This window comes from Corylus avellana, chromosome 2, assembly GCF_965113065.1.
Source record: "Corylus avellana chromosome 2, dhCorAvel1.hap1.2, whole genome shotgun sequence".
Lineage (NCBI taxonomy): Eukaryota > Viridiplantae > Streptophyta > Magnoliopsida > Fagales > Betulaceae > Corylus > Corylus avellana.
This window is the reverse complement of record NC_142491.1, coordinates 12828144-12972322: the sequence shown is the minus strand read 5'-3', so window position 1 is coordinate 12972322 and position 144179 is coordinate 12828144. Positions and strand designations below refer to the sequence as shown.

The following is a 144179-nucleotide window of genomic DNA, read 5'->3' as shown; positions in this document are numbered from 1 at the left end:
ACTATAGCATCAAATAGCTATTGTATTCAACAAAAAAGACCTTCTACTCAATATGAATGCGATTTAAATAAAACTTACGGTTTAACAATATCATTATAAAATCTAACATTGGAAAATAAAAGAGCAATGTTCATGACCTTTTATATTATAATAGTCATAATATATTACATTGAGACACCCATACTGAAAGTTTAAAAAATTATTGATTCAAACGGCATAATAAATATGCTCTCTCTCTCTCTCTCTCTCTCTATATATATATATATATATATGGGTTCAACATTCTTTACAAAGATTGTTGGTTTTGGAACTAAATCCCAGGTCGGATTCTCCTTCATTGCCTTCATTATACTTTACGAAAATAATGTACGTGTATGTGTGCACACACGTACTCGTATGTGAAAGTTACTGTTGGAAAAGCTGCTTTCATAGAGAAAACTAATTTTAGAAAAAGAAAGTGAAGTTTTGCAAGTCATAAAGAGATGTTTGAAGCAAATATAATAAATCAACTTGATCAAAGGTAGTAATAAATGGATTGATTCAACATTTAGAACAATGCAAAATACTATGTCAAATGACATCGCATAAAGAAAATTTATTTAAATGGAAATTTGTTTAACATAAGTAACTTTTTTTTAAAAAAAAATGGAAAATCATTTCAATCTCATTAATTGATGAACGTTCACGAGCATAAAGCTCTTACATCATAAAAAAAAAGCTCTTAGAAAATCATAGCCGAAGCTACGAGGTTACAAGTCATATATACATACATAACAATCTGACATTCAAGACCTATCTATGATATCAATATTCATTAACCCATGATTAATTTTCAGTTGTAACAACAGATCTATTCTAGATAGACTCAACTTAATGCATAAGTAGCTCATATTCCTCGGCCCTAGGAGTAGAAAACCCAATGCCGAAACTCCCAAGAAACTGTTCACTTCCACAACCCAAGGGTCTGGACAATTCTTATTCAAACAAGTTACAAAGAAATTGCAAAAAATAAATTAAAATACAGAAAAAAAAAAAAAAAAAAACACAAAACACAAAACCAGCGGACAATAGCATCAGTGGAGGCGAAGCAACAACCGCACGTGTGGAGCACGTGCAGGAGAGTGAAGCTTCCACATCAGCGTGTGTAGACAATGCACTAGCGCGTAGAAGGCGGGGCAGAGGCGCATCATTGGCCTAGCAAGCCTGAAAGGAACAAATCTAGCTTAAATCAGACTGAGTCTAAAACCCCCATGGTGACCAAAACAAAAGAAAATGCGATGACCGAATGAGGCGGCGTGTAGACAAGGTGGAGGGAGTAGTGTGGCTGCTGCTGAAATCGATGATGGGGACCAAAAATAGGAGACAAATAGAAAAAAACAAGTGCATAAAATCGAAAGAAGGGGGGGAGAGAGGAGGGATGGAAAAACTAAAGAGAGGTCAGAGGTTATCTCTCTATTGTTTCCCTTTAAAGTAACTTTTGATAGGGCAAGAAAGATCATAAAAGTTAATCAGCATTCTTTTTAATTTTTTAAGGAAAAGCAATATTGTCCCTGAACACGAAAGTTATTTTTATTTAATTAAAAAATAAATTGTATTAAAAATCACCTAAACTCGAAAGGTTGGTGTTCATATGAGCAAGTGAAAAGCCATTTGAAAGGACAAAATACATTAAATAAATACAAACATTTTAAAAAGGTTGCATGGATAATGTCTTTCGGTAAGTTCCATCTTCAACAAAAGGTTCATGAACAAATTGCCTAGTAAAAGAAGCATCTCTATAGTATGAAAAGGATATTGTACACAACAGAAGAAGACCTTTTACTCATTATGAATGGGTAGAATGCAATTTAAATAAAACTATAATTTAGCATATCATTATAAAATATATCATTGAAAAAAAAAAAAAACAATGTTCATGACCTAATAATGAAAAATTTGTTGACTAAAAATAATATGCTATCATTAAAAGAAGAAATTTTCCAACAAATTTACAATGAGTATGTGTGTTACTTGATTGTGTAACTGATCTCGTAACCTGCCTCTCAACAAAGAAAGAAGCCAGATCTAACTTCTTGTTCTTGCCTATAGTTGCTAATTTTTGTGAGAATTAGCCATAGGAATTCGGAGGAATCCTAAGACCTATAACAAACATGAACTTTGAGATAAAATTATGCATGTGTTTTTGTTGGAAGCCGCACATTGCCTGGGTATTAAGGAGATTGGCCATTTATAAGGGTGAGGGGAAACCTCAACTCTTGAGCTAGCTTTTGGATTGAGTTAGGCCCAAGACCCATTTCTAACATGGTATCAGAGCCACGTTTCTGTTTATGTGGCTTTCAATAAAAGTCTTATGATGTTTCTATAGTGTTTTCTAGCATTCTCTTCTGATAATCTCTTAATTCTGTTGTGATCCACGGCTTTATTTATTGGCGAATCTTGGCACAATGCGGTTTTGGCCCTTCACGGGAATTTTAACGGCTAGTTTTCGTTCTTCGGCCTCATTGTCAGTTGCGGCTTGGCCCTTCACCGGATTCTTTTAGTGGCTTGTTTACGTTCTCCGATATTTCTGTGGCCGTCACTTTCAGCCTTTCTCGTCTTTGTTATTGGCAAACCCTGGCACAATGTGGTTTGGCCCTTCAAGGGATTTAATGACTAGTTTTCGTTCTTCGACCGTCATTGTCAGTTGCGGCTTGGCTCTTAACCGGATTCTTTTAGCAGCTTGTCTCTATTCTCCGGTATTTCTCCGGCCGTCACTTTCAGCCTTTCTCGCTGGCATTGTCTTGATCCAACCATCGACTTCAGATGCCTTCAATTTATTCTCTTTTTCAAACTCAAGCTTACACCTTGAGTTTGAGGGGGATGTTAGAATATATTATTTCCTTTGTTAGAATATTTTATATTTCCGTTATTTAATTTGTAATGTAGGGTTTATTTCTTTCCTTACGTATTTTAGGGTTTAATTTGGGTTTCTTGGTCACTACTCATTGTCTCTCTATAAATAGAGAGTTATATAATATTGATTGATATAGTGAATATACAAGATGTAGCCCATACGTCTCTTTCCGCTTCCGCTCTCTTTTCTTTCTCTTATATTTTAGTATTTTATATTTTATATATATTTCAACATGGTATCAGAGCCTAGCCCAATTAATTGGTTGTGGCCCACCGTCAACCATTGTCGCTCGTGTTGGGCTTGGATGTCCTCCCGCCACACGTGAGGGGGCGTGTTGGAAGTCGCACATTGCTTGGGTATTAAGGAGATTGGCCATTTATAAGGGTGAGGAGAAACCTCAACTCTTGAGCTAGCTTTTGGGTTGAGTTAGGCCCAAAACCCATTTCTAACAGTTTTATTTCTTAGACTTGGCCTTAAATAGAAAACTTGGAGACATACTCCATAATCCTACTAGGATACGTGATTCTTTATCTAGAGAATAAGTCCTACTACAACTTAACTTAGGAGGAGTTAGAGATAAGTGATCATAGTGTAACACCTCCAAAACTGGCATTGACCATTTTGCTAGGGTTGCTGAGAATTCTTCTAATTTAGCTAACTGGTAACTAATTGGAGGGATTACCCGTCAAGTATATTCAGAATAAATGTAACGGAAGGTGAAAATGGCAGATGTGAGTTATCTAAAATCACAAGGTATGCATGTATTACCATTAATCATAGACTGTGAGCTACTAATTGAAATACAGTTATTCTGATCAAACTTGGTATATGCAAAATAGACTCTTGGCTTCTTCCCTTTAAAACTCCTCTTAAAACAGATAACTTGACAATCCGCAAATACTGCTTAAGTCTAAAACTTAGTAAGTAAATCTCACAGTCGAGTATGGACTAAGCTCTTATTTATATGTAGAAGTAAACATGTGGTTTTGGTAAGCAAATGAGGTGTTGCCTCTGTCATTACACCATAAAAGTATAATTTTGGTTTCTAAGGTGTATAGGTGTAATCTCATCGACAATCGCCTATGAGTTCTAATGCAAAAAACTAATGTATTATCAGGTTATAACTGTCATGTATAGTTTATCCAAAATGCTATTATATTAACCATTCTCAGTAGGGTTAATACTATCATGATAAATATGTATATTCGAATATAAATGGGTTTAACATTATTTGGTTTTGGAACTAAATCTCAAGTCAGGTTCTCCTTCATTGCCTTTATTATACTTTAATTTACGAAAATTAGATTTATATTGAAAAGCATGTGCCTTCATGGAGAAGAAGAACTTTAGAAAAATAAAATAATAATATTAAAATAAAATAAAAAATTGTAAATCATAAAGAGACATTTGAAGCAAGTACAATAAATCAACTTGATCATTGATAGAAATAAATGTATTGATCAGCACCTAAAGCAATGCAAAATACTATTTCAAATGACATTGCATAAAAAATTTTATTTTAGTAGAAATTGTTTAAAAGAAATAAGTTTTGATAGGATAAGATCATAGCCTTCTTTTTAAGTTTTTAAGGAAAACCTGTATTGCCATGAACTCGAAAGTTACTTTTATTTAATTACTAAGCAATTTATATTAAAAATCACCTAAACTCGAGAGCTTGTTGTTCATATGAGCATGTGAAAAGCCTCATATGAGCATGTAAAAAGCCTATCGAAAGGCCACAATACATTAAATGAATGCAAACATTTCAAAGGTTGCATGGATATTTTCATTTTGGTAACAGTTGGTCTATCTTCAACAGAAGGTTCAAGAGGAAGTGTTTGGTAAAAGAAGCATCTCCATATATAGCATCAAAAAGTTATTATATTCAATGGAAAAGACCTTTTACTCAATATGAATGCGTAGAATGTGATTTAAATAAAGTTATAGATTAACAATATCATTAATGCTCCCGAAATTAATTAATAAAGATATTTAACTTAGAATGTCACTCGCATCAACCCCAAATTAATTAGCGGGTAATTTACTTGAAGTTTCACATGTATTAACAACTATGAGAATAAATGAAGCGAAAATGCAACATATGTTTGAGCTAAAAAGCTAATTACGTTAGTAACTTTTAATTCTATCCTCAATACAACCCGGAGCCTCCAAAATAAAGAACATCGATATCTGAATTGAAGTACATTATTTTCTTAAAAAATACAACAGTAGACAAATGATACACATAAATACGCCTCTGCAAGCCTTCCCTTAGCGTCTTAAGCGCTACGAACAAGTCTAATTTGCATCCTTGGGGTTAACCTGCTAATATGTAAAATTATAAAGTTTTAAATGTGAAAACAAAATACATAAGTCCACTACTTAATATATAAGAGTGATAATCATATTTTTCAAAAAGTACAAAATAGTAATGAATTGCTTTTCTAAATGTCATTTTTTTTTTTTTTAACTTTCACACCCCCCACCCCCCCAATAATTTTTAAAAAAAATTTTGCCTCCAAACTAAATTTTCTAGTTATGCCCCTCTGGCTGCAACCCAAACACCCATGACCCACCAATAAATTATTTTTTTATACCATATGAAGTGATTTGTAATTTAGACAAATTATATGGACCTATAAATTATTTTTTATACCACAATAAATGATTTATAATTTAGACTAACCACAAGAACTAATTTAACATTTATCTCTTAAATTTATCATTTTTTAAAAATTTAAACTTTTGAAATAATTAACAATTTAACCGGAGAGAGAGAAAACCTAAATGACCAAGTGATTGAGCGATCGAGGAATAAAGAAAGAGGTTGGAGCGAGAAGATAAAAAAGAAATATTCACTATAGCTATAAATGCATTTCAGTTGATCCTTTACTATTTTGTTTGAGGTAAAAATAAAAAATAAAAAATAAAAGTTTATATTAGCTATATTTAACTATTCTCTCAGAGTTGCTCTTATAACTATCTCGCACAACTATCATAAACCAATCCATGTTTTGGAGTTGGCTACGTAAAGAAATTTTTTTTATCCTATGCAAAAGCAATATTAGGAGGGTTAAACTTTCATTTTTTTAGCTTAATTAGTACCTACAAATTTATTTAACGATGTAGATAATGTTACATAATAAATATAATGGCATATCATTTAAAAAAATATAAAATACATGGTATCTTTCAATGCAATAATAGATAAAGAAATAAAGAATATATGGTTTTTATTTTTCCGGTGGCAAAAGCAACTCAGCCTCCTTATACAATACGACGGATTTATTTGACTTCAAGCAAATAGTTGTTTTCTCCTTAACAAAGAGAAAATGATGGTCGTCGTAATCTACTCCTTGTTTACGTCACTAATTGAATAAAATCACAAAACAAATGTCAAAAAATCCTGAATCCCGAAAAAGAAATGAATCCCCGTTTGGCAACCCCTTTTTTCCCTTTAATACTGTTTATTCATCATTTTTTAAAAAAAAAAATTAACATCAAAATATTTTTACCTTTTTCACTTTTTATATTATAACATTCACCTTTTATTATTATTTAAATAAAATAAAATAAAATAAAAACACTACAAAATAAAATTTTTCACTTTCAATACAAAAAATTTAAAACTTAATATTGCCCGGTAACGAATGGCAAAAATACTTTGCCAAACAAGGCATATCTTTCATTACTTGTATTTGACTTTTTTTTTTTCTTGCATGCAATCCTTTCGTTGAATCGTCCAAAACAGTCTTCAACCAACAAAAGTGGGTCGTGTATGACATTTGAATATTTAGCAGCCTTTACTGACTAGACATGTTGTAGAAGCTTCTTCTATTTTTATTTTCTTTAATGGAAATTTTATTCACACCAATTAAAGAATACTACGATTAAATCATTCACGTCTTTCTTAGTCCCACATGATCATGAAATGCTCCATGACGTTCATGTGATACTATAGTATTGTATTATGTGGTCCTAACGAGAATATCAGAGATTTAAGTGATATTGGGCTTTATAAGTGATTTTATGAAATTTCAAGTAACTTGATTAGTCTTTTTATAATAACAGCACAAATGTAATAAGCATTTTTTGTTAAGTTGTTACAATTTAACTCTTTGCACGTGCTACCTTTCAATTTATGAGTTTTGAAGTTTGAACGAACACGCATCAGCATTGTTGCTTATATTTCTTTTCCTACTGAGTTCTTTCTTTTATTCTATTTTAAATTGTATTTATCATATATTTTATATAAAGCTATATTACATTTTAGTTTGACCTCCTCAATAACAAATTCCTTGCTTCGCCACTGCTCCTTACTTAATAGTGACCCCCTCCATCTAATTAGCTAGCGATAAGAACTTGCCGTGTCGTCTATGCATCTCCTTCTCCTTCCCATCGTGAAAGAGATGAAACTGATTAAAAAGAGAGAGAGAGAGAGAGAACCATTCAATTAAAATCCATACTTTTTTAGCTTTTAATTTTTAAAAAAAATAAATAATTATAAACTGCATTTCAATTCAACCATGGAAAATTTGTGAAAAAGAAAAAAAAAATAAAAAAAAAACCCAAAAAAAACTTCAATATCAAGTGATAGGCACTTTTGACAGATTCTCTCAATTATAACGCCTAAGGACATGTTTGAGATTGCATTTGATGGGCCTGAAAATGCATTTAATACTCAAAAAGTTTATTTAAAAAAAAAATACTTATTTGGTAAAAAAATTAAAAACGTTTTTAAGGATTCAAAAAGTTAAAAAAAAAAAAAAAAAAAAAAAAAAAAAAACTCACTTTTAACAAAAACTTAAAAATGAAGCTTTTGTCAAAAAAACGTTTTTTGACTTAAAAACTCTATTTTTCAAATGTAATCACAAACAGGTTCTAAATTTGACTCAAAAACCTACTCGGAACAAATTAATTAGTAGTCTCGACTCCAAGGACCGAGAGAGCTCTTGTTGCAAATAATTAACTTGATTTCTTTCCTACTTAGTCTTGGAGATAATATTTGGTCAACCAGCTCAAATTCATTCACGCAGTCTTAGAGAGAAAAGAGGGGAAGAGGAGGCAAACGTGGTACTTGGTCAACCAGCTAACACTGAACTCTGCCAACCATTTTATCTTCTTTATTAATTGTGAATCTATAAGGAATATTTGACTATTCAGCAGCATGCAGGGAGCAGGGAGCAGGTGATTAGCCCCCCTTTTGATCGATATATATACTAGATTTGCTGCACAGATGGTTATTTTCATTATTGCAAATATGTTATTTTCATTTACCCAACTCTTCCAGATCGATTGAACCCAGAAAACAAAAAAAATAGCTGCTGGAGAGAGAGAGATGGCAGCTGTGGTTCCAAAATCTATCAGTTCATCCACACTTGGCAAGGATAATAATAGCCTTCTTGACCCCCCAAAAGAGCTCGATGCTGGAGCTTTGTTTGTCCTCAAATCCAGAGGTTAGTAAGTTTTTTTTTTTTTCTTTTTCTTTTGCCCAATTCCCAGCAGTAAATGCATGCCAACCTTTCAAATGCTTCGTTTTTTTGGATAAATGGGTAACTTTCTATGAATGAATTTCTGGGTTGGTTTTGTAATTGTTCAGAATTTGATTAATGCTTAAATTTGAGGTAAATAGGGTCATGGCTGCACTGTGGGTACCATTTGACGACATCTATTGCGGCGCCGGCGCTTCTGAGTCTTCCTTATGCGATGCGCTTCCAAGGGTGGGTTGGGGGAGTAGTTTGCCTTATTCTTGCAGGTTTGGTGACTTTCTATTCCTATAATCTCCTTTCTCTGGTTTTGGACCACCATGCGCAGCTTGGTCGCCGCCAACTGCGGTTTCGGGACATGGCCACTGATATTTTAGGTTGGTGTTTTCTACACTCCTCATGCTTTCCCGTTTTTTATTGTAAATGTTCAACTATCTTTTTCCCATGTTCAACGGTCTAATAAAACAATTTTATTTAGTATTATAATATTATTTTGTAGACTTTTAATTGATTGTTACATATTTGGGATGACTTGAGAGTAAATTTCTATTTTTAAGTTCTTTCGGAAGTACTGAATTAATGGTTGATTTTTACAGTCACGTTATGGAGTTATATGGCATTCGTATAACAATCTCTTAGAAACTCAATTCTTATCTTACAACTATCGTACAATGCGATTTTTACTATAGTCTCAACTGACCTTTTAATTTATTTTTATTAAATAATAACTAATCCAAGAGTTATTTGGGACTGTCATATCACTATTATGAGATAAAAAATTGTAATTTCCAACATTATACTTAAAAAAAGGAATATAACCTCTTAGATTTCAAGCAAGCTACTTTTAAAAAAAAAAATTAAAAAAAAAAAAAAATGGCGATGTTAAGAGTATTATATTTTTTTACTACATGTTCTTTACATATTACTGTGCTAATTTATGTAACATTTATTATGTCAGTTACTAAACAATTAAATTTAGGTATTACTTAATTTTTTCACTATTAAAATATTACCACATCAATTTGTAATTTGCATTACCTCTCTTCCTTTTTTTTCTTTTTTATGTGAAGCCTACTTTAAATCTGTGTTATGGTGGGCTTTTTGGAACTAATGCTAAATTGTCCAATGCTTTGCAGGACCACGATGGGGCAAATATGTAATTGGCCCACTTCAGTTTGGGATATGCTATGGCGCAGTGATTGCTGCTGCTGTTCTAGGAGGGCAGAACCTTAAGGTCAGTTGTGTCATTTTGCCACAAGTACCATACACATAATTCTTTTACAACTATTTTGTAATTTGTAACACGTCTCATCATATGATTTGAGCCAAAATTTATATACATTTAAGAGCATTAGCAATAACTTTCTTTAGATTTTTCTTAAAATTTATTTTTTGACTCTTTATTCAACTAAACTCTACAATAACTTCCAATTTCATTATCATTTCTTTATACCATTTAAATATTCTTTTCAAATAAATGCTTGGAAAAAAAAATTAATTTAAATATTATCCAAATAGATACTAGAAGAAAGAGAAAGCTATTTTATATTAGAGAAATGCTAGAATATAATAAAGAGATATGCTAAAATCTAATAAAAATTTCATATTTTACCCATAACAGTCCATGTGGCAAGATGTCACATCATCTTTTTTTTATTTTGTTTTTTTTCCCTCTACAAAAGAGAAATGATATAATGGAATAAAATGATCATTTTTTGCCGATAAAAGTGTTAGATGACAAGAGATCATAGGCCTCATCTATAATTGTTGTGGCTCCACCCACTGATAAGCATATGACCTCTTACCACCTAAGACTTTTATGGGCAAAAAATGGTTATTTTATTGCACTATAGCATATCTCCCCACAAAAAATATGACGTGGCATCTTGCCACATAGATTTTTATGAACAAAATGTGAAGTTTTTATTAGATTCTAGCATTTCTCTGCCTTTTTTCCTCCTTCAAAAATATGAAGTGGCATCTTGCCACATAGACTTTTATGGGCAAAATGTGAAGTTTTTATCATAGAGAAATGCTTAACTTTATTAAAAAGTCTATCTTTTAGCCATTTTAATCATAGGTGGCATGGTCCATTTTAAAATTAATAGATTTTAAACAATAAATTAATAGATTTCTAAAAAATGAGTCATGCCACCTAAGATTAAAATGGCCAAAAGATTGACTTTTTAATGAAGCCAAGCATTTCTCATCTCAAAAAGACAAAACGAAAAGAAGATGATGTGGCATCTTACCACATAGACTTTTATGGGCAAAATGTAGAGTTTTTATTATATTCTACCATATCTCTTTATAATAAAATAACATTAAGTGCTACATTAGATTTAATTGTTAGAGTAGCACTTACGTTTAGGGAACATCAAGAGATCGAGTATGCTGCAAGTGATTTTTAAGAGTTTTTTCTACATTTAAAAAAGTTAATAAGACATGTTTGAACTTATTTAGGAAAATCCTCCATATATCACTAAGAAGAAATTATTCATAAAAAAAATAAATAAATAAAATTGATAAAGTAGAACTCCCATTTGGACTATAATCTTGAATATATCATAATGAAGCTGTTTGAGAAGAGATTTTATAGAGACATCAGACATGTACAAAAACTCTACATTTATTGTTTATTGTTTATTTAATTATTTATTTATTTATGCAGTTCATTTACTTGCTCTCAAACCCAAACGGGACAATGAAGCTTTACCAGTTTATTAGCATATTTGGAATCCTACTGCTCATCTTGGCCCAAATTCCATCTTTCCACTCCCTCAGGCATATAAATCTTGCCTCTCTTATCCTCTGTCTTGCTTACAGCGCTCTCGTCACAGCCGGTTCAATACACATTGGTAACTCTTCAAACCGCAATTACGTGGCAAGCAAACATTTCTTTGTGTATATATATATATATAAGATTCTAAATACTCTTTCTTTGACAGGATATTCCAGGAATGCCCCTATCAGGGACTATTCCTTAAAAGGCTCCGAAGTGAATCGTGCTTTTGGTGCTGTTAATGCTGTTTCAATCATTGCTACAACATATGCCTGTGGAATTATTCCTGAGATACAGGTATTGTTAGCGGGAAATGCTACACGTTATTTTCTTAACTATCATTTTTTTTTAAATGGATTCAAATTTATTATTGAATTTGTTGGTCTACATGCAGATCCTACATGTTTAATGATAAATTTAAAAAAGATATGTATAGAGATAATTAGGAGAATGAGGCTTAGTATTTTGCTTAGAAAAATGGTTGAAATATTAATTAAATTATTAAATTATTAATTTAAGTTTTTAAGACAAGTAGTGATTTAACAATAAAAATTGTGAAAATAAAACACTGAAAAACATGTTATGTAAAATTACAAAATTTGGTCAAATTGTAATATAATTGGCTCATAACCATGGCCGTAGACGGGGCGAAACTATGTTCGTAGTTGGGGGAGTTTTTTTGGCAACCCCATAAAATTTTAAAATTAACAATGATGCCTTTTTCACCCACTATATATATATAGCAAACTATAAAAATTTGGTATTCAAAATTGAAGTATTTTTTAAATATAATTTTATGGACATGTAATTTTTGTATGCAATTACGACCTATCACACGAGCACTAACACATAAAGAGACTATATGTATTTATGTAATATCATTACATGCAGTGCCTTATAGATTTCTTATATTTGCAGGCAACTATAGCTCCTCCAGTGAAGGGAAAGATGTTCAAAGGTTTATGCGTATGTTACGCTGTTATATTGACCACTTTTTTCAGCGTTGCAATCTCTGGGTATTGGGTATTTGGTAATCAGTCAATGGGCACAATTCTTGCCAATTTTATGGGCAATGGAAAGCCCTTGCTCCCAACTTGGTATCTCTTGATCACCAATGTTTTCACTCTTCTGCAAATATCGGCTGTCGCTGTGGTAAGTCCAACTCACAAGCACTTAATTAGCCTAACAATTCCCGAAAGATTATGCCTACTAAAGAAAAGCTAACAATTTTTGACACGAGTCACGAAACTTACACGAAATTGGCTGGTTAGGGTTAATGGGTCTAATCTGTTTAATTGAATAGGTCGGATTAGGATTGATCTATATAGATTTATACCTATGAGTCAATACAACTCAAACCCATTACGAAATTAGTAGTTAGGGTTAAGAAATCTATCATGTTTAATTAAATTGGTCGGATTATAATTGACTTACATAATTTTATATTCATGTCTCGACACGACCCAAACCCAAAACACAAACATGAGTTATCATCTCTACGATTCAGAAACGACATCTCTGGCCTTGTTTGTTAAACACTTTTCCTCAGAAAACACTATTTACACTTCCTGTTCTAAAAAAAAATATATATATATATATATATATTAACATCAAAACATTTACTTTTTACTTTTTATATCACTTCATCTACTTTTTATTACTATTCAAATTCAAAAAAAAAAAAAAAAATCACTAAAAAACAAAAATTTTCTACTTTTAAACACAAAAAATTTTTAACTTTATACCAAATCAATCTCTATCGGCTACCGTATCAAGGGGGAGGGGAAGTAAAGTGTTTAACAAATGGCCTCAGAAACCCTGATGCGAGAATTAAATTTGATGAATATCAACAATGGTGATGCTGCAGGTTTACTTGCAACCAACAAATGAAGTATTTGAGAAGTTATTTGCAGACCCCAAAAAGGATCAGTTTTCCATTCGCAACGTTGTGCCAAGATTGATTTTACGGTCACTGTCAGTGATTCTAGGTACACTTTTTGCTGCAATGCTGCCTTTTTTTGGAGATATTATGGCACTTTTTGGGGCATTTGGATGCATTCCTCTAGATTTTATTTTTCCAATGGTTGTCTACAATGTGACTTTCAAGCCCTCAAAGCGTGGCATTGTTTTTTGGGGAAACACATTGATAGCAGTAGCATCCTCAGCATTGTCTGCCTTGGGTGCAATAGCATCTGTTCGACAAATAGTTCTTGATGCCAAAGCATATCGTTTGTTTGCTGACGTCTAAAAATTAATATTTGTATCGGATCTAAGAAAGATGTGTGGAAAATTGCAAGAGAAAGGTTTGAAGCATTTCATAAGAGATATTATTTGTTCTTGCATATTTTCCCCTTTCCCTTTGTGTTTTTGAATATTTCAAAGGGTTGGACTTGGAACTACGTGTCGGATTCATTCCCTGGCTCAATGATATTTAAAGATTGTTTTTATTCATATGGTTGACCGCATGTTCATAATCCAGCTGAGAAGATCTGTAACTAGGGGATCCTTGGAGTACTTTTTCTTCTATGAGAAGATCTGTAACTAGGGGATCCTTGGAGTACTTTTTCTTCCATGATTACCTCACGAAGTGTGTCTGTCGGGCAAGTAATCGTCTGTCGTTGTCCTCACCGAGAGAAGGATGACCCGCCGAGCACAATCCGGCTTGAGGATGGATAGATCTTCCAAAACCTAAGAGTGAACGGGCTTTATTTGGCTTGAGTGGGGGTTTACAATTACAAGACTTGAGTAAGCCTCTTAATAAATGGTATCACATGTTTCTAATAGTTATTTTCGTACCCAGTTTCAGTTCTGCATTACTCATACAGACTCGTACCCGTGTCAAATGTCTAAAAACCAAACATGAAGAAATGAATGCTACTTTTTTGAAACGTTACTCAGGGTTACATTTGCAAATATGAGAATTTCTTGTTTGCTTTTATTTTACAGGAATGCACACACAAACATATAGAGAGGAGAGACTATATATATATATACACACACTACCAAAAAAATTGACCATTAACAGCAATATTTAGTAGCCACTAAAAGTAACATAGTTGACACTATTGATCAATAGCGTCAACACTAATAATGTTGATGCTACTACTTCGACGCTGATGATTAGCTTATGCTTATCGGCGTAGACCCAAAAATCGCCACTAATAAAACTTTCTTTGATGCTAAAAATTAGAACTGAAACCAATTGTCGACTTGAAGGTGGCCATCAACCAACTACAACGTCGACACATGGGGTCGACACTACAGGTGAGGGTCACCGCTAATGAATAAAAGAGTTAATATATATATATATATATATATATATATATAATCGGTAAAGCATTTCTCAGAAAACATTTCTGCATTTTCGATTTTGATAACTTCTGCAACAAATATTGGTGCTTGAGTTTGTACTCCAATCGCATAGACTTTTATCCACATAACCATCAAGCACAATGCAAAATACATTTGGTTCAACATGCAGTGAGTTGAGGTGAAATTGTGGGAATAAAACGCGCTAACTGCAAAGATTCAAAATTAACAAACTAGATATCCTTGAAAATTGTGACTGCAAGTTAAATTACCAAACATACATTGGAATGGCTGCATCATTTTCCCATGTAAAGCCATAAAATCAAGAACATCTACTCCAATGCAATGAGGCAAAAAAAAAAAAGGAGGCATCATGTTGATATACTTAAAAGTATTTATCCAGATTTGTAGAAAACATCCAGATAACTTTGACTAAAAAGGACTATTTACCTACAACATGCAAAGATTGCAAATTAAAGCATAAATGGCAAATAACGAGAATCGTATATGAGTGTGGTTTTAGATCATGGTACTACATCCACACGGAGAGAAACAGTGGCGGAGCCGAACAATTAATATTGTAAGGCTGCTGAACTAAAAATATGAAAAACATAATTTTAAATAAAAATTGAGTAATTCACACAATATATGCATCATAAAAAAAATATCTATAAAAGTTTATAAATATGTGTTCAAATTGAAATATTAGAAATGTTACATGTCAGCACTATATCAAAAAGACAGAAAACAAAAAAAAAGTGTCTATAACTGCATTTTACAGTCACTTAGAAGTACAAAATCATCAACTAGCGAATCTAAATCGAAGCTCTCAGCAATTTCTCTTTCAATATAGATAACTAAATTATTTGCAAGAAAATCCTCCTTCATTTCGTTGCAAAGTCGTGTTTTAACAATTTTCATTGCTGAAAATGCTCGTTCGGTAGTTGCTGTAAACACTGGAAGAGTCAAAACAAGACGAATCAATCTATCAATAAGATAGTATGTCTTTGATTTTTTTGTCTTTGCCAACCCTTGGCATAATTCTGCAATAGAAGATAAATTTTGTAATGTCGGATCAGTAAGCACATCAAATTCAAAATACCTCAATTGACATCTCAAATTAATTTTTTCCTTCTCAGAAAAATCAAGAGGATAATACTTCTCCGCAAGGATACATATATCGTCAATTTTGAAGGATTTGTAAGCATCTTTTGGATCCAAAGCTGAGCTAAGTGTCAAAAGTTCCATCGCCTTTTCACCAAACCTACTATCAAGCTCTTGCAATTGAAAGTCGATAGTAGTATTGAATATGTCAAAATGATAATGATGCTCCACTGTAATGTGATTCTTTTGATTACGACCTCGACGTTCAATATAACGAGCACTCAAATCCGGAATGTCAATTTCAGATTTCTTGCAGAAAGAGACGATGTTCTCAAGCAAATTATCCCAACCATCATCTCTCAACTTTTGGATAAGCTTTTTTGCAATAGAGACTAAGTGAACAGCATTCAAAATGTCTTGAGATTTTTGCTGCAAAACTTGACAAAGAACTTCAGTAATGCCCATGATTTCTTTCATTAAATGTAAAATAAATATGAACTCGAAGGATGTAAGCATGTTATAAGCAATATTAGCATCTCCTCGTTGTGAATAAGTGCCTCCTTCTCTTATAACATCTTCAAGCACTGTACAAGTAGCATCAAACATCCTTATTATGCTACAAATAGAATTAAAATGAGAACCCCAACAAGAATCATCGGCTCTTTTCAAAGTGTCAATTTGGTTAGCCCCTTTTCCAGTTTCAAGCTCACCAATAGCTCGCATATGTGCAATTTGTGTTGCATGAACAGCTTGTAGTTGATCATGATGTTTACATGAAGCACTGACCACATCGATAATAAAGTTCAAATTTGTGAAGAAAATATGAACAGAAGCAACCTCTCTAGATGCAGCAACTAATGCTAATTGTAATGGATGAGCAAAACAATGAACATAATATGCACAAGGACAATCATTAAGAAATAATGCTTGCAATCCTTTCCATTCATCACGCATTTCACTGGCACCATCATATCCTTGTCCACAGATATTTTGAATATCAAGGCGATAACGAGAGAGAACATCAGATATTTCATTCTTTAGAGTCAATGCCGATGTATCTTTAACATGAACTAGATCAAAGAAACGTTCTTGTATAAAACCATCTTTGTCAACAAATCTCAAAACAATAGTCATTTGCTCTCTGTTAGACTCATCCTGTGCCTCATCAACAATAATGCAAAATTTAGAGTCTCCAATATCTTCACGAATTTTATGTCGCACTTTACTTGCAATGACTTGCAAAATCCTCGATATTTCATCACGTTGATTAACTGGATATTCACACAACAAAGGACGTAATCCTGGATCTCGTTCTATAGAAGAAACATCAACTTCATTAACACTAAGTGTGGATGATTTAAAATGAATCTTTAGTGTTTCCGCAATTAGAGATTCAAAAGGATGTTCTTCATCTTCAACCCTTGGAGATTTAAGATGGCGCTCATTGGGATTTGAAGTTTCGGCAATAAAATCCAATGGTGTATTACTTTCCAAAATGTCGGCTTCTTTCCTTTTGAAGAATGAATCAATAGTTTTAAACTTTGACATGATTCATGAACCTAAAATTTTCAAGTAAAATCACGACTCCGTAAGAGACAATCAAAGTTTATAAGATAGATGATCAAATTACCAATATACGTTACCGATAACAGAACAAATTCAACTATTTATAATGGGTACCACTAACATGTATTATTCTCTTAATGTGATCAAAGCCTAAAGAGGCTAAACAATATCATAACACAACAGCAGCAATATAACACTTCCGAAATAAAATAAAAAAAGTAAGCAGATTCTTACACTCTAAAGCACCATCACTCTCCTAGTAACAATTTGTATATATATGCCAGTGAGTGACCTAAATTATTCAGTCATCGAAAACCCATTTTTATTTTAACAAACCTTTAGTCCAGATTGGGTTTCTACTTTTCTTTTTTGTTTGTTTGATTTGGGTAACTAGCTTCGCCGAATTGAGAAATAATTATATGACACTAAAAACTGGAGAAGAAAAAGAATATACCAATAAAGAAGGGGACCAAAAATCTTGGGATACCTTAGTGTCACTGGAAAAAATCCAAGCCCCAATCAATTCCTGACCACCTATTTTCTGCCCTGAAAAGACATGACACCCATTCTAATTATAAACAATTTTTGGGTGCTCTTATTTCATCAAGGGGGGGGGAAAAAATCAAAGTTAAATGCATAAAATTAACCCTAAATCAATTTTAAGGGAACAAAGGATGCAAAACCCACCTGATATCAGATCTCCGGACCTTTACTCTTACAAGTTACAAATGCAATTTATAATCATTACAATGATTATGGCTTAGAGTTGGAGTTGGAGCGTCCGAGAGAGAGAGAGCGTTTGAGAGGGACCGAGGGAGAGAGAGGGAGAAGAGAAGGGAGAGAAGAAGCGTGAGAAAGGGAGAAAAAAAGAAACAATTTTTTTTTTAAATAGCTTGGGGGGCCACGTAGCAGACCAGCCAACCGAAAAAAGAAATTAATTTTTTTAAAAAAAAATAGCTTGGAGGGGCCTGCTTCATATAATTTTTTTTTTTTTTTTTCAATAGCTTGGAGGGGGCCAGTTTAGAATTTTTTTTTTAAAAAAAAAAAAATTCCTTGTGGCGGCCACGACCACCTCTGGCCGACATGTGGTTCCGCCACCGGAGAGAAAGCTCAAAGGATAAACAAGAACTATCAAGAAAGTACGGAAAAACAAAACAACCACAAACAACAAGACACAAGTGAAAGATAGTTCAGTTGTAAGTCTATTCCCTAGACAAGCCAACATGAGAAACTTTCACCATCAACATGGAGGCTATAACATCCATGGATTGTTTAATCCATCGGCAAACCACATCATCCACACAAAACTTGCTCCTCAGGAAAAGCCTTAATAAAAACTGCAATCTATAGCCTTATAGAGGAAAATAAAATACATTTAACATAGTAAATCTATATATTCTAAATTTATATACCAGAAACCAATAACATCAAACATCTTGACAACATACTTCTCTGCAAACTGTAAGACAACTTTCAGACAAGATTACAAGGACCATGCTGTGACTCGTGATGGCAGCAGCAGTTAATTTCACTAATAGATGGAAAAAATCTCCACGACAAAATAAACCACTATTTGCAGTAATATACAACCAAAAAAATAATAAAAAAAAAACAAACAAACAAACACCTTACCTTGGCAAGCAGATTTTTTTTTTCCAGTTCCAGGTGCTCCAGTCAAAAACATTCCCTGCAAATAAGTATGTGTGAGGCTCTATAATATAGAAATAACCAAACCAAAATAAGCGCACACCAAAAATAAAAAAATAAAAAAGAGCACAAGAAAAGCCATGACAACAAACCTTTATTGAGTAACTAGATTCTACAATTGTATTACATGGTAAGTGGGGTAAGTTAGAAAATGAAATCAAATCATTTAGGACAAAAAACCATGACATATATATATATCAAAGCTAATATGAAAAATATCCTAAATATTCTAACATATACCATAGCAAGCAATTTCTACCTTAATAGTAAAAACTATATATATGATGATAATATGGTTGAATGATGTTCTAGAGTGTCTATAGTAGACCTAATGTATGCTTACAAGTTACAAGGGAAAAAATAATAATAATAATAATAATTGGTGGGTCCAAATATGATTTTGTTATTAATATTTAGAAGTGTTGTGGGTCGTTTAAGGACAAACGCATGTCCATGTCTTATGCTTTATGCTTGTGTTACATTAATTTCTTGTAAGGAGTCTGTTGAGAAGTTGTAGTTGATTAGATGAATTGAATAGGGGAGATTCTTCCAACTCGTGGTTTTATGCATTCTGTTAGCCTCATCCAATTATGGAGAAAATCCTGTAAAGATGTACACAGCTGGTGAGAATTTCTTTTAGGGATTCTTTATCCGTTATCATAATTGGCATCCCAGAAACATGATTCTCATTCTCTTAATCCATTAATGTATTACTAATCTGTACCCAATTGTCTAAGCAAACACAAACCCACATGTTGCTGCAGTGAGCACTTCTAAAGGTAAAGCCACTGTCTTTGGTGATAAAAGTGATACATATATAATAATGTATGACAGCCAAAAAAGAAATAAAGAAAGAAGGAAAAAAGATTGTTACGGCCAAGGGCCTAAACAAAGCAAACACCATAAATAACAAGTTAAATAATTAAGAGAGTGTGCTTGAACTTTACATATTCTCTACAGATTTTGTTCCCCATACTCGGAATACCAATGCTAAGCATGGTATTAACAATTTGCTTAGTTTCTGATAAAAAGGAATAATTTAACACTCTTTAGCTGGGGAAAAAAAAAACCTACGAAGATAAAGGAAGATCCTTCAATCCTACATTTTCCAACGATGTATAGTTCCTAACAAAACTCACTGCCCTTTGTAGAATTACCTGGCACAATTGAGATGCCCCTTTTCTCATATACCAAACAGCAGAAAATTAATGGAATTCAAATTGAATTTTACCCATTAGACCTCAAACTTCCCCACAACCAAACAACGCCTATTATTCTGAATCTCAAATATCCAGCCATTATTTGAAACCCCAGAACCTCAAACCCCACCTTTCATCAGTTTTCTCAGCACCCAAGCAAGGATTAACATTTAGAAGAAAAAAATAATAATAAATAAAAATAAAAAGGTCAGTAATATTTAGTGAATATTGCGTGACATCTAGCCTTGGGCTTTTAACCAAACTGGTCTTAAAATCAAATTTCACCCCAAAATAGATTCCTAAAGCTTGGGAGACATACATACCTGGGAGAACTCAAGCAATCGCAGATTTGGATCTGAAAACCACCGGAGATTTTCAATTGATTCACGCGCAATATGCGAAAATTAGACAAGGGAGAAAATGTACCGCCAGAGATGGATCGCTGAGTCGCCGGAGACGAGTCGAGGATGAGAGAGAGAGAGAGAGAGATGGGCGTGATATTAGGCTAAAAAGATAGTCGAGTGACTCGAGTGAGAAAAAAAATGAGGGAAATTGAATTTTCGTGCGAAGCATGTAGCACCAATGGTCAATGGATCCGCCAAAATTTTCTCTAAAACGGGATCGTTTGGCTACCAGTGATATTAATTTATAGACAGAAGGGAAAATTATAATTTACCCCCAAAATTGACAGCGTTTTTTAATTCGAAGACTAAAGTTTCAATTTTTACAATCTACCTCCTCAATGTTTCAATTTTTTTCAATTCGACCAATATTATTCCAAATTTTTCATTTTGCCCCTAATTTTTATTTATTTTTTTTATTTTTTATGAAAAATAAATAAATAAATACATTTGGGGGTGCAAAAATGGCCAGATGGCCAAAGGGGTGGCTACTGCCGCCCCGAATTTTTTTTAAAATTTTTTATAAAAAAAATAAAAAAATAAAAATGATGGGCAATATGGAAAGTTTTTGATACAATTGGTCAAATTACAAAAATTTGGAACTTTGGGGAGGTTGGATTGCAAAAATTGAAACTTTGATATTCGAATTGAAAAACGCTGTCAACTTTGGGGGGGTAAACTGTAATTTTTCCTAGACAGAAATTAGTTACAAACCAGTCTAATAAATTGTCAAGTGTCCCTTAACATGTGAAAAGCCCATATTTTTTTAATAACAAGTGTTTCTCACATGTTTTTTTAATCACTTAGTAATTTATTAGACCGACATGTAGCTAATTGCTACAAACCAATTTATAGCCAATTTTTGTCTTCTTTTTTTTTCATATTAGTAAACGCTGATAATTATACTGTCTGCGTCCACATATACTAGTCCGAAAATGGATCCTCTCCATTTCACTTGAAATTGAGAGTATTCATTTAGTAATTAGAAGAACATACTTGTCCAAAACATTTCACCCAAAAAATAATTGGACAATATTACTCCCCTAAATGCACTAAATAAATTATCTCTATTTCACTTAAAATGGAGAGGATCTTTTTCCGCAATTAGTCCACGCTAATAGTAGTTCTCAATATTTTACTGAACATCTAATCCAATATTCTAGTGCATTGGTCTAATCGATCGAACTAATGCACTATAATCAATATGATGTTTGATTGAACCTTCAATTATGTCAAGTGTGATTATATCATAATCGATCGAACTAATCGCTATGATCGATCAAATGTTCAATTGATCCTTCGATTTTATCACAATCAATAAGATTAGTGCACCGATCGATTAGTTAGTGACTTATGAGAAGGATGAAGTTTGACTAAGTTGAGATGGAGAATACTCAACATTTCTCAACTTACATGATGTATTTGGACTTTGTGAGAAGAACAAGAATAAACCCCAATGGGTTACGGTGAAAGTGATGATAGACATCATCGTATCAAGTGGTGATAGAAATTATCATAATCAATGATCTTGTAGAAAAAAGCAAACATAACATGATTTTTTTTTTTTTTTTTTTTTTTTTTTTGTTGCCACCCCTTCCTTATTTTTTTAATATTTCTTGTTTTTCTCATTGTTATGAGACATTTGACAACCTAGTAGCTTTTGATTGGTTTAACATGAAATTTTGTTAGCTTTATTGACGGAAGATAGATGAATGTACTGTCTCTATATTTATCCAAAAGCAAGCTAACAGTGGCAGATACAAAGGGGGCAGGCAGGGGCACCCGTCCCTCCAAAAAATTTTGATTTTTTTTTTTTTCAGAGGATATTTTTTTAGTTTTCTTGACCCTAACCCCTACTCCTCTTTTTCCTGCCCCTACTCTTCTTCTTCTGCCCCTCCTAATACGAATTCCTAGATAAAGATAACCATCTATGATACAAAATAAAACATAGGTACAAAAACAAAATAAAGTCGTTAAAACTAATAACTGAAATGGTATTTAACACAAAAAAATAAATAAAACATAAAACTTTACTAATACTATAAGAATAATAAATTTTTTTCTATCGGCTTATATGATTTTTTTTTTTTTTTTTTTTTTTTTTTTTTACAGAGTCAATAGCGTAGACTTTCACCTATTAGCAATTTATCAGCATCGACTATTGCATGTTGATGCTAAAAATAGCTCATCAGCAACAACTTCTCAGCCGACATCGATGCTTTCCAATTTTTAATTTCTTTAGTAGAGCATCAATACCGTTGACAAAAAGTGGACAATGTTAGAGTCGACTCCAAAGCCAACGCTAATATTAACGTGTTTTTAGCATTAAGGTTGACTATATATTAGCATCCATCGTAAAATATCGCCGCTAATAGATGAATTTCTTGTACAGTGTAATTATGTGTTTATCTAGGTTGCCCATCCACACAAAAAATTCTAATTCCGGCTCATATCCATTCTGTGTTTACTAAACGCCACAGAAAAGATTGCCATCTTGTACCATTTCCTGTAGCACACTAACCCGAACGATGTTAGGCTTTGTTTGGCAACCATTTCCATCCCTTCATTACTATTCAATACATAATTTTCCTAAAAAAAATTAACATTAAAATATTCTAAATTTTATCACGTTTTATATTACATAATTTACTTTTTATTACTATTCAAATAAAAAAAATCATTACAAAACAAAACTTTTTTCACTTTGAGAAATTCTACACTTCCCAAAAAATTCTCCAAAATTTACTCATAAAATGATATGTCACAGTCCTATACAGCTGTTATTGTGAAGAATGTGTCATTTGGAGAGCAATTTAAAAAAAAAAAAATTAAAAAAAAAAATTGAAAAGTGAAACATTCCTCTTCGCCAAACAAGATCTATCTCTGGAAGTCCCTGGCGCGTTGGGTTGTGAGTTGTGAATATGGTATAGGATGACCAATTGTTCATATGTCAAATCATTACAAAGGTGGAGGAAGTTGAAACAAAAGTAAATTTGACGAAATGTCTAGCTCCTCCAATACAAACACTTTCTTTTCTAGTCCATGTCTTTTCGTGCTGCCTTTTATCCTTAACTTTCATTGGTTTTTTTTTTTTTTTTTTTCTTTGAGGGGGTGGGGTTGGGGCGTTAAGTTACTTTCATGTATACTGTTGTTGTCAGCCAATAAGGTAAAGTGTACTATGTTTTTGTGTCACATGTGGCTTTTTCTAAGCAAAGTCTAAAGTTGTTTTTTACTTTATTTTAGCTTTAGCTTTAGCTTTGCTTGACATTGAACCATTAACACGGTCAAAGCAACTACTTGACTATTTGCCTGTGGAGGTCACTTTCTTGTTTTGTCCATTTCTTTCTCAAATTTGAGGAAAATCAACTAAAAATATTCTAAGAATATTGGAATATCCAATTTCTCAATTTCAATATACCATATTAATAGTTCACTACGCTGATGTGGTAGGGTTTAGTAGCCATTAGATATACCCAAATGACTACTAGACCGAGACACATTAGAATAGTAAAATAAAGGTGAAATATTGGTGTTGTATATAGCATTATTCCATAATAAATGTACCTAAGACGAGTGTGGGATTATACGGATTACATTCCAGATAAAAGTAGGATAAAATATATTTTTACTAGCATTGGTGCAAAGAATAAGTTTTTCTGAATAAAAAATTTTAAGCTAGTACGAGGAGAACAATTATCTCAAAGTATTGTGACATGTTAAGAATGGAATGTTACGATAGTAATTGTAATGCCCTACACTAAATTAGGATTAAGGGCACCTTAATTAGTGCGTAAGTAATACAATAGAGTTGGACTTACGCAATTACTTTTTCACTTGTAAAATATCTCGATGTTTTGCAATCTAGCAGGTTATCGAGTAGGTAAAATTGAGTGAGATTGAAGATACTAAGAGAAAAGCTCGTGTAGATAGGTTGGCATAGCATAGTATAGACAATAATGTTTATTGTAAATTAATTTCTCTTGGAAGCTCTCTGTATTTGATGATAGATGATATTGTTGTGGTTATTTAGTATTCGGCTTAAATCATTGTTTTTTCCACTTTTGGCTATATTTTGCTCTAATATTTGGTGTTTAAGTTAATAATTCCATCTAATTACAAATTAATCAGTGTAGAAGCACTACAAGCTAGTAACACTCCAAATTAATTTCCTCAATTAAATAATTTTGAAAGCGTTACATGCATGAGCCCCCACTATAAGTGGAAGGTGCATGTTAGTATATGGAACACTGTTTACCCATTGTGGGTTGGATCCACCATATTATCTCTTGAATATTTAAGTAGTCTATTTAATTACCATGATCGTATCTCTTGATTTATCCAAGAGTCGTGTCTCTAGATTGGCTATAAATAACCAATGGAAGAGTAATTAAGTTTATTGAACGCTAGTACTTTGAATTCTTTCAACATCTTGGATGTGAAAGGAATTACTAGGTAGTCTAGAGCACTTCCAAAGATCCTAGTTTGCGAGTTCTATTATGTAAAAGGTGCACACAAATTAAAAGAGCTTTTTTTTAAAAGCATGCTGAAAATGATGGCAGTGCCTTTCTAAGAAATGCAGGGCCATTTCTTTGTTAACAGTAAGTCTAGCATGAAATTTGAATATTTAGTAGTTTATAGGAAAAAAACGGCCCCCCAAATTACCAGTAATTTACAATTTAGCCCCATAATGTTCAAAATGTAATAAAATAGCACCAAAACTATTAGCTAGTTGCAATTTGGCCACTCCGTTAGTCATCACTGTCAAATAGGATGAAAAATTCAATACGACGTTATTTTGGCAAGATTAAGTTAAAATTGATTTTTTTTTTCTCAAAATGGCATTTTAGTAACTTAACCTTGCCAAAACAACGTCGTATTGAATTTTTCATCCTATTTGACGGTGATGATTAACAGAGTGGCCAAATTGTAACTGGTCAGTAGTTTAGATGATTACTTTATCACTTTTTGAATATCAAAAAGCTAAAATAAAAATGACTGATAGTTTGGGGGCTAAATTATATTTTTCCCTTATATACATCGACCAGACTTGACCATAACAATAGTAATATTTCTTTCTAATACTGTCCTTTTTTCTCTCTACACTAGATGATCTTAAAGAGAATATATAGTAGACAGATTGTTGTTCAACAACTGTACTCTTTGCCTTTTCCATGTTCTTTATTAATGGTTAATCCACCATGATGTTTGAATATCCACAACTCTATAATGAACCACTAGATAATTAGACCATGCCCAATAATTTTTGTTTCCTTCTTACGCTGCGCTTATAAATAGCTTTTGTTGCACAGATGTTATCTTCATTCATTCACCAACGTCTTGGAGAGAGCGAGCGAGAGAGAGAGAGAGAGAGAGAGATGTCAGGTGACAAGGAAAATACTGTTCTTGACCCTCCAAAACAGCTCGATGCTGGAGCTTTGTTTGTCCTCAAATCCAGAGGTTAGCAATTCTTTTTTCCTTCTTTGTTTCCAAATTTCTATATATAATCTCCCAAGTTGATGAAATAAAATTCTATCTTTTTTTGAGGTAATTAGGGTCATGGTTGCACTGTGGGTATCATTTGACGACGTCTATCGTGGCTCCGGCGCTTCTGAGTCTTCCCTTTGCGCTGGCCTTGCTAGGGTGGGTTGGGGGAGCTGTTTGCCTTATTCTTGCAGGTTTGGTGACTTTCTATTCCTATAATCTTCTGTCTATGGTGTTGGAGCACCATGCACAGCTTGGTCACCGCCAACTTCGGTTTCGGGACATGGCTAGAGATATTTTAGGTGAGTAATCTCCTACCAACCTTTTTCCATGTTCAAGATAAATAATAATAATACGAATTTATTTTAAAAATAAAATAAAAAACCCTGAGATTTGTCTGTTGGCTTAAGTAGTTAAGCCGACAGGATGCTAACTTGTGGGGGTTATATGCGTTGGCAGGACCTGCATGGGGCAAATATGTTGTTGGGCCACTTCAATTTGGGATATGTTACGGCGCTGTAATTTCTGGTTGTCTTCTAGGTGGGCAGAGCCTTAAGGTTCGTGTCTTTCTCCCATTTAACCCTTTCAGAAATCTCAATCAAAACTAATCATACATTGAATATTGATTGAAACAATGCTTATCAAAAACTATAACCTATTTATTCAAAAATCATCATCAAACCTATAAAATTCAACCTAAAAGCTTTAAGTAAACAACAAACCCACACATTAAACTACGAAAATTCCTCGTAAGTAGTAGTTAAATAATACGCAAACATGTTGATTCTTCTTCTTCTTATTCTTCGAAAGAAAGTGGGTGGAAGCAACTCAAGTACAAATATTTACATGTCTAATTTTCATTTGAATACAAGAAGCATCGATCGATTGGTACCTCATCGATCTCATCGATATTCCTTCGTTAGGGTAGTGTTAGCATTGATTGATCGATGGTCTAGATCAATTGGTCGTTCCCCACTGAATCACACTAAATTCAAAAAAAAAAATTCTCATTCTCTCCCATTTAGGCACTTAAAACCAACTCCAACATACCTTGGCAATAATTAGAGCACACTTAACCTTAATTAAAGAGCGGAGCGTTACACACCATGAGCTTCTAAGAGTTGGATATTACTGAAAGGTTGTTGCTTGTACCGGTTCCAAAAGAGAGCTGGGATGATTCATAGGGTTATAATTTTGTATTGGTAGCATTAAGTTTTTAGGATAAATAATAATTTAACATTGTATTAAAGCAAAAGTCATAAGTTTTAACTTTGTTTCCATTATTCACCTCTCATTTCAATTAAATGTTCATAGCTAGGAAGAGTACATATTAGAATATCAATTAAATTATTAAATTTACCCATTTTATCTGCTTCAACTTTAGGATAAACTAGAAGGTCTAGAAAAAAAAAAAATGCCAAAACAAGTCTACTGACATGATGGAACCGAAATGTCAGTAGATTGAGAATCTATAATTTGTTTAATTACTAATTAAGTCTTTATTTATTTTTTATTTTTTCCTTTTGGCATGAATGCAGTTCATTTATTTGCTCTCAAACCCAAATGGGACGATGAAGCTTTACTTGTTCATAATTATATTTGGAGTCCTAATGCTGTCGTTAGCCCAAATTCCATCCTTCCACTCCCTCAGGCATATCAATCTCGTCTCTCTTACCCTTGCTTTTGCTTACAGCGCTTGCGTCACAGCCGGTTCAATATATATAGGTAACAGTACTTCAAAAGATAATTACATAAAAAACATTTCTTTGTATTATTGTGTATATGTATATATACATATATACATACACTTCTTTGACAGGACATTCCAAGAGCGCCCCTACTAGAGACTACTCCGTAAATGGCTCTGGAGAAATTCGTGTTTTTGGTGCTGCCAACGCTGTTTCAATCATTGCCACCACGTATGCCTGTGGAATTGTCCCTGAAATTAGGGGTGCAAAGGCGGTTACGGTTAGCGGTTAATGGCAATAACCGCTAACCGTAACCGCCCTAGCGGTTAGTAAATTTCACTAACCGCAACCGCTAACCGCCTAACGGTTAGCGGTTAGCGGTTAGTGGCCGGTTAGCGGTTAGTGAAATAGATAACCGCCCGCTAACCGCTTTTTTAAAATTGGGCTTTTTTTTTTTGGCTTTTTGGGCTTATTTTTACCCTCATTTTTTTTTTCTTGCATTTTTAATATCTTCTTGGGCCCAATTGCTATAAAAAGAGCCCATATTGAAAAATCAAAAATATTTGACCCAAAATTTACATTTACTTGTACTTAAAAAAAAATTTCTTAAATATTAAATCATAACTCGTTAACTTTTTTTTTTTTAGGAAAAAAAAAAATTCAACACAACATACAAAAAAAAGTTCAGAATTCAGATAACTGTCACAACATATAAAAAAAAATATAAAAAAAGTTCAACACAAAGCATATAAAATAAGTTCAAATAAAACATTAAATGATACAAATAATCAAATAAAACATTAAAACTTCATCAATCTTCTCATTTGGAAAATAATCAAATAAAACATTAAAATGAAAAATATATTAATACTTAAATTGTTGTTATAAGTAATTGTTGAATCTAATGCTAATTACTTAATTTGACATTTTATGAATCACATTGTCATTGTATATAAATATTATGATTAAATATTTGAATTGTCATTGGATTATATGATTAAGTGTTGATCTTATAAACTTACAAACAAACAAAAATACTTCAATTGTAGTTATAAGTAACACATTGTTTAATCCAATGTCAATTACTTAATTTGATATTATATGAATCACATTGTCATTGTCATTGTACATGAATAATTGATTAAGTATTGGAATTGTAATTGGATCATATAGTTAAGTATTTATCTTATACATTTATATTATTCAATATGCATATAATATAACTATAAGCAATTATATATATATATATATATATATATATATATATATATATATATATATATATATATAAAATTCAAAATTGTTCAAAATTGTTAATTTTCTTTTTTTTTTTCTTTCAAAAAATGGTTAAATTTCTTTTTCTAAAAAATGTTCAAAAAATACATTAATACTTCAATTGTGATTATAAGTGACACATTGTTGAATCTAATGTCAATTACTTAATTTGATATTATATAATCATATAGTCTCATTAAATTATATCATATGATTCATATGATTAATTATTTAAATTCTTATCATATTTACTTATAATTTTTTTTCTTTGAATTGAACTTAATATCTAATGGTAAATGGTAATGTTCAAACTCCTAAATCCTAAATTCCTAAAGTATCTAATAATGCTTTAATTAAATTGTAGACTTGTAGTTATAAGTAACATATTGTTTAATTCAATTGAATCAATTGTGATTATCATTGTACATGAATCATATGATTAACTTGTAGACTTATGACTTATGAGTTATGTCATATTATATATGTATTATTTATTATTATATAATCATATGATTTAATGATCAAGTCATCATGTGATATAATCATATCAATTATAGTGATAATATATAAATTATTAAAATTATAATGATAATACATTAATACTTAAATTATGTTTATAAGTAACACATTGGTCATTGTTTAATCCAATGTCAATTACTTAATTTGATATTATACGAATCATATCATCATTGTACATTAATAATATGATTCACTTGAAGTCTTGAATAAAATATTTGAATTGTCATTGAATCATATAATTAACTATTGATATTATACATTTATATTATTCATATACATATGTAGACTTATATAGACTTATAGGTTTATAACATACATTGGAAATAAGTCTCTAGATATTTAATTGTTGTATTAGTATGAATTGGTATACTTATGAGTTATGTCATATTATATATGTATAATTTGTTATTATATAATCAAATGATTTAATAATCAATCTCATGTGATATAATCATATAAATTATAGTGATAATATATTAATACTCAAATTGTGATTTAATTATTTTTAAAAAAAATTGTGATTTAATGATCAAGTGATTATGTTATATGTATAAATATTTTTATAATTATAATTATAAAAATATATTATATAAAAAAGCGGTTAGCGGTTAGCGGTTACGGTTAGTAGACCCAATAACCGCTAACCGCTAACCGCTAGGCGGTTATGGCGGTTAGGCGGTTAGCGGTTAATGCGGTTAGACGGTTAGGCGGTTAGGCGGTTGGCGGTTATAGCGGTTAGCGGTTAGCGGGCGGTTTTTAACCGCCCGCCTTTGCACCCCTACCTGAAATACAGGTATATATACTTCATGAGCCACTATACATTCATTTGTTGCTAAGAAAATTTGTTGAAAATCGACAGCAGAAAAAACTGGAGAATCCTCTTTTAAATTCCAAGTTTTGGTTAAATTGTGATTTGATTGGCATCTAATTTTGGGTGTGTGATAGAAAAAATTTCACATTTTTATTTACGCTTTCAAACTTTAAAAAGTCACATCAAGGCCTCTTGAACTATTACCGCGTATTAAATTTTACATTTTTACATTTTTATCCGCAAGTACCTTGGACGTTATTAAAAAAACAAAATTATGGGGCTAATATGAAAAGGGTCACCCTTTTTTGTTTATTTTTTTAATATTTTTAATATTTTTTTCAAATGGTCATTATTTTGTTATACTACTAAAAAGACAAGGTTTAGTGACACCTTCAATAGGGTCATTTTAATAAAAACGGCTCCATATCCATATGGGAGTGTTTTACTGTGCAAACACCGCCACTAAAGAGTGGGGACGTTTGAACATTTGAGCGACCCCTATTTTTGGTCGTTTTACTGTGCAAACGACCGCACTAAAAAGTGGGGGCGCTTGTATTAAAAAAACAAAAAGCACCTCCTTTTCCAACTAACTACTTTAAAGTAGGGACGTTTCAAGCGTCCCTAATAACTTTTGAAAATTTGCCACTCAAAATCGCTTATAAGTGATACCACACACTAGAAAACACTACAATTTCCCTCTCACTCACCCACACACTAAAAATTCAAAAAAAAATATATATATATATATATAAAAAGAGAGAAAAATTGGGGGGAGGCCCGAATGGCCACCCCCACCTCAAGGGTGGCTCGCAAGCCGCCCCAAAGGTGGCCAGAGCCACCCTTTTTAAAAAAATTAATTAATTAATTAATTATATATTTTTTTTAATTTTTGTATAAATAAATTTAATTTTGGTTTATGCATCTGCTAAATTGCCTTTGATTTTTTTCGATTTGCAGGCAACCATAGCAGCTCCCGTGAAGGGCAAGATGTTGAAAGGTTTATGCATCTGCTACGCTGTTATAGCCATGACTTTTTTCAGCGTGGCAGTATCCGGGTACTGGGCATTTGGGAATCAGGCTAAGGGCACTATTCTTGCAAATTTCATGGGCAATGGAATGCATTTGCTTCCAACTTGGTTTCTCTTGATGACCAATGTTTTCACCCTTTTGCAAACATCGGCTGTCTCTGTGGTAATTAAGTCCAACTCACAACTATTTTGCCTCACAATTCCTAAAGATTATGGCCGTTAAATCTACTACAGACCAAGCATTTTCCATTTTGAATATCACTAAAACAAGAATATTTCACAATAATATATATATTGAAGACAACTTTCTTACAAATTATTAATTATTTATATCGATAAAGAAAACGTTGAAAATTGCTTATTTGACATTGACATTAGGTGATGACATGAACGCTGATGTGTCAAATGGCAAATAGCTGCAAACTGTTAACTTTGACATTAAAGTGATATAATAACCTATTTTAAATCTGAATAAAATCTAAAAACTTTATTTTTTAAATTAGAAACCCAATGACTAAATTCAAATAAAATGAAAACTTATGGACTAAATACAATTTTTCCCCTAATTATAAAACAATATTAATATGTAAAGAATCATGTTTTAAAATATTCTTTCATACGATATTAGAATTTTCTAAAGCATTCGTTATATTATATATATGCTGCTTGCAGGTTTACTTGCAACCAACAAACGAAGTGTTTGAGAAGTTGTTTGCAGACCCCAAAATGGATCAGTTTTCCATTCGAAATATTGTGCCAAGATTGATTTTCCGGTCGATGTCAGTGATTATAGGTACAACCTTTGCTGCAATGCTGCCATTTTTTGGAGATATCATGGCACTTTTGGGGGCATTTGGGTGCATTCCTCTTGATTTTATTTTCCCAATGGTTTTCTACAATGTGACTTTCAAGCCCTCAAAGCGTGGCCTTGTTTTCTGGGGCAACACATTGATAGCAGTAGCTTCCTCAGTGTTATCCATGGTAGGTGCAGTAGCATCTGTTCGACAAATTGTTCTTGATGCCAAAACATATCGTTTGTTTGCCAACATATGAAAATCAAACAAATGATAGATCGATGCATATATATTATATGTATATAGAAGATATGATGCAAGAATTTATATGACTATATATTAAGCAGTAAAAATGTTTGGAGAACTTCATATATATATATATGCTTGAAGAAGTCTATTGTAAAATCCTACTTGTTTATGATTCATATCTCCCTTGCATTTCCCTTGTGTGTTTGAATATCTTCTTATAGGATATAGCACTTGGTTCCAGATTCATTATTAATCCAGGCTCAATCAAGTTTTCAGATTGTTTTAAATTAGGTGTTCCATTACAAAGAGAGAAAATGAAATTAAATCTAGCCCTCAAAGGTATAGAGTGCAACAGTTTTATTTTTTTGGAAAATTGAAGCGATTATATCATTTATAGAAAAGATGCTTTTGCAACTACACTTATACTATTCATAAAGACAATATTATACTCAACTGTCCTACCAATTAAAGGCTAAAGACTCCTAACTACAACATATGACCTAACTAATCTGAACAATAAAACAAAACAATCTCCATCATAAAAGTTCAAAACCTTTCACCGATCAGTGTATAGCTCTAAAACACAAAAGGAATTGATCAGCGTCCTTCACCATCACCACCAACTTCTTTTAGGGTTTCAGCAGAAAATCCCATTACAAAGAAGATCAGATGACAAACAAAAACTTATCAGTGTTGATCCTTACTTTGCATTGGAAAAGAGCTTTGAAGAAGCTTTTCATATCAGTTGCTAGTAAAGCTGAAAGCCATTAGCAAAACCCTACATGCATGAAAGCTGTGGAAAAAAAAAATTCTTGTTCCTTTAGCGGCATTAAGTAAAATATGATGACCTTCACTTTACATTTATTATTTCGATAAATGATTCAAAATAATCAAATGTCAATATATGATCCATTGCAATTATTTCAATATTCATTCAACATTTGAAATAATTTCTAAACCTAATATATATATATCCTCAATGAAATTAATTAGTAATCATTTTTTTAACAAAAACTTATCACCATCAAGATATCAGTAAGAGCTCATTACCAACGATCGAGATCCCAACAAGAAAATCTTTAGATGATTTTTATTTACTGCTTACTTCTGCCTATATTTGCTTTGATCAAGAATATCTCCCACTATTTGTAAAACCATGATATATATTAAACAAGCTAAATTTCACCAAATGAAGTGTTTTTGCTACTCCTATTTCTAACATGTTTTGTTTTAATAATCATTATAAATACTAGTTTTCTATTATTTTGAATGGATGTCTGTATAGGTTCTTAATTCGTTCCATCTAGAGGACTAACCCAAGGTGACTCGTTGTCACCCTTCATGTTCATTATTAGCATGGATGTGCTAACACGTATAATAATGAGGGAAGAAAATAGGGATATCCCTAAATTGATCAAATCAAGAATTTGTAAGAAATAATTAAGGTGTAATTACATTTTCTCTCCATCAACTACAACGCATGTCACTTTTCCCGAATGAATTGCCAACTATACTACTCGATCCTATCAAACTACAATTTTGTATCCAAAACCCCTATTTCGTTAGTCAAATATGTTAAAAGAGACGCTCAACCCGTCATTTGCCACTCACGTGCCATCTTGATCTTTTTTCTTCCACTTTTGAATAAGTAGCGCCAATGGATCCTGCCAAAATTTTCGCTAAAACAGGTCATTTTGCTATTAGTTGTATTAATTTATTAGCATCAACTTATATTAGTCGACGCTGATAATTATACTATCAGCGTCAACACATACTAGTTGACACTAATAGTAGTTCTTAATATTTATTTATTTTAGCCAATTAAAAAAAATTAAAAACTATAAAAATAATTAAAACCTTCCTGGTAGAAGCCTTTTAAACATTAAAAAATATTAAAACCTATTAAAAAAAAAATTAATGTTCTATATTATTAGTACATTTTTCTGTTTAGCCTATCACTTTTTTAATATATATATATATATTATTCCATTATTTATTTTCAGTTAAACTTTATATGGATTAGTAATACGATTGATTGTAACGAGATCAAATGATCGAACTTGATAGGATTGAATATTGTTGGACTGAACTTTTGATCCATGCATTCTAGTTCATTGGTCCGATCAATTGTTCATTGATCATTTCACGATCAATTGGATAAATGCTCTAGGATCGATTGGACATTCAATCGAACCTTTAATTGTGTTAAGTTTAATTGCTTCACAATCGATCGGACTAATGTACTAGGATCGATCATTTGATCTTATCATGGCCAATTGGATTAGTGAATAATAATAATAATAATAATACAAAATCAATAGATTTTGATCAATGATTTGATCGTATCATGATTGATCAAATTAGTGCACTAGGATCGATTAGCATTACTTGGTTAATTATATTATTGAGCATACGAGAAGGATGAAGTTTGGGTGGGTGAAGATGGAAAATACTCAACATTCCCCAACTTACATGATTGTACTTGGACTTTTCGAAAAAGAACAAGAATAAACCCCCAAGGTTACAGTGAAAGTGATGATAGACATCATTGTGTCAAGCCATGACAGAAATTATAACAAATAATAATCTTGTAGAGGAAAGCAAACATAACATTTTTTTATTTTTCATTTTTTGAGGCAACGTCCATAGCTGAAAAAAATAAACGTATATTTTCAATATATTTCTTGAAATTTTTATAAAATATTTATATTTTATTTATTGAAAAATATATTACTGGTGGGTCACATATAAAATCAATTTATAAATATATTAATGGCGGGTCACATATAAAATCAATTTATTAATTATTATCTTAAAAGAAATTCTCACTGCTTTGTTTAAAAGCCCAAAGCCCAGTATATTTGTTAGCCACAAAGCCCAGTATATTTGTTAGAGTACGCTCGTACAACCAAACGGATGATCCAACCCGGATTTAACACAGTAAGACCCATATCCAATCTGTTCCGATCCGACCCAGTCCAGACTACTCAATGAAAAAACCCATCCGCCACTAAATTTGATTAAGGTGCAAACTATATTGAATCATTGCACAGTTTGCGTATATGCGAAGCTTTAGGCTTTTATGTGACTACTTTTCCCATGACTTTTTTTTTTTTTGTAAGTTACTTTTCCCATGACTAAAGCTAGAAAGTAAATTTTTATCTTATAATTATTTTATAAAGTTGATGTGTCAGTTCCAATCAACCCTAAATGATATATAGTATTACTATTTTCCAATATATCATTACACCAAACTTATTCATCGGATAATGTAGGTTGCGATGTAAATCGTTAGGCCGAGCCACAGTTTTTCTGTGTTCTTATTCACGTAAAATTTAAAACTCCAACAACATTTATCAATTCCAAACTATTTATACATGTTAGTGCATGAAAGAAGGGTGTTAAAAAAAAAAAAAAAAAAAAAATTAATGACTAACGTCGCTTCAATCGCATACGGACACTTGTTAGCAAATTATAAAAAAGTTGTAAATGTAGCATTACTCTTGTCAAACTAAATCAAGATTTGTGTGTTAAGTTGTTTGTTAAAGATTTGGTTTAAGTGCCATAAAAAAACTACAACAACATATTTGTTATAGTTTTTTCAACGGTCTGATTTACATTCTCTTTTTCATAAAAATAAAAAATTAAATTAAATTTAAACCGTTATATGCTATAATTCTTTTATCCTACTTAAGCCAAATTCATTTTGTTAATATTTTTACTTTTTTTTTTTTTTTTGGCTAAAAAGTAGAAAACATTATTAAAAAAACATTATGAAATGAGTCCATTAATTTCCTCACCTGATTCTCTCACCAGCCTTTATGATATGTAGTTGTGTGTGCATATGGGGAGGATATAAAAATAAAAAAAATAAAAAATAAAAAATAATAATAATAAATAATAAATAATAAAAAGTGAAGAAAAGTTTGAGTATTAGATGAGCCACAATTATGAGTATAATAATTAATACTAAAGAAGACTATTACATGTGGTTTAGTAATGATGACAAGTTTAAAAGCAATTAAGCACCACCACAAGCTTGCCTCTCTCTTGCTGGTTGGAGAGAATGGAGAGTGGAGACTTCTTTATACTTTGTGGCATCCAAGATATCATAATTATTTACGGTGAAATCCAGAAACTATTTGCAAAAAGATTGCCCAAACCTTCCCTTCTCCATCATTGCAATTAACCAACATCAAACTCATTACATTTCTTCATACAAGTTAAGTTTTTGTTCTAATTATTATTGTTCAATATGGAAAACAGGAAGGGAAAGATTTTTGGACTAAGATCCCCTCATATCTGAGCTATCTATTTCATCTAACGATTTAAATAAATATAGAAGTTTGTGTGTTATCGAGATAAGTCATATGAAACAATAAAGCCGACAAATGTTTGGGTGATTGGAGCGGCGAGGCATTTCATTTTCTTGTTTAGATGGGATGTAAAGGCATGGAAGGTTGTTTTGTTTTTTTCTTACCCCTTAACTACGGCATAGACCACAAAATGAGAATTTTTAATGCATTGTCTATTCTTTGAATTGAAAGGATGAAGTGTGTTTTGGACCATAAATAAGAGAGAGGCTGAGCCCCTATATGCAAACTTTATCATTCACATGATATTGAAATTTTGGAGATAAGAGTTGCTTCGTAGATCAACTAAGAACCATGTATTTCTTGAGGAAAAGAAAGAGTTGGACCATATTTTTGGAATATAGAAAGGATATAAATTCCCTATAAATTACGTTGTAGGAATTTATTTAATTTAGTGTCTCAAAGTGTTATGTGTCTCATGAGCATGTGAGAAGCTGTTGTTTTATTATTATTATTATTAATGCTATTAAAAAACATGTGAAAAATATATAATATTAAAAAAATAATAATAATAAAAAAAAAAAAGTGTTTCTCGCATGGAAATGGACAACACTTTTAGAAATTGGGTTTGAAGAATTTTCATACAATTCAGTTCGTAGGAAATTTATGTCTATAAAAATATGGGTAATACTACTCTTCATACTTATTTATCATACTAACTGATGTGGCGTGTTTTAAGTGGCTTTTCATATCGGCCACTTAAAAAATTAAAATAAAACCCACCTAAAAGCATACAAAAATAATAAAAATAATTTTTCATCTCATCTTTCACCTATTTCCGTATAGCGATTAGGTGAATTCGCCATTAAATTTATGATTAGTTTGAACTAAATAACTACATCGTTTGAGAACAATTGGACCTTTATAAAAACCATACGCCAAAAAGAAACCTACTCTACATTTTATGGACGGAAAATATAATTTAAAACTAGTAAATTATATAGAGTACGTTCACAATAAATTTATATTATTTTTTTTAAGAAAATATCAATATACTCTATAGAATCAATTGTCGGATAAAGAATGTTTCTCCATCGAAATTACATCACAGATACATTCGGGAGTTTCCTCCACCCAATTCCTATCTATGACATCGTTGATTGTTGCCTTAGCCAACCTATACGCAGCACCATTGATACTACGACTCACATATTCAATTTTCCGGTCAGTGAAGGAGTGAAGGACTGAACAAATTTTTTATCTTCACTTAAACAGCAAAGGATGAGTGCGAATTGGAGTGGATGTTACTTAAAATTTTATCTAAAAAGCTAGGAAAAAAAAAAAAAAAAAAAAAGACTTTGGGATAATTTGTATTATTTTTCTAAACTTTAATATCGACGATCCCCTTAACCTATTGGGTCAAATGGAATACTAAGTTTCATGAAAACTCTTATTAAGTTAGTCGTTCTCATTATTTTTAAACAAAAAGAAAATGTGAAAATTTAAAATCTAAAGACTTAAAAGAGAGAAAAGAAATATAAAATCTCCATTTATCTTAAAATTGGACTGTTTTCAATTTATGATTAATTCAGAATTAAACTTGGCAAATATAAAAGGTATACACATACTCAAAAAAATTAATATTTTATATTGTCTTGAAAGAATAGTAAGTAAAAATATTAGAATATTAATAAAATAATCAAATTTATAATTTCCTATTAAGATTTGGGGACAATTAGTGATACAATGTGATATTCGAGCAATGGTTGTAAATTCGAACATTAACTTATATAAATTACATGTGAGAAAAAGTATTAAATTATTAATTAAATGATTAAATCTAATTAAATTGTGCTAGTAAATTGGTTAAAGAGAAAAATTAGGAGAATTTTAGTTATATTCCAAGGATTTGGCTTAGGTGCTGCACATTTCCTCTAGCTTTTTTAACGGTCCTAATTTAATTTCAAATTTTTTATAAAATAAAAAAATATTAAATTAAATCTGCACCGTTAAAAAAAAAATTACAAATGAAGATGGGAGTATTGTGGGTATGGGTGGATTGTAGGGTGTGGTTTATGATGATGGTGGAGTACTAGTGGTGGCAGATCTCATTGTTAATGGAGTGACGACTAATTATCTAATTTTCTTGATTTTTGTGGCTACTATGGTTTTCAATGTCCACTTGTAATTGAGTTCAAGTTGGATAATTTGGTGGTGATTGATGGAAGAGAAAAAATGGAGGTAACACGATATTGGTGAAACCTCTCAAATAAATAAAAGAAATTTAAATCTATTAGGTTTATATATATATATATATATATATATATAGGGTTAGATAGAATTGGTGTAAAGGGGAAAAAAATGTTTCAGAAGTATTTTCTGACATTTTGTCAAATAACTCTTTAAGGTTTAGATTTTGTAGATTTATTCTCTCTGTGTTTCAATTGTTATCGAACAGATCATGTCATCTATTTTCGATTAAATTTTCAATTGTGTTGTCACTATATACCAAATCAAAAGTAACCCAGGTCTTCTTTAATAAAGGAATATTAAAAAATATATATATAAAGAAAAAAAATTATAATTATAAATATAAATATTAAAAACAATAGAACAAGAAAAAGAAATTAAAAATAATAATATATTGGGTATTCTATCTGTTGAATCAACCGAACTGTTTTTCTTCCTCTTTATTGCCTCTTCTTCTTCTTCTTCATCCTCTTATTCTTTTTCTTTTTTTTTCTTTCCAATATCACTTTCCTTTTTCTTGTTTCATTATATTTTCTTATTAAAAAAATATTTTAACGAAAATTATATGGGTAGGTTACATTCTGCCATAATATTCAATGTTGGGGAATTTGACTGCTTATTTTAAAGTTTAGGGATATATATATATATATAATCAATAAAATAACCATGGAAGTCCCTTATTGTTGCTGCCTTTGTTTTGTTTCCTCAAACAAAGAGTAATATGACAAGTATAAACAAGATGAATGCTATCGTTTTTTCTGATGGTTTTTAGTCTTACGTTAATATTATTTTTTTATAAAATAGAAAAAAAAATTATTTAACTATTTTTTTTTTAATAATATCAATGTAGAATCACCAAAACACCAAAAACAAAAAATACTAAAAAGAACTGTAGTATTTCTTTATAAACAAATCGTAGGATAATGTCTTGAATTGTGACCCTGTGCTGTGTACGTAATATCCACAACCCAACAAACTAGTCAAAGTAAATAAAACAGTCATTAATAAATCATTAATTAAGCACATGATGGTGTCTTGGACAACAAGCATGTCCGTGTAATGAGTAATGCCCACCTAAGACTCATCCAAATTCATTAGTCAACGCAGCCCAGCAATTAGACATTCCCTATTTGAGTTTTGCTTCATAAATTAAGGTTAAGTATTACTTAGTTATTTGTTAGAATTTATGTTTAAGAGTAAATAATGTAGGATATTTAGGTTCTATTAGTTTCAGCGTAAAATATTATAAAAACTAGTTTTGGTATTTTGTGCAACCATTTTCCACAAAAAAAAAAAAAAAAAAAAACTTATTTATTTTTGAAAAATGGTTTTCATTTTAAAATTTCATAAAATTATTTTTCGAATTTGAGAGTTTTTCCTTCTCAAACCATAAGATCATCGTTGGAGGTTGTCAGAGTTGCCAATCGTTTTTCATTGTCGCTCATTTTCCGTATGAGCCGAACACTGAAAAATACTTTTTGGAAAATCTTTTTTTTTTTTAATATTTTCGTCATTTTTGGCGTTTGGTACGACCGAAAATCGTGATCATACCGAAAACATTTTTCGATTGATCATAAAAATTTATTTTAATTTCCATAGAATTGTTTTCGTGTTTTTTAAAAATATAAACCATTTTTCAAGTATGAGTTCATCCTTTTTAAATCGTCAAAGTTTACCGAACCTCCACCAGGCCACCGCCGAATATTTTATGACATAAAACATTTTACATGATCATAACCGTAAATTGATTCCTCTTCAAATTACAACCATTGTTTCTAAAATAGTAAAATGACAAATATTTAAAGAAATCTATTTAGCAAAATATGTATTAAAAAAATAAACTGTCATTATTAAATCATTAATTAATCAATAATGTCTTAGACAATAACCCATACCACGTAACACCCACCTAAGACTTGCTCAAACCTAAGACTTGCTCAAATGGATTAGTCAACGCAGACCATTAAGTAGATATTCCCTAATTGCTGAGTTGTTCCTTACTTGTAAAGTATTAATTACTTATTTATTGGGGTTTATGTTTAAGTGTAAATAAGATTGGATCAAAATTCACTATAATTCTTAATTATTTAAGAATAATGCTATTTAATATACGATCATTTAAATAACTAGGATGATATGGTCTTGAAATTAACTCTTTTTTTTTTTTTTTTTACAAGTGCTCATCTAAAATTTGAGTTTCACTGAGCGGTATGACAGTTATATAACAGTCTACTAGCATTACTTATTAATTAAATTGCAATTGTTGTTTTTAAATTAAATCATGGGTATTCCAAGAAATATTTTTCCTAAAATAATTTACAAAAATTTTACAGAAATTATTTATGAGTAATACTAGTCCTCACATTCATTTATTACATCAATTTTGGATTGAGATCCTATAGAATTCTCCTTAAATTTGAGATTCTAAAATTCAAAAATCTCAGCCATTCTCATATAAGTGTTTAAAATAGGACAAAGTTTTCCTTCAAACTGGGTTGGAGGAATTTCCTTCAACCTAATCTATAAAAGTGACATGTGTTATTTGAACATGTGAGATGCACATGTTTTTTTAATAATAGGGACAAAATTAGAATAAATTTTATTAAAAAAAATATGCATCTCACATGTTATTAAAAAAAATAATACATGTCACTTTTATAGACTAGGTTGAAGGAAATTCCTCCAACCCAATTTGGAGGAAAACTTTGTCCCTTATTTATTATGCTTAGTTCACATTAATCGATGTTAGGTATTTTAAGTAATTTTTATTTTATTTTATTTTATTTTTTATAATGGCTTAGTGGATGGATTGAGATCCCTTATAATTTTCATTAAATTTGAACTTATCAAATTCAAAAATCTCAATTATCCATCTCATCTAAGCATATAAAATAACCCATGTTTCAGAATTTTAATGAGAAAGCCATTAAACCTACCTTACATCTCAAACGCTCAAATCTCTTTTTTTTTTTTGGCCCAGAGGCAGACAAAGACGAATCGACAAGCGTGAGTCCACTTGATGCGGCATTTTCACCGCTTGAGTCCAGCCGCGGCGCCGCAAGTCCAACTAGCGGCCTTTGCGCCGCTTGAGTTCAGCAGCGGCGCCGCGAGTCCAACTAGCAGCCTTTGCATCACTTGAGTCTAGTAGCGGCGACCCTCAAGGCTCAAGTAGTCTCTTTTCTTTTATTTTTTTAGGTTTTCTAAAAACGTGACTTGTCTTAGGTTTTCATCTAAATTGGGTTGGAAGAATTTCCTTCAACCTAATCTATAAAAGTGACATGTGTTATTTTTTTTAATAACATGTGAGATGCATATTTTTTTTAATAAAATTTATTCTAATTTTGTTCTTACTATTAAAAAAATATGTGCATTTCACATGTTAAATGAATACATGTTACTTTTATAAAGTAGGTTGGAGAAAAACTTTGTCCATAAATAAGTGTGAAAGGAGATTACTTTTAAATAAAGAGACTTTTTTTTCTTCAAAAAAAAAAGGAACAAAAGGAGGGTTGCGTGACGTCCATGATTTCCGGGTTCTCAGTCGGACCGATTTGGCGGCCCCTTTTGCCAAGTGTTGGACTTCCCGTACGTTTGGCCCGCCCGACTCACGGTTACGTGAATGTGAGGGTCAAATCTGTAAAACGACATTTCCGCGTGATTGCCATTAATGATTGCGACGGATCTCCCCCTTGTTATGGCTCTGCAGTTGAGCCCTTTAATTTAGTTTTATTTTGTACCCTGCCACTGCTAAATTTGATAATTTCTTCTTAATTCATTTTAAAAAAGCAATTTTCACTAATATAAATAAAATATCTCCAATAAAAATTAAAATTAAGGTCATATGAAATTAAAAAATTACTAGAGAAAATTAAAATATTCAAAATTATATTCTCAATAGAAATGTCACAACTTTTATTATATTATTCATGATTTTTTAATGTGCAAAGACATACAATTCTAACACCAATCATTCAAAAAGTATGCAAGTTCCAAATATATTAATAATTATTTTATAAACTAGAGATAAAAGTTTAATTAAGTAAGGAAATATGTTTTGAATATACATCACAAACTATGATTGCATATATGTGCGTGTGTGTGAGAGAATATATATATATATATATATATATATATATATATATTTAGAAGTGGAACTCGAAAATTTTATTCTTCAAACAACTGTTTCTCAACCAATACAATTTCATGAATACACAGGGGCGTAGAAAAACTCCATTGATGCTCATCAAGCAACTGCAAGACTAGCTTTGCCATTCGGTCTGCTGTTGAATTTGTCGGCCTTCGAACATGTTGAACTCTCCATATTCGATAACCCCCACGGGTAATCTTTACATTGAGAGAGAATATTACTATGCATAATATTATGATTATATTCCAACTCTAGTCAAATAGTATATTAATAAAATTGAATTTAATCCATTCCTAACAAGTATTTGTTTTTAGAGAAGTGTTAGGGAACCAAACAAATGAACCCAAAATTTTTTTTAAACTGATGTCTATCAATTTATGATTTTACTCAATATAACCGAACTTAAATAAAATTTCAACTTTGACTTGACGAGTAATGTTAAAAGTATAACTTTTGTTGGTATGATGTACCTTTTAAAAAGTAAACAGTAAAAGGCAAACAAATAATCATAAGAATGCATATTAAATTGTATAGCCTTGTAAGGTATAATTTTAAAGTATAAAAATAGTTATCATGAAATGACTTTTTTGTAGAAGGGTAAATATGTATACTTTGTTCATTAATATTATCCCAATCAAAGAAATTGTGGACATGAATGTGACGAATCTCCCCCTTTTTTATTAAATGACCTTTTTATAGACGGGTGAATATTTATATATTTGATTTTTTTGGATAAGAAAAAAATAAAGGAAGAAGAAAAAGAAAAAAAGAAAAAGCAAAGGAGGGTACATAGCTAACAAAATACAAAGAATAGTGGGACAGGAAGATTATATCAAAAGAAAAGAGGGTCCAAATTGCAAAACCGGCACTAAAACATCACCGGTTTATCTTTAATTTCACTCGTTTTCGCTCTTCCTTTCTACAAGACTACAACTCTTGCTTTCCTCCATGTGGCTCTTATTCCTACTGCAGTTTCCTAGCTCTTTCTCCCTCTCTCTCTCCTCTCTCTCTCCTCTCTGAGTTTCGCAGCTTCCCTTTGGTGTTTGGACCTGAAAAGATTCGTGGGTTTTTTTTTCTTCATATGATCGGTGAGTTTTACTCCTTTGAATATACCCTTTTTTGCTTTAGTTGGTTCGCAGTGTTGCGTAAATCTGTGCGGTAATATGGTTTAGATTTTCTCTTTGTGAATCTGTTCGATCATGCAGCTAATGGCTGAACTAAAAGCACAAACTTTTGGTTCAGAGTAAAGGGTTTTGGAATTTGCCTTTTTTATCTTTTATTTTATTTTTGGGTGAATATGGTTTTGTAATTTGGACTGATATGGTGGGATTTGGGTGTGAATTTTAGGTTAATGTCATTTTCGTTTCTTTTTTCAGTATAGATTCTTGTGGATTAGTTACCACAGAATATTATATTCTTGTGAATTTTTTTGCCTTTTGGTTTGTCCTGGTGGCTGAGAAAATTGTGGAAAAGAAATGAAAAATGAAGGTTGAATTATATGGTTCATGTTGTTCGGTTAGGATTCCTAAAAAAAGGGTACAAAAATTCTAATTTAGTACTAAATGTTTATAAAATTGTAGACATCACATTTCTTCGTTCAAGTATTCATGCAAAATGTTTGAGTAAACTTCCCTTTACCACATCGGCTGCAAGAAGAGAAATTGACATTAGACATCATCAATTTTTTATTAGTCAGGCTGAGGGAAGAACTTGATTGAGATTTTTTAAATTGTTTGGAAACATTTTAAACTTTAGAGATCAAATTGGATGTTTTTATGCACTTTGTAAGGACCAAAGTGTTTGTCTTTTTTTCTTTTTTCTTTTTTTTTTTTTGGGGGGGGGGGGGGGGGGGGGGAAGGAATAGACCCAGTTGAGTGTAGTCCTAAATTTTGGGTTGATATTGGATCCATGAAAATTTAAATAGAATATTCTCTCTCTCTGTTTTTTGTTTTTTGTTTTTTTTTTGGCTTTCTATGTTAACGTAGCAAACTGAGAAAGTGATAGTTCTTTGGTTATAAGTGGTCAATGACAAAAAAGTTTCTAATTAAGGCCTAGAAGGAAACCTGGTTAAAAGAATTAAGATTATTTTGAAGTTTCTTTCTAAGTTTTTGTTGCAAGAAGTTGATTCTCTTAAATCTATCAATTGTTTGTCCTACTATTTAATCGTAATATAGTTTTTGATATTTACTGCAGAATCAAAAAATATGGTGGGTTTGGCTTGAAAATATTGTCTTAGATTTTGGGTAAGAGATGGTTGCAGAGTCGTGGTTTCGCAATCTGTGGAAGACTCCACGGAAGCATGAGGCTGGTCTTGGGAAGCTGTCGATTGGAGTGTTAGCATTTGAAGTTGCAAGCTTGATGTCTAAGCTGATTCATCTATGGCAGTCTTTAAGCGATAAGCAAATTTCTAGGTTGAGAGAAGAGATCGCAAATTCAGTTGGGATAAAGAAGCTTATTTCGGATGAGGAAAATATAATTGTAGATTTGATATGTGCAGAGATGTTTGAGAATATGGTATATGTGGCAAAATCTGTGTCCAGGCTTGCGAGTAAGTGCAGCGATCTTAGTTTGAAGAATTTTGAAAGTGCTTTTGATGGTTCAATAAAAACTGGCCTTGATCCATATGGATGGGGATTTACATCGAGGAAGATGGAAAAGAAAGTGAAAAAGATGGAAAGGTTCATTTCTGCCAATGCAAACTTGTATCAGGAGATGGAAATTCTTGCAGATCTAGAACAGACTTTGAGAAGAATGAAGGGTAGTGATGACGTAGATGGTGTAAATTTGCTTGAATATCAGAAGAAGGTTGCATGGAAGCGGCAGGAGGTGAAGAATCTGCGACAGATCTCTCTGTGGAACAAGGCCTATGATTACACTGTTCGTCTTTTGGCTGGATCTTTGTTAACTATATTCAGTAGGATGAAACATGTCTTTGGAATTCAACAGATGGATGCTGATGTCAGTTATTCAGAAGGCATGAATACTGATTACATCCATCGCAGCCACTCAGTTTCTGCGTTGTTGCAGTCTTCTGTTCATCCATCGGAGAATGGTCTTGCTAAATTTGCTTCAGGTCCCCTTGGAGGTTTTATTGCTAAATCAGGGCCAATTCCACGAGAAAGTAAAACTAGCAGTTTCTATTCGGGTCCTATTGGCGGTCCAACCACAAAATCTGGCCCTCTTTCTGGAAAGAATAAAAATGTCAACTTCTTTTCAGGCCCTCTTGCAAGGGGAACAACAAAATCAGGTCCAATTTCTGGTTCAGAAGAAATCCGGCACAAAAAGTGGTGGAGCTATAGCCGGTCACCCATGATTCATGGGAAAAAACATCATTCGAAACCCAACCGACTGACCCAAGTCGGACCTTTTAAAGGATGCATGATGGCTGGAAATAGTTCTCCTGTCGCCAATAGTTATTTAAGTCCGAATGTTCATTCAAGAAATCTCAATGGAGTCAGAGAGGTTAATGAGGACCTTCTTGCTCCAGGAAAAACTGAGCATTCTAAGGTATCAATCTTCAATTTCAAGCGCAGGTTATTGGATGCTCCACCCGAAACCCTTGGCGGTGCTGCTTTAGCACTGCACTATGCAAATGTTATCATTGTAATTGAGAAACTAGCGGCATCTCCTCACTTGATTGGTCTTGATGCAAGAGAGGACTTGTACAATATGTTGCCCACAAGCGTGAGAGCTGCGCTTAGGTCAAAGCTGAAACCATACAGCAAGAACTTGGCTTCATCAGTTTCTGATCCAGATCTTGCGAATGAATGGAGCGAGGCAGTGGCAAGGATATTAGAATGGCTGGCTCCACTTGCTCATAATATGATAAGATGGCAGTCTGAGAGGAGTTTTGAGCAGCAGAGCTTGATTTCCAGGACAAACATTCTTCTAGCACAAACCCTTTACTTTGCAAATCAAGAGAAGACAGAAGCAACAATCGCCGAGCTTCTTGTTGGTCTGAATTACGTCTGGAGATTTAGTAGAGAAATCAATGCAAAAGCTCTAAGGGAGTGTGCTAGCAGTAGAATATATGACGAATATTTGGATCTGGAAAAGTAAGATTCATTTCAGTTCATGCCAATTTCCAGCTGAAACTAAACTCCTTTGCAACTGAAAGGCTTTAGGAGTTATATTGGGCATCGGTTCCAGCCGACTTGCAAAAATATGAGATTCTCAATTCTACATGAAAAACATCGAATCGTTCGCATGGTGCCGAAGTGGAAGAGCCCTGCCTACCTATAATTCTTAGCAAGTTAAAGGTATTGTTTGAGCATCCAAGCTTCTTCTTTTTTTTCTTTTTTTTTTTCTTTTGGTGAGAATTCCTAGCAGCCAAAATTTGCTTCTCTATTTTCTTCCTCTTAAAGCATAGTTTGTAATTGGTTCAAGCCTGAAAGGTGTACTTATTAGCAATACCCTATAGTAAATGTGTAAGTAAATATAAAGGCTCTCCTCCTTAGTTAAGACCTCTCATGTTCAGGTATGTTGTTTCATTTTGAGTGGCAATCTGTATTTGATGTTATGATGCTGCACTTTATCCCACATTGCAATTGAAGGCTACTTCACCAATTATCAGATTCAATTCTATATTCTAGTTACCTGCTCAACAAAAAGTATTCACCATTGCCTAAGTGTATTTCATAGTGTTCCGTCTTTTATGTTCATTTTCTTTTTTTATAAGTAATCTTTTATATTCATGTGAAGCAGTCTTATGTTCCTGCAAGCTGTCTGAAGTATTATATGTAGCCTAGAGATACGCAAAATGTTCCGCTGAACTGCTATGTTACAGCCAAACCATAGACAGATTTATGGTGTCAATTTTTTATTTTTTATTTTTTTAATTATTATTATTATTTCATATTATACACAAATCAAATCATTTGAATTAAAAAAATCCATTTCTTTAACTGATTACATCTAAATAGAAAAACGTTAATTTGCCTATTAATATATGTATATATTTTTAAATCATACTCTAAATTATAGTTCCTTTTTAAAAAAAATAAAAAAAATCATACTCTTTATTCGTCATATGAATAATATGATTTCCTCATATGTGTTTTATCCTGAAACTAAATTATGTCTCTTATCAAAACAAAGCTCTTGAAATCAAATGATTTCATTTGACAAAATAATTAAAAAATATTCTCAACCAACTCATTATTCTTCATATTATAATCATTTATAGTTGTTAGAGAAAATTGTTGAATTGGTCCATGTGGTTTGACTCTATAACAACAAATTTTTTATGGTTTCAAAATAAACTTATAAATACTGGTGGTATGCCTATATAGGTATATAGGAAAAGAGAAATTATTCACGTCAATATTTTCTCAATTTTTAATAGATCAACCGTTAGATTTGCGGACTCATGTAAATCCTATACAAATTCAGTAGTGGATTCATCTATTCACTAAGGAGATGGTTAAAAGGTAGTTGAAAAATGAATGAATTATATTATTTTTTATGGGAAAAAAGAAATGATTTACGTCAATATTTTTCCAATTCTTTTCTCATCGCATCCTATAAATTTAATGGATTAATCATTAAATATGTGGACTCATGTAGACTCTACACAAATTCAATAGTGGATTCATCTAATATTCACCCATACGAATTTCGACAATCTTTTATAAAGTTTGAATTTACCCTCAAATAACAAAAATTAAATATAAAAAGGTTTGGAGTGGAGTGGTTGGCCTCCCCGTAATCTGTCAAAATGGGTGAACTACTTCCTTTAGCTGATTATGGGGTAGCCGAGTAAACCCTCTAGCTATGGGAGGGATTTAGCGACCCCCAATGAATTGATTTTGGAGTGGCCGGTTACCCACCCAAAACCTTGTGTTTTTTGTTTTTATAATTTTTTATTTGAGAGTAAAATTATAATTTCATAAGGACGAGGTTGCCAAAAATGGCCAAAATTCGTGTGAAGAATATTTGGCTAGAAAAGCAAGATTTATAAGTTGTTTTGAAATAACAAGGATTTATTTATTACAAGGTCAAACCACATGGACCAATTTAATAATTTTATCTAATTTCTAAGTTACTCTATTATTTAAAATTCTTTAAATATCTACTTTAAATTAAATAGATATCAATTCAGTAGTTACAATTTAAAAAATTATAAATACCTAGTCCACAAAAGTTCATTCATTTAATTTAAAAAGCAACTATTAGGATTTTAAAATTCTTAAATAAAATAATAGAATAACCTACTAACCTTAGAAGATATAATAGAAGAGATACGCTATTCCATTGAGTTGAAGTGGCGGTGCTTGTGAGTCTTTAATTTTTGGAAATTTCACAAAGTTATCTTAAACTTCTACTCGTTTTGATATTATCCTAAAAGTTTAAAAACTTTAAATTAAGGGTATCAAACTTTTGATTTATTTCAATTACCCTATTCCGTTAGAATTTTCTATTAAATTTTGTCAAAATTTTCAAAATAACCATATTTTTTTTATAAACAATAAAAAAATTGCAAAGATGTTGGAAATTTTGACAAGATTTAACAAAAAATTATAACGGAATGGGGTAATTGAAAGAAATTGAAAGTTCGGTACCCTTAATTGAAAGAGTTTGAAATTCGAGAGTTCTTCCAAAACGGATATAAGTTCATGAGGGTTTTGTGAAATTTTTTTAATTAATTAATTATTTTAATTTTATAGAGAAATGTTTATTTGCATTATGGCGTTCATCTTTGCTCAGTTGGTATGCTTATCCATCATTGAAAGTTTGGTACCCTTAATTGAAAGAGTTTGAAATTAAATAGTACTTTCAAAACGGATGGAAGTTCATGAGAGTTTTGTGAATTTTTTTTAATTAACTAATTATTTTAATTTTATAGAGAAATGTTTATTTGCATTATACGTTCATCTCTGCTTAGTTGTATGCTTATCCATCATTGATTTTTTTTTTCTTTTAAATTAACGATAAATAAAACATGCCAACTCAAGCAGAAATGTAGGTGAAACATACGTCAACCCAATAAAATGAGATTAGGGCGAGGTGTAGTATAGAAAATTACACGTGATACTTGTAAAGATAATTTATAGTGATCCTTAAAACTGCCAAAGCCCAAAGGAAAGCATAATAGCAAGTATTTGATCGCTTGGCAGCCGTTAAGGCATTCTTTGAACGTCAGGTGACCCGCAACAAACTTCGTATCCACGTCTCTCTCTCTCGCTCTCTCTCTCAAACAACCAAACCTTCGGAGTCGGTTCGCCGCATGGCCGCGCCTAAGCCACGGAGCAGCGCTCGGACGACGTCGCTCCGCGACACCGAAGAGTCGGAAAAGCTCGAGGCTACCTCTAGCTGGGACGCCATCGAATGGTTCAAAATCGAGGTTCGATTTCTCTTTCAATTCTAGGGTTTATTTCTTAATCCTCTCGCTGTCTCAATCAAATTCTTTGTTTTTGCCTTGCTCAGCCTGTTTCGCGGTCCGTCTCGCATGTGAAATTGGATTTCCTGCTTGAAGCTGAAGAAGTTATAGTCGAGGTGCGTCCAGTGCTTGCTTGAATTGCTGAACACCTCTAATTATTTCGAGAGTTTCAATTTCTTTCCTCTCATATTATGTCTTGAATTGGAAGCGAAATTCGTGTACTTTTAGTTTGATGAATGTGTAAACAAAACTTACCCTTTTTTTAATTTTAATTTTAATTTTTTATTTACAAGTTCTTGATTAATTTTAGATCCTTAATTAGTGAGTATTTACAATATTCATGATTGAATAATTTCAAATAAAAATGGAAAGTAAGAATGAAGCAAAGAGCTACAGTTGGCGCCCTAATATTTCAAAAAATTATGAATTAGGAATCTTAGATAATGTGAATTATTAACCGATGGAACAAAGTTGTTTCCTCGAACAATTATGAAGTGTTAGAAATTGCTAATATTTAGGACATGAAATATTGGGGGCTGGCTTTACAAGGGTTTTATTTGAAGGCGTGCATGTGTATTGGGGAGGTGAGAGAGTGGTTATCTGCTTAAGCCATATAGGCATAGTGCATTCTCTATGCTTAATAAACACTTAGTTACATTTCATAAAACATTACTGTTACAAGTAATTCTGTTTTGGTTCTTTCACTGAATTACCGAATGTTTAGACCCTTGCGTAGGATGCATCATGTACATGCTAGCAATAGAGTAGTGTACAAGTGATAATTTACCTCTGGTCTTCTGGAAACGTGCTTTTGTATATTACATTTAAGTATGACTATGGTTAAGTTTAAATATGTAAATGCTGGCAATGGTGCATTCTTTGAAATTTAAAGGAACTGGGTAGTGGTGGTCTTCACAAGTATATTGCTCAAGTTTCCTCTTGCCTTACAGTGGGGAGAAGGTACTGGAAGTTGTGTTGTTAGCCCTATTGGTTGGCTTTAGGGAAGCAAGGATTATTGGGCTTGATTGATATTTATGGTTGAGAAGAATTTTCTATTGTCATAGGATAGGAAAGTAAGGCTCCTTAAGGTCCTTGGATAGGGGCTCTTTTGGAAACTGTTGAGACAATAGCTAGGATGGTCTCTGTGTTCACATGGACTATGTATTAGGTAGTTTTTAGGCAGACTTCCTGGCTCCAAAGAAGGGTGGGTCGTCTTTATTTCCTTAGATTTGTTGGAATGATTTGGTTGCTTTAATGATATATTTAGTTCCCTATTGGGTCTTAAACTTATGACCTTACTTACCACCCTGTTCTTATGGGGGGAGAAAGCGCTGTTTGAGCAAGAAATCATTCGTGGATGGTTGGTTGGTGGTTTAATGCTCGCTCGTTGTTGAAAATAAATGTAGAACATATTGCTTTTGTTGAAGGTGAAGTTTTTTTTTTGATAAGTAATGATGATATAAAAGAGCGCAAAGGGGCGCAACCCATATACACGGGAAGTATAAACAGAGAGCGCCTAGGAGGGAGAGAAATGAAAAAGAAAATCAGAGAAACTAATCACTAAAGGAGCTAGCCAAGCGGCCGTCCAAGAGTAAAGAGTACAGAAGAAGAAATGAGTCAATTCCTCTATGGTCCTAGTGGAATTTTCAAAACATCTAGCATTTCTTTCATTCCAAATACACCACATAAGACACAGAGGGATCATCTTCCAAACAACCGCGCTTCGAGAGCGACCTCCCGACCACCAACTAGCAAAAAAGGCCCTCACCCGGCAAGGCATGACCCAGTGCAACCCGAACCGCTGAAAAATCGTGTGCCAAAGAGCACTAGCAAGCTCACAGTGGAGAAGAAGATGATCATCTTTAAAGATGATCATCTTTAAAGATGATCATCTTTAATTTGAACATCTTTAACTTAAACTCATGCCAGAGAAATTGCAAGATATGTCAGATGAGGAAGTTTATGGGGAAAACTACGCTTAGCCCCTCAATCTATCATTCAATTTGCAATGTCTCCTCCAATCTTTTAATTTGGTTAATGTGCCATACCAATCTACCACTCAATTTGCAATGTTCCCCTTTTGTACTCGGAAAGGCAAAAATGCCAATAAAAAAAATCCAAAACAAGAAAAGTTTTTTTTTTTTTTTTTTTTTGACATTTAAGGGTTTTTTTTTTTTTTTGGGGGCATTTTAGGGGTATTTTTGTCTTTTTGGGAGGCAAAAAGGTGACATTGCAACTCCTTTTGTAGATCAATAGGATACATTAACCAAATTGAAAGATTGGGTGAGACTAGGGGGCTAAGTGTAGTTTTCCCAAGTTTATATTGTGTCTAGAGTAGTATTACTTATATATAAAAAAAAAATTATTGTGTCTAGAGTAGTATTAGAGTGGATCTTCCTAGTGGATGGGGAAAACTAAGCAAAAGTGGGTCTTTTTAGTGGATAGGGAAGACTAAGCAAGACTGGATTTTATCTAATTCTTTTTTGTTTGTTTGTGGCAATATGTAAAACTGGCCAATCTGTGATATTGCCTGCGGAAATAAGATTTTCTCAAGAATTTGAAGGTTGTGATGGATGTGATATGCATCTAATCATTAAATTATATATGGTGATGGGTATTGAAGACATCATTTTTACCTTTATAGCTGTGGTATTGCAGTACTTTATATGTAAGTAATAGCAGTTCAATTTCGTTTCTACTCATTTTCCGGTTCAGTATCAATGGGGTTAATTCATTTTATGGACTTTTCTTTCAGGGATATGGCGTTGTTCTCGTTAATACTGATGAGGCGGGTACTTTGATAGTAACCAATTTTCGTCTTATTTTTCTTGTAAGTAATGAGTTAAATTTTTTTTGCATGTCAACATTGTTTGCTTGATATCGCAATATTACTAGCCTTTATGTTCATTGCATTCCTAAGTGAATTTCTGGTACTCTTTCATCTCTTTACTATGTTGTGTGTCATAAACATGTTAGAAGAATGAAGGCACTGTTGTAGCAGCATCAAACTGTAGAATCGATTCTTTTTATATCTAGAAATAAGAGCTTGTTTAATAGTTTTCCTTTTTTTTTTTTTTTTTTTTTGGGGGGGGGGGGGGGGGGGGGGGTTGTTGCCATTTGATAAGCTGTTTGCACTGGTGGGTAGAAGCTCTATGGTTTTCTATCAGGTCAATTTCAACTACCAGCTTTAATAAAATATTTCCAGTTTGATGCAACCAAAACAGTCATACTTTGCACTTTTAAACCTTAAAACAAACAGATGGAACTGCAAAGCACAAAACTTACATGCAGGCATTGGACTGCTCTCAGTGTTTTCATAGATGGTGTCAGCCATCAATGTTGCAAGTCTAACCTGTTATGAGATTAGTCTTTGATATACTTCTCTGGTGGCAAGTTGGAATGTGTTATGGATGCTCCTAATGAGAAGAAAGAAGAAGAAGAGAAGAAAAATTGGCATGGAATAGGAGGAGAGATTTTGAATACCCCGAGAGATTTAGGATACCCTCATTTTATATTCTAGTATAAAAGGACAACGGCAATAAATCTACTTAAAACTTGCTGATAATTAGAAATAATGCTATTGCATGGTCGTTTGGTTTAATCTTGTCTGTTGCATTTGTTTTTAGCTTACATAATATTGTTAGTGTGTCTGGTTTTCGGGAACTTAAAATAGATATTGTTGGTGTTGATGCTTAGAGCGAGAATATGATACACACACACACACACACACACACACACACACACACACACACATATTATTAATGATATAAAATTACAAGATTATTTTTTGATAAGTAATCTCAAGTTTATTGAAAAGCGCAAACCATGCCAACCAAATTCTAAGTTTGCCTTGGAATAGTTCCCAAACCACGCCCTAAGTGAATTTTTTTTTTTTTAATAAGTAAAGTTGTATATATCAAAAGCGCAAAGGGGCGCAACTCTAGTACACGGGGCATATACAAGAGAACACCTAAGAAGAAAGAGAAAAGAGAACAAGGAAATCAAAATAGCTAATGACTAAGGGAGCTAAATAAGCAATTGTCCAAGTAAAGAGGAAAAAAAAATGTGACTTGAGCTCTATACGATTAGCCACAACAACAGGAATGGGAAAAAGAGACAAAAAGTATGTAGGTAGATTGAAAAGAGTGCTTTTGATGAGGGTAACCCTCCCACCCTTGGACAAGTACATTCTTTTCCAACTAGCCAATCGGCGATTAATTTTTTCCACAATGCCGTCCCATCTAGATTTTGCCTTTAAGTGAGCCCCTAGGGGGAGGCCAAGGTACTTTAAGGGTAAAGAGGATGTCCCACATCCTAGTATGCCAGCCAACTCAACCGTATTATCCACATTTCCCACAGGGACCAACGTCGACTTGGCCATGTTCACCTTTAAACCAGAAACTGCTTCGAAACAAATAGGTAGCGCTTGCAGGGAACGAATGTGGTCAGAATTGGCTCCACAAAAGACCAAAGTATCATATGCAAATAGCAAATGAGAGATATTAACCGACGTGGAGGGACTGGATCCCATGGAAAAGCCTAAGAGACGGCCGTTGTCAATAGTAGTGGTGATCATTGTACTAAAAGCCTCCATGACAATAACAAACATAAAGGAAGACATTGGATCTCCCTGCCTGACCCCACGAGTGCTACTATATCCGAATGGAGAACCGTTAACCAGCATAGAGAAACAAACTGACAAAATGCAATGTGCTATCCAAGAGCAACATTTCTCCCCAAAACCACATCTTCTCAGCAAATACAACAAAAACTTCCAATTGATGTGATCGTAGGACCAACATTCGTTACCAATAAGAACATAATCCAGAATTTGCCTGCATTTAACAAAAGCATTATGAGGCTTTGAAATGATCTTCTCTACAATCCTTCTCATTCTATTGGCAATAGCTTTAGCAATGATCTTGTAGACCCTGCTCACAAGACTAATAGGGCGAAAATCCTTGAGATCCGAAGCCCCAGGCCATACAAAGCTTCTTCAACTTACAAACATTGCGATGATGCTCCCCTTGAGCAACAAATCCTGGTGGTTGCTCCATGTAAACCTCCTCAAATAAGTCACTGTGGAGAAATGTATTTTTGAAACATCTATCTAAAATAGTGTCCAATCAAGATTAGCAGCTAGAGAAATAATCACACAGACAAAAGAAATTTTAGTGCTAGGGGAAAAAGTTTCTTTATAATCGGCACCATAGGTCTGTGTATCCTTGGGTAACTAACAATGCTTTTAACCAGTCAAGTAAGCCATTGGGATTAAACTTGACTGCACGTACCCATTTACAACCAACAATCTTCTTACAAGGGGGAAACTACTGATTATTATAACATCCGATTATTATAATAGGCAATAACCACCATATTCACCAAGTATAGGATAGAAACTACCGATCATAGGCACAAACCATTTCCCTGAACCATTTGCACCATCAGGACACGGTTTACGGAAACCACAACAGAGTTGACGATGCCAACATCTTTTTTCGATTGATAATAATTTATTAAAAAAGAAAAAGACATGGCCCTCGTACGCTAAAAGTTTACAAGAGAAACAATCATCCTAAAGGTGTCTGAAATTTAAAATTTTAACAAGATTTAAAGTATTTGATGAGGAGAAATTAGGAACATAGACTACAACCCAATCCAAGAGAGATCCCATAAAAGGGGATTTTAAATAAGCACGTTGGATGGCATCAACATCTTTATTGACACAGTGATGTTGGCGCTACCTTCCTCTAAAGAAAATCTCACCTTGGTCACAAGGTTCAGTCAATCACCAATGAACCAGGCGGAAAAAGAAAGGAAGAAAATTAGCAATGAAGAGGAGAAAGAAAAGAAATAATTAGGTTTTGGTGGATTGAAGGTTGAAGAAGGGTAAAATGGTAATTGTCTTCTTTCTATGATATCATGATAAGAAAATATAGTGATGTCAAAATTATAAATATTTTCATTCATACAGTAGTATTTGTAGGAGTAAATAGTACAATGTTCTAGATTTGGGATACCTCACACTAGGACACCTTATAGGGACAACTAACCACCTTCTGGAAGGGGACACCTCACCTCTCTAACAGAAGCTTTCTAGGGTTTGGGAGAAAAAAGGAATCAAAAGAAGAAGAGAAAAAATTAGGAATTGAGGGCGATGTTTATACCATATGACGTTGATAGCTAGAGAGAGATAGAATATGAAAAGATTGTTACAGCTTAACCCTAGAGTGGTTACCTATAAAATTAATGATATAAAATTAAATTGTCTTCGGTGTGTTTAATATTCTTAAGAAATACCAAATCTATTAGATTCAAAATATACTCCATAAGTGTGTGTGTTTAAGAATATTGCATATATGAGTGTGCAATGTGGACGGATGTATGTACGCATGTGTGGGCGTGCACATGTGAATGGATGTATGTATACTTGTACACGCCAAATGCATGTGTGGTATTCATGTATTTTGTATGTTTACTTATAAATATTTGTCCTTGGCCAAAAAAAAAAAAAAAAGAATTGCAAATATTTGTCATATCCTCCATGGTTTTCTAATATTCTTTCTTTTCTTCGGTAAGAGTGAGGGAACAAGGAATATCATTGCACTTGGGACAATGCCGCTGGCCACTATAGAGAAGTTCACAAAAACAGTGAGTTCTCATTTCTGTAGCTTCTTGGTTTGCATTTCTCTGTTTTGTGTTCATGTTGTGGTGACCTTGAGTAGGAAACTTGATTTGGTTCTCCAGCCTGGGAGTATAAATATATCTATAATTTCATTGTGCAGTTACTTTTCTGAGACAAGGATCTGATTAAATTGTAGAGGAGTTTATGCAGATTCATATCTTTGTGTTTTATATGTTTATTGTTATATTATGGTGTAAATGAAGTGCTATGATGTATATTTTAGTACAACCCTTTCCAATTCTACCAGGTTTTCACTTCCATCATCTCTACCTCTATCTGTGCAATTTCATCAGGTCCACCTACATCTTGATTGCTCCTTTCTTTTCAACAGCTGTTTCTTTTGTGTCAATTCACTTTGCATTCCTTGTCACTGTTTTATGCATCTTTCATGGCATCTATATCAGTCAATAAATTGTACTTTTAATGCCCTTGGCTACTTCCTCAGATCCAATAGCAGATAAGTGTTTTTAATCCCCCTACTGGTCAGCTGATTAGAGTTTGGGAGTTGGTTAGCATGGAACCTGTTACTATTATTGAATGCTTGTTGTCATCTTCCTTTTCTAGTCACCAGGAGAGACTGCAGGACCACTTGATGCACTTATTCGAGCACCTTCACCACTGCAGAGTGCAAATGCGCCTTCCAATTTCTCTGCCCGACCCTGGTGGACCAGGAAACCTTGGGTGTTTGATTTTGGTGTGTCAGGTCTTCAGTCCAGTTTTCTTTACGAGCTTGATTGTCTAGGTTAATTTTTCAGCCAAAATTTTGTAAACTATTATTTGAGGGTAGCAGTAAGACTCTTCTTGTTCTGACACGAAATTGTTGAAGTTGGGTTTATTGCTTTTCATCTCTCATTACATAGGGACATTTTCCATTGATGGAAGGTTGGAAAGAAAATGGCAGTGGGTTTGGGATGATTGAAGATAAGATGAATGGGAGGTAGGATTAAGAAACGAGGGAGGAACTGAGGATTATCTCTTTTTATCAGGTTTTGCCAAATTATTCTTCTTATGCACGGAACCTTTTTTTTTTCTTCTCCAAATCCAGGGCTACTTCTACCTATGTTTGACATGCATAACTGTCTGGCTGACTCCTTGCTTCTTGTTACAATGGATCATGAAGCTTGTGGTGTGAAATGATTCTGTAATTGTGCCAGTGGTAAATCCATCTTGTGAAAATTTAATTTTTAGATGCGACTCCACCCTCATATGTGTTGATAAGATCTTGTCAAACATCCTTTTCCCCTACCACTGCCTTTAGTGGTGTTGCTTGACCCATGTGTCCTTCCTGAGGCAACTTAGTTACTTTCCTGGTGCTTAAGCTGATATCTCTTCTTTTTCTTGAATAGTCATCATAGTGTGATACTTTTACTCATTTAGCTTTTATAAGATGCTCTCTTTTGATTGCTTCTTAATTATGATCCCTAACTTTATATAGGAGCCATATGAGTCCTTTACTAGCTGTAATGGTCCCTTCTCTCTCTTTGATCTTCTGGGGTGGGTTGTGGCAATACTGAAACATAAAGTACGGACATAGTAAAAGGTATGGCTTGGTAGGCAAGATGAGGGGTGCTGTAATCTTTTCTCAAGCGCATGCGAGTTTTTGTTCCACCATCATCATGCTGATCCCAAAGTTGTCTCAGGAAATGACACATTCAATTATCTGACGATATTTATTCCCTTGGTTTTATTCTTTTGACTTGATTGAAATGTTCATATTTCTATCACTCATGTTATTTGACCTTTGGATGCTGGTCCCACCCCTAATTTTTGTGATTATTTTAGTGTGAAATAGTTGTATGTTTAATTTACTATTTTAAGTGCATTTAGGTTGTAAGGGTTCAATCAGCACCTCGTCAGTCTGACAAGACACCATCACGACGACTTCTTCAGGTCATTGGTATGCTTTCTAATAATTTCCTTTTCTTAATTTATATTTTTGATGTGTTAAATGAATCATTATGTATGATGTCTCGATTTTTCAACACCTTGTATCTTTGGACAACTGCTTTTATTTCTCCTTTGGTGATTAGTTATCATGATTTCCTTGTTCTTTTAACTCTTACTAGTTATGTGATTTCTCTTATATACTTTCTGTGTGCCTGGGACGCTTTACGTTTTAAATGGTATATCGATTGCATATAAAAAAATCATTCTAAGACTGTTTTGCAAGAAAATTGTTTTTTTGTTTGAAGATTTATTGCTGTTTGGTTCTCATTATATACCAAGGGATGAGTGGATGTGTTGGTAGTTGATGTTAGTGCACAAGGCGGTGATCTAGATGTTGCCTTGGTAGTGGTAGTGGTGTGAGCAAGAGCCTATGGTTGTAGTCAATATTAGGCTTTCACTTTCTCTTATGCGGAAAAGTAGTGCAAAAGGGCTTTAAGGCTATTTTTTTTTTTGATAACATAGGAGAACTTTACTCAGATTAATTGCACGTCGCAAACACATACTGTACAACAATCCTCACCGTTAATCAAACTCCTACGGGTAACTGACCCCACCCGCCAGAACCAGTTACCAGGTAATCCAGGAGCTTTCACCCCTGACGGGCTAAGCAGTTTATCCTCATGCCCAGGTAATCCAGGAGCTTTCACCCCTTTAAGGCTATTTTATTGAAAGGTTTTGATGGCAAAATTTGGTAAAAGTGTGGAGGATTATGTTTGGAGGTTTGAATTGGTAGGAAGGATGCAGAGGGGAAGGGAAAAGGGGGAGGAGGCCAAGCCCCATTTTCATATTGTTTTGTAGGAGGGAAAATAGGCATGAAGGAGTGTGTTAATTTATGATTTTACCCTTTTTTGCCTGTATGTAGTAATTTAATGTGAGGGAAAAAGAATTTCACGAACTTTTGTAAGAAGCCCACTCTCCATCCTTTCAATCTCCACTGGTTTCGTGGCCCCAGGGGATTTTGCCTCCCCCTCCCTCGCTCTTATTGTCCTACCAAATGAAGTGATCTTCTCTCTCCCTTCACGTTTCCCTCCTATGGTTTTTTATTGCTCCTTTAATCCCTCCAAACAAAAGGAGTTTTATGCTTGAATGGACGGTTTCTCTGGCAGCAGTTTATTTAGGTTTAGGGAGAGTTGGCTCAGGGTTATACGGTGGAAAAAGGCTGGGAAAATAAGTGAGACAAAGGAGAGATCAGGCTGTTCAAGAGGCTGTAAACAGTACCTTAATAATTGTTGGACGCCAAATTGCAGAGGTGGTTGACTTGGGATTCTTATTGCTGGGACCACACTGCTGGGACCACACTGATGGGGCTTGTTTGAGAGCTAGTTTTGTCTGTGAAATTCAGTGTGCCTTATGAAAAGCTCTGTTGTGCAAAAAACCTTAATTACGGTAAATAACTCTAACAATCACACACAAGAATATTAGAGTTTACATGGTTCCCTCAATGTGAGGTACACCCATAGGCGGAGGCGAACGCAAAGAAATTCATTAATCAAAGATGAAGTACAAAAAGGTGAAGAGAAAAAAACACTCAAAGCCCTAATACACTCAAATCTCACTCTTATTCAAAAGAATAAAAGGGAAAATAGCACTAGAATTTCTCTTGCTTTCTCTCTCATTTTCACTCATAACGCTGAGCGGCTAAGTTTCATAACAAAAAGCTCTCTCTGTGTCTCGCACGGCAGCTTACGCTTAATCTTTCTTCTATGTGGCGCTTCAAAACCAAAGGAGAAAAGGGTTCTTAGTTTTCTCCCTTTGTCATGTGGCGCATCAAAAACTAAAGAAGGAGGCATCTCTCTTTACGGCAGAATAGTATGCTTTATTTAAAGGGTGAGAGTCAGCTAACCCAAAACCAAAGCCAATTTGGAAAAGTAATCACTAATGGTGGGACCCTCTGACTTGATGTACTTCAGGTCACGTCCAACACTCAAAGGGATGAAAATCGGTGCCAGCGCATCATCAGTGGAAAAACTATGGAAGAATTGCGATTAAAGGATTATGGAAAGATTTACTAGGGGGTATTAAAGGATCACTTAGATTGTTTTTTTTTTTTTAAATAATCGATATCAATCCTTTTGACCATGTTGGGATTTCTTAAAATTTGTGTTTCTTCATGCGTTAAGCTGGTCACTGCTTTTCAAGATAAACAGCCCGTGGTGTAGGTTGAACTGATTGTATACATGAGTGCGTTGCGATTTTGCTTCCATGGTACCTTGTTTTGAGGAATGGCTACCTGGTTTGCTTTTTGGCCATTTGGGGGTGATTTTTTAGTTTTATTTCTTTATTTATTTATTTATTTTTTTTTAATTTAAATTTTTTTTTATTAGAGGTATTTTTTGTCATTGGGGGATATTGACAACTGTTTGGTAGTTTGGAGGAAACATTGTTCAAATTGAAAGTTTAAGGAGGATATTGTCAATTGAGTGGTAGTTTGAGGGGAGTATGTGAACTCTCCCCCAAAAAAAAGAAAAGAGAAATGCTACATGTACTTTCACTGCCATTGATGTATCATATACAAATTAGCCCGTTCAAAATTCAATAATGATTTTCACTGTCACATTAGGAAGTAAGTACTTGGAAGTACATGTAGCATTTCTAAAAAAAAATCATCACATTGGTAGTATCAAAACACCAGCGGGTGGGATACAGTTTTTTTAGATGTTGTGTATGGTTTCTTGTATATTACTATTTATAACATTGTTGTTGATATCATATGCTGCTTACCATGCTTAAATGTTTCTACTTATTTGTTAAGTTAAATTTTCTTTGCACTTTCTTTTATTAGAAAATTGAACAATTTTTAAATTGTAAATTGTATTTCCCCACCCTAAACTATGAGGTCTGTTGTGATGTCCCTCTCAAATCTTAAATTTGAGCGATTAGCCTCCTAGACTACAGGTCTGCAGTATCTCCCTACTGTTAAAGTTTCTCCAATTTCTGTTATATTCAACCATAAAATTCATGTGTTTATCTCATTATCTGACGAGCTTGTATCAATTTTTCTTTTTCTTTCATATCATTATGTGATAAGCATATGAGTATTAAGATTAAATATATTGGAAATTGGGAAAATTTTCAATAGTTTAGGACATAGTAACTAATCATATAATTGAAGAGTTTGATTACTCAAATTTAAAGTTTAGAGGGAACATTTTAAATGACACAATAGGTTAAAGTGGAAAAGTACAATGTGCCTACATTTCGAAGTTGTTGATACAAATGAATGCCCCTCAGTATCTCTAAGTCCTAGGTCTCCAATTTAAAATAGTGTAAATTATTTTTTGGGAAAATTACAGTTTACCCCCTCAAAGTTGATAGCGTTTTTCAATTCGAACATCAAAGTTTCAATTTTTGCAATCCACCCCCACAAAGTTTCATTTTTTTCAATTCGACCAATATTATCCCAAAATTCCCATATTGCCCCTGATTTTTTATTTTTTTTTATGAAAAAAAAATTGGGGGTGCAAAAATGGCCAGATGGGCAAAGCCACCCTGATTTTTTTTTTAAAAATTTTTTTTTATAAAAAATAAAAAAATAAAAATTAGGGGCAATATGGGAAGTTTTGGATACAATTGGTTAAATTGCAAAAATTTGGAACTTTGAGGAGGTGGATTGCAAAAATTGAAACTTTGGTGTTCGAATTGAAAAACGCTGTCAACTTTGGGGGGGTAAACTGTAATTTTCCCTTATTTTTTTTTAAGATATAGTTTTCCAATTTTTCTTATTACAAGCAATTGCTTTTTCATCATCGATAATTTTTACTGGAATAGTGGCTACATGTATTGCTAGTTAGCTATTTTATTCTTTAACCTAGTTGGTCTTGTATGCCCTTACGATATAGCCATTTAGTCTAATGATTTACTTGGTCCTTCTTTGTGAGGATTGTAACAAAAATAATGCTTCCTCTTATATTTTGCAGGCAAAGATATGAGAATTATTGTCTTTGCTTTCCGCCCTAGAACGAAGCAGGTAAATTTCACTGCCAGTTCGTACTGTATTCGATTTACTATGTTTGATGTGCAATTTTTCAATATATTTACTTTAAACCTTGTTTTTATATTTTTAGTAAAATTTCAATTATTAATTACCAAGGAATGAACAAATAATATGTAAGAGGTACCCACAACGGGTTCCTGAAATGTGTCTGATTTAGATGACATCTTAAAAGACAAGTAGATAGCTCATAGGAAAGGTTCCATTAGCTTAGGAAAGAATGATTGGGTTTTACTTTTTAAATGTTACTGCATATTTGGGTTTGATGTGCCTGAGCTTAACACCACCTTCAAAAAGGGAAGTTGCTAAATGGAATGCATTTTAAGTTCTTCTATATCAAGGGAATTCCTGAAATTCAAGATTCTGCACTTGCACAATTATTTTATCTTCCAAAGTTGACTTTAAATTGGGAAAACTTTAATCCAACTCCAAATGCAATTACACCTTTGGTTTTTTGACAATAACGACAATAAGGAAATGGGGGAGGGATGATAGTAAGGTGAGGCTCTACTGTTGGTATGAATGAAGCATGCAATGATGGATTTCATAAAATCTTCAAAGAAAGGAGATGAGATGAGGCTAATGTCATCAAATGGATTAAAGAAAGAGAAGGATCTCGGTGATACCTTAATTTCATGGATGAAGTGCTTCATCTATACTCCTGGGTGCCCTAACTCGGACTTGGACTCAAGAGTATGAAGAGGGGCTATGACTGAGGGATTTTGTGATTAGTTCTCTCTCTCTCTCTCTCTCTCTGTTTCTCTCTCCCCCACCCCACCCAAACAACCCCCCACCCTTTTTCTTCCCCTTCATTTTTTTAATTCAAAATCTACTCATTGAAAACAAAAGTCAATACTGGGAATGCATTAGATTAATCAACTAAATTCCTTGGCACAATAACGTGTTGCATTTAGGAAAGAAGGATTCAGACTGCTGAGATGGAGTTTGATATTTTTAAATAACTTTCTCTGAAGTGTGGGGTTGATAATGGATTACCAGAAACACCTAACATGCTTAGACAGCATGTTTAGAAAAGCATTCATTTGGAGATGATGATAGGATTACTATTTGAAATGATTGAAGTTTTTTTCGGAGAGCTTTGTGTATCATTGCACTATGAAGGATGTAGAGCACGTTTTCTTGTGGTGCTTTAGAAGCTATGTCAGGGAGGGTCACATGCAAATCATACTCTATGAGTTAATTTATTAAGTGTTTATATGGTGAAATCCGGGGAAACAGTAATGGATCAGTGGGGTCCAATTTAGTTTAACATCATATATCATGAAACTCTAAAATATGTCTAGCTGAGGTGCATTTGAAGTTTGCTTCAGGAGTCACATATTTTAAGTCTATCCAAAATTCAGTTCATATCAGATGTTAATAAAAAGAATGGTATTGGGAATGCGAGTTAGGGAAGATGTTAGATGCAAGTGGATCAGTGCTTACCCAAGATTGCTATATTTATTATCTCGTTTGTTACAAAATTATTGAGAAGTTTATGAACAGCAAATTTTCACGCGTCAGTAAATGGTTTTTCCAGTTAATGTTTTTCTTCTTTTTGTCTTCAATTCTACATTTTAGTGTTAACTTTGTAGTTATAACAGTACTTATTTCTAACTAGGCATTTCTCCTGTATACTCCTTATGTACCTGAGTAGTACTATTCACTTTTAATGATATTTTGATTATAAAAAAAATAATAATAATTATGCCAGTACCCGGGAGTAATTTAAGCCATGATGGGTTATTATTAATCATTCATGTAGAATGCTGTAAGTTGCTTCTTGCATGTCGTATGATTTTTTAATCTTACAGAGACGTGCAGTATTTGATGCATTACTGAGGTGTACTAAGCCATCAAGTCTACGGGATCTTTATGCTTTTGTTTGTGGACCTTCTAAATTCAACAATACTGACCCAAAGGTGCGGTTACTAAATGAGTATTTTCGGCTTCTTGGAAAAGGCTCCTACCGTGCATCAATGAGTATGATTGAGAGTGGGTCATTCCTATTGTCCAATGACATGTGGAGAATAAGTAGCATAAATTCCAACTATAACATGTGCCAAAGTTATCCATTTGCCTTGATTGTGCCAGGAGGCATTAGGTAAGACAGCTAGATCTATACTTACTGACTTCTCTCTGAAATTTTTTCAAGGTTGATAAAGTTCACTTCATTTTGATACTGGGATTGTGAATGTAATAAATTTGCGTTGCCATTGATGCTAGTGATGAAGAAGTGATTCAGGCTTCAACCTTTCGTGCAAGATGCCGATTGCCTGTAGTTTCATGGTGTCATCCCGGTATGCAACAAATCTTCTTTGTGTTCTTTTGTTTGTCATGACTTACTTATGTTTTGCTATACTTGATGAGTTACAGGAACTGGAGCTGTACTTGCACGTTCCTCCCAACCATTAGTTGGTCTCATGATGAATATGAGGAGGTAATGTGAAATATATGTCAAATGCCCCAAAATCCAGAAGAAGAAAATGGAAACAGAACAAAAAAAGAAAAAAGAGAAAACACACACACGCACACAGAAAAGACAGTGCAGATCAAAAACGATGTTACATTTATGGTGTTTGAAGTGTTACATTTTGTGTTTGATCCATATGCCTCTTGTTGAACTTACATGGATTCACATCTATGCATTTGTCTGCAGCAACACTGATGAAAAGCTTGTTGCCGCACTTTGTTCCCAACTTTCTGGTTTAAGGGGGGAGCGGAGGTAGGTGTATAAAATTTCTTCCCTCTATTTGTTCTTTGTTGTTGTTGTTGTTGCTATATCATTATTATTTAGTATTACTATTACTCTTATTGTAATATCTTTACGATGCTATGGCTCTCTTATTCTTTCTTGACCTTTCTTTCTTAATTTCTTCGGAAGTATTGACATCTACTTCCTAATGTAATAGTGCTGCTCTACATAATATTATCCAAAGCAACGTTTTTTCCCCTTCAGTCCATATGATGCAAAACTTTCTGTTTAAATGCCACTCTATTTTCTACTGTCTACAATATTGCAATGACGAAGCTTGTGCGTAGTAGTTCAATTATTTATTTATTTATTTTTATAAGCAATTCAATTCCTTTAAAAGTGCAAAGGGATGCAACCCTAGTACACAAAAAGTATACAAGATAAACCCCTAATATAGAGACATAGTTTAATTATTTAACTACTGCATGATTGAATATAATCTGAATATGAAGTGTAGAACCCTCAAAGATTTGCATGCATGTTATTACTTCTTTGTGTTACGTTAATAATTAGTCGTAATTGTTGACTTATGATGCTTATTTCTTCTATAATGGGGGTTTCAATAGATAAAGAAGAAAAAGGCTCTACAATTCTTTCTTTTTTTGGGTTAAGATTGATCGATTTTGTTTTTTTTTTTCTTTTTTTACAAAGGAAGCTATATATTGCTGATGCAAGACCTAGGAAAAATGCTTTGGCAAATGGGGCTATGGGAGGTGGCTCAGAGTCATCGTCAAATTATTTCCAATCTGAGGTCTCTCTATGGCTTGTGCTGTCAGATTGTCAACCTCTTGGTCATAAAATTTGAATTCATATTATTTAACAGCACGATGTTTCCTTTTTGTCATTTTCATCAGATAGTTTTCTTTGGGATAGACAACATACATGCAATGAGGGATAGTCTGGCTCGACTAAGAGACTACTTAGACACTTATGGCGCCTCTTCCTCAGACGGAATGTCATCATTCTTGGTTAGTCTCCAAATTTTATATAGATCCTGACTGCTATATTAATGATAGACTAATGTTAATTAATAGGTTTGTTTGGAAGAGAAGTCCATTTCTAGAGATAGGATATACTGTTGTTTGAATTTATTGATGAAGGCTATTCTAGTTGATCCTTTATGATGTTAGCATTGAAGCTGTTCGATATGTTCAAAATTTAAAAGTTCGCTTTGGACCTTGGCATTGTATATAAGCAAGGAGTGTTTTTACATCTCCAAAGTCATCAAATCAATGTGGTTGCTAAAGTTTCCATTTCAATATAGGATAGTAGAAAATTAATATCATATGGTTGTGTTGTAACATCTCTTACTCCCTCTCTTCAAGTAAGGTTGACTACAGGTTATCGTGATAAGTAGCGATAATGTGGATCACTTGAAAGGGTTTATGATGTCTGAAAGTCGTAAACCTTCTTAAGACCTATGAAATGGAGATAATCTTATAATTCACTTTCGTCAAACCTTTTAATTGATGTCATCCTGTGACTTATTAATGAGTTTTTCTAAAATGTCTTGTTTGTAATGGCTGAGAGTATCTGATACTAATGTTATTGACAGAGACATGGTGGATGGACTTGGGGTGGAGGCAACCTCAGCAGTATGTCTGCTTCAGTATCAACCCTTGGTGATAGTGGTTGGTTGATACATGTTCAGAATGTCTTGGCTGGTTCTGCTTGGATTGCTGCACGTGTAGCTTTGGAGTCAGCTTCAGTGCTTATACATTGCAGGTGATTGCTTTATGCCAATTTAAATGTCTTGCTTTCTCTTTTGAGATGTCCCAAAATATATATTCACTTTTTTAAAGTTGAAGTTTCGGGCCCTGTTTGGTAAAGTTTTGCAGAACACTTTTTACTTTTAAATATTGAATGACACTTTTAAAACAATAGTTATCCAAACAAGTTTTCAGATGAGGTTCCTACCACTAACACTCTTTTCAAAACAAAATACAAAACACTTTTCAGAAAACAAAACACGTTTTAGAGTATGTCTATAGGGAGGTGGTGAGAAGTTTATGGGGGTGTCTACATATGGATTGGTGTTATTTAGGGGTGAGAGGAGCTTCTGGAGGGATTTTTGCTAATGTGGGATGAAAATGTGGTGGAAAAGGTGGACGGAATGCGTGGGGCGATTCTCCATTGTGTGTTCCTTCAGAAATGTTTGTATTGATTTTGAGTGGGCACTTGCAGGGGTTTATGGTCCTAATAATGACATTGACAGGAGAATGCTTTGGGTTGAATTGGCTGGAATTATGAACTGGTGGGAGAAGCCATGGTGTATTGGGAGAGATTTTAATGCTATTCAATATCCGAGTGAGAGATCATGAGATACCTGCCATTCTGTATCCATGATGGAATTTTCAGATTTACACTTGAACATGGCCTTATGGACATCCCACTTGTGGGTAGACAATTTATGTGGTCTAATAATCATGAGAATGAATCTAGGTCAAGAATTTATAGGTTTTATCTTTCTCCTTATTGGGAAAAACAGTTTCAAAGAAGACTTCCTAGACTTATGTTAGATCATTGTCCTCTGTTGCTCTCGATTGTGGGGTTGCGAGTAGGAGAAGTTGGTATTTTAAGTTTGAGAATTTGTGGTTGAAGTTAGAGGGTTTTGTGGAGCAAGTTTAGTATGGTGGAAGTCTTACAATTTTCAGGGCTCTCCTAGCTATGCGTTGACATGTAAATTGAGAGCTTTGAAAAATGGAATGAAGAGATCTTTGGTGATGTTGGGAAGAGGAGAAAGGAGTTAGTGGATGGTATTCAAGAGCTTGATATTATTGCTGAAGCTCAATCGTTGGTTAAGGAGGAAAGGCAGAGAAAGGAGGAATATTCTAGGGATTTGGGGAGGCTGCTTTTTTATGAAGAAATGAGTTGGAGGCAGAAATTTAGGGCGCTGTGGTTGAAAGAGGGTGATAAGAATACAAAGTTATTTCACCAGTTGGCAAATTATAATTAAATACATAATATTGTGGATGCTTTAGTTGTTAATGGGTCATTATCTTTAGATCTACGGAATTAAGGGAGCACGCACGTAGTGTAGTTTTATTCTCAACTCTACTCAAAATAGTTTAACTGGAAGCCAAAGTTGGATGGCCTGTCTGTTAATCTCATTAGTGAAGATTAGGGTTCTTGGTTGGAAAGAGAATTTGAGGAGAGTGAGGTTTATGAAGTGATGAGAGATCTGAATGGAGATAAGGCTCCAGGCCTCAGGGCTTTTAATTTTTTTTCTTCCAGCAATGTTGGGAGGTTCTAAAAGAGGATATAATTGCAATATTCAAGGAGTTTCATGGTAGAGGAGACTTTGAAAAGAGCTTAAATGCAACTTTTATATCTCTAATTCCTAAGAAAGCTGGTGTCATGGATATTAAGGACTGACATCCTATAAGTTTAGTAGGTGGTATGTATAAATCTAAGGTACTAGCAAATAGGTTGAAAATGTTGTTGGTGAATATCATTACAAATTCACAAGATGCGTTTGTCAGGGGGAGACATATATTGGATTCACAGTGTTGATTGCTAATGAATGTATTGATAGTTGAATTCAATCAGGGGTCCCTGGCTTGTTGTGTAAATTGGACTTAAGGAAGGCTTACGACCATGTGAATTGGAAGTTTATGTTGTATTCATGAAGGTAAGGTTTTGGGGAGAAATGAAAAGTTTGGATAGCATAGTGTGTATCTACAGTGTGATTCTTCGTTCTTGTTAATGATGTTCCCTCTAGATTCTTTAGTCGTTCTCGTGTTAGAGAGATCCATTATCTCATCTTTTATTTGTGGTTGTTATGAAGGCACTATGGAAGACGATGTCGGCCATAATGGAGGACTATTATTAGTCTTTCGGTGGGTTTGAGGAATAATGAAGATTTTGCAATGTCTCATCATTGATTTTTTGTGAGGCCTATAGTGAACAACTCTGCAATTTGTGTTGTCTCTTTTTATGTTTCGAAGCGTTGTCGGGATTGAAGATTAATCTATCTAAAAGATTATTCTGGTCAGTGAAGTGGTTGATGTAGATCATTTGGCTTAATGTATTTGGGTGTAGGGTAGCTTGGGTACTGATGAAGTATTTGGGTCTTCCTTTAGGAGCACCTTATAAATCTACTTCTATTTGGAGTGCCATCATAAAAAAATGGAAAAGGTGTTTGTCTGGTTGGAAGAGGCTGTATTTTTCAATAGGAGGGAGGTTGACTTTGATTAAAAGTACATTGTCCAATTTGCCGACGTACTATTTGTCTCTGTTCTCCATTCCGATTGTTGTGGCTAAACGGTTAGAAGTACTTTAATGTGATTTTTTATGGGGAGGTATAAATGATGAGGTTAAGTTTTATTAGTAGATTGGTTGAAGGTTTGTTCTCCAAAGCAAATGGCTGATCTTGGGGGTAAGAAATTTGATTTAGTTTAACCAAGCTCTTTTGGGCATATGGTTATGCAGTTTTGCTATGGAGAGGGACACTCTATGGAGATCGGTGGTGGATGCAAAATTTGGTAGTACCAATGAAGGTTGGTGTTTGGGACCCTTTGGAGTTAGAGTGTGGAAGCATATTAGGAGAGGGTGGAGAGTTTTTTCGAGTTTTGTTAGATATAAAGTGGGAGATGGAACCAAGATAAGGTTCTGGTATGATTTATGGTGTGGGGACCAATCATTTTTTTTTTTATAAATAAAAGTCATTGTATAAAAAGCACAAGGGGCACAACCCATGTACACAGGAAGTATACAAAAGAGCCCACTACACGAGCTTTAAACTGAAAAGGACGCACATAGATCTATAAACTCCGTAAGCGTTGAAGCTTGCGAAGAAGACCCCATGACCCTCCAAGAGTAGAGTGTTTGGAGCACCCTTTTCTTCAATTCTATAATTCCCATTTCACGATCCTCAAAGCTCCGCTCATTCCTTTCTCTCCATAATGACCACATTACACACAAAGGAGCCATCCTCCAAATGTGCATGGCTGTCCGCTTTCCCCTTTGCCCTCTCCAACTTCCCAAGCATTCCTTCAAACTCCCCGGCATCACCCACGTTATACCAAATAGTTGGAGAATCATGTTCCATACCTCAACAGCAGTTTCACAATGCACTGAAAGGTGATCAATAGATTCGCCACTCTTCTTGCACATACAACACCATTCCGTCACAATGATGTTCTTCTTTCGTAGGTTGTCCAATGTTAAAATTTTCTCCATAACCGCCGTCCATGAGAAAAAAGCCACCCTTGGAGGAGCTTTACTCTTCCAAATAAGCTTCCACGGACCATCCACCGGGGCTGAATTTAACTTTACCTTATAAAAAGACTTCACCTCAAAAAATTTTCTCTTCGAGGGAATCCAACAAATTTTATCGACCCCACCTTGCCTTACTTGTTGGGAATACAGCAATTAGAAGAATCTCGAAACCTCCTCCAATTCCCAATCGTGAGCAGGTCGAATAAATCTAACTTTCCAATAGATAGCTCCATTTACCCTCTCCATATTCTCCTCTACCCATGCCTCCTTTCCACATGCGATATTAAATAAGGCGGGAAACAAATTCTGTAGTGATGCCTCCCCACACCACACATCTTGCCAAAACAACACACGAGACCCGGTTCCTACCTCAAATCGCACATGTTGCTTAAACTCATCCCACCCCCTTCGGATACTTTTCCAAGTCCCACCCCATATGACCCTCCTACCTCCTTGGTACACCAATCACCCCTCATCACCTCATATTTTGTCTCCACTAATTTCCTCCACCATGCATCTCGTTCATATTGAAGGAATCATTTCCAGAGTTGTTTAATTTGGTTATTATAAGGAGGCGTGGGTGGTGGATCATTGACATTTTTCTGATGGCAATATTCAGTGGAATTTATCTTTTATCATACCTGTGCAAGATTGGGAAGTAGAATTGGTGACCAAGTTTTTTAAAAAAAAACAAAATGAGACAAGGTGAGGCGGATATTATTTGGTGGATATCATCTAAGAGGTGGAAGTTTGAAGTTCAATCGCTTTAGCAAAGGTTATCCACTCTGACTAGTTCATCATTTCCATGGAAGACTTTTTGCAAAGTCAATGTTCTATCGAGGGTGAGTTTCTTTGTTTGGATATAGCTGCTCTTGGGAAGATTCTGACTTTGGATAGCCTGAGAAAGAGAAGTCATAATGGTGGATTGGTTTATCATGTTTAAAAGGAGGGGAGAATCCATAGATCATCTTTTTTCTCCATTGTGACTTTGCAAGAGAATTGTGGACCTCGCTTTTTAGCCTTTTCGGAGTAGAATGAGTCATGCCTGGAAGGATGATAAATTTGTTGGATTGTTGGAGAGGTTAGGTGGAGAAGTCGTTCCGTTTTAGATGTTTGGAGGATTTCCCCTTTGTACTTAATGTGGTGTATATAGAGAGAGCAAATGTGAGGTGTTTTGGCGATCGCGAGATTTTGGTGGTAGAGCTAAATAACTCTTGGTCAAATTGCTTCATACACAGACGGGTAGCTTTTGATGTTGTAGTTTTTTGTTCTTTTTCTCTTTAAAAGGGTTTTTCTCTTGTATACTTCATGTGTACTAGAGCTGTGCATTTTTGTGCTTTTAATGAAATGCATTACTTTATTTATTTTTATTTTTTTAAGAAAAAAAAAAAAAAAAAGACACTTTTTAAAAACTTACCCTACCTTTATATAAAAATGTTTTGAAAACACGTGAAGTTTTTTTAAAAGAAGTGAAAACAAAGCTCAGTTTGTCAAATATGCACAATAACAACTAGAGGCTGGCCTTATTACTTATACAAAATTTAAAAATTAAAAGTGGAGGCCGGCCTCCATTTGGTGATGTTGTCTTCCACTAGAGGTGGGTTTCCCTTTCCCACCTACCCCGGTAGAGGGTGGACCTCCACTACCACAGAGGGCATCGGTGGTAGAACTCTACCCTCTCCACCCTTTGTAGTGGTGGACTGCGCAGGGGTGAGTGAAACACCACCCTTCTTTGCAGGTGGATACGGGGGTAGTGTACCCCCTTTGTGCATTTCGTCAGGCCCCCTAGTGGGCCAGGGGATGGGTGTGGGGGGGAGTGGCGGCCTGATTGACAGGGTGTGGCAGTCACCACCCGTGGAGGCCAGCCTCTCCTCTAATGGGCAATTTTTTTTTTTTTGCTTTTTGTTTCTTTTATGTTTTGGAAAATTATTTTTTGAATTAAATCAAAACACTTTTCAGAAACATTTTTTAGTTATCCAAACAAGTTTCTAGATGTGATCGCTAGAGACAGTACTTTTCATTTTTTCACTTTTTCAAAAATATTTTTCAAGTCATTCAGTTGAAAACACCTTTTTGATAACCTTTCCAAATGGACCCTTTATTTCATCGATTTCTGGTATCACCCTTATCTTTTTTTAAAAACCAGCAAGAAGATTCTTATTAGAAGTCACTTCGCCTCTAAATGGCCATGTCGGAAACATTGCTATAGTTTTTACTCTATTAATGATCGTGCCATTTCAAACCAACACTTAAACATTGGGTTGGAGGGAGTATAACTCTTTCGGTGGCGTAGCTTCATCTAGTTAATGGTTATAACAATTGAACAAAGATCTTTCAATTTATTGGTTTCATTTTAATTTGTAGTCGATTCAAATGTGGGATGTTTTACATTTTAGCCTTCCCTATTTTTGATGGTTTGACATTCTATATTTTGTGTAGTGATGGATGGGATCGCACAACTCAATTGGTTTCGCTTGCTAGTTTGCTGCTTGATCCATATTATCGGACATTCACTGGGTTTCAGGTATTAACCAGAACATCACTGGGTTATGTTTTTTTTAATGCTTTTAGTAGTAATTAGATTCTATTAAAAATCAAAAGGGGCTAACTTTAATATACATGAAGAATACAAGAGTAGCAAGAAGAAAGAGAAAAATCTAGATTTAAAATTATGATGAGAGAGAAAATCCAAAAGGAGGAAGAAGTAAATTCCCAATCACTCTCATCCAACCTGAAAGAGATTTGGAAAAAAAAAATGATGGAAAATTATATATAAACTCCTTAGATCAACGCGCTTTGATTAAAAACTCCCTGAGTGTATTTTTTGGGAAATTAACTCCCTGAGGTTAATCGAAACTACAATAAACTCTCTACCGTCAAAAATTTGTAACAGCAGTTAGGGCACTCAAAACTCCGCGTTTTATCTGATTAAAATATTAATTTTTTATTAATTTAATTTAAAAAATTAAATCTTTAAAAAAAAAAAAAAAAAATTGAAGGGTGGCCGCAAACCACCCCATGGGTGGAGAGGTGGCCTGCGGGCCATCCCAAACCCCCAAGGGGGTGGCCGCGAGCCACCCCAGGGGTGGTTTGACCCCCAGGTGGTTTGGGGTGGCCTGAGCCACCCCTTGGGTGGTTAGGGCCACCTGGGGGTGGCCGCAAGCCACCCCAGGGGTGGGTTAATTTAAAAAAATTAAATTTTTTTTAAAAAAAAAATAATAATTTTTTTAAATTAAATTAATATTTTAATCAGATAAAACTGGGAGTTTTGAGTGCCCTAACGGCTGTTAAAATTTTTTGACGGTAGGAAGTTTATTGTAATTTCGATTAACCCAGGGAGCCAATTTCCAAAAAAAAACACTTAGGGAGTTTTTAATCAAACCGCGTTGACCTAAGTAGTTTATATATAATTTCCCAAAAATGATTTCAATTTAAGCAATGATGCTTCAGTTCCATCGAAAGTCCTAGCACTGCTCCTGTCAAACATTCTGTTTAGACACAAGGTTAAAAACATTCTACATTTCACTGATTTGATGTCTTCTAAAGCCACTTTCCCAACATGCCTAACGCACCCTCACTGAATCATGCATAACCCAAGACTTCCCAAATAAAGAGAAAACTAACGACCTATGGTCCCTGGCAATAATGCAATGTTGAAGAAGGTGAGCTGTCTCTCCACTTGCTTTGAAGATACAATACTAACTAAAAATGCTTTTCTTGCACTTCCTAGCACTATCCACTGTCAAGATTCTACTTTGTGCTGTTGTCCAAGTGGAAAAGCCACTTTTGTCGAAACCTTTGCCTTCCAAATGTCTCACCATGGAAAATCAACCTCTGAATCTCCTTGAAAGCCCAATGACAAGACTTCACATTGAAATTCTGATTGTTAGACAATGTCTATTTATAGAAATTACCAACAAATTCTTGGTCCTAGTCCTACAATTCCCATTAAAAACTAGAACACCAATGATTTTCATCATTAATTCTGTGCATATACTCTGCTATGGTTGCATCTCTATCCACTGCAATTACAAACAATTTAGGAAAAATGTGTTTCAGGGGCACCTCTCTGCATTATAAATCTTGCCAAAAGTGGATGCGACTCTCGTCCCTAACATTAAATCTTATATATTTCAAAAACATTTAGGAGCGACTTCTAATGTGCTTTCACAAACTTGCACCCTTAACTTCACAAACTTGTAGATTATTGTCAAAGTCATTTCCCCAGAAGAGTTTGGTCAGAAGCACCAAGGTTCCTAATATCCACACCTCAAGATTTAGTTGGGGAACAAACTTTATCCCAATTTCCAAGTGGTACTTCTCCTCATCTGCTACAACAAGCGCCCCGCGCCCCCCCCCCCCCCCCCCCCCCCACAGCCAAAAACCTCCAAAAAAGAGAAATGTAATTTGCAATCTTTCTTATCAGAAAGAAACTTGTCCTCACTTTTCTAATTTTACTGAATTTGTGGACGTGTTATTTTTTTCTCCCTAATTGAGGGTATCTCTTGTATACTTCCTTTGTACTTGGGTCCCTTTTTGGTTTTCTATTGAGATTGATTTACTTATAAAACAAAATTGCAGTTTTTCTTTTCTTGGCAACACATAATGTCATAGGATAAAACAGCATACAGTAAGTAGGTAAACTAGATAGAGTACTTTTAGTCAAGATGATTCTTCCTCCTTTTGATAAGTATATATTCTTTGATGTCAGCTGACCTTTCCATTCTTTCCACAAATACACTTCAAGCTGATCTAGCCTTATAACACAAACCAAGCAGCAAATAAGAGTCGGTCTTTGGAAGGGAGCGAACCTTACACCCTAGTACCTTGCTATCCATCCCACATCTTCTACCTCCTCAACTGGATCCAGCACACCCTTTCCCAAGTTCATTTTCAAACCTGAGACTGCCTCAATAAAGGTAAGATATATCATAGCGAAAGAAGCTCCTCTGGGCTATTTCCATTATGATGACAAGCATTCTGATTTGAGACTTAGGACTCTCCCACTTTAGGCTTTATTTCTTCATTTTTTTTTTGTCGTGCTGGATTATAGTTTTAGCTACATGTTCAGCAGTGTTTAGGAACTGAAATTGTCTTGCACTTGAAGTCTTACCTATGTCTTATGGGGTTAATTTGTCAAACATTTTGTTTGATCATATCTATGTTAGATGATGACACCTGCAATGGTGACTTAGTTACGTAGGATTTATACCTATTCCATGTGTTATAAATTTTAGATCTTTTTTCTTTATACAGGCACTTATTGAGAAAGATTGGCTAGCATTCGGTCATCCATTTTCAGATAGAATAGGAGTGCCAACCAACGTTTCATTTGAGTTATCAAGGCAATCTTCTGCAGGGAGCTTCCCATCATCACCAATGCGCCAGTCATCAGGATCGTTTGCATCTCAAGCTCCTAGTTCATCTCATGCACAGAATTTGAACAACTATTCTCCCATATTTTTGCAGGTGTGTGCCTTAATATTGAATTCAGGGAGACCAAAAGAAGAAAAAAAAAAAAAATGGCTGAGTCACTATAACTTATTTTCTGTTGCTTGTCATGTCATTGGTATTGGCATCCCAATAATGCTTAGTGCTTTCTATGGGCTCTGCATTTAGCCCAAAAGCTATGGCAAGGTGCAGAAATGACTGCAGAACCCCAATTGGCCCTGCATGAGCTGGAATGATCTAAGCAAGATTCAAAGGGGCCCGCAAGTCTTGATGTTTACTTTTCTTACTTGTTTTTGTCAATGCATTTGTATATCTATTGGCTGGGGAGCAGAAGCCTTCTTCAGGCCCTTGTAGATCCTGCCCATGTTCAAAATGGTATAGAGGGCTCACAAGGGGCTGCTAGGCCCTGGATGGGCCTCAATAGGCCCTAACTATAGAGATCAAAAGGTTCAGATGGAGCCCCAAATGAGTTAGCAATGTTGGGAGTGGAAGTTGCCCCTTTTCCTTTCAAAAGAAATCGAGTAAGCCTTTGACTCTCCTAAAAAGACAAAGAAACCGAGGGATAAGAATGGGTGGAGGGTGAGGTCTGGACCAAATGGCACTTCCTGACAACTTAAGTTGTCGGAATTAATGGTTTCAATGGGTGAGGGCACTAGTAGTACTAGTAGCAAACTATTATTATCATTTTTGTGCCCATCCTGTGGTTCATTCTGATCTCCCATTTCAGTACAGTACCTACAGTTTCTCCACTTACGATCATGTCAAGAATTGATGTCAAGCATGGCAGCCCCCCCGCCCCCCAAAACACACACACACACCAATTTTTTGCTTGATGATTTGGTATTAGTTAATGATCTGGTATCTATTTTGCAGTGGATTGATTGTGTTTCACAATTGCTGCGGATGTATCCTTTTGCTTTTGAATTCTCCTCGGTATGTGTCCTTGCATTTGTGACACTAAGTTTTCATGAACATTTTACTGTGTTGATAAGCATCTTATTTTCTTCCCCTTTTTATTTCGTATTTTCTATCAGAAAAGACTTGCTTGCTGACATGTATTCCATTTGGTGGTTAGGGTTTCCTGGTGGATTTCTTGGACTGCGTGCTTTCTTGTCGTTTTGGAAACTTCTTCTGTAATAGGTAATCTGCTTTAATCAGTGTTGCTCTTGATACAGTGGATTAAAGTCTCTAGTCTCTTGCATGCGTTTGCTTGATTTACCCTTGCTATTTTGAATTAGAATGCACAATGTGATATCACAAGCAAAAACTAGTTAACTATCCTGAGAGACTTATTCTTTAAAACTAGTTAACTATCCTGAGAGAAACTCATTTTTGTTTCGATCTTGGAGTGCAGCAGTCTTAATTGGTTCATAAAGATAAAACGTAGCTGATCATTGTGTAATTGTCATACTGATGCAGAGAATGTTTTGACAAGCTTTGGTGCATATAGTGAGTGTATGTGTAGCAGGGTACTATCAATACGAAAAATTGTTTGACATGCATGTAAAAAAAAAAACTTGAAATAGAATGAAATTCCTGAAAGATGTAAAATATGCTAAATAGGAAGCTTAGAAATTGGTGGGCAAGGCCTGAAATCATTCTATTTTCCGTATTAATCGATGAAGTTAACAATTGTCATTGATTTCATATTTCTATATTTGGGTAGTGGAATCTGGTGGTTCATCTGTGTAATCTTTATTTCCCTTGTTGATATGTCTCTTCTTTCTTCACGTCATGTTGTGCTATTGATTATTCTTTTTAGTGAATATTAAAATTATAATCGCCATAGACATTTACTTATCAAAAAAACTGCCTTAGACATTCAAATCTTGTTAATTGTTAACCTGCTGGTAGTTCTTTTTCTCTTGTTGCACTGATTACTCATTGTACTCCCTTTCTGATGTTGTTCTAATTATCCTGCACTCTATGATACTGAATTTTTGTTCTCATTAACGAACTTCTGGAATTCTAAATCATCCTAATCACTGGTTGATCATCCAATTATATGTGGTTTTATCAGGTTGTGTAAAAAAAAAAACATAGAGTGAAATACACAACAAAGGAGTTCTGACTTTGATGATGCTGGCCATCATGAACGCAATATTTACCTTTTTTCTCATTGCATACTCTGATTTTCAGTGAAAAAGAGAGGCAGCAATGCAGTGTTTCTGAAGCTTGTGGATGTTTGTGGGCATATTTGGCTGATTTGCGTGCTTCAGAGGGAAGCTCTCATGTGCATTACAACCCTTTTTATGATCCGTTGAAACATGATGGTCCACTTTTACCTCCAGCAGCAGCCTTAGCCCCAACTCTCTGGCCCCAGTTTCATCTTCGTTGGGCTTGCCCTTCAGAGGCCCAAGCTGGGGAGCTTGATGGTCAATGTAGAAAGATGGCTATAAAATTCTCTGAACTGCAGAAGGTATATTACTTATGTCCTCTGTCCGCTACATTTCCCCAATAATCCAACCCCCCCTCCCCATTCCCTTTTCAGGGGATGGAATAGAAATTACCAAAAAAATCTTTTTTCTATGAACACTGCTGACATTCTAATGAAGTTTCTTTATGTGGTGGTGGCTTTGCCCTACTGATCATGAGCAATTTTGAGCATCAGCTTCACTGTCAAGGATCTTAAGTTTCACCCTGCCATCTAGTCCTGATCTTCAGCTTTAATTGTTTTTTTTTTTTTTTTTTTTTTGTCTCTATAATTCCTTTTTTATAGTGCCTTGTTATGCATAAAGCAAGAGCAACGCCAATTTTTCATTCATCAAAGATAACATGGTCGTAGGGGGTTAGGCTTGACTTTATGAAGTTAGGATAGAGTTTGTTTTACTATAAAACTGGGTTGTAGATGATCTGGAGTTGTCTGGTGATATTCTTGTTCACTCAGATTAAGTAGGATACAACAGGTTTGGAGTGTAGCCGTTGTTGCAATGGATAATACTGTCTTTTGACAGACTATCATGTTTGCAGAAGCCAATCACGCTTTTCTTTTCTGTTTATGAATGTTGTTATCGAAAAGGCTGTCTATCTCCCCCCAAGCCCCTAAAAAAAACTGTATTTTTGGATGGGTTTTACTTTGTTCTAACATTGATATTTATATTTAGACTCTTGTATTTTTTAACAATGTAGTATGTGTTAACAGGCAAAAGAGGTAGCAGAATGGAAAGCTAAAGAAGTTACAGTCGCTATGGAATCATTAAGTGCAGATTTACAACATGAGAAGCAGCTCAGCAGCTCGGCTATGAACCTCGCAAAGAGGGCTAGCAAGGAAAGTGAGGCCATAAAGCGAGCAGTACAGTCACTGGGGTGCAAGGTTCACTTCTCAAGCACTGGTGATTGTACTGTCGGCCTTGAAAGCTACCCAGTAGATATTCCACAGAAATACGCTTCTCCTTCAAAAAGAGTATCAGATGGTACTGTGCAGCTTGATGAGAAATCAGATCTCTCCGTTTCTATCACGGTAATGGCCGAGGATGCTGTTCCCGGTAATCCAATTGGTGGAGTGTGTGAAAATTTGTGCCCACTACGCACTCGAGATGGAGTCTGTAGGTGGCCAGATGCTGGTTGTGCCCAGCTGGGTAGCCAATTTCTTGGACTAAAGGCAAATTTTGAAGCATTTGATAAGCTTTCTATTTATGATAGTTACTTTCAGTCCGAGTAAAACCTGTGGATTTGAAGCCAAGCATGAGTTTCCAGCTCCAACTTCTATTGCAGTACTTGACTGAGCTTCTGCTTTGGGCAAGGGTTCAAGTAGATTTAGATTTAGAGCTTTTCAGAACGGATTCAAGATTCTTTTAATGCTTGCCGTCAAATAAAATGGAAATGCATTTAAGATGGATCCTGGCATTTCGAATGGGTCCCGGGACAGTTTGTACAGGGTATAGAGTCTAGCTGAGAACCGCTTCTTCGTATAGACGATCAAGGAACAAGCTTGAAATATTCCTGCAAGAGCTAATGTAGATTAGGGTGGTCCATATCTTCATAGTTTTTGACAAGGTGTTGGCCAGGTAGGTAATCACATTGCCATTCATTTCCTAAATAACAGTAGCTTCTGTACAGGTTTGGACTAGTTACTTTTTGTGACATTCTTATACCAGCACTATGTATACCAGGAGTGTACAATTAATAAAATGTTCTTCCTAGTGAGTAATGCAAATGTTCTTCCTAGTGAGTAATGCAAAGGATTTCTGCATGCTTTCTGGTGACCGTCTTGCTCTAGGTTTTCTAGATCAATAGAATTTGTCGCGGCGTAAATGTTTTCAGTATCCAGCGTTTGATTGTACAAAAAATGGGCAAATAGAAACCGTGGAAAAAGAAGGAGCTTCTGCTTTGGGCAATGGTTCAAGTAGATTTAGATTTAGAGCTTTTTCATGAAGTCCCCACCGAGTTTGTCTCTTCTTAGAGAGAGAAGTTCACCTTTCTTTTTAGAGTTTTGTCTAGAGCTTTTTGCCTCTTTTAAGGCCTTATCCTTCGCCTCCGGCAATCTATTTGTGTCTGTTTTGTGGCTCTTCCCCCAAATATACTGACGTCTGCTTGTTGCACCACTTTCTTCGACTGCTGCTCGGTCATATTTGAGATCTAGATCTTGGGTCTTACAAGCTAGATTTGTCTCTCTCTATATGTCCTCACCGCCAACATGCCTTGTCCTCGGCCGCTCTGCTCTCCAATGCCTCCCTTTGTAAGTTTGACCTATACCATGTTCCTCACGTGAAATTTAATACAATTGCCTGCTGATGTTGCTTACAATTTGGGCAGATAATTGTGAGAGTCCATATAGGGCACACCTGTTTAAGCAGGTGTTCAAACAGCCCAAGACCTGTTCGAACAAGTAGGCTCCATCCGGAGGTGTGAGAGACCAGCAAAAAATGCTTTACGCATATGGAAAACGTAAACCATTTTAAGCCTCAATATTTTACGCCACACCAAACTTTAAAAAAGAACGAGAAAAATGTTTTCCAAAAAAATATTTTTTGGCATATTTTATGCCAAAACATAAGAGCCTAAGATTTATTCTTGAGGGACGATGGAAGGGTATTAGAGGTAGATGGGAGGTTTTTTTCTAGATTTGTAAAATTTCAGATTGGTGATGGCATTGGGAGTCCACAGCCCAATGCTTCTTTATTCCCTGAACTTTATCAGAGTCAATGAAGAGTATGAGACATGGCGACGGTGTGCTGTTTCATTTCGTAATTATAAATGCTTTACCGTATCCTGCTTTTGTTTTTTATTTGTTTCTGAACAATTTTTTCATTGCTGCATTTCTATGGGTCAATTATCTTTTGAACAACTCACCCATCTCTTAACCAAGCCTCTTATCTCACCAGCAACTTATTTCTGGAAAAATTAGATTCAGTCTTTAGGTTTTAATATAATTTCATTAAAGTAGTTGGTTTTCGACTTCGACAACTAAATTCTTAAGATTTCTTCTAATTTTAAATAGGTTCCACCATCAACCTCTTGTCTAATTAATTAACGATATGTCCCTTTAAACCTATCTATTAATGCTACTTAGCTCTCATTAGACAAGACATATGGTGAAGGACAGCCCCCCGCCCCCGCCCCCCTTCTTTATTTTTTTTTTTATATTTATTTATGGTAAATTAGTAATTTAAAATAATTATGTCGCGTGACACGTACAGTTGGCACATGACATGTCAAAAGAGAGACATAACATTAATTGATTGGTCTGACATGACATGCCGTTAATTAATTGCACAGTAGATTGATAGACTGACTTGTTCTAAACCCTAAATATTAAATTAAAATCACGTAAAAATCTAGAGTCTAAATTTAATATTTTTTCCCTTACCTTTCTCCTTTCTCATACCCATGGTCGGTGTCTCCAATGGAGCCTGTGTCCTTGAGGGGGCATATCAAGTATAACTGCTCAAATCAAGCTCATTCAACTGTCAAACCGCTCGCCAAGCCAAATCCTTCGAATCAAGCTCATCAAAATTCTAAACAATTTATTCAAGCTGAATCATAGGATAGGATAATTTCTATCTTGATTATTATTAATTTGTATTTAAATCTTTCCACATAGATTACCTCGTGTGCTTATACTTCTAATTAATAATGAAAAAGACCCCGAATTTCTTCATTACAATTTTGTAAGCTATTATAGGCCTCGATTTATTGTGACAAGATATAATAACTGGCTACTTGCATCAGTTGTGCAGCCATAAATTTCTCTGTAGCCCCTACTGCATCATCTATAAAATTGCTTCTTTCTTTTTTTTTTTTTCCCTAAAAGGGTAAACCTGATAGACTAATTGTGACTATCTTGAGCGTGACCAACACATACCTGCCGAGAGCTGCACAGGAGGGGCCAAGTTGGTGAAAACCGCAGGCGCTCCCTCAACTACAAACTCGACCATGAATTGAAGTGATTGAGAGTTAATAACAGTAATTGAACACTTCACCAATACTGCATCATCTATAATTGAACTCATCCATGAAGCATAACTCTACTTTTACTCAGTACAGGCATGGTGAGGATATTGTTTACAACCGTGTGATTGGAAAACACATTAAAAGGAGATAACAAGTTTATGATTTCAGGAGATACAAAACGTGACACCCTGTAAGAGTTAAAAACAATTACTTGCTAATTAAGTAACCTGATTAATTTGTACATTCAGGCAGTGAAAAAAAAAAAAAAAAAAAAAAAAAAAAAAAAAAAAAACACCCAAATATTAGAATTACTTTTCCAATATTTTCCACGCCCTGAGGATTAACATAAGAAAATGATAAACCTATTCAACATCTGAAGGTTCATCATTCTCATTGTCAGAAGGTCCCTTCTTGGTCCTCTCTTGCCACCTTGCCCACATCCACCTCAATACAAGGAACCCTCCAAGAGCATAAACCTGAAAGTAAACAGAATAACAGAGGAATATTAAAAACAGAGGACGAGGAGGAGGCCGGCGAGCAGAATTACAACTGCAATTGAATGGAAAATTAGGTTTACAACCATTATTGTGTTTATTGTCTGAGTTCATGCTAAAAGACTGATCCGAAGTGCAATAAGTGAAATATCCCAAAACTATGTCGTTTATGTGCAGTGCCAAAAATCAGCTAAAATATGAAATATGCCCAAACTAGGTCATTTATCTGCAGTCCCAAAAATCAGCTAGATCTAGCTAGGGTAAAACTATCAGCTGACACCTTTGAAGCATTGAAACCAACATAAGAAACCACCAAAGAAAAGCTGACAGGTAGCTGTGATTAAGGAGAAAATAAAAGAAGATTAATATCACCCAAATTCATTGTCACCATTACTAAAGATTTCACTGATTATAGACAGGACTAAGTAAAACTGTTGGATGTTCTGAGTTCCCCCACCCAACCCAACCCAGCTCTTTTTTTTTAAAAAAAAAAAAAAAATCTTGTTGTAGTTAAATTTTACAAACTTGTTTATATTTACATGGGCTTCATCTCAAAATTAGAATGCAGCACGAAAAGGGTCTGCATTAATTTCCCCTTAATGTTAGTGACGATCAAACAAGTAGACTGTCATATTTTATTTTAATTATTTACTTCAATGTTTTAGGATCATCCTTTGGTATTGCAAGGATTGGAACGTGGCTTAAACAAATGCAAGACGTAAGAAACTACTTAAGGAAGTGGTGACTTTAAACTAAACAGAGTTAAGATGTTAAGGCCCTTATTAATAAATAAATAAATTTAAAATAAATAAAAAAATAAAAAATTCGGGAAAAGAAAAGAATTTGGCAGAGGGCCTTAAGAGCAAAAAAGAAAGAAAGAAAGAAAGAAATTAAACAGCATGGAGTATCATCGTACTTCAAGCTAAGGCCAAGAACACCAGGGGGTTAAAAAAACTAGAATAGCACCTCAAGAGAAATATGCAAAAAGGGTACGAGGGAGAATAATAATAAAGTGCCATCCCAGACAAGGAGGGGCAAGATCACAGTGATATAGTGATCTGAATGGGTTTGTAGGGTTTTTTTGGGTGCTTTTTAGGGTTCTTGGGTGGGTTTGCGGGGTTCTTTTTGCGGGTGTGCTTTGGGTTCTTTCTTGTACAGTTCTTTCTTCTCTTTTTTCTTTTTCAATAAAACTCCTTATTACTTATCAAAAAATAATAATAATAATAATAAAGTGCCATCAGAAACATTGAAGGTTTATAAGGTTAGAATGGCATTACTAACAAAGTCACTAAGGGCATAGCAACAAGCACAATTAATTTTTCCAAACTGTTGTAAACCCATCAGAAAAGCAAGAGAAATATCATAATGAAAGGACCTTCTCTAAGATGGCCAGATTACGATCACATACATCACCTTTAACCTTCATGTTAAGGAAAATTTAGACAATACAATTATGGAACTATTGCTAAAAGATTTTTTGTGTGGGGCGGGGTGTGTGTGTGTGTGTGTGTTGGGGGGGGTCCATATGCATGCGTGTGTGCTTTCATGTGTGTGTGTGTGAGAGAGAGAGAGAGAGAGAGAGGGCAAAATACTGAGAGGGCAAAATACTTATCGCAACTCTAGACATCTCCTACTGTGGCTACTACATTCATGTGTGTGTGTGAGATGTAAGAGAGAGAAGGGCAAAATACTTATCGCAACTCTAGATGTCTCCTACTGTGGCTACTACACGTTAAAAGTATCAGCTATAAAGCTGTTATATTACACCTAGAATGACTCCATATATTTCCTTCATATTCCTGAAATGTCATACGTACAGTTCAGAAATGAAATATGCATCTTTACTCAGAACAAGGAAAGGTGGGCATATTTATAATCTGTTTGAGCCATCTCTCCTCTGGACATCACCAAAGCATTAAAAGTGACCATCAAACAAGAAATTTGACCATTGTAGCAAAGACATACTGGAACACCTCAAAACCAGCTAATCATAACTTCGCTCCAAGAACTCTTAGCAAACTCACAACTCCGGCAACATGTCATGCTGCAATAACTGCATTGTTTTTTAAATCCAACTCCAATTGAATGTATTCCATTTGGAAAGAAAAAAAAAAAAAAAAAGCCATCAGATCATGAATCCAGTCAAAGACAACTCCTCTTCAGCGAAGGGATAACAAACCCATCATGTACACCAGTATACCTCCGGAACCGGGCATAGATTAACAATCTAGCAATCTAGTCAATCTAGTCAATCATACCCTAGCATAATCTACCTACAACGATACACCTTCCAACCTTCACCTGAAAGATGAAAACACATGCAATCCTCAGTGATCTCAGTGATCAAAATGATCCACAAGCTGATGTTCAAAATCATCATATCCTCTTTTACAACAGAATAATCAACTAACAGTGCTCACTATTCCTCTCCCTCCATTATGAAAACCCTGCACTAGTTTATGTTTTCCATACCCTTCACAAAACAATCATTTACTTTTTTTGATAAGTAACAAATATGATCAGTAGGAAGGCGTCCTAAAATCAATTACTAACAGTACTTACTCCCACTCTCCCTCAATCATCAAAAGTCTCTAGTACCTTTGATTGATTTGGCTATGCTTTTAACTTTAGCAACTTTTCATCCCCACATAATCAAATCAGTGAGCAAAACTTCTTTTTCCAAATCTTTCCCTATCCCTCTGTCCCCCACTTCTACATTTGTTTTACCGAAGAATCCATGGACATCTTCACCATTACGCTCCTCCTCTTGCGAATAAGGGTGAACATCAAACAAAGGTAAACTTCCAAGTAGGTTTCACCAGAAAATCAGTATTGGCCGTTATAATCGCCTATCCCAATCAAAGTTCGGTCCTCAAATCCAAATATCCAAAAGTCCTACGGAAACAAGCTTATTGACTACACACATATATGATTTATGGGAATAAATTCCTGTACAAAAATTTTCACAACCAAACAAAAACAAGAAAACATGAAAACAAAATCAAGAAAAGTCCCCTTTCAACTGGCAAAGAGTATTCTCAACAATTAACATACAACATTTTTTAACCCCAATTCTATCACACCCGTACTCGACCAATCAAAATACCACCACCCAATGACCAAACAACACATATTCCAATCCAAGCCATTACAATCAAACTCTCCTAGCCACCAAACACAATTCACAGAACACGAACAAAAAAATGGAATTCCAGATATATACCTGCCAGAGAATAACAGGATTAGAAGTCTTGGCAGAAGACTCTTCGGCCTCAACAACCAAAGGGGGTGGAGCCAACGCTTTCCTCTCCGCAAACTTCACCACGTCGGGCTTCTCAACCATACCTTCTTCGCCTTCATTCCCACCAACCACTATTTCTCTCTTCACTTCCTCTTTGACACCAACCTCTGCCTTCGGTCCTGGCTTCAGAAATGGGAATTCAAGCTTGAATTTGGGGAACAGAGAGAACAGGTTTCTGGGTGTTTTGGGGTCTTCTTTACTGCTCTCGATTTCAGTGTTATCAGCCATTTTCTTGCGACGGAAAATGGGTTTTCCTCAGAATGTGGACTTGTTTTGAAAGCGGCGGAGGAAACAGAGCAAAACAATGAGGGGAGCTTTGGGTTTTCCTGAAGGTACGAAGTCGCCTCTGGAAGGTCTTAGACTCATAGCACTCACTATGAAAAGCCCGCTCATCACTTATCTGCTGTGTTTGGCAAAGGGCCGGCTTGGACCCAACTCAAAAATTAAAAAAACATTTCTTAAAATCAACTCTAACATTCTTACTTTTTACATCATATCAATTATTTTTTATTACTATTCAAATAAAAAAATCACTACAAAATAAATTTTTTCACTTTTTTATACAAAACATTCTTACTTTTTTCTTTCATATCAATCAAATTTGCTACAGTACCGTTTCACTCCATTTTTCCATTCTATTGCCAAACACAGCCTCGGCACCAAGACTATATAATAATAATAATAACAACGGATAAATGCAAAATTAGTCCATGTGAATGGCCTAAATTACAAATAACTCACCGTGATATAAAAAAATAATTTATAATTCACTATAGTTGATATAAATTATAAATAACTCTATGCGGTATAAAAAATAATTTATAGGTTCTCATGGTAGGCCAAAATAACAACTTACTCCCAAAATAATAATTTAACAAAATCTGTTACTTTATCATGTCATACCCAATAAAAACGCGACACATGTTATTATTAATTTCTGACTTTAAAAAATGATAACTAGGATTTTTCACATCCAGCTAAGATAACACATCAGGTATCACTACAAGTCATACTACTTCAGTAAATTAACATAATCTCTTATATCCTCAAAATTGTACTATGTGCGTAACCCTCTCTCATTTTCATCTTCCTCACCACAATTTGGAAGCATTTTGCAAGAATTTAACAGTCACATCTTCTAACCATTGAAAAATAAATAAATAAATAACATTCAAGTTAATAAATTATGACAAAGTTTTCCTTCAAATAAAGTTGGAGAAAATTAGGTTACTCTTTTTATTAAACTGGCATTTGTCTTTAGAGTATGAAATTTAATTTTAAGGAGTAAACTGTTTATTTTGGCCTACCTCGATGACCTATAAATTATTTTTTATACCACAAAGAGTGATTTGTAATTTAGGCTAACTACATGGACTTATAAATTATTTGTTATATCACATAAAGTGATTTGTAATTTAGGCAAACTACAAGGACCAATTTTGCATTTATCCTAAATAATAATAATAATAATAATGTTATTTAATAAATTGTACAATATAAATTACTTGACAATGAAAATTAGTCATTCATTTTTATTCTGTACTAGTATTGATCAAATGACTAATTTTTATGTCACATCATCAAGTTGTAACAAACATGAATAATATTTTTGTAACACCCTAGTCTTTTATTGGGAAAAAATGAGTAACTCACATAGAGCGGGTGGTTTATAAGAGATAGTCATGAGTACTAAGTTCCACATTGCCTAGTTACTAGATGAAATTGGGCTTTATAATGAATATTATGGAAGCTCCAAATTAACTAATCATTTTTAAGTGATAGCACAGATGTGAGTAATGATTTTTCCTAGTTAGTTACAAATGGTATCAAAGCCACCTAGTAACGCCGATGAATGCCTACACTTCCCCAAAAATTTTCTAGTGACATATTTTTCCAAAATAATATATTATATAAGATTGTGACACATTATTTTTGGAGCAAATCTTGGAGAAAGTTTTTGGGATGTGTAGCATTTCTTAGTAACGCTAGGTCATGTGGTACTATAGCACTGCATAACATGGTCTTGACAAGAAAGTCAATAATTTAAGAGGGTGAATTTATAACAATACAATCTCATATTGGGAAGAGATGAGTAACCAACATAGAGTGGGTACTTTATAAGATAGTCATGAAAGGAGTTACAAATTGACTAGTTATTTTTGGGTGATAGCGTAGATGTGGCTAGTGCTTTTCCTTATATCGTTACAATTTTATTTAGAATAATGTTATATACAACATTTTTATCTTACAGATTTATCTTATAACTATCTTACGATGTTGAAGTGGCAATTCTAACCGGCCATTGATTTTTATTTTTATTTTTAAAAGGATTGATGGAAGAGTTGGTTGGAACTGACACATTAACATTGTAGGATAAAAATATAGTTTTAACATACAAATAACTTATATATGGACATAATACAAAAAAAAAAAAAAAAAAAAACAAAACAAAACAAAACAAAAGAAAAAAAAAAAAAAGAAGAAGCTTATATAGAGCTATGCGCAAACTAGGTGATTTGTGCCATCCAATAAGAGAATGATACATCCGTTTAGAACTTCAAAAGTGAAAAAAGATGAAAACACATGATTATTTGTTCTCTTGAATTGGGGAGTGGGGATGAAGAGAACAACAGAATTGGGAGAGGAGCAAATAATATTGCATTTTCTAGGGGTGAAAAGGCTAACCGTACTAACTGCTAACTGCTCCTATGTGTGTATATATATATATATGAAATGATGTAATTTTTGTGTTTAAAATTTTAAATATATATACAAATGTATAAAAATATAGAAACAATGTCGTATGTAATATGATATTATCGTATTACCATAAAAACAACATCGTTTTGGATTTTTTTTTTTTTTTTTTTTTTTAAAACGGTTATTAGAGTTACTAGCCGGTTAACCGCCTAGGTAGTTAGTGGAGGCGGTTACGGTTACCGATTTTAGCCAATAACTTCTAACCGCAATCGCCTTTTCACCCCTAGTATTTTCGTCTTTTTTAGTTTTGATCTTGTAAGCGGACGTGTTATTCTCTTATTAGATATCACAATTTGTGCAAAGTACCTATAAAAGTTATTATTTTATAATATTACTATTTTATTTAATGTTATTGGAGAAGTTCACATGATAAAACAAGTCCCACTTTATTTGCGTAATAATTTTATCAAAATTATTAGAACAGTTGACCGCATCCCAATGTGACAATTGGAATTACTTGAAAGGAGTAAAGAGCTTAGCAAAAAAGCTTGTCGTAGCCAAGCGATGAGAGAGATCCAATGTTAGGTAATAATTTTAAGAAAGCAAAGATAACGTTATAGAGAATGAGACGAAAGTTTCCTCTTTACCTGATGTATGCCACATTTTATAGCAGATTTGCCGTAACTGTCGGTTATGTGTCACGCTCTCACTAGAGACTCTCTTGCTGCTATATTCCTTAGATCCCACAGGCTATATGTGACAATTATTAACATGCCAAATGAGAGGATTCAATGTGGTACTATACAACTATTCTCGAGACAATTTGTTAATGGACCAAGTTATAGGGTCCACATGCCCAACAAAAATTATTTCAGATTTAATTTGATAATAATTATTTGATATGTGTAGGACGTAGAAATACACTTATCCAAAAACTAAAAAATAAATTAAAAAAAAAAAAAAAAAAACTCATACTACCACAGGCTTATATCTCGTCATAAAAAAGAATAATATTTTATGTATTTGTTTATTTTATTCTGTAAATTTGAGAGGAGGAAATGGACATTCTTATAGGCTAATAAAAAAACCTCATATATCTCATCATTATCCACTAAAAATATATATTTTTATAATAAAATAAAATATTATTTTATTTTTCTAGACATTTATTTGATTTGACGCATGCGATACGATGTGTCAATCTCTGATGGACTTAGAATTGCGCCAACAGGAAGATTTTATCCGTAGCTATCCAGTCCTAGTGGCATCAAGTTGTCCCAACTTAGTTAATTTTCTTGGGGTTAAAATTTTCACTAAATGAGTCTTAAAAAAATGGTTTTTAATTTATTTAAAATAGTACTAAATGTCTATAAATATTTAAAATACACATTAAATTTAGTTTAAGTTAATAAACTGTTATTAATGATGTTAAAAATTTAATGTATATTTTAAATATTTATAAATACTTGACACTATTTTAAATGGGTTGAAAATATTTTCTTCAATTGCTTTGGAGAAAATTTCTGTCAATTCTCTCCCCTCTCTACTTTATGGCTGGTGGAAAAAAAAAAAAAAAAAAAACTCACTTATAAACTTTCATTGCTTTTGTAATTTCATTTTTAAAGGGATCCAAAATATTAAAGAAAATATGTGAAAAATGACAATTGACACTTATTAGACTAGGTTGAAGAATTTTTTTTTTTCAAACCAGTTTTGAGAATTTTTTTTTTTTTTATCATTTTTAAAGTTTAAAAATTCTTAATTTAATGTATTAAACTTTAAAAAATTTACAATTTCTCTGTTAAGAGTGAAAAAATCTCAAAATATTCTAGTATTTTTTTTTAAAAAAAAATTAATTGTAATGTAAGGGTAATTTTGTAATTTCATAAAGTTTACAAGGATATAATAGTCATTTCACCATTTGACCATCTAATTTAACCCCAAACGGTCACCTTAAAGGATGAAATTACGGGAAATTGTAAAAGCGATGCAAGTTCAGAGGTATTAAGTGAATTTTTTTAGAAAAATAAAAAAATAAAAAATTGCCCAACTTGGTTCTAGTAGAGAAATTTTGGTTCTCTGGCAAAACTATAATTTTAGATTTGGTGAAATAAAACTTTTTTTTAAAAAAAAGAAAAAAAACAAAGAAGCACTTTGATGTAACAAATTGTTTTCTGAAGAATTTGTATATATATATATATATATATATAAAAGAAAAATTATATGAGACCAATTGAAACTTGAGGGAACTAGTGGTTACCCACTGGTTCTCCCATACTTGCGCTTTATATTCATTATTAGGTAGTTCATGAGTATTCTCCTTTATATATATATATATATATATATATATATTCATTATTAGCAAGGTCATAAGTATCAATTCAGACAGTTATTTTCTCTGAAAATGATGTGAGAATTTTTGATACTCCAAGTCATTTTAAATTTAAGTTGAAAATTTCTAATATTAAAAGGGAAGTACCATTGAATTATAATCGAATTCTACAACTATCAATCATATGCATTCTCATAAATACCATGAGACTTTTGTATAATTTATTTAATACCTTATTACTATAACATACCCAGGATCTTATAAGGCTTTGTTTGATTTAATTTATTTTTTTCTTTCTTACTTACTATTGTTTTCTCTTCTCAAAACAAAAATATTAACGAACAACTAAAAACACAAAAGAACTTAAAACTATTTTTTTAATGTCACATTATAACTTTTTTTTTTTTTTTTTCAACAACAAAAAAAAATACCATCCGAAAAACATTAACAAATAGAACTAGCCTTTTAAAATAAAATTTCCAAAAAAAAATTTCTAATCATATAAATTTGACATTCACAATGAATGAATTTGTGGGATAAGTGATCCCAACAAGTTTTACTACTCAGATTGTTAGAATCTAAATGAGATTCACATGTCCGAATAGCTTAGCATCTTAAAATTTATTTAAATAAGTAAATTTCATATAAATTTGTTAACAATTACTACCTAAATGATAGGGGTGAAAAGGCCGGCATCCACTTGGTGGTTAGGGGTTAGCCGGCAGTTTGCCCGTTATAATTGTTTTTTTCAAAGTTGGGGCGGTTAGCGGTTAGCAGGCGATTATTTATCGCCAATTATAATTGTTTTTTTCAAAGTTGGGGCGGTTAGCGGTTAGCAGGCGATTATTCATCGCCCGCCTTTTCATCTCATTAATTTGAATCGGAAATTGGTTGAGATCCAATCGGAATTTGCCCTATTTCCATTATGCCTTGTGTCATTAATTAAACCCGTTTGGCGGTTAGCAGTTAGTAAACATATAACCGCCGGCTATAACTGTTTTTTTTTTAAGTTGGGGTGGTTAGTGGTTAGCAAACCGTTATTAACAGATTCGACTTATATGCTGTTATTAAAATAACAATATATATGCGGTTAATCAACGGTGAAGATTGAATTTCTTAAAATCTCTTTTCATTTTTTCTCTTATTAAAAGTTTGTAAAAGCAAGTCAACTTTAAGATTTAATTTTAATCGTTGATTAAACTACAACATACATGCTGCTATTTTAATAATAGCATGTAAGCTGAATTCGTTATTAACAGCCCACCTTTAGGAAATTGGTTGAGATCCAATCGGAATTTGCCCTATTTCCATCATGCCATGTGTCATTAATCAAAAAACCCATTTGCTTTCCGGGTGAGATCTCTGCACAGGAGATTGAAACCACAGACTGACAAACCCGTGTGCTTGAAATCCACCTACTTAAAAAAAAAAAGAAAAAAAATCAACATAAAAAGACTAAAAAGTACGAGAATCACGGAATCAAGTCACATGGATACTTAATTCGATCTTATTTTAATTAAATATATTTAACATGATGGGGTTGCTTCTCCTATTTCAATAGAAATTGAATTCACACCGTCAAAATAAAATATTTAAATATATAAATTAAATTATTAATTCGTAACTTTAATTATAAGAGAAGTTTATTTTAAAAAAATAAGCGTGATTAAGGATATTTCTGCGTGTTACAGCAATTATTCCCTGCGCATAGTCTTCGGGTCCAAGACTCTGGATCATATTCGCTTGCTATAAAGCTCAGCACCTTGGACGAGAAAGCGGTGCATTATATACAGAAAAGAAGCTGAACCCATCAAAGAATTTGACCCATACTGTGTGTTTTTTTTTTTTTTTTCTCTTTGGTTTCATCCTCTGATCACCAGAAAATGAATGCGAATCATTTGCTCCTTGAGGAGCCCATACGGATGGCCTCGATCCTCGAGCCCTCAAAGCCTGTGAGTACTTGCTAGTAGTAGTAATAATTCCAGTTTGTGTTTTTTGTTTTGTTTTGTTTGTGTACTGTGATTATGGTTAAATTAATGTTCACAGAAATGAAAGAAACAGAGAAAAAATTTCTACCATTTTCAGGATTTTATGTCGTTGTTTACTTATTAGAATGTTAGGAAAATAGTGATTTGTTTCAGTATTGGCCATTTCTTGTATGTTATAGTGAGATACTGATACCCAGTTGTCCTTAAAGTTCCAACTATTCGGAAACGGTGACTTCGTTTTTGCAGCATATGATAAGCTTGATCTTTCTTTCTTGTTTTTCTTTTTTAAATCCCATGTGAAAACCAAACATAAATGTTTTTGGTTTTGGAGCTTTTGATGTTTGCAGATTTTTTGTTTTTGTTTCTGGTGGGGTTTGGTTGTGATCGAAATAAGAGTTTGAATGTTCTATTATTCATTGTTTCTGATATCCTGTCTGCAGACTGTCTTTCCAGCGATGACGAGGATTGTCGGAACACTCGGTCCGAAATCCCGATCAGTTGAGATAATTTCCGATTGCCTGAAAGCGGGAATGTCCGGTATTGCCCCATCTGTTGCCTTGTCTGAAAATTGAGTGTTATAGTTTCTTGTCCCTTTTATAGTTTCAGATAAACATTGTTTTCAGGGTTAAATTTAACTTTTTTTTTTTTTTTTTTTTTTTTTTTTTTTTCTCAATTATTTTTTCACGTAATGTTAGTGGCAAGGTTCGATTTTTCATGGGGTGATACTGAATTTCACCAAGAGACATTGGAAAACTTAAAGGCAGCAGTTAAGAGTACCGGGAAGCTCTGTGCGGTAAGGCCGAATTTTTTGTATTTACAATACTTTCATATTATGTATTGACATTAGTATTTTCACTGATGCTAATTTAACTGTTTGAGGTCAAATCTAGCCGGTAATTAGATTTCTCTGAAATGATTTGCTACTGTAATATTCTTCTTGAATTCTATGCTTTGCCAAATGGGATAATGTGAACTTAATTTTGTATTCTTCTATTTCAGGTAATGCTTGATACTGTGGGTCCAGAGTTGCAAGTTGTCAATAAAACTGAGCACCCCATTTCCCTTCAAGCAGATACATTGGTTGTCCTGACACCTGATCAAGAAAAAGAAGCTACTTCAAATCTATTACCCATAAACTTTAGTGGGTTATCAAAGGTTAGCATTTTTATTTTTTTGGTTTTCTTTTTTCATGATCTATATTAGTTTTTGGCTTTATAAAAACTTACCACTTTGACAATGGTTGGGCTATTTCTGTAAGATATATATTTTGGTTCACGCATTACTAGCTGTTTTCCCTTCTGAATACCATCTTTCTATTCATAAAATTCTGCTGCATCTATATGTTTCTTTTAGAAAGATTATGAAGTAACTATCGTAATTCTTCCCAACTCTATATAAAAAAACTGACCAGCATATCCTCACTTGGCTGGATTTTTGGTTTCCTTAACAGTCCATGGAGTTAACTACTGGCGTTTGAGTTTAAGTTGGATATCAGTGGCATACGTTCTGTTAGGTACTTGTTCGGATGCTTATTTATTTTGGTAAGTAAATGAAAATGTATGAACCAAAGAATGTTCAGAAGTTTTTAATCGAACAAAATGAAGAAAACTATATTATGTATTTGTCCAATAGAAATTTGGCATATGATGGGACTCTTCTTCACAATTCAGTTGTGGTTTACTTAATGTTATTTATGTTTGTCAAACTTGATTAGGACTGTACATGATTTCTGGCCATCAGTTACTGTAGGTTTTCATTATCATGTATCGAGGTTTTGAAAGGAATCACGGATTGTCTTGGACTATCAAATTGGCTTAAATTACTTACACTACGCCTCACTTAGTGAAGACTTGTCTTCTACTGCATTATTAGCAGAAATTGGAATTAATAATAGTCAATCTCAAGCATTTAATTGCGAAATCTTTAAATTGAAAAAAAGTTTTGTTTTGGAACGCTGCTCATGTCATTCTTTAGGGTTTTTGAGCTATATCAGATGTTTTTGCTTGTCTACACAGTTAGAATACTTTTTTCCCTCTGCTATATCCTATGTTGCTGTGAGAGTTGGCAGGAACTCCCCTTCAGGGGACTGTATTTTCTTTCAAAGAGTTTTCTTTTCCACTAACTGTTATTTCCTGTTCTATCTTGTTTACTCGTACATTTATGATGAAGATATGTAGAATGATATACTAGTTATTTATTTATTTATTCTACCACATGGTTTTTTGCAGCTAGATGTTTGTTAGTATTACTGATTTGGTATTTGCAGGCAGTGAAGAAGGGGGACACTATATTTATTGGTCAATACCTATTTACAGGAAGTGAAACTACTTCTGTGTGGCTGGAGGTAAGGCAACAGTGAAAAAATGAGTTCAGTTATCAGGTTCATGCTTATTGAATATGATATTTAACTTATAAAATTAGGCATATCAAATTATCCACTGGCATAGTCAGACATTATCTGTCTTGATCACGTGTTTAAAAATGAGACAGAAGTAACTAGATTGGTACACTTATCAAAAAAAAAAGTAACTAGATTGGTACGTGATTGCCATTCTCAAGTTTTCTCGTCTTTTATACTAGCCACTCGAGTAAACTTTACTCTGAAAAATAAAATGGGTGCCAAAATTTCAAGAAAATTCACAAATTTGGTGTTATATGGTTACCAGTAATATTTGAAGTTTTGCTTTCACAATGCAGGTCACTGAGGTCAACGGTGATGATGTGGTCTGTTTGATAAAGAATTCTGCTACTTTGTCTGGGACATTGTATACTTTGCATGTCTCCCAAATCCGTATCGATCTACCTACACTCACTGATAAAGATAAGGAGGTAAGTTGTTCTCTTTGGTCCAGACACTCTTAACACAGAAAATCAGCTATGACTGTTATGTGTTTACCTAATTCATATCAACCATTAATGTTGGAAAGGTAGGGTTGTATTTTGTCAGATATATTTCCAAGGGGAACATAGAGTTAAAATCCAATGTTCAGACATTCTTAAACAATGATTCAACACTGTTTGGGTTTGAGCCCAGTGCTTGTTGAGCCTCTCTGCCTACTAATTTAAGCCTTTAGATTGGATGTTTTAACAGATATATGAACTCTTGGGTTACATTGCTTGATTGTCATTCCTTCTGGCAGCCATAAAAACCTTTCAAATTTTATTATGTCAGGCATATGTTCCTCCTAATTCCTTTGATAGTGACACTGGGCCCTACTTTATTGGCATTGTTTTGAAAGATTATGATTAACTGAAAACTTCTAATCATTCAGTGATAGATCAGGATGAACCTGCACTTTTATAGAATGATGCCTGTAAAATTGGTTTCAGGACCATCTATATGAATAAAATTTGTGAAATTTCTGCTCTAGGAGATGTTATACGTTCTGACTCAACTCAACTCAGCTCAGGCTTAATCCCAATAAAATTTGGTCTATGGGTCCTTGTCAACTAATTGGAGTTGGTAACACTGAGTTCTTATCTTTATGTCATGAACATGATATTTTATACGTTCTTAGCTTTCATATTAAATTATTTCATGACAGTTTGTTGATTAATATCAGGTTATAAGCACATGGGGTGCTCAAAACAGTATAGACTTCCTCTCATTGTCATATACACGACATGCAGAAGACATTCGCCATGTAAGGACTGTTCTTCCTGGGAAATCTTGTTTCGCTTGTTTTTCTTAATTCAGTTATATTATTTTGTTTGCTTCCCCTGTGCCCATCTTAGTCATCCTTGTTCTTTTATATTAGCTTCCAACTTCATCCTTTTTATTTCTTATTAGTTCCTGACTTCATGATGGGTTAGCTTATAGATTTAAATTTATAATATCTTTTTTGGCCCTATAGTTTACTGCAATTTATTTAGTTTTTTTTTTTTTTTAATTCCTCCTCACATTCAACTGTGACTGTTCTTGCCATTGTGTAGGCCCGTGAGTTTCTTTCTAAATTAGGTGACCTCCGCCAAACTCAGATTTTTGCGAAGATCGAAAACGTAGAGGTGAGGTGCATAAACAATAATTCTATTCCTGCAACCATATGCTTATCACTTCGTTTACAATGTAGACACAAATGGTAGGCACAACGCCACATTGTTGTAGGACCCACCATCTGCGTCTAGGCAATGTTATGGTGGGAAAGAATGGTAGTAGGATAGGAGCTGTACATAAATGGTGTTGTGCTTGAATATGTTTTTGAGTATGCATTTCTTATTTCTCATGTATTCTTGCAGGGATTAATTCATTTTGATGAGATCTTAATGGAAGCAGACGGCGTCATTCTCTCTCGTGGAAATTTGGGGTTAGATCTCCCACCAGAGAAGGTAGTTTTGAAACCTGAGCATGGAATAAATATTATGTTGCTAGTCAAATGGTCTTTAGACCAAATGGCATCTTATCCCCCACTAAAAAATGGATGGACGGTGAGGTTACGGGTTTGATCCTGTATGGTGTGCGAGTTGTAATTACCTGTTAAAAAAAAGTGATGGCACGATCTTAGTTGAACAGGAAAAAAATGATGGCACTAGATATGACCTAACACTTATCGTCACAGGGAAAAGAGGGGCAATGATAATCCAACTACTACGCTTTACTTATTATTTATATAGGGGGGTTTCAGATAGATAAACTGGAGGCATTTTTGGAAGTCCAGATTTATACTGTAGACTAAGATAGGAGGAATCGGTTTTAGGATTTTGAAAATGTTGAGGTCTTAGAACTGCTACTCTTTCAATATCCTACTCCATCATTTTCAATTATCGCATGCACATAACACTGATCTGTGTATCTACTTGTTCATGAAGAATTCCACACTTGTATAAGCTAATTACCATGGGCGGACTGTTTGATTGTCACGTCAGCACTGCATGGCTGCATGCATCTATGTGCTAGTTAACATGCATATACTACATTCCATTTTGAGATGGACTTGGATATTGAAGGAACTGACATCAAAAGGTTGTTTTTTATCTGATGCCAATCCAATTAAGGAAGATACTTTTATTAATAAGAATAGGCATTATCGCGAGTCTCTTTTTACTGGTGGGTGTATGTTTGTGTACCATTGGTGGACCTGTTATGACTTGCTGGTAATGTTCATCTGTGGATTTTGCAGGTGTTTTTATTTCAAAAGGCTGCTGTTTACAAGTGCAACATGGCTGGAAAGCCTGCTGTGGTTACTCGTGTTGTGGACAGTATGACTGACAACTTGAGACCTACTCGGGCCGAAGCAACAGATGTTGCCAATGCAGTATTGGATGGTAACTTTCAGAATTCAGACAGAATTATGCTATTATTACTTTTGGTGGATAGCCATTGTATTCACTGTTGTTCTGGATGTCTATTCTGTCTGTTGATATGAAAGACTATATTGCTCTAGCATTGTCTTGTTGCACCTATTGCATTTTCTTGAGCACCACTGTCACTACAGGTATGGATGTTCACCAGTCTGGAATCTTATAGTTGTTGACCTCTTTTTTTGTTAGGGAGTGATGCGATTCTTCTAGGTGCAGAGACCCTTCGGGGATTGTACCCAGTTGAGAGCATTTCCATTGTTGGAAAGATATGTGCAGAGGTAAGTCTTGCCATTGTTTCTCAATAGTCCATTTCTTAACCCCCTGCCATTCTCTTTCTGTCCTCTGTCCAGTTTCCTCTTTTCTTTCCCTCTTTGTTGGGTAAGTCAATGCCTTGCGACCCTATTTTGATTGTGTAACTCCATTTACTGGAGTTGAAGTAGTACTCTTCAATATTTAATCTCTCTCTCTCTCTCTCTCTCTCTTCTTTGTTATTGTTGGAAGGAGAAAGGTATTAAGCTGAAGCATGTCTATAATTCTAAGATAAAGTTTTCCCAGCTTAACTCATGACATTGTACAGGCATCAGGGGTAGTTCAATTCAAAATCTACACTCTGTAGCCTAATCAGCTTCTTTGTAATCTTGTTTGCCGTCAATGGCTCCTTACAAGTCACGATTTGAGAAAGTCTTGTTATGATGTACACACCATGGTCTGGATCATCACAAGAAATTCTTGCTTCTGCAATTGACCCTGTTTTTTGGTCCACTTTGGATTGAGTATTTAATTAAAATGTTGTCTGCAGGCAGAGAAGGTTTTCAATCAAGATCTGTATTTCAAGAAGACTGTCAAATATGTTGGAGAACCAATGACCCACTTGGAATCTATCACTTCCTCTGCGGTACTTTCTTGTTATGTTTCTGGGTTAAATCTATCCTACTTGTTACCATGATGTAGATTACTGGCCAACAAGAGTTTTTTCTTTATTTTTGTTAATCAAAGATAAGTTGAGTCTCTTTGGAAAATATAGGCTATGTTTGGTTTCAAAAAGTCTTTTTCTCTTTTCAAAACCAAAAACACACTTTTCTCAAAATATTTAACGAATATTTCGCTTTCCAAAACACAAAGCACAAAACACTTAAAAAACCAGAACACAAAACACTTCAAAAAAAAAAAAAAAAAAACCAAAAAACACTTTTCAACAAACAAAAACACAACACACTTTTTGGAAAACTTTTTTTTAGAAGACTTTTCACACCATCTTATAAGAATATTTTGAGAAAATGGGTGCTTAATTTTTTTAAATGTGGACCCCACCAAAAACACTTCTTAAGTTTATATCACATCAAAAAATATTTCAAATTAAAACACAAAAAAAAACTTCTCTAAATCATTACCAAATATACTCATAATTACCCCCCCTTAAATTTTAGGTACGTGCAGCCATCAAGGTAAAGGCCTCTATAATCATTTGCTTCACATCATCTGGAAGAGCTGCAAGGTCCTTTTCTCTCTCACTCTCCCTGCCCCCTCAACCCCATCCTTTTCATGTTTTTATTGTCAAATATAAGTGTACTTTCAAATGCAAATACATATGGAGATAAAATTGAAAGAATTGAATGTGTCTGACGGTTGCACAACTCAAAATAGGGTCGGACTGTTGTACTCGTGTGCACTTGGATTGCGTGTAGCATTCCTCAGTCCAAAAACATAAACCATGTTTTGAGTTACCCTTAAGGTAGCATGAAATACATTTGTTAGTACAAAAATGAATACTAAGAGGAGACTACATAAATTGGAAAGCTTGTTGACAACATAGAAAATATTTGTGTGACACCTTAAAAAATTAGTCCTACATTAGGTAGGTGGATTTAAAAGTGTTGTATGGGTGCTAAGTTCCAAATTGATTTCTTACTAGGTGAAATTGAGCTTTATAAGTTATTTCAATGAGCTCGAATTGTAATTTTGACTAGTCATTTTGGGTAAATAGTGCAGATGTGGTTAACGCTTTCCCTAAGTCGTGAAAAATGGTATCAGAGTCAATCAAGTAACATCCTATAGCGCTAGGAGCCTAGGACTCTGCAGCATGACATGGGCCCTAACATGGATGACAGGGATTTGAGTGAGGGAGATTGTGACACTCTTGAAATTAAGTCTCATATTGGGTGGGATATTACATAGGTGTCAAGTCTCATTGGTTTCTTATAATGTGAGATTGAGCTTTCTAAGTAACTCCAATTGTATTGCGACTAATCCTTTTGGGTTAGTAACACAGATGTGACTAGTTTAGATGTGAAAGTTGGATGCCAAAGCACACCAAGAAGTTGGTGAGGAGGCTCATGCAATAGTTGACCATCAAGTGTAGACAGCATACGACCAGGGATTGGTATCGGGTAAGGCTTCTTACAGCCGAGCATATTATCCAACAAAGAATAGAGAACACAGACATAGTCTGAGTAAGAATAAGTGTAGAGCAATACTGATTAGCTTCAAAACCACCAAAGAAATGCAAATTACCCCCAGGTCCTTTATTGCAAATTGAGTAGAGAAATTATGAACAACAGATGAAGTGTAAGATGAACCTGTCAAGATAATATCATCAACTTATAGTAAGGGAAATACAATGTCTTCACTACGATGAGGGACAATCATGGAGGGATCAGCACGTTAAAACCTGAAGAAAGAAGTGACGAATCCATGGTCATGGAGCTTGGTAAAGTCCATAAATAGCTCTATGTAGCTTGCACACATCAGTGTGTTAAGAAGGATCAATAAAACCAAGGGGTTGTGACACATAAACCTTCTCTGAAGGATGCCCAAGAAAAAAGGTATTCTTCGCTTTGGGTAGTTGGATAGGCCAGTTGTAAGAGATAGCACTCTTACGAATTGCAGTAGCATTAACCACAAGCTGAATGTCTGATCAAAATCAAGTCGTGCCTGCTAAGGGAATGCCAAAGGCAAGCCTTAAAGTGCTCAATGATACATTATGAACTCTCTTTGACTTTAAACCACCATACTCAACAACATCCATAGGAAGGTGTTAAGGAACATACAGTTTTTTCTGAGTATGAGCATCATGCATGTCTTCCATAGCTTGACGCCAACAAGAATCATTGATTATCTGCTTAAAGGTTGCTTGTTCAGAAATTGCAGAATGTAACTAAGCTGTGTCAGCACAAGGGAGAACATGTTTGCTAGAGAATCGCTTTAGGTTGACAAGTCCCATATCTTGACTGTGCAATCATGGGGTGAAAATCATGAGTACACCGAACTTGACTATTAGTTGCAGCATGTCCTGCATTCAACCAATTTGACCGACCTCATGACTGTTATTATGGTCAGTAGAGAGCGAAAGCTTGCCTTAAAAGATAAGGACCCTGTGTCTGCTGAATAGGGGTGTTGGAGAAATGAAAATTTTGACCATTAGACATCCATTACTTTGACTCTGATTTTGCCTATCTCGTGAATTTTGCCAGCCACCACAGCTATCTCTCCATCTAGGCGTTGCCCACATTGACTACCTTGGCCCCGGTTGATTCTGACTAGGGCTTTCTCCATAATTTGTGAACCAGTTGGAGCAACGGCCAAGTCATTTTGAAGACCATTGAGAATGTGAGTGGTGAGTTCATGTTGATATCCAAGTGGGGGGGGGGGGGGGGGGGGGAGTTGATAGAGAGAAAGAGAGATTCAAAATATCCATTGGTAGTGGCTCTAATACCATGAAAGGAGATGTCTTTGATGTGGCACAACCCCTACTAGGGTTAGACTATTGTTTTTACATATGTTAAATACTGTACTAATGTTAGTACATAAGTACAAAGAATAATACATAGTAACAAAATACAAATCAACTCTCAAAGTTCAGGTCGATATACTCTATTAGATATGTATTAAAAAATTAACACGATCTGGAAAATTTAAGGTTTGATCGTTTTATGATGCTTTAACAGGGTCTATTGGTGTGAGTTTCCTTGAAGAGTATATGGGGCAAATGTGCCTTGGAAGGTTACTTTTTCTTTTGGGCAGTGGGCGTTAATAGGATTTGAATGGTAGGCAATCTTAGGAGGAATATATTGATCATAATATGGTTTTGTAAAATGGTGGGGAATTAGCTATTCATCTTTTCCTTCACTGTTTGGTAACAAGGGGGATATTGTCATTTGCTTTTCCCTTTTTGGCATCTTATGGGAAATGCTAAATAATGTGATTCGACGGCTTACATATTGAGGCAAACCTTGTACACACAGCCCACAAATTAGATGAGGTACCCTGTTAATGCATAGATAAACGTCGGATACCTGGAGCTGTCCGTCACCCTCAGGCATCAGGAAAGTTGCGAGTTTTTTTTTTTTCTTTTCTGTGGGGACTCGCGCCAGGAACTCCCAATTGGAAGGTGGGACCTTTGGCCGGTTCATCGACACCCCATGGTGCTTGATGGGGAAAATTTGGTCATCAATAAAAGTATAAAAGTTTGGAATGTTGTTTGTGTGTAATTGGAAAGTTTGGAAACACAGGAATAGCAGGATTTTTTATGGTGTAGAACATGCAAGACATGTTATCAAGTCTTTATTTTTGAGATTGTTGTATGGCTGGATGGCTGTTTAGGTAGTGTCCATCTTATTACTTCACTTAATTTACTAGATTTTATGAATTTTTATTGTAATTCTTTAAGAGTAGTTTTACTACACTCCTTGTATTTTGGAGTTTTCTCCTTTGTCTAGTAAAGTTGTTTTACTTGTATGAAAAAAGAAATAGAAAAAATTGCATTTGCATATGAGTTCTGTATCTTTGGATGTTAGGTTTTATATATACTTTCGCTCTTTCTTAGAGGTTAGGTTTTGATGATCAACATTGTTATATATAATTTTGCTGCAACTTCCATACTCTTACATGTCTAGTAATTGAACCTTTTATATTGTTTTCTTTTAATGCAGGTTAATTGCAAAGTACAGGCCGACAATGCCTGTCTTATCTGTTGTAATCCCCCAGCTTAAAACAAATCAACTCCGCTGGACTTTTACTGGTGCTTTTGAGGTATATTATTGACTTCGATTTATTTAGGGATTCTGTGCAGCAACTTTATTTTTCCATGTGTTTTGTGGATATTAGAATAAGCCATAGTAATGTTCTTTTCCTCCCCCTGTTATTGCTAAGTTATACAGCACGTGCTGGGTCTTGATTTCTCAAGGTCACCCTCCATTTTCTTCTTTCCAGGCATAGTAATGTTCCCCGACTTGTTGGGAAGTAATTCTTATTGAGAAATTTCATTGTTTTTTATTAGTATACTGCTTTGTTGTGAATGAGGTTGAACTTGATTTTATAGAATTGGAGAAACGAGCAGTTACTCGTAGTTGCTAGTTTTTCTCATGTCCAATGTTCATGCCAAAAGATATAATGGTTATTATATGAGGAGATCAGGCTCTACACTTTTGTTCAACAACTAAATTTCTTTTTTTCATAAATCTCCGCCCGCTGTTTCATTTCTCTCCATCCATTTTGGGGGCAGTGGGGACAAGAACAAATTTTTGCTTCAGTGGGCTCATACAATTAAGGTGAGTTTTGTGTCATATTGCTACTGCAATTAGTAACCCCACCAAGAACGGCCCCGTCATGTGTTCTGTGTTGTTTCACTGGAAGTGATAAGCAAATAAGTAACTGGGTTATTGCTTTTGGTCTTCAAGGGATTCTTGCAAGATTTCCTTCTACTCTGTTTAGCATGTGCAAGTTGTTATAGTATGGTGTTATTTTGGATACTCATTTTTTCTTTCTTTCTTGTCCAGTAGTGTTGAAGTTTGACAGGATTCATAAGTGATATCTGAAGAGCAATTTGTGGCATATTCTATTGTGCATGAACCGTTTGAATTTTTTGAATTGCATGCATGAATATTCAATTACCCATAACTGTCCTGGAACTTATGTTTTATCAAAGAAATATGTTCCTTTTTTTTTTTTTTTGGTGTCCTATATGTTCTGCTTTGTTATATATTTCTATTTGAATATGTTATTATTTCATTCTGTCTACAGTAGTTCTTGCCTTAAGCATTGCATCGTCTGACAGAAACTGACTCTAATCATTGATATCTGTTCTTTTTCATGATTTTGTGGCAGGCGAGGCAATCACTAATTGTTAGAGGCCTCTTTCCTATGCTTGCAGATCCTCGACATCCGGTAAGAACTACATTTGTTACTTGAGATACTTCTTAAGCCAAGATGGGATCTAGCTTTTCCTCTCTCTCTCTCTCTCTCAAAAGTACAAAATCAAAGAAGTTTTGCAAATGGAATTTCAATGATCTGATGAAGCCACTTTATGGAACTCATTTTACAACGAGACAGTGTTTTGCTGAACTAAAATTTGTTAACTCCTGTATTCTATCATTGCCCATATTCTTCACCTTTTTTCTTTTCTTTTGATTCATATTTAATATGCATTCAATCTTAAATGTTGGGACACAATACCACTCCCTGTGGCCGCTCCAAAAACACGCCGCTGGGCGCGATGTCGAGGTCCATAAAAGATTTGAGTTTGTCTCCCTTAGCACCAATTGGTTTTAGGTGGAATTAGGAGCGGAACTAGAATTTTATGAGAGGGGGGACAAAACTAAAAAAATAAAATTTTTTGGGGGTTCATTTCATAAGCATACCTAAAATCTAGAAGAAATTTTTAAATTTGTGACATTTTAAAATTTTGGGAGGGCCTGGGACCCCCCAAGGCTCGGGGTGGTTCCGCCCCTAGGTGGAATGGCAACTCACGATCCGACATTAATTAATTACTAATGTTATTACAACTTTAGGTGTACAAACATTTTTGGTTTTGAACTTGAGGCTAAGTTTCACACATACTAAAATTTGACTTGAATTTTTCTGTTGTAAAATGACTGATATTTTCCTTTCCTAGGGCTTTTGCCTCGCAACCCAATTAGATGAAATGAAACGTGCTCGTTTTGCAGGCCGAGACTAGAAATGCAACGAATGAGTCGATTCTAAAGGTTGCTTTGGATCATGGCAAGGCCTCTGGTCTTATAAAATCACATGATCGTGTAGTTGTCTGCCAGAAAGTTGGTGATGCTTCTGTGGTGAAGATCATTGAGCTTGAAGATTAGAATTAATATTCCACTCTGAAGATTATTTATAAATTTGTGCATCAAGACACCTATAGTTGGAATTATGTAACGTTTCTTGCATAAATCTCTAGACAGCTTGCTGAGCTTATCTTCTTTCTTTTCTTTCCTTCCCTTTTTCGGCATAAAAGAGAACAAAACTATTAAATGAAGAGATAACCCCTTATAGTTTACTATAAGGTTGCAATCGAGGCGAATAGAGTTGAATATTGACTGTTATTATTATTTTTTTAATTTAATTTTGTTTCGTGCATAAATTGAGGTTGGGCTTATTATGTGTTCAAGTTCGATTCATTTATGTTTGGAATAGGCTTGAGCTTGTTTATGAGTTACTAGCTCATAACCTGCGCATTGCGCGGGTGGCATTATTCATTATAATTTAATTTCAAAATTTAACATATTTTCATCGTATTTTTTATTATAGGTTAAAAAAGTTGTGTAAAAAAATCATAAGAACCATATATAATTTTAGTTTTAATCTATATAAATTAAAACGCATTAAAAAATTCTCATATGTGTAATTTAATCTATTTCTCTACATTTTTCCTAGTTCTAATGAAATTCAGAGGTATAGGAAAAAGTTTTATCAAATAAAGTTTTTTTTTTTTTTATCTTTAGACTATCCTCACATATATAATGTAAAAGGAACTACTTTTAGGACAAACAGAAGAAATATATATATATATATATGAACATCAACATAATCTTAAAAAAAGTCTGCCTCATAACAAAAATGAGGATAGGAAACTATTTTTCACTGCTTGAATTCAATGTAAAATTTACAAAAGAAAAAGAAAATAAACAATTTGAATAAAAAAAATATAAGTGAAAAAAAAAACAAAGAATGAAATAACATAACAATATATATAACGTAACATGAACTACTTTTAGGACACATGAAAAAAAATACTCAATAAACGTAAAAAAAAAAAAAAAAGAAAAAAGAAAAAAGAAAAAAGAAAAAAGTCATACCTTGTACCAAAAACCAAAAATAACAATAGGAAACTCTCACTTGTTATTATTTTCCTGAATTTAATGTAAAATTTATCAAATAAAAATAATCAATTTGAATAAAAAATAATATATAAATCAGTATGAAATTTAAGGGGAAAAAAACAAAAATGGAAAAACATAACCACATGAAATAAAGATTAAAAAAAAAAAAAAAACTAAAATTAAATTTTTTAATATAATTCAAAGAATTATATTAAAATTTTTATACTATCATAAAACCCCTACGTTTTAGGCTTGATGGAAACTAAAAGAGAGTAGAAAATATGAAAGCTTGATGATAATGTGTGTGGTCATGAACTAAAAGAGAGTAGAAAATATGAAAGCTTGATGATAATGTGTGTGGTCATGAACTAAAAGAGAGTAGAAAATATTAGTGAAAGGGAGTCAACGTGTGTGGTGGCCTGGTGGGTTAGGTCCTTAGGTGTGGCAGGAAAGATGGCTTGTGCGTAACCATATTTTTAGGGACGTGGTTGTAGGTTCTAGAGACAATTGTACTTAAAACCCATAGTATATCTGAAGTTGGAATGAAATTTCATACTCTCCAACATCAAAAAGTGTTAGTTGATTCTGGCTTTTCCATGGCCAAGCACATCGAGAAAAGCCGGGAAACCTACTGCAAGCCCAAGACCAAGAGCCATGACGACGATCCTTTGAAGTAAAATCATTTTGCCAGACCATGATCATCAGTGATCAACCTCATTTGAAAACGTGGTTTGTGTCCTTGTGTTTTCTTCTTTTTTTTTTTTTTTTTGAAGAACCCATATGACGCTTTTGTGCCAAAATTTAAGAAAAGACACACTCTAACTGCCTAAGGATCACTTCTTAATGTGGTTTGTGCAAAAACACAAAGAATTAATACAAAACGCATAAAGAATTAATCTGAACGTAATAACCATGAAAAAAGATAACACGTTGAATTAAAAAAAAAAAAAATTAACACAAAAAAACTAACTTGAAAGCAAGAAGAGAGACAGAGATAAAAGAGACGGTGGAGAACGGAGAAAACCCTGTTTGCATGGTTGAGTTATATATAGAGACCAAGTCAGTGTGAGATTTTAGTCTGATACTAAACTCGCAGTTTCAAATGCTCCGTTTTTCACTTAAAACGCATGAACCGGTTCAATTTTTAACCGGTTTAGCTTAAAAAAAAAATGGGTTTATGCCACGTGTCGTAATTCTAGACTACTTCTAAAGAGTGATTCGAGTTATATATATGAATTGTTTAGTTTACTACATTCTCATTCAAAATGAATATCAGGATTAAAGTTATGTACTCCTTCACGAATCTATACTAATATTTTGTTATAGCTAACATGAGGTAGGTTGAATTCATTAGATATGTGGATTCCCATGTTCCTGGGTCTGTTTGTGGATATATATAATGTTAAAATGTCGGCTTGTTTCATTAATCAAGGTCTAAAGATAAGTGTGAGCTTGACTTGTTTACTAAAGTAAGAAATATAAATAAGTTGTGTTTGTGAATGTGTTAGGTTTAGAGTAGGCAAATTGAGTGTCAAAAACAAGATAAATTGTAAGGTTTAAGTCTAGAGTTGATTAAGTGGAAATTTATTGCTAGAATTGAGAAATTGAAGTTGAAGGTCGTCTTGTTCGAACGAGAATGTGCATCAAGTTTTTTAACAGAGTCTTGGAATGTCTCAATCGCAAGCATAAAGACTATTCAAGATCAAGTTTTTAAATGTCTCAATCGTAGTCACGATCTTCAAGAAAGCCTCGATTGTAGTCTCATTCCAACGAGAACACGTGGGAAGGCGAGAGAACTCTCTCACCTCTGCCAGTGGGACTCAAAACCATTGATTTCAGGCTTCATTGGAGAATGAAAGTGAAAAGCAGCTTCTTAAATCACATAAGCTTCCGATTCTGATACCCGAGAACAGCCGGCAGGTTATTTAAACCGGAGGAAGAAGACTGGGCCGCTCGATTCGATTGAGGAATATTAAATACTTCATATTTTAGTAGGGACATATCAACAACAAGCGCCCATGGCCTAATGGATAAGGCGTCTGACTTCTAATCAGGCGATTGTGGGTTCGAGTCCCACTGGGCGTGCTTATACTTTTTTTTCTTTTTTTTTTTTATTTATGTTTTTTAACATTTGCCTTTCAACTGGCATTGACAAAAAATACATCGACCCTTTCACTGCCTTTTTTAATATTTCTCTCATGGTTCACCAAATATTGGTAAACTTTAATTAATCAATGATATAGATTATTAACCTTTGGCTATACCCTTGTAGCCATTTGCTTAGGAAAAATAATAATAATAAAAAAAAAACCTTTGGCTATACAATTTGGAAGTTCATGATATATAGAAATGAAAAATCAAATTTAGTCCATAGGGTTTTATGCGATTTTAATTTAATACTTAGGTTCTTAATTTTAAGAATTAGATCCTTAAGTTTTCCTTTGATTTTAAATAGGTCTTTCTGTCATTGTATCGTCTCATGAATTAATAGCACGCCACGTCAAAGCAATCAATTAACGTCATGTAACTCTCATTTAATATGTCTTGTGCCAATTGTACATGTTACGTGGCACAATTACATTAAATTATAAATTTTATAATTTTAAGTAATTGAGTCACATGACACGTATAGTTGGCATGTAACATGTCAAACAAAAGCCATATGACATTAATTGATTGGTCTGACATGACATATCATTTGTTAATTATATTGGATGATAAGTTGATGAAATGACCTATTTTAAACCAAGAGAAAACTTAAGTATCTAATTCTCGAAATTAAAACTTGAGGACTTAAATAAAATCACATGAAAACTTAGGAGCTGAATTTGATTTTTTTCCTAGATTGAAATCGAAACCAACACTATGGAAGGATAATATTGCCACTTTATTTATATTTTTATGATTAGAAACCTCTATAAGGTATAGCCACTTTGTGCGCCCATTCCTGAAAGACAAACTCTAGACCTGTGCAAGGCACCTCCCGCCCCCAACATGGATAAGGTAGAACTCGGTTTTGCCGTGAACATGGCCCTTGGAAATTGTTTGCACTCTAAGAGATTCAAACCTTCTGATGAGATGCCACTAAGTTTAAGGCCTTCACCACTTAAGCCAAATCCTTGGGTTCTGCCACGTTCTTGAAAAATGCTTCAAATGGTCAAGGAAAACATAACAGTATATAAAGACAGATAATTGAGAATCGAGAATGGGTGTTGGTCCTTACTGAAATGGCACCCTTGGGAATGATAGAGAATAGACCAGAATTCACTAAATGGCCACAAGCCTAAAATACTTGCAGCTCCTCAATGGAAAACAAAATGGAAATTAGGCCACCCATTTCACATTCATTCAGCTTTAATTTGAATATACAACCTACACATAAAAATGAATCTAATCAAAACTAGAATTGACCCACTAATGGGATGGACCTCCCCAATACCACATCCTGCTGCTTCCCTTTGCTATCCACATCCCTCTTGCTTGTCTTCAACCCATTCTGCTCAAAGTGCCTCTGAAAAACGTAAATCCGCTGGGCCGGGACCCAAAATTCCTTTCTGGTCGTTAATCTTGCCTAGGGAAACAGGTGGCTCTATGTGTCCACTCTTCTCATCATCTCTCCAGCCACTCCCCTGCCACTCTCTCTACAACATCAAAGCAAATAAATAAATTATTGGGGAAATAGGAAAAAGATTATCAGGCCAAACAGAGACATTGATTTTCTGCATCAGATGAGCAAACGCTATAAAGAGAGACTATTTGAGAGTCCATCACTACAATCAGATCGAAATAACCTCAAGATTTCCTTCTAACTCGGTTTAAAGAAGTCATTCTCGGGTTTGGATATGGGAAGAGAACATGACATTATGCCTTTTACATGATGCTCTTATTATATAGCCTTCGATAAATATTAGAAATACTTGCCTCATCATGATTGTAACTACTCTCCTGCAATAAAGGGGTCATTATTGGGGGGGCAACATCTGGATCTGGCTTTTGAAATATAAAAGTGGTATAAAGACCTGTAAAAGGGAAATGCCAAAAGAACCCATTAGTAAACTGCTGAACGGGGAAGTAGCAAATGATAAATGGTAAAGGGGAAGGTTGCAGAGTAGATAATGGAGTGTGACTGCATCACCTAACACATCATACGATCGAGGAAGCAGTCTCCCTCTGGGATCAACAAGGTTTGGACCGGAATTCAATAGCATGCCTGCGAATTGGGCTCTTTTGGCGACAACCGAATAAGGACAATGAATAATAAGATTTACTCGATCAAACAACGGCAATGACAAAATACACTACGTAAAGTAAATTTATAGTGGAGGGACCATTCATATTTTAGTTCCTTTCAGAAATTTGCAAGGAATTAAAGACAAAAAGACAAATCCGCAAACCTGTTGTCATCATAAAATTCAGTTAAGTTTTGCATTTCGACATACTCAAGACCAGCTTCTCTTGCCAACCTGAATTACATATCAGAGAAGTTGATCATTAGAACATTTCTGAGCCAACATCAAAGCTAGAGAGCATTTCAAATAATAAAACCATTTCACTTCCAGCAACCCAAAGAAGTATGAGAATACCAAACAAAAAAAGCCAAACTTGAAGTCTTTAAACCTAACAATTAGAAGAATCTACAGAAAAGGGGAGAAGCTCAATGGTATGTTGGTGATCCATAGTGGACTGTAATTAGCACCCTCCACTTTTAAACACACCCGTCCTATTCCAACCAAAGTTCTAAACTTAAATCCTGCCTAATCTGCACTCACTTTGGAGGCAGAAAGGATTTATGGCAGTTTATAGGATTGAACAAAGTATAGAACCAAAATAGATACCTTGCTATGAAAGCTTTCAAACATCGACATGGGTAATTTTGGTAACATGGTTGGACCAGAAAGTGGTATTGACATCGCACTAACCAAGCCAAAAAACCTATAACCAGTGTCAATTCTTTCACAAATCATAAGCTAGAAACAAACCTGATGAAACTTGGAAAATGAACCAGGCAATGGGTTTCAGCAGAAATATCACTGGCAAATTTCAGCTGGTATTTCTTTCCAAATAACGGGAACCTAGAAATGTACAGTATATTTAATTGGAATAAGTGAAAATAAGGAACAAGCAAACATGCATGAGATATAAAATTCACACATACTTTTCTTCCTCAACTTCAAAGGTGATCATGTAGCTCTCTGATCGAATGCAATTGGGAACAATGTTTGGCTTCATGCTGCCACTTTTGTTGTGGTATGCCTCAACATTCTTCTGGTACTTTGCCCTGCATAGCCGTAATGTTAATATTGGTAGTACCGCTCTCATTTTATCATAAGAAAGATCTCATACAACATTGATCACCATGATCAGAAATTAGTAATGTCATGAATAGAAGAAAGTCATAGAAACCTGAGCTCAAAGCTAGAGGAGTCCTGGCTCAAACAGCAATGTTAAAGGACTGAATTAACACACAGCCAGAGATAGTGTCAATCACTGCAAAGAAAGTTTTGTTTTCATTCAAAGAAGTTGAAGGTTGACAATCTCAGACTTGACCTGAAAATTGCCTCAATACCTAACATGTTAAATAAAATGAAATTACAAATGTTTGGTAATTCCAATACGGAATCTTTCTAATTCAAATGGCAAGCCAAGAACATGTCTATGGTTATATATATAGAAATCGAAATCAACTTAAAGTTGTCCATAATAATTTGGTTAAAGCATCAACCTCAGTCCAGGATACCAAATCAACTGAAGGAGAGAGAGAGTGAGTAGTGACTAGATGCAGGCCCCATTATCTTAGTTTCAGTACCAAGAAAAGCTACCAATATACATAAACAATTAAGAAAATCATAAAATTGTGATAAACAAATGAAAGCACCAACTATTTATCTGAATACATAGAAATAAGAATACACATAAATCCCAATGAAATTAACAAATAACTCCAAGAACAATAGGTCTACAACAATCACCATTTCATACCATATTGTAGATGAGTCAGGAGTAATACCAAAAAAATAACCCCCCGGTTTCAGCAACAACGACACATTTTGTAGAAGTTTCCTTGCTCTCTCTTCAGTTTCGAAGCACAACTGCATGTATAAATGCTTCTAAGATTTGGAATCTGATACTCTGAAGGGAAGTACAGAACCATGAGAGAGAAAAACAGAGACGATGAGGAAAACAAATAGAAAACCTGCAAATGCTGCAAGCAGCACACTACATCAGCCTGATTGGTCTTCTCCTGCAAATGCATCTCTATATTTTCCTGCCAAAGCAATACACTGTCAAGTAAGGAGGGGAAGTGGGGGACTGCCTGGATTCAGATTAGAAGGACCAAAGTCCCAACTAAAATACATATAAACTTTATATGTATGAAATTTGTATGATTAATGGATCTTTTGTGGCAAAGACTCATACGCCTTATAGAACATTAATAAGCCCACTTAAGAAATTTTTTTTTTTGTGAAAAAAAAAAAAAAAAAAAACTTGAGCTCTATACAGAGAAGGTGAAAAAGCAAAAAAAGAAAAAGAAAAAAGATCTTTCATGTTTTTCCTAATGTGGTTACTTTTTATGATTTTGTTCTTTTTTCACCTTCTCTCTTGTATACTTCTTGTGTAACTAGGTTACGACTTCGCTTTTCTAAGAAATTTCGATTACTTAAAAAAAAAAAAAATGTCTATATCAGGCTGACTTAAGCAAAGCTGTCACAAACAGCAAGGTTTGATTAAGACGAGAGTAGGCCCAAAAGTAAACAATTAACTTGGCTCCGTATCTTTATTTGTTGAAACAATGTTTGTTATCAAACAAAATGGTAATGAATTAAGAGCTATGTATAAAGGCTTCTAGAGCCGACGGAAACACCGTTGGAAAATGATGTTCAATGCCATCAAAATCACTTTGGCCTATGCAATGGCTTGCCTAATTAGTAATCTCCCAGCAAGGCCGACTTAACTTCATTGTAATTGCAAAATCATCATTTGATACACTCATTTACAGCCTTTGCATATTGACAATAAAAGTGCCAGAAGACATCTCACTCACTACCATCATTTTAGAGGCACACTAAAGAATAACACTTTTCTCAGGGTAACCCCAAAGGGAATTTGTACGATCATCCGAAGTATATCATATAGTGGACATATTGGATAATGATTATCTTACAACTAGCAAATGCCTTGATCGATTAAATATCTTCCAATTACCAAATGCAGTATTCCAGCACTACAACCCAATAATTCATAGCAATAGAGCTATCAAAACAAATACTAGCAACCCATTAAAATATTAACACATAAAAACAAGACAAAATGAAAGATTAGCACACCAAAAAAGAAAGAAAGAATGAAAGAAAGCACTCACCAAGCAAGGGTCAAGCTCAAAGAACTCAGCAGTGAAAGCCTTCCTCAGGCTCTCCCAAGCTTCTCTTATTTGGGTTATTCCAGATGACGAAACATCTACAGGATTATCAAATTTTCACTTGCAATAAAAGCTGAATAACCAGACCCAAAACCCAAAATCTGAGAGAAAAAAAAAAAAAAAAAAAAAAAAACTTGGATACCGATTCCCATGTAGTGGCCGATTTGGGCATTGTCCCACTTGTCAGCGTCCAATCCTCCTCCACAATACAACTCGCACACCGTGGCGTAGGGGTGGGCGAAGATCTTGACGAGGCCGGTTCTGGCGAATTCGTAGAGCCTCTGGTGAGTCGACTCGCTCCTGGGGACCGCGAGTTGACTCATCGTAAATGAGAACAGTGGCGTGGACTTGGAACAGAGCAAGAATAGAGAGGTTTTGCAATTCGAATTGGACGGATGCAATGCTTTTTTATTTTTTATTTTATTTTTATTTGTAAGTTCATATACCGCTCCAATATACCGAATCTAATAATAATTTCAAAATTCCCATCACTTTGAGACAAAAAAGTAAGGGGTAGCAATTCGAATTCCCATGTTGGGTTTGGTCGTGTCGAGACATGTGTATATATAGGTCAATTATAACATGACCCATTTAATTAAATGAATCAAACCCTTCAACCCTAACCCTCTAATTTTGTATTCAATTCGTGTTGAGTTCAAGAGTCATATCAAAAATTGCATGTCATTATGTTGCATGTCAGGTTTAAGTCGTGTCGAAATATAGATATAAGACTGTATATGTTAACTTTAATCCGACCCATTTCATTAAATGAGTCAAATCCCTCAATCCTAATTCTCTAATTTTATATTGGGTTTGTGTCAAGTTTGCGATTCATATCAAAAATTGCATGTCATTGTATATGTCGCGTGTTAGATTCGAATCGTGTCAAAACATGGATATAAGACTATATAGGTCAGCGCTAACTTGACTCATTTAATTAACGGGGTCAAACTCCTCAGTCATAACCATTTAATTTCGTGTTGAACTCGTGTCGAGTTTACGGGTTGTGTCAAAAATTGTCAACCCTAAAAATAAAAGAAGATAAAAGTCGCGCTTCTAGCATTACTCTTTTATTTAATAGTTATAGAACTTTCAATTGTTGCACTATCTAGCAAACTGTCATTTTGGGAATTTTATTTTATTATTTATTTATTTTTATGGGGATGGAGTACCTTGCAACATCAATGGTATTTTGGAGGGGCATTGTATCAATTGAAAGTTCGATAAGATATTGTAAATTGCATGGTAGTTAGAAGTGAGTATATAGTTTCCCTTCTTTTTAATCATTACAATAATACAAAATGAAAAGAAAAAAAAATGTTTTGGGGTGATTAAACCACCTCTTTAGTATGGGTAGCAATTCATGTTCGCGTGTCGAATTCGGGTCGTGTCAATGCATGAGTATTAGAGGTGTACAACTAGTTGCAGTATCAGTTATTTCCTTATAACCGTAAGTGCAACCGGTTTAGGCGATTATTCCTTTTTAAATAACCGCAACCGCTAGGCCTACATTTAACCGCTACTGGCAATTATGCGATTATTGAAGACCGGTTATAAACCTGTTTTCATAAACAATTTCATAATTTTTTTAATTATAAAACTTCAAATTTGTTAATTCAAATGAGAAACAATGTTCATATTACATAATATATTGTTAATTTAAACTACTAAAGTATTAATACCATTATTTATTTGTTATTTATCTCATATCTCATATCTCAAATGTCTTTTCTGTATATCATCAATCCAACAATGGCTAAGACTTATCCGGCTTGGAAGGCAGTATTGTTTGGTTGAGATCTCGGCCCACGTAATGTTATTTTGGAAGGTGATGCTCTAGAGATTGTTTATGCTTTTCAGTCGAAAGACTAATTGTGCCAGAGCTACGATACGCCGATTGAAGATGCAAATATTGTTTTGCATAGTTTCCAATCTTGGGTCGTGATGCCTACAAAAAAGGAAGCAAATATGGTAACACATTTGTTAGCAAAGGGGGTGCTCAAGACATTAATGGAGGAAATATGGATGAAAGAATATTCTCAATGAAATTGTACATGCCAAATGTTGTAATCTTTGATACTTTTTGAATGATTGAATGAATGAGATTTCACTTAAAAAAAGAAAAAAAAGAAAAAAAGAAAAAGTGATAAAAGAATTGTATATGTAAATTCATAATTCAAAACAATTACAAATCCAAAATCAATCTAAAACTAGTTTCCTCTACAAGGCTTCCATTAAAAAAACATTACAAATCCAAAACATAAAAAAAAAAATTACAAATTCAAAAGTGGATGTTGATGACAATGGATCTACGGCTGGACCTACATTTTTAAAGTAGTTTAATAAAATTTAATATATATATATATATATATATATATATATATATATAATAAAAAAATTCGGTTACCCGATCATTAATTAGACTTCTAAATGCTTATAACCGGTACCACAACTGGTTACTTGCCATTGTCAGTCTTGACCCATTGTCGGCCATTTTGAATCTGCATTCACCAGCCACTTGCTGCCGTCGCTGGCCGCCCACCAGCCTCTATCTCCTCCGGCAGTCATCACCATCTACGGCTCGTTCCTAGCCTCCGCCATCTCCGTTATCATTGTTTCAGATTTCAAACTCAAGGTTTCAAAATATTCTACCTTGTATTTTCTATTTTTCATATATTCCACAATTATGCTGATATCAAATATTTTCTATTTATGAGTTGATTGTAATCAAATATTGAGATTGTAATCAAATCAATGAGATTTAATTACTATACTCGTAAAGTTCTTTGTGTTCCTTTTCTATTTTGTTTCCGCTCATATTTTCGCATCATCATCAACAGATGTCAAGAAAGGGCAAAGAATTCCAATACTTGAAATAATTCAAGAAAAGTATTTACAAACGATTGAAAAAAGAAAGAAGAAGAATAAAGAAAGCAACTTCAACGCCTCAAGGAATTCAAGAAAAGTATCCCAAACAGTGAAAGCATCTTCTGATCTTCAGCAATGACAAGAAAACAAGAATATTTATAAAAGATTACAAGAGCACAAATTAATCATTAGGTTATAGCTAATGATCATGAGTTTTGCATAATTGTCCTTTCTCTTCGTAAGTTTTCTTTTTTTTTTTTTTTTTTTTTTTTTTTTTTTTTTTTAAATTTACATTTAAAACAACATCATAAAGATTTTGAGATTAAAGAAAAAGGTTCAAATCTCAACAACACGTCAACACATGATAAGTTATTTATTTGTTTATTTATTTATTTTCACACATGATAAGTTATTTGTCACGCTATTCCACACATCTCTTTTGGGAGAAATTTTTCGATTTCGTAGATATCAAGAAAGGGCAAAGAATCCAATACTAGAAAGAATTCAAGAAAGGTATTTACAAACGATGGAAAAAAGAAAAAAAAAAAATGAGGAAACCAACTTCAACACCTTAAGGAATTCAAGAAAATCAACCCAAAAAAAAGATCATGAGTTTTGTATAATCTTCCTTTTTCTTCGTAAGTTGTTTTATTTTTTTTATTTTTTTAATTTTAATTTTACATTTAAAAATAACAATATCATAATGATTTTGAGATTAAAGAAAATGCTCATTTGGCGACTTGACTGCTCGGTGGCTTCCTTTATAGAAACACATAATATGATTAGTATAAAGTGAAATAATAATAAATAAAGAAAAAAAGAGAAAGACATAAAGATTAAGATGGTTCAGCATATTCTCTACATCCACATGTTAAAATCTTATAGGCTACATTAGGGGTGAACAGATTAACTGTTTACCGCCTATTGACTGCCATCAACCGACAGCTGACTTCTGGAGGTCAGTAGGTGGAATAAAAATACTATTTCGATATTGGTTCGTTCTGATAGGTGGTAGATTTTTTTTTTTTTTGTCAATTAATTGACTTAACCGATTTTTCAAGTGAATTTTAAATTTTATCCATAGGTTTCTTTATTGTGTTTGTCTAATTGATTTGTGATTGTCTTTTTGGTCGACCATGTTCCATGAATTTACTTTTTTCTTTTAATTTATAAATGATATGATTTATTGGTTATATAGTAACAAGGAAGTTGATAAATCTTAACATAAAAACTTGTAACTGACAATTAACCGACTACTTATTAATCAACTAACTCATTAACCAAAAAAGTCGAAACTATTCATTGTCTTATTTGAATTTATATCCTTAACATCCTTCAACAAAAAGCCAAGAACCTAATTCACCTTTTAATTTGTTTTCTATATTTCATGTGTAACATGCAAGCAAGGGGTGTTATATATATATATATATAGGCCACCCTACGCCTTAATTCCTATCACTTACCAAAAAAACATATCTTTAATTAGCATTCCTTCACTCAGGACCAAGAAATGGCAGGAGTTCTCTTCAACATTGCTCAGGGGATCCTTGGGAATTTGAGTCCTCTGGCTTTCAAAGAGATCAATCAGCTCTGGGGTTTCAAAGATGAGCTTAAAAAGCTTAAGGGCACAGTTTTCACAATTCAAGCTGTGCTTCTGGATGCGGAGGAGCAACAGGTTGGGAGTCATGCAGTTAGAAATTGGCTGGAAAAGCTAGAGGATGCCATGTATGATGCAGACGACTTGCTAGATGATTTCTCCATTGAAGCTCTGCGGAGAGAGATTATGACCCGTGATAAGACGGCAAAAGAGGTACTGTAACACTCTCAATCTGTTAGGACTATATATGTTTTCTTTTTATAATTGTGAGAATTATAATATTAACTAAACATAATAAATGCATGGGAAATTTCACAAAACTCCCAGGAATTTTTATGCGTTTTGAAAGTAGCTCTCTAAAGTTTAAAAACTCTTAATTATGAGTATCGAACTTTCAATTTCTTTCAACTACCACATTCCGTTAGAATTTTCTGTTAAATCTTGTCTAAATTTTCAAAATACCCATGTTTTTTACTATAAAAAAATAAAACAAATTTTTTTTTTAAAGATTCAGGTGTTTATTTTTGTTAGAAAAAAAAAAAAACATTTTTACAACATCTTTGCAATTTTTTTGTTTTGTTTTGTTTTTTGTTTTATAAAAAAAGATAGAGATATTTTAGGCATTTTGACAAAAATTAACATAAAATCTTAACGGAATGGGGTAAATGAAAAAAATTGAAAGTTCGATACCCTTAATAGAGAGTTTTTAAATTTCGGGAGGGTGGGGTCAAAAGGAGTCGGAGTTCAAAGAGTTTTATGAAGTTTTCCCAAAACTTTATTAAACTTAAATGTCGAGAAGTAAAGTCATAAAATATAAATTCATAAGAGTTCTTAAAACTCTCTCTCTTTTGCCCTTCAACACTTTATGAAAATAGAGTGGAATGAAACATAACATGGCATTCATCTTCCCCATCTACTTATGCATAAATTTTACATAGTAGTTATAAAAAAAATATAGGAGAAAGTCGCATACCCCCTTCAAATTACTACCCAACTGATAATGTCCCTCAAACTACAAAAACATTGTCAATGTTTCTCCCAATGACGAAATTACCCTTAGTAAAATAAAAAAAAAAAATACTAAAACTAAATAAATAAATAAATATATATAATCCAAGGGGTGGCCAAATATAAAAATTGAAAAAAAACAAATTCCTTTTTATAAGAAAAAAATAATAAAAAAAAATCGATTTTTTTAATAAAAAATTTATTTTATTTATTTTTATAATTTTTAAAACAAAAATATAATGCAAGGCCAAATATAATGCAAGGCTCCTATGTCTAAACCAGCACATAACAAATCTTTAATAGGTTCATAAAACATAGTAAACCATAACAACATGCAACCCTAAGAAAACATGAAGTGTTTAGGGTTGATGGGGTGTGGGAGTGAGGAATGAAGACTGAAGGGCAGAGGAGAGGGGTATTTATAAGGGAAAGGGCATGTAGCACGCTGAAAAAGTGGATAATGAGTTAAACTTGCTTTTCAGACTGTCATTGAACGTTCAATATTATGCTCGAATGTTCAATGTACTATTACCCTACGGCTCTAGGGTTGCAGGTCGAACGTTCGGTATGGTCCAATCTTGAACGTTCGTGCTAAGGGTTAACGTCGAACGTTCGGTGTTCCCTCATCAAACGTTTGGCCATAAGCTAAAAGTTGATTTTTTTTTTTTGTTGCTTTTTAAATAAAAAGGTTTTAAAACCATCGCAAGTAACCGTTACATTATGAAAGTGTTTAACAAAAATGTTTTTTTTTTTTTTTTTTTTTTTCTTTCGAATGGTTGTATTTCTTTTCGGGTGTTGAAATTTTGGAGCATCACAAATAAGGCCAGACTACCTAAGCCACAGAGTTCAGACATGTTAGCCTTAACTTTACATTCTAATCGTACTAACCCTAGTTGGTCATAATCATTGACCCTTCCTGGCTTTTCCTCCTAATTATAAAAAATATTTCTTTGTTAGAAAGAGGCTTAGGGCTTAATCTTGATTAAACCCCTTTTTCATGGGGTTTTACTCTGAAAATAAGCATTAATTTTACTTTAAATAAATATCAGCTCCATGCAAATACCTTTTATTTCTATTTAATGATTTGTAAAACCATTTGAAGTTAGAAAATAATTTATCTTCCTATGTTTACTTAAGAAGATTGTCAAAAATTTTAAAACTAATTTTCTGAGTTTTAAGTTGGGGAATTGCCTCCCAATTAATTAGTTGCATCTTCTCCTAACTAGTTTCTCAATTCTAAAGCTATATACAACTTAAATGGACTTAAAAAAAACATACCATGCTAGTTTTTGGCTTAATTATCCTAAAACACCTTTTGAGGCCCATAATCTAATTACAATGGATCAAACACACTTCTCTAACATGTCTAACAAATTTTCTGAAAGTAAATTCAAATCAGTATCTTTTCTTAGATTTTTTTTTTGGCGGAAATTTACATCATTTAAAACTGATCTTCCTTTAAATACATAGTTATAATTAATAATTAGTCCTAAAGTTTGTTTGGAGATATTCATATGAAATTTCCCGCATTGCAAGACTTTGCCATGGCCGAGCTCATGTTAAATCATGATAATCTGACAAAGTTTTGTCATTTGTGTCTCTAATGTTTGTCATGCATGTTATCAACTAAAAACACAACCATAGCAATTTCATACAATATCACATAATTGATATAATTATATAAACTTACATAAGCTTAATAAACTAAAACTAAAACATTAAACTTGCATAAATAGCTCAAGAAAATTGAAATACTCACACAAGAGATTGATGAGAAAACTTGTTGCTTGAATTCCCTTGGCCATGTGGTATGAAATCTTGGAGAGAAGTACGAAGTTTTCTTGAGAAAATAGGGGGTAGCCGAATAGGTGTTTGGAGAAAATACACTTTAACTCTATGAATTAGCATTATTTTTATACTTGAACCACTAAACTCGAACAAGTGACATTTAACTCTCTTAAACTATCATCCGATATGAAATAAGCCACTTTGTTAATAATTGGGGTCAAAATAGACCGAAAGCAGTCATGTGAACTGCACATGGCGATTTTTTCATTTAACTTCCAAAAATACCCTTGATTTATTTAATAAATAAATAAAAATCAAATAAACAAAAAATGAAATTATGTAAAAGAAATAGATAAAAAAAAAATTAAAAATATTACAAAAAAAAAAAACTTTTAAAAAAGAAATGGGTAGGGTGTGGTTCGACCACCCCTTTTGGATTTTGGTAGCGCTTTGTTTCCATTTTTTTTTTTTGAGAAAAATATAAAAAAGTCCTCCAAACTACTAACCGTTTTCGATTTAGCCTCCTAATGTTCTAAAAGTAATAAAGTAGCCCTCCAAACTACCAAACTATTGCATTTTGGCCACTCCATTAATCATAACCATTAGTTTGGACGGAAACTGCAAAACGACGTTGTTTTGTTATGGGTAAGTTATTACAATGCCCTTTTATGATTTTTTTTTTTTTTTTTTTGGGAAAAATATAAAAAAGCCCCCCAAACTATCAGTCGTTTTCATTTTAGCCCCCTAATGTTCAGAAAGTGATAAAGTAGCCCCCCAACAAAATGACGTCGTTTTGAATTTTCGTCAAAACTGACGGTTTTGACTAACAGAGTGACCAAAATGCAATAGTTTGGTAGTTTGGGGGGCGGCTTTATCACTTTTGGAACATTAGGGAGTTAAATCGAAAACAACTGGTAGTTTGGGGGGCTTTTTTATATTTTTTCCTTTTTTTTTTTTTCCCTTTTTTTTTTTTTAACTCAGTTCAAAACTTTACTTATTTATTTATTTTCATTTTGTTTTGGTTTTTAATTTTTAATAATTTTTAGGGATATTTTGGTAATAAATATTTAAAAGTAGTCATACGTAGCACGCATGATTGCTTTTCGGTCTATTTTGACACCAATTGATAGTTGATACCATAGTAACTTATTTGACATAGGATAGTAGTTTAAGGGGTCCAAATGTCATTTTGAAATTTTGATAGCATAAGTACAAAAGTGGTGGTAAATTAAGGGGTTAAAAGTATATTTTTACCTAAAATCTCGAAAGAAAGAAAAAAAGTGAGGGGACTTTAGGGTCGATCGAATACAGTTTGTTTAAGGTTAGAGTTTCTCTTTTCTAATTAAAAAAGGATTAGGGTTTTATTCCAAGTTTCATTAGGATTTCAGTTAGGGCTTAAAATTAAAGTTTGGACAAAAATACCCCTAGCAGTTAGGGTAGAATTTATTTCAAAATAATTTCTAACAATTAAACACATACAATTTACTTCTCGAAGTAGGACTTGGATAAAAATAAAACACTTAGAATTAAAATCCTGCAAAACCATGCAACATGCTGCTAGGGTTCCATTATATCTACGCTGAGAATTCCTTTTTTTTTTTTTTTTTTTTAAATAATAAAATTAATAATACTAGTAATGTCACATTAATGAGTTTGATGCATGTAAACTAGATTACCCTAATTTCTAGGGTTGGATGTTACAGGTACGCATCTTCTTTTCCAAGTCAAACCAGCTTTTATATGCTCTTAAAATGGGCCATAAGATTAAGGTGATAAGGAAGAGGTTAGATGCCATTAATGCAGACGCAATGAATTTCAACTTAAAGTTGCGCACTAAAGAGACACCAGTCATGAATAAGAAGAGGGATAACACTCATTCTTTTGTACAAGCTGAAGCAATTATTGGTCGAGAGGATGATAAGAAGGCAGTTATAAGCCATCTGATGGACTCTAGTGTCAAAGAGAATGTTTCAATCCTTCCAATTGTTGGCATCGGGGGATTAGGAAAGACTACACTAGCTCAACTCATATTCACTAGTAAGGAGATAGAAAAGCGTTTTGAGCTAAAAATGTGGGTTTGTGTCTCCGATAACTTTGATGTTAAAATCATTGTTGAAAAAATCTTAGAATCTGCAACAAATGAAAAAACAAAAAAGCTTGCAATGAATACTTTGGTTAAAGAACTTCGAAAAAATGTTGATGAAAAGAAATTCTTACTCGTTCTGGATGATGTGTGGAATGAGGATATTAACCAGTGGCTTAAGTTGAAAGAATTGTTGATGGGTGGTGCAAGAGGCAGTAAAATATTAGTAACTACACGCAGTGAAAAGGTTGCAAATATTACCCACACAATTAAACCACATTTATTAAGTGGTTTAAATGAGCCTGCATCATGGTTTTTATTTAAGCAGATTGCATTTGAGAAAGGACAAGAGCCGAAAAATTCAATCATCGTGGAAAGTGGGAGGGAGATTGTAAAAAAGTGTGCAGGTGTCCCTCTCGCTATAAGGACAATGGGAAGCTTATTGTACTCTAAAACTTCAGAAATAGAGTGGTTGACTTTTAAGAATAATGAACTCCCAAAAATAACTCAAAAAGAAAATGACATCTTACCGACGCTTAAGCTGAGTTATGATTATCTTCCATCACACTTGAAGTACTGCTTTGCTTTTTGTAGTTTGTTTCCAAAGGATTACAAGATTGATATATCAACACTTATTAAGCTTTGGATAGCACATGGGTTTGTTAAGTCATTTGATGATCAAAATCAATGCTTGGAAGATGTTGGTAATGAGTATTTTATGGATTTACTTTTGAGATCATTCTTTCAAGAAGCTAAGATGGATGAGTTTGGTAATGTAATTGAATGCAAAATGCATGACCTCATGCATGATCTTGCCATATCAGTGGCAGGATCGTGGATCACCACATTAGATGATAAGAAGAGAAACATTGATGAGAAAGCTCGTCATGTATCAGTTGCTTACGGTATAAATATTTCACGTGGAGTTCCAACTTTATTGTGTAAAGCAAATAGGATGCGAACATTTCTTTGCTTTGGATTGTCAGTCGAGGATAATATTGACTGTGATTCAACTTTTTCGAGTTCCAAGTTCTTACGCGTGTTGGATTTGCATCATGATTTTACAGTTTATTCTACTTTTGATAGTTTGCCAAATTTAAGCTCTATCGGGAAGTTGAAGCATTTAAGATATCTTGATCTATCTGGAAACAAAATTATGAAGAAGTTGCCTGATTCTATAACCGATTTGCAAAATTTGCAAACACTAAGACTCTCCAATTGTTGGTCACTAAAAGAATTGCCAAGAGACATTAAAAAATTAGTCAACCTTATGCATCTTGAGATAGATGGATGTGGCTTAACTTATATGCCACTTGGATTGGGGCAACTGACTAATCTTCAAACATTATCCACATTTTATGTCCACTCGGATTCTCATTCCAGACATAGTGGTAGCAGTGGTTTACAAGAACTAAAGGGATTAAATAAGCTAAGAGGAAAGCTAGAGATTGTAAATCTGGGACATGAGAAAGGTGTTGCGTCAGAATGTAAGGCTGCAAGTCTAAATGACAAACAACATCTTCATACTTTGAATATACGGTGGAATATACGGTGGAGTACTAAAGGAGATGTCGATAATTCGGATGTTGTTGAGGATGAAGCGTCATTGAATGGCTTCCAACCACACCCAAATTTGAAAATTCTTTTCTTAGAATACTATCGGGGTTCAAAGCTTCCGAGTTGGATTTCGTTAATCACAAATCTTGTTAGATTTCGATTAGAGTCTTGTCGGAAAATCCAATATCTACCACAATTGAGTCAACTGCCTTTCCTCAAGGAGCTTTTTCTTTTAAAGTTGGAGGCTATTGAGTACATATCAGACGACGGTGATAGAAATGAGTTATTTTCTTCTTCAACGACGCCAACACCATTTTTTCCATCCCTCAAGTATATCGCGCTCTCTTATTGCCCTACTCTGAAAGGGTGGTGGAGGAGGAGAGATTCTTCTGTGGAGGTAAATAGTGATAGTGATAATTCCGTTGAAATAACGGAGCATTGTTTACTCCCTTCCTTTCCTCGTCTTTCAAAATTAAACATCCGCAAGTGCCCTATGTTGACTTCCATGCCAATGTTTCCACATCTTGAAGAAGAGTTGGTCCTTGACAATATTGCTAGCTCAAAGCCACTGCAACAGACAATGATGATGAATATGGCAGCACTTCAAAGCCCAACGTCAACGTCAACGTCAACGTCAACGTCAACAGCAACAGATTCCTCTTCATTCACTCCTCTCTCAAAATTGAAGAATATAAAATTGGGTTCCATTACCGATCTAGAAACTTTGCCACTGCAAAATCTCACTTCTCTTGAGTCTTTGAAGATATGGAGTTGCCATATATTAAAGCCTCTCTCCCTAGGTATACAACATCTCACTGCCCTTCAATTCCTAGATATTGCGGATTGTCCAGATCTTGAGCTAGCCAATGATGAGGATGGGATGCAATGGCAAGGCCTTACGAGCCTCTTCTCCCTTTCCTTCTCATACCTTCCAAATTTGGTGTCCCTTCCCTCGGGGCTTCAATGTGCTACCACTCTACAAAAGCTTCAGATTATATCTTGTGAAAGTTTGACGGCTATACCAGAGTGGATCCACAACTGCAAATCACTTCAAGTGCTTCAAATTGGTGGATGCTCCAGATTGGCATCACTACCCGAAGGAATGCGTAGGCTAACGTCTTTGCAGAATCTAACAATTAGGGATTGTCCCATCCTATTGCAAAGATGCAAGAGAGACACAGGTGAGGATTGGGACAAGATTGCTCACATTCCAGAGTTAGACTTACAGTATCCGCCAATCACCATAAAAACTGAAAGGTCCACCTTCGACAGCTTCCACACCTTCAGGTATATTACTCATCATTCTATTGAATCCTTCATAGAAATTAAAGTGCACACCTTCTACACCTTCGTTTTCTTCATTTTTCTCTCTCAGTATTTCTTGGTCGTTAAATTTCAGAGGCAGTAGCCACAACGATGCACAAACGAAAACAGGGGATTCTACGCTTATTTATATGTGATTCTTCACATTTTAGGAGAAATAGTTGGTAAATTACTATTTTTTATTTCATTTCTTCATTTCTAAGGATACATAGTTTTGTGGAAACAGAGTTGATGAGGTGATGAATTCTTGGTGCTTTATTTCTCATTGTTTTAACAGAGTGAAAACTGGCTCTTGGTGAACTCGAGCAAATACTTTGCGGAAGATCCAATCTGTAAACAACACTCCGAGAACTACCTTGTTGCACTGGTATTCATTTTGGTTCAATTATATGTTACATATAAGCTCATCGCTTTATCTACAAATAATCAAAAATATCAATGCCTATTTTTGGTTAATTAGCTCAGCCCTTTAGAGTTTAGATTTGCACCATTTTGGGGATGCATTTTAGTTTATGCTCCGATTTTGTGGATGCATTTTTAGTTTATATCTCTTACCATTAATTCAATTAATTCAAGGGCTTCCAATTTCCAGGTGGTTTATTGTTGGAGCTCCTAACAGCACAATCTGTTTTTCATCTACAGATATAGGTAGGTGATTTTCACTTTGGTAGATGTCTTATTTGGAGGGTTTATTTTCAGTATTGCATTCTATTTAGATTCTAGTTGTCTATTCAGATTGAGGTGCTTGTGTTCTTAGAACAATTTTTATTTGCATTATCATAGAAAAAGTCCATTTTCTGTTAAAATACAAAATACTAGTGACTTTATAGGTTTCGTTCCTCACAGCTTTTGGTACCTATACGAGGGAGATGAGGTGAACATGACTCTGGGTCTCTGGCTAAGTTTGAGGCTAAAATACTCCACGAGAAGATTTCAGAGAAGGCTTACAATCAGGAGTTGGGCTACAAGGAGCAAAGCGCAGATCAATACTGCTCTGAACCATATAAAAATGAATTCTGAAATGACATCAACAAGGTATGCAATTGACTTTCAGACAGATATCATTGTGCTGTTAATTGAGTTATTGCATGGCACTTTGGCTTGGAATGGTTTGGGTTTCTCATGGGGATTCAGGGGCTTCTTGAATCAAAACAGAGTAATTGCATTTTCTTGAAACAAGCTGAGGAGTACTTAAGTGACCTTAATTATATTTCGTTGTTGTTAAATTTCTGTTTTAAAAGTGGAGCAACCAGTTGAACCATAGAAGAAACAGCAAGTAAATTACATTTTTTATTATTTTTTTATTTTTTATTTTTAATTTTGTTTCTTCATTTCTAATAACATACAGTTTTGCATACACAGGGTTGTTGATATGATGTACCTGGATGCTTCAGAAAAAAAACTGGCAATTAGTGAAATCGGATTAAATATTGTGGCGAGGGTCAATTCTGGTAACTAAATGGTAAGAACTAACTGAATAGAAAAAAAAAAAAAAAAAAAGAAAAAAAAAGAAAGAAAGAAAGAAAAGAATAGAAAAAATGGTAAGAACTAACTTGTTGCATAGGTATTCATTTGGTTCAATACTTTGTTACACATAAGCTTCCAACATGTCATTTTTTGTCTTCAAATAATCAATTATAAGATATGGCAGTTGAATGATTCCACTGTAAATATCAATCCTGATGTTGTTTAATTAGCTTAGTTTGAAATAAAAACACAACTAGATATTATAGAGTTTAGAGGTTAGTTGTGCACGATTTTAGGGATGAATTTCACTTTATGCTGCAATTTGACTGGACTTTTCATCATTAATTCAAATAGTCATTTCAATTAAATGAAAATTGTGCCTAAATATTTATTCTCACTTTTATATCAGTTATTACAGGGTAGTCTGCCTTGGTTTAAGACCATAAGTTGATGTTCAAGAGCTTCTTATTTTTGTCTTGTTAGAAGCTTTTACGGCAAAATCTATCATACATCTTCAGGTATAAGCAATTGGTTTTCACTTTAACAGATAATCCATTATAACGTTAGAGATCCATTGACTATTATTACTAGCAATATATATGGACAGCGTATTAGTGAAAGCCTTTCGTTGGTGAAGCTATTCTTTCTATATATATTAGCAACACCAGTTGATGCCTTTGCTGCTCTATATATTTTAATAATATGAAATTTGTGGTTTCTCGTGCCTGTGCCAAAAGGATGAAGAGGGGGTAGAGTAGTGCAGGATTCTGACGATGAAGCATAGGAAAAACAGAGGGGGCTAATATATGTCTTATACAGGGAATTCAAAATAGTTGTTTACAATGCACTTCGTGTTTGTAATTGACAATGTACTTAATGGATAATACTTGATGAGAATGGGAAAGAGTAATATGAAAGGAGTAGGAAAAAAAATTCTATTTATATCTGAATCCCCATTTGTTATGGATGTCAAAAAGTTGTTGCAATATGCTAGAAATATCATTTATTTTGTTTTATTTCATCGTTTCTGATAGCTTTTTTGTAAGAACTTAAGGACTGCTACCTAACTTTAAGGATAGCTTTAATTTCAAGAACCCAGCTACCTAACATTGAAATATTGCAAATGAATATGTCGTTAATTTATCTCATTATACTTGTTTTGCTTGTAAAACAAATTGTCAATTATTTTCATCTTTATGTTTTTCCAACTGTAACCATTTTAATCATAAAGAATTACTAGACATGTGAATTAATCATTTCAACAAATTTGTGAAGTTCTTATTTTCTTTTTATGAAGTCCAAACATGGAATAGAATAAGTTGGTGATAAAGGCCTTGAGTTGATGGATTAAGAAGATGAGTGGTTGATATAGCTTACTACAAAGAATAAGCAATTGGTAATTTAATGAATCATATTAGACTTATTAGCTGTTTTTGCAGAGAAATATGTGATTACTCAATTGAGATGGCTTTTAAGGACTAAGAATTTTAAAGGTAGCATTTGGTAAGTGCTTCAACTATATAAGCATGATATTACTTTCATCTTTGAAGTGATCTTACTTTTTAAGGAAGCTTAGCACACCACAAAGTTGTAATCTAGCCATGGACACTTAGATATATGACATCTATGAAAAATCATAAAAATCCAGAATTTTGTTGTCTGAAGCATAGGCTTCTTGTTGACTTGTCAGAAAGCTCTTAAACTGATTCTAAAATTAAAATTCAAACAATAGTAGCTTTCCGAGGGGGGAGGGGAAGACCAAATGGCCATATTACTAATTATATCATCTACCACTCATCGTGTAATACTACTCTTTAAGGCTGAAAACACTATAGGTGTTGTTTTGGACATTTTAACTACATAATTAAGCATGTAATTCATTAAATTAAACATATAATAGTTGGAGACTGAAAATGTGTTTGTCCTAATTGACGCCAGGTAATTTACTTTCCAAATAAGATGACAAGAGTCAGCTGTATCATATGTTGGAACTGTGCAATGGCCACCTTTACAATTTCAAAGGGACTTCCATTTTTGTCATAGTGGAAGATTAAGGTAATTGGATGTTTATTAAAGAACTGTATTTTTTGGTTTCTTTCTAGGTTACCACCTCTAAAAAACATGTAAATTCTTTCAAGAATGCTGTATATGTTCTGTTGATGCAAACACGTGCTTGAAACTCCTATACTAATGGAGGTAAAGAATATAGGGACGAAGGTTTGCTAGGAGGGTGAAGGAAACGAAGCACAACAAGATTCATCACAAATCTAGCTTTAATATGTACGAATAAGAATAAACTCAAGTCTAAATATATATATTTTTTTTGATAAGTAATGAATAAACTTAAGTCTAAATATTCTAGTAATTACATTATGATATCTGTTTTCTTTCTTCAAATTCTTATAGGATTATGTGCCCAGTGCCCACTGTGTTCGACAAATTTAGTGCTAATGTCGTGGTTGGTTGATGGTAGCACAGCTAACCTTGGAATATGGGTCACTGCTGGTAAGCAATTGCTTCATAGGTGAAATCAGTTTGCTGCTATAATTCTGTCTGAGAGAGCTTGTACTTAGACATTTATATTTTAGACTCAAAAATTGGTAAAAATTAGGCATCGACAACTTGAATTAGATATATATTTTTTGTTGGTGTTTGTTTTTTCAACTGCACAGACACACCCTTTACATATTTAGTTTTCATAGAGAAAAAATTTATGTAATTCCCTATGTAGTATGTACTTAACGAAGTTAGTGAATACAGGACAGGAGGATTATAACAGGCTGAGGCCTTTGAGTTACAGAGGTGCAGATGTTTTCTTATTGCCTTCTCTCTCATCAGCAAACCCTGCTAGGAAAATATCTCCAACAAGGTTTTTCATCAAAACTCAATAACAATTGTTCTTAATTTCTTTGGTTAAATTATGGGTAATTTTTCATTATGAGTCTGACACATCTATTTCTTGGCTTCTAGTGAATCCCCTCAACTGTGCCAATAGTGAATCCCTCCAGATTGGCATCACTCCCCGAAGGAATGTGTAGGCTAACGTCTTTGCAGAGGGTAACAATTGTGTATTGTCCTATCTTATTGCAAAGACACAAGAGACACACAGGTGAGGATTGGCCCAAGATCGCTCACATTCCAGAGTTAGGCTTACGGTGTCCGACTCAGCAAGAAGAAAATTTAATCACCCATGCAGGTTCGACTGATTCAGGTATATTACTCATCATTTTATTTGAATCCTTCATAGAAATTAAAGTGCCTACCTTCTACACCTTCATTTTCTTCATTTCTCTCTCTCTGTATTTCTTGGTCGTTAAATTTCACTGGATATATCAGAGTTTAGATTTGCACGATTTTAGGGATGCATTTTTAGTTTATGCTCCAATTTCACTGGATATCTCTTACCATTAATTCAAAGGAAAATTACACTTTACCTCTCTCCCCTCCCCCCCAAAAGTTTGGAGCCATTTTCAATTCGACTTCTAAAGTTTCAATTTTTGCAATCCACCTCCCCAAAGTTTCAATTTTCTCAATTCGGCCATTCCGTCAGTCAAAGCCGCTTTGATTGACGGAACAGTGATCATGTGCGACACTTCTGACCTTTTTCTACTGAAAATGCCTCCCATCAAGTGCAAAACACGCACGCACGTCCAAACCCATCCGACCCACGCCCAACCCAACCCATACTAACCTTCATTTACTTTTTCCCAACACTTAAACAACAATTACCAGTTCAACAAGCTAGTTCACGAGAGAAAGCGAGGCGACAGAGGAGAACCCACTTCCACTACAACCACTCAACAACCACCCAAAAATTTGAACTTTTCTGCAATTGTTTTTGACGAGGTAAGTTTTTGCCCTTTTGAATTTGTATATTCACACCAAACTTAGTATAAAACTATGGTTTTTGGTAATTTGGGGGTTTTTGTGAGGGGGATTTTTCTTGATTATCCTTTAGTTTGTGCTGTTGATTTATTGTTAACAGAAGGGGTTTTTTCATTGTACTCTCATTGCTTCTGACTTCTATATGTTGATCATCTTGGTTTAAAACAATAGGTTGACGTAGATGCTTATGGCATACAACAAATTCAAGGGCTTCCCATTTTCCAGGTGGTTTATTTTTGGCTTTGTTGGAGCTCCTAAAACCACAATCTGTTTTTCATCTACAAAGATATAGGCGGGTGATTTTCACTTTGGTAGATGTCGCATTTGGAGGGTTGCTTTTCAGTTTTGCGTTCTATTTAGTTTCTATTTGCCTATTCAGATTGAAGTGTTTGTGTTCTTAGAACAATTTTTATTTGCATTATCATTTTTGAGCTATTGGTTCTTGTATTCATTTGATTTTCTGAATTTTAGAGGGAAATGCATATAAAAGCATAATGGGATACGAGAATTATGGGGGATTTGTGCAATATGTACATCAATTATTATTCAATTCCTACATAGTCAATAAAATGCCAATGTTACATACAATAAAGTGTCACGGGATACCCCTTAGTTGACTAGTGGCTTTTTAAACAGCCTATTGTTAATTAGTCAACAAATTAAGCGGGACTAAATGTCATGAATTTACTTTTCATTAGAACTTTGTATTTTGATGGTTAAGTTATTCAAATAGGACACCGCCTTAATTAAATTTTAGCCCTTCTTCACCTGCACCTTATTTATTATTCTCTCTCAATATTTCCTGGTTGTTAAATTTCAGTTTTAAAAGCAGAGGAACCAGTTGAAGCATAGAAGAAACATTGGATGGAGATTCCAAGCTTATTCAAAATCCAGGGCACTGCAATTTGGTAACCGAGCTTTTCCTTACAAGCTAATGTGGAAGTTGTTTGCTGATTAGCTATAGACTATAGTCCTACGATGTTGTAGTTATTGCAGTTTTGAAGAGAGATTTGCATTATTTTTTTAGGATAAAATGATAAACAAAAAATAGTAAGTGGTGTTTGGTAGGGAAGTTTGGATAAAAACTATAGCTTGCAGATTTAGTTTAGATGCGTATCATATCAGAGATGTTATTCAGTTTTCACTTTATGCTCTACTTGATGCAAAGTAAATTTATATTATGCAGCAAGTTGCAAACAATTGTGTAAGTATCTGAGTCCTTACGTTATTAAATTTATATTAATAAATTGGGTTAAGCAGAATAGCTTCATTTGTATTGGATGTCAAAAATCTGTAGCAATATGCTAGAAATATCCTTTATTTTGCTTTATTTCATCCTTTATGATAGCTTTTTGTGTTAGCACGTAAAGAATGCTACCTAACTTCAAGGAAATCTTTAATTTCAGGAACCTAGCTAGTTCTTGGCTATGATTCCTTGTGAAGCATAGGTTCACGTTGAAATATTGTGAATCAATCTTTTGTTAATTTATCTCATTATACTTTGTTTTGCTTGCAAAACAAACTGTCAATTAATCATCTTTATGCTTTTCCAACTGTAACCATTTTAATCATAAAGAATTACTAGACATGTGAATTGATCATTCCAGCAAGTTTGTGAAGTTCTTATTTTCTTTAGCTTTCCTTTTTGTGAAGTCTAAACGTGGAAGAGAATGAGTTGGTTATAAAGGCCTTTAGTTCATGTATTAAGAACATGAGTGGTTGATATTAGACTGATTAATTGGCTGTTTTTGCAGGAAAATATGTGATTACTCGATTGATTTCTTGTAGCATTTTTGTCAGAGTAGAGAATTAAGGTAATTGGATGTTTATAAGAAACTGTCTTTTTGTTTCTTTCTAGATTACCTCCTCAACAATTCTATTTTGATATATGTTTTACTTCAAATTCTTATAGGATTATGTGCCCACTGTGTTCAACAACTTTAGTGCTAATGAACATGGTTGATGCTTTATGGGACACTGCTGGTAGGTAATTGCTTCATGGGTGTCATCAGATTGCTGCTATAATTCTGTCTGTAGTTCTACTATTTAGAATACTCTTATACTTCTCCAATCTTTTTTCTTTAAAAAAAAAAAAAAAAAACCCTGTGAGTCCTACATATTCAATATCTGATTTTCAAGCAAGGAGAATGGGAGAATGATGGGAGTATACAAAATGGCATTTCTCTTCTGCATGAGAGAGTTTATCACACTTTGAAATTTAATTATAGACCGATAAATGGGTAAAAATTAGGCATTATCAACTTGAATTAGAAATTTGTTTTTGTTGGTGTTTTTTTTTTAAACCACACACCCATTACATGTTTAGTTTTCATAGTGAATAAAATTATGTAATTCCCTATATACTTAACGAAGTTGGTGAATACAGGACAGGAGGATTATAACCAGAAGTTTTCTTGTTGGCCTTCTCTCTCATCAGCAAAGCCAGCTATGAAAATATCTCCAACAAGGTTTTTCATCAAAACCCAATCACATTTGTTCTTAATTTGTTTGGTTAATTTATGGGTGATTCTCTAGTATCAGCCTGACACATCTATTTCTTGGCTTTCAGACTGGAAGTTCCAGTGAATCCCCCCAACTGTGCCAATAGTGCTAGTAGGAACCAAACTTGGTATGGATTAATTTGACTACTTGATACATATCAATCTTGATATTTAACCAATACAAGCCAATTTAAATTTAACCAAGTTTGGATATGATTTGCTGCAGATTTACAGGAAGACGAGTGGTATTTGATTGGTCATCCTGGCGCTACATCAGTGATCTTGCAGTTGGCTGTTGTATGGAAATGAGGACTCACAGTAGTTGCCTGTCCAGATTTTAGTCATTTCAAATTCATTCAGACCTGAATTTTCAGTTTGATTTTTTTATTTTGATCATTTTCTAAGTTTTTGGGTATCTTCTTAACTTTGACTCGTTCATAATTCTTGTTTGCTTTACACTTTTGGTATATCCATTATCATGAGGTGAGCTGAAAAGGATTCTATACTTGAAATACATTTTGTGTAATTCAAATTTCACAATGAGCAAATTTTCTTGAAAGTTTTATTTTCGTCTCTGCAAATTTTGTAGATCTTTGCAATTTGCTGTTTGTTGTTTGCTACGAGTGAACACCTATAAATTCAAGTATTCTAACGTTCTCTATAGATTGTAAACGCATGCCATGAACCGTAAAACTATCAGATTTGAATTTAATTAATTAAAGTAAAAGACGAATTACATACCATTCACCTTAGAATTGCCACTTCTTGAGCAAACGAAACGCATCCTCTAAAGCATCATTCAAATGCTCGGATCTAATAAATTTATCTATCTCTAAAAATGAGAAGAAGGAAGAATAGCTATTTCTCCGGGGATATACATGTTTCAGAGACGAAAAAAAAAAAAAAAATTCCCATGTTCTTTAACTCTCCTCTCTGCTTTTCTATCCACACCTTCGACCTCCAGAACTTGTACAGTAGAATCCCCTGCCTCCCGCGCAATCTCATTGATGGTTTTATATAGTAGTTTGATTTATTTGTATCATAGGACAACCCGTTAACTCTAATGGTGAAGTGATAGATAGACTTATTTTAAATAACTGTATTATGGAAAAGTGAAAACCCAATAACTAAATTCAAATTAAATGAAAACTTAGAAGTTAAATATGATTATTTTTCAAAATTTTACAATGAATATACCTCAAAATTTATATAGCAAAGATTTTGTTTTTTTGTTTTTGTTTTTTGTTTTTTTTTTTTTTTTTTTCTAATTGCATAAAAAAAGGGTTAGAGGGTGAAAAAACGCTTAACGACTGCAAAACCCCAATTTATGCGGAATTAACAAATATTAATCAATATGCAAACAATTCAAGCATAAAAAATATGTAAAGCAATAAAGCAATCATACACAAATATTTTGATGACGAAGATAAAACCTTTTAGAAAACGATCTAAAAGTAAAACCTTTTTGGGGCAGCAAAATTCAGGAAATCACTATCAAAAGGTTATCCAGGGATTACAGACACTAAGAACATTTACAACTCTTTGCAAGACTTTGGCTCTATAAGATCGATAAGCTTACAACTCGTCTTTTTACTCACAATCTTCTTCAACGTGATTCTCCTTTACCAAACCCTTCCGATAGACTTCAATTAAGCACAATGAAACTAACAATAATCCTCTAAGAGGAATAATTAGGCTCACAAATATTTTCTTTCTTAGCACAGCCTCTCATGAAACCTGGGGTAGAATTTCGTACATCTCTCTCTATAAAGATGTATATATACCCCTGACAAAACCCTAGACCTGACACTTAAAATCACGTTTTTGGGTGTAAAACTTACGGGGTGTTCGGACAGGTTAATGGGCTGTTCGGACAGGGCATTGAGGAGCAGAAACTGAGTTTCTGGAACTACTGTTTGGATAGGGTCTGTAGAGAGTGAAAATCGCATTTTGAAACTTATGTCGGGCCTTGATCAATAGCTCCGATCGATGAGTGTTTGTGGTCCAATTGAGCTGAAACTTTGCAGGCATGTTCATGCCATGTGAATCCTCATTGTGAACGGTGGAGATTGGATTCTGAGCATTCTATACCAATGTTGGAGCTCGTGGACAGCAGCCTCTGTATTTTGGAACCAAATTAAGCCAACAAGATACTAACAAACTCTCCCTTTGGCAATTCGGTGACAAAACCAATTAGCTGATACATTCCATCATCTCCCCCTTTTTGTTACAGAATGACAAAAGGTCTTCGTATTTCCTGAAACACTCACAAAATACATCAAGGCATATGTGGAACATGAATATAAAAATAAAACTCATGATCACAGATAACAGAACATGCATGAAGTAATGCAAGATCATGAAGAAATATCAGCAAAAACTCTCCCTCAATGTGTGACTCAATATCAACAAGGGAAAAAATATTTCAAACAGGAGTATTCATAAGAAGAGTATATCCAATAAATGATCAAAAATTGCAGATTAGGAGAAACTCTTGTTGAATGTGCCAAAAAAAAAAAAAAATCCAAAGCATGCAAGAGTATCAAAAGATGAATAAACAAAATCATTGTTGTAACTCATGTCATGACATTATGTACCATCACTATTTATGCTATATGTATTGTGTGTGATAAGCCACAGTCAAGAGTCAAGCAATGGATAAACATATATTGACAAAGAAGGTACATTAAAACTTTTAAACCATATGAAAGAAATTCATATCTTGTTAGGTTAAGGTTAAAAGTCAAACCTTACTAGGGCCTAGTCACCCTCATCCAATATTCTCCCCCTTAGTCTTATCACAAGGTTCAAAACTATATCTGGAATTTTAATTATGGATGAGCTAAGCACAAAAAATTGACACAGTGAAAATTCTATTTTTTTTTTTAATATTTTGGCATTTTGCACATTTCACTTTAGATTTTCTCTTTGAGAACGTGTCTTTCATAAAAATTAAAGTACAAGACATAAGGGTTTGAACTAGAATTTATAGGTTCTAGGTTCAACCAGCATTTGCTCAATTTTAACCTACAAAAAAATTCATCCTATGCATATGATTTGTCCAACACAACAAATTTGCTATTGATTGACATTCCTTCTTAAAGCTTAAGTGCATAGAGTTAGCATAAATCAAATGTACCACAATAACACTTACTTGAATGGATCAATGACAGTTCATTATAAAGATAATCAACTCAAGTATGATAGGTGTATTCCATAGGTACATAAATTAAGAGGATTTCCAATTAAGCAATTAAAACATATATCCATCTTAAAATTTCAAACATCTTTGCAACACCAATTCCTTTCTAAAAAATTTATTAACACAAATAAACCACAAAGAAGGGTAGCAAAGAAAAACAACATGTTTGAATTGAGATTACAACAGGTAATACATGAATATTCTTTAGCATTAAACTTTCATCACATCTTATAAGTTCCACTACAAAATAATGATTTGGTTTAATAAATACTTTTAAGTCTTCACAAGACATTACACATTCATAAACACTTGATTAGCAAATATACAAAAATCTTGGTAGTCCGCACTCAACATCTCATCTATAAGCCTTTCAAAGAGTAGAATGTATGAATTTCTTGAAAAGTCCTTTATGAATATGCCTCATAACAAAAATGTCAAAACAAACATGTCTACACTCTTCACACAAAAAGTGTAACAAAAAAGAAAAAGAAAAAGAAATTGCAATGTATAAACTAGAAAGCAAAAACAAAAAACTGCAAAGCAAAGAAAAACAACATGCTCTAGGATTCAAAAATAAACAAAACAACCAATTTTAGGCATGTTATTGACTCACCTAAATTAAGGTGAGATCACTATCACTCCCCCTCAATGGGTGAAGGGTATCATCCTTCCTAACCCACTCTTGTACAATCTTAGGATCAGATTTATGACACATATGGGGTCTCAATTTAAAACAATTTGGTCAAATATGACCAACTTTGCCACAATGATGAGAGGTGGGAACAAACCTTTGAGAATGTTGTCTTTTATGAGTAGGGGTATATTTAGACTTTGATTTAGGTAAACACGACTCTATATTACATTTTTCTTTCTTAGGGGCAGTCGGGTTTTTCCAAAGTCTTTGGGATTTAAATTGAAAACAGTTTGATCTGACGTGACCAATAATCCCACAATGGTGGCATGTAGGAACAAACTTAACTAGAGTTTGTTTCTGAGAAGAAGTCTTGGATTTTGGCTTCATACAATTATTCAAACACGAAGTTTTGCCCTTATCCAAACTGACTATATTAGCCTTGACTTCTTTAACATTCACAGGCTTGACAAACAAGGTCTTTCTTTCAAATTTAGAAGCATGTGAAGTAGAGCTACCAACATTATCAACAATCATACTATGCTTGTTATCAACACAGAAAAAGCTATTCTGATTATCACTAGAGGATTTTTGTGAGAGTCCTTTAAAAACTTTCAAATCATTCTTAAGTGATATATTCTTTTCAACTAGCATAGACATCTTAGAATTTAAAGAATCAATCAAGGGATGTGATTCAAACAATTTGAATATCAAGGATTCTTTTTCCCGTTCTACAGTTTTAAAATTTTTACAAATCTTTTTGTATTTGTAAGACAGTTGACTATTCTCATCAAATATAATCTTGTACACATTGTTAAGATCATCAAAACTAAAAAAGTCAGACTGAGATGTATTCATAGTTAAAAGGAGTCAAGGATCTCACTCAGGAATTTAAGCCAAACAAAGTGAACCCGCTCTGATACCAATTGAAAAATGCTTAACGACTCAAAAACCCCAATTTATGCGGAATTAATAGATATTAATCAATATGCAAACAATTCAAGCACCAAAAATATGTAAAGCAATACAGCAATCAAACACAAATATTTTGGTGATGAAAAGGAAACCTTTTAGAAAACGATCTAAAAGTAAAACCTCTCCGGGGTAGCCAAACCCAGGAAATCACTATCAAAAGATTATCCAGAAATTACAGACACTAGGAACACTTACAACCCTTTGCAAGACCTTGGCTTTGTAAGATCGACAAGCCTACAACTCGCCTCCTTACTCACAATCTTCTTCAACGTGATTCTCCTTTACCGAACCCTTCCGATAGACTTTTCAATTAAGCACCATGAAACTAACAATAATCCTTTAAGAGGAAGAATTAGGCTCACAAAGATTTTCTCTCTAAGCACATCCTCTCAAAAAATTTGGGGTAGAATTTCGTACATCTCTCTCTATAAAGATGTATATATACCCCCGACAAAACCCTAGACCTAGCACACTTAAAATCACATTTTTGGGCATAAAACTTACGGGGTGTCCGGATAGGTTAATGGGCTGTCCGGACAGGGCCTTGCGGAGCAGAAACTGAGTTTATTGAACTGCTGTCCCAACAGGGGGAAGGCATGTCCAAACAGGGCCTGTAGAGAGTGAAAATCGCATTCTAAAACTTCTGTCGGGCCTTGATCAATAGCTCCGATCGATGGCGTTTGTGGTCTGATTGTGCTGAAACTTTGCAGGCATGTTCATGACACATGAATCCTCATTGTGAATGGTGGAGATTGGATTCTAAGCATTCTATACTAGTGTTTGAGCCCGTGGACAACAACCTCTGTATTTTGGAACCGAATTAAGCCAACAAGATACTAACAGAGGAAATGGAGCAAAGATTATTAGTCTTAGATTGTTATTCATAAGAGAAAGAAAATACACCCCTTAGCTATCAGTGTTGGCATCTTGTTTTATCAGTGTTGTTATTTCTTGTAAGTGATAATATGATTCATCTCATTTTGAGTCAAGTCTTTATTAGTGCTTGTTATACGTGTTGTCTAACATATGCAGTGTCCCTTGTGGAACAATTTTCATTCTTTATATTTATAGGCAGTCTTGCAATTTTCATTTGAATTGCAATTTGCAAAGCAGAATTTGAGGCGACTAGTAAAATGAGCTAGCAGTAAGAGAAATCGTAGTTGGCATTTAAAATGCTTGACATACTTCAAGCATTAGCTTTAAAGCAATGCTTGGGTATTTGCACTTGTGTGTGTTATAATGGGCGCTAACTAGTAGTGCTTTTGTGGCACGTTGATGACGCATTTGGCACGAAGCATCAGAGCTCGAAGCCTCGAAGTGATATGACCATATGACCATTCAATTTAGGACGATAATTATTTAATCTAACAGTCTCGAAATTATGTGACTGTTGGTGAACAAACGTGAATACTTGCTATTTTAACACTATTAAAAGACAATTTTCAATTCTTTTGTTTCATTTCAAACACCTTCTATGCTTAAAATTTGAGTCTCTGTCTCTTGCTAAAATAAAAAATCTGAATGTTTGGGTTTAGCTTTGTTTGTGCAAAACGCAACTAAACTACAAAAGATTTATGGACTCTATTGTATCTTGAAGAAATATTTGCAGTAACCCTTTGCATATCAATTATGGTGGGGGCAAATAATTTCTTAAAGAAACCGACATTGTAACTCACTTTAGGAGTAATTTTTATTTCTTGCTTTCTATTATTTTTATAACAACTTAATTAGGTGGCTTTTAAAGTTATTGGATTAAAGATTCATTCTAAATTCAATGGTAGTTTTTAAAGCTAGAAAGTGTGAAAATGAATGTGAAATAAGTGAGAGTGTATGTATTCACAACAATCTCCATGATAAGCGCCAAATGTTGCATATTCAAGCCCCTTTATTTGCATATGTTAATTCCTTAGCGTTGTTATTTCTTTGATTTTGTTTTGTTTTTGTGTTTTCAGGTTATAAATAAAGATGCAATTAATTCCATTGATTTTGGGCTTAAAAGCACACTTTGAGATGATTAAGCTTAGCCAATCATAATAGAGGACCTATATGTTGTGGTTAAGTTCAATCAAATAAAGAAAATGATTAATTCGGAATTTCTCAAATTGGAGTCAAAATTGGATTGGATTCAAATTTGGATTCTGCATAAGTCTCGGTATTTTGGCCATAACTTTCAGCTAAAATATCCGATTGAGGTGATTCAAGCGGAATTGGAAAGCTAACTCAAGTTTCTACAAATCATTGTGAAATATCATTTTCCTAATTCGGAGCTCCGTAATGCCAAAATCGCTCCGCAAGATAGGAATGCAATTCTGGGCGAATCCAATTCCGATTTGAACTTAGGTTTTCTTTATCCTAATTGGACTTGGACTTAAATCTCCGAAATGTCTAGGATTACTAGGGCTTCTATGACTCTCTTAAGCCCTATAAATAGGCCTCTAAGCATGGAGAAAAAGGACACACCGCTTCCTAGAACTAGAAATCTGAAAATTGTCTTTGGAGCTTAGAAGATCATGAGTGGCTAAACCCCTTCGTGGGGTGTTGATGTAACTCTATCCAAGCATAATGGTTTGATTGTATTTAATTTCTAGATTTTCAATTTATGCATGTTGATTGTATAACTGTGAGAATTGCTACCCTTTGATTCTGTTGTTAATTATTAAATGCAATTGTTCTTAAATTCCAAAATCAATATTTGTGAAATTCTTTTTTTGTCTTAGAAAGTATTTTACTTTTATTGAAATCAAATCATTTTTGTTTTCTGTGATTATGAGGGTGATGGTTATACAATGGGTTTAATTGACATATGATCAATAGGATTTGATAGACCATGCCTAGGGAAGATGGATTATCATACACCATAGTTTAGTGTAATTTAGGTAAACAGTCCGTGCCAACCGAAGATGGGTTACACTTATTCATTGATTGTATGTATCCTGTTAAAGAATTTGATAATTTATACCTAGGGAAGACGGGTTGTACCGCATCTTAGTGGTTAGGTGGACGATCCGTGCCAACCAAAGATAGATTATGCTTATTCTTTAATAAGGTAATTTCTTATTTATTTATAACATGTATAGAATGAATTTATGGGATTAATAATGATTAGCCATTGTTATGCGGATAGAGGTGAAGTCAATACCCTACACTCTCTCTCTTATTTTAAATCTCTTTTATTTTCATGCACTTTACTTTAAAAAAAAAAATCAAATCAATTCTCTTTTTAATTAAGTTAATTTTAATCTTTCGAATTTTGATAATAAAACTCTTACAGTCCTTGAGGTTCGACACCCTCTCTATAGCCGTATTCTACAAAGATTCGTCCTATTGTAAGTGGTTATTTTTATAATTGATATTTTTCGTCACAAAAATACCACATCAATTTTTGGCGCCATTGCCGGGGATTGCTTAACGGTTTTATTGTCAAATTTTAAGGATTAATTTTAGCTTAATAATCTATTTTCCTGTTTTCCGTTGCTAACTTTAATTTTGTTTTTGTTTTTGTGTTTTATTTTTATTTTTATTTATTTATTTTTTAGAATTTTCAAACAAGTCCGTAGCTGCCCATCTTTGTGACTGCGATTGAGCGCAGCCCGCGTGCGATCGAGCCCACGTACGCACTCCACTTTCTGCTCTCGATCCTTCCACGCCTACGCTCGCACCCATCGACGGCAGTACGCTTGAGCGTACCCTACCGTGTGATCGAGCGCATTAGTAGCAGTCGGCATCCAAATTTTCAGTGCACCTAAGGGCCATTTGTGAGTTTTTATTTTTATTTATTCTTATTTTTTTGTTGTTATTTTATGTTAATTCTATTAGTTTAGTTCATGTGGGGAGGCATTCCAACACCCCATGGACCATGTTCATATTGCTATAGTCCTTATCAACATATTAGAGATTGTCCTATAGCAGGACAATTTTTTAATTATTCTTATGAGCATATGAACAGACTGTTCAGACCGGGGAATGATCTTTATTCTGATCCCTATAACTCGGCTTAGAGCAACCAGTCTAATCTCTCGTGGCAAGTTCAAGCTCCTGGAAATTATGTTTCATGATTTCATGAATTGCACCATCAAGCCGATCCGCAGTTCAATGATCAATCATATTCCCCTCAATATCAAGCAACTCCACTGCAGAAATACCAAACCGAACCACCTCCTCCGATGGGTTCTGACTGTCAAGAAAAAATGTCCGCTTCTCAGGAAATTTTTTTAGAAAAGATGTCAAAACTTGTGAGCGAGGTGAGTCAGGTTGTTTAGGAGATGGTGAACTCTCAATCCATTGCCAAGATAGAAGCTCACGAAGAGGAGCCATCACCCATCTATTGGCCTCCACAATAACAATACCAAGAGGAGCCACCTCCTCTCTCAGATGCTGACTTTCAAAATAAAGTGTTGAAGGCTATTAGCAAAATGAAGGAAGCTAATCAGATTATGGAGTCGCAATAGGAACTTTATACCCCTCAATTCTTCGTCGAGATAGACGCCAAGATGGAAGCTCATGTTGAACAAATCATCAACCACCTTAATAGGATGGAAGAAGAAGAGTTTCAAAGTCAACCGATGGCCAATCCTAATGGACACTACATGGAGGAAGAAGGTACTTCTTGTCATGAGCAAGTTATCACTACATTGAGGAGTGGAGAGGTGGTCGAAAACCACATGGAAGAAAGGAAGGAGGAGCAAATTGAGGTCCCACAGGATCTACATAGAGAAAAAAGCAAGGAAGCGAGCACTAAGGCTTCTTCACCATCATCTCCTATTTCCAAGATGCCATATGAGCCTCGAGCCCCTGTTCCAGGTAATCTGAAATCTTCATTTTTAGGGACAGATGA

The 144179-nt window shown here is 34.1% G+C and overlaps 9 protein-coding genes and 1 non-coding gene across 18 annotated transcripts; 7 read left to right on the top strand and 3 right to left on the bottom strand.

The window, feature by feature from the left end:
- The first annotated feature begins 8050 nt into the window (after nucleotides 1–8050).
- Nucleotides 8051–14024, top strand: LOC132167253 (GABA transporter 1). Of its 2 annotated transcripts, XM_059578164.2 has the most exons (8): nucleotides 8051–8080; nucleotides 8184–8349; nucleotides 8526–8756; nucleotides 9516–9613; nucleotides 11051–11237; nucleotides 11328–11458; nucleotides 12080–12313; nucleotides 13029–14024. In XM_059578164.2, the coding sequence occupies exons 2-8, from the start codon at nucleotides 8232–8234 to the stop codon at nucleotides 13407–13409; spliced, it is 1380 nt and encodes a 459-aa protein (XP_059434147.2). In that variant the 5' UTR covers nucleotides 8051–8080; nucleotides 8184–8231; the 3' UTR covers nucleotides 13410–14024. The 2 variants fall into 2 exon arrangements, with proteins under 2 accessions (XP_059434147.2, XP_088369671.1); XM_088513545.1 differs by lacking the exon at nucleotides 8051–8080 and having other exon boundaries at nucleotides 8165–8349.
- Nucleotides 14025–15143: 1119 nt separating this feature from the next.
- LOC132167252 (uncharacterized) lies at nucleotides 15144–20562 on the bottom strand. 3 transcript variants are annotated; one of them, XM_059578163.2, is made up of 4 exons: nucleotides 20370–20562; nucleotides 18773–18827; nucleotides 17595–17686; nucleotides 15144–17133 (listed from the first exon to the last, which is right to left on the bottom strand). In XM_059578163.2, the coding sequence occupies exon 4, from the start codon at nucleotides 17120–17122 to the stop codon at nucleotides 15233–15235; it is 1890 nt and encodes a 629-aa protein (XP_059434146.2). In that variant the 5' UTR covers nucleotides 17123–17133; nucleotides 17595–17686; nucleotides 18773–18827; nucleotides 20370–20562; the 3' UTR covers nucleotides 15144–15232. The 3 variants fall into 3 exon arrangements, with proteins under 3 accessions (XP_059434146.2, XP_088369669.1, XP_088369670.1); XM_088513543.1 differs by having other exon boundaries at nucleotides 17628–17686; XM_088513544.1 differs by lacking the exon at nucleotides 17595–17686.
- Nucleotides 20563–25756: 5194 nt separating this feature from the next.
- LOC132171751 (GABA transporter 1-like) lies at nucleotides 25757–32302 on the top strand. The gene is made up of 7 exons (XM_088512561.1): nucleotides 25757–25904; nucleotides 26000–26230; nucleotides 26388–26485; nucleotides 27467–27653; nucleotides 27748–27890; nucleotides 31179–31412; nucleotides 31922–32302. Exons 1-7 carry the CDS (start codon nucleotides 25757–25759, stop codon nucleotides 32300–32302), a joined length of 1422 nt encoding a protein of 473 aa, XP_088368687.1.
- Nucleotides 32303–43939: 11637 nt separating this feature from the next.
- Nucleotides 43940–47581, top strand: LOC132190718 (type-1 restriction enzyme mjaxp r protein (DUF668)). 4 transcript variants are annotated; one of them, XM_059605786.2, is made up of 2 exons: nucleotides 43940–44090; nucleotides 45263–47581. In XM_059605786.2, the coding sequence occupies exons 1-2, from the start codon at nucleotides 44084–44086 to the stop codon at nucleotides 47059–47061; spliced, it is 1806 nt and encodes a 601-aa protein (XP_059461769.2). In that variant the 5' UTR covers nucleotides 43940–44083; the 3' UTR covers nucleotides 47062–47581. The 4 variants fall into 4 exon arrangements, with proteins under 4 accessions (XP_059461769.2, XP_088368934.1, XP_059461754.2 ...); XM_088512808.1 differs by having other exon boundaries at nucleotides 45251–47581; XM_059605771.2 differs by having other exon boundaries at nucleotides 45196–47581.
- A 2487-nt stretch (nucleotides 47582–50068) lies between these two features.
- Nucleotides 50069–80604, top strand: LOC132180323 (phosphatidylinositol-3-phosphatase myotubularin-1). Its single transcript, XM_059593119.2, has 19 exons — nucleotides 50069–50344; nucleotides 50428–50496; nucleotides 53136–53210; nucleotides 56960–57031; nucleotides 58893–58962; nucleotides 62930–62979; nucleotides 64818–65107; nucleotides 65230–65303; nucleotides 65380–65443; nucleotides 65663–65728; nucleotides 66410–66509; nucleotides 66613–66726; nucleotides 67314–67483; nucleotides 73418–73502; nucleotides 76235–76447; nucleotides 77303–77362; nucleotides 77505–77569; nucleotides 78569–78848; nucleotides 79572–80604. The coding sequence occupies exons 1-19, from the start codon at nucleotides 50228–50230 to the stop codon at nucleotides 80088–80090; spliced, it is 2553 nt and encodes an 850-aa protein (XP_059449102.2). The 5' UTR covers nucleotides 50069–50227; the 3' UTR covers nucleotides 80091–80604.
- Nucleotides 80605–82884: 2280 nt separating this feature from the next.
- LOC132163252 (uncharacterized) lies at nucleotides 82885–86995 on the bottom strand. Its single transcript, XM_059573464.2, has 2 exons — nucleotides 86540–86995; nucleotides 82885–83298 (listed from the first exon to the last, which is right to left on the bottom strand). The coding sequence occupies exons 1-2, from the start codon at nucleotides 86843–86845 to the stop codon at nucleotides 83185–83187; spliced, it is 420 nt and encodes a 139-aa protein (XP_059429447.2). The 5' UTR covers nucleotides 86846–86995; the 3' UTR covers nucleotides 82885–83184.
- A 6345-nt stretch (nucleotides 86996–93340) lies between these two features.
- Nucleotides 93341–106236, top strand: LOC132164024 (pyruvate kinase 1, cytosolic). The gene is made up of 16 exons (XM_059574434.2): nucleotides 93341–93601; nucleotides 94078–94174; nucleotides 94333–94430; nucleotides 94637–94792; nucleotides 95904–95981; nucleotides 96335–96466; nucleotides 97201–97281; nucleotides 97571–97642; nucleotides 97874–97963; nucleotides 98755–98899; nucleotides 99125–99213; nucleotides 99735–99830; nucleotides 100363–100430; nucleotides 103864–103963; nucleotides 105038–105097; nucleotides 105877–106236. The coding sequence occupies exons 1-16, from the start codon at nucleotides 93533–93535 to the stop codon at nucleotides 106027–106029; spliced, it is 1584 nt and encodes a 527-aa protein (XP_059430417.1). The 5' UTR covers nucleotides 93341–93532; the 3' UTR covers nucleotides 106030–106236.
- A 2819-nt stretch (nucleotides 106237–109055) lies between these two features.
- Nucleotides 109056–109128, top strand: TRNAR-UCU (transfer RNA arginine (anticodon UCU)). Its single transcript has one exon. It is a non-coding gene; the product is annotated as a tRNA-Arg (tRNA).
- A 1158-nt stretch (nucleotides 109129–110286) lies between these two features.
- On the bottom strand, nucleotides 110287–114847 carry LOC132187142 (S-adenosyl-L-methionine-dependent methyltransferases superfamily protein). 2 transcript variants are annotated; one of them, XM_088513250.1, is made up of 10 exons: nucleotides 114603–114847; nucleotides 114404–114498; nucleotides 113237–113308; nucleotides 113023–113132; nucleotides 112199–112321; nucleotides 112023–112115; nucleotides 111438–111506; nucleotides 111179–111267; nucleotides 110918–111062; nucleotides 110287–110658 (listed from the first exon to the last, which is right to left on the bottom strand). In XM_088513250.1, the coding sequence occupies exons 1-10, from the start codon at nucleotides 114781–114783 to the stop codon at nucleotides 110544–110546; spliced, it is 1092 nt and encodes a 363-aa protein (XP_088369376.1). In that variant the 5' UTR covers nucleotides 114784–114847; the 3' UTR covers nucleotides 110287–110543. The 2 variants fall into 2 exon arrangements, with proteins under 2 accessions (XP_088369376.1, XP_059457325.2); XM_059601342.2 differs by having other exon boundaries at nucleotides 110287–110684; nucleotides 110965–111062.
- Nucleotides 114848–118838: 3991 nt separating this feature from the next.
- Nucleotides 118839–135106, top strand: LOC132178463 (putative disease resistance protein RGA1). Of its 2 annotated transcripts, XM_088514024.1 has the most exons (11): nucleotides 123458–126648; nucleotides 126761–126848; nucleotides 126962–127051; nucleotides 127277–127332; nucleotides 127531–127719; nucleotides 128047–128146; nucleotides 128561–130206; nucleotides 130361–130431; nucleotides 130558–130656; nucleotides 130912–131020; nucleotides 131122–131210. In XM_088514024.1, the coding sequence occupies exons 1-2, from the start codon at nucleotides 123473–123475 to the stop codon at nucleotides 126819–126821; spliced, it is 3237 nt and encodes a 1078-aa protein (XP_088370150.1). In that variant the 5' UTR covers nucleotides 123458–123472; the 3' UTR covers nucleotides 126822–126848; nucleotides 126962–127051; nucleotides 127277–127332; nucleotides 127531–127719; nucleotides 128047–128146; nucleotides 128561–130206; nucleotides 130361–130431; nucleotides 130558–130656; nucleotides 130912–131020; nucleotides 131122–131210. The 2 variants fall into 2 exon arrangements, with proteins under 2 accessions (XP_088370149.1, XP_088370150.1); XM_088514023.1 differs by lacking the exons at nucleotides 126761–126848; nucleotides 126962–127051; nucleotides 127277–127332; ... (5 more) ...; nucleotides 130912–131020; nucleotides 131122–131210 and adding exons at nucleotides 118839–119138; nucleotides 131261–131362; nucleotides 132857–132944; ... (3 more) ...; nucleotides 134606–134665; nucleotides 134764–135106 and having other exon boundaries at nucleotides 123425–126131; nucleotides 126195–126542.
- The last annotated feature ends 9073 nt before the right edge of the window (nucleotides 135107–144179 follow it).

Excerpts from the sequence above, each read along its gene's own strand:
- LOC132167253 (XM_059578164.2), top strand. The coding sequence starts at position 8,232 with ATGGCAGCTGTGGTTCCAAAATCTATCAGTTCATCCACACTTGGCAAG. Across the intron at positions 8,350-8,525 it reads GTTTGTCCTCAAATCCAGAG|GGTCATGGCTGCACTGTGGG; the intron begins GTTAGTAAGTTT and ends TGAGGTAAATAG. Across the intron at positions 12,314-13,028 it reads AAATATCGGCTGTCGCTGTG|GTTTACTTGCAACCAACAAA; the intron begins GTAAGTCCAACT and ends GTGATGCTGCAG.
- LOC132167252 (XM_059578163.2), bottom strand. The coding sequence starts at position 17,122 with ATGTCAAAGTTTAAAACTATTGATTCATTCTTCAAAAGGAAAGAAGCC.
- LOC132171751 (XM_088512561.1), top strand. The coding sequence starts at position 25,757 with ATGTTATCTTCATTCATTCACCAACGTCTTGGAGAGAGCGAGCGAGAG. Across the intron at positions 27,654-27,747 it reads AGCCGGTTCAATATATATAG|GACATTCCAAGAGCGCCCCT; the intron begins GTAACAGTACTT and ends CTTCTTTGACAG. Across the intron at positions 27,891-31,178 it reads AAATTAGGGGTGCAAAGGCG|GCAACCATAGCAGCTCCCGT; the intron begins GTTACGGTTAGC and ends TTCGATTTGCAG.
- LOC132180323 (XM_059593119.2), top strand. The coding sequence starts at position 50,228 with ATGGCCGCGCCTAAGCCACGGAGCAGCGCTCGGACGACGTCGCTCCGC. Across the intron at positions 50,345-50,427 it reads TCGAATGGTTCAAAATCGAG|CCTGTTTCGCGGTCCGTCTC; the intron begins GTTCGATTTCTC and ends TGCCTTGCTCAG. Across the intron at positions 53,211-56,959 it reads ATTTTCGTCTTATTTTTCTT|AGTGAGGGAACAAGGAATAT; the intron begins GTAAGTAATGAG and ends TTCTTCGGTAAG.
- LOC132163252 (XM_059573464.2), bottom strand. The coding sequence starts at position 86,845 with ATGGCTGATAACACTGAAATCGAGAGCAGTAAAGAAGACCCCAAAACA. Across the intron at positions 83,299-86,539 it reads ATCCTGTTATTCTCTGGCAG|GTTTATGCTCTTGGAGGGTT; the intron begins GTATATATCTGG and ends GTTTACTTTCAG.
- LOC132164024 (XM_059574434.2), top strand. The coding sequence starts at position 93,533 with ATGAATGCGAATCATTTGCTCCTTGAGGAGCCCATACGGATGGCCTCG. Across the intron at positions 99,214-99,734 it reads TTGGAAAGATATGTGCAGAG|GCAGAGAAGGTTTTCAATCA; the intron begins GTAAGTCTTGCC and ends TGTTGTCTGCAG. Across the intron at positions 100,431-103,863 it reads TCATCTGGAAGAGCTGCAAG|GTTAATTGCAAAGTACAGGC; the intron begins GTCCTTTTCTCT and ends CTTTTAATGCAG.
- LOC132187142 (XM_088513250.1), bottom strand. The coding sequence starts at position 114,783 with ATGAGTCAACTCGCGGTCCCCAGGAGCGAGTCGACTCACCAGAGGCTC. Across the intron at positions 111,507-112,022 it reads CATTTTCCAAGTTTCATCAG|GTTGGCAAGAGAAGCTGGTC; the intron begins GTTTGTTTCTAG and ends TATGTAATTCAG. Across the intron at positions 111,268-111,437 it reads GAATTTTATGATGACAACAG|AGCCCAATTCGCAGGCATGC; the intron begins GTTTGCGGATTT and ends TGTCGCCAAAAG.
- LOC132178463 (XM_088514023.1), top strand. The coding sequence starts at position 118,839 with ATGGCAGGAGTTCTCTTCAACATTGCTCAGGGGATCCTTGGGAATTTG. Across the intron at positions 119,139-123,424 it reads GTGATAAGACGGCAAAAGAG|GTACGCATCTTCTTTTCCAA; the intron begins GTACTGTAACAC and ends TGGATGTTACAG. Across the intron at positions 126,543-131,260 it reads AAGATGCAAGAGAGACACAG|GTGAGGATTGGCCCAAGATC; the intron begins GTGAGGATTGGG and ends AGAGACACACAG.